Genomic DNA, 120,576 nt, shown 5'->3' on the forward strand with positions numbered 1-120,576 from the left:
AGGTAGGAAACAGGAGGAGCAAGGATCAGTGATTGGGAAGCAGTGTGGCCCAGTGAAAAGAGAACAGGACGGTGAATCAAGGGAACCTGGATTCTAATCTCAGCTCTGGCACTTGCCTGCTGGGTGAACTTAGTTAAGTCATTTACTTCCCTCTAGCTCACTTTCCTCATCAGTCAAATGGGTATGAAATACCTGTTCCCCCTCTCCCATAGACTGTGAGCACCATGCGAGGTTGTGTCTGTACTGTATTGTATCTACTCCTGTACTTGTTAAAACTTAAGTGCCACAGTTTTTATTCTTTTGAGTGGGGCTGGCCAGGTTTCACTTTGTCGGTTCTTGTTTTTCTCTTCTTTCTTTAGAATTTTCCATGGAAGCTGTGTGAATATGTTTAATTTTAGCTTAACTATAATTATAACAAATGAGCAAAAAAAAACCCCAAACCAAAACCATCCCTGACCATTTAATCACACTTTTTATCTTCTAGTCTATAGATTTTAAACTCCCCTTACAGACTTTAAGTTCTTTGTGGGCAGGGATCACATCTACCAACTCTGTTGTATTGTGTTCTCCCAAGTATTTAATACAGTGCCCTGTACACAGTAAGTGCTCAACAAATACCACTGATCGATTGGTTAGTCTCTCTGGCACTTCATTAGTGTTAGAATAGATGTAGCATTAAGAAGCAGCATGGCTTATTGGACAGAGCATGGGGCTGGGAATCAGAAGGACCTGGGTTCTAATCCTGACTCCACCATTTGTCCGTGTATGACTGTGACAAGTCATAAAACTTCTCTTATGCCTCAGTTATCTCATCTGCCAAGTGCAGATTAAAACTATGAGTCCCATGTGAGACATGGATGGTGTCCAACTTGATTAGCTTGTATCTACCCCAGCACTTAGTACAGTGCCCGGTACATGGTAAATGCTTAACAAATACCATAAAAAAAGACATAGCATATCAAGTTCCAGACTGGCTCACAAAAATGTGTTAGTAGATGCACGAGGGAGTTAATTTTAATTATTGCCGCAATTTTGAAGTATCATTTAACTGCCTCTAGCACTTTTTTTGTAATCAATTAATAGTATTTATTGAGCACCAGCTCTGTGTTAAGCCCTTGAGAAAGAACAATAGAGTTAGTAGCCTTGATCCCTGCTGTCAAGGAATTTACAATCTAGTGGGGGACCCAGACAGTGAAAAAAGTGATTTAACCCATTACTCCATTCCTTCCTCTAAGGAATACGTACATAAGATCTGCTCATAGGTGCTCATAAGTGATCAAGGTGTGTAAAGGTCTGCTCAACTGTATATATTTTCATTACCCTATTTATTTTGTTAATGAGATGTACATCATCTTGATTCTATTTATTTGCTATTGTTTTAATGAGATGTTCATCCCCTTGATTCTACTTATTGCTATTGTTTTTGTCTGTCCGTCTCCCCCGATTAGACTGTAAGCCCGTCAAAGGGCAGGGACCGTCTCTATCTGTTACTGATTTGTACATTCCAAGCGCTTAGTACAGTGCTCTGCACATAGTAAGCGTTCAATAAATATATTGAATGAATAAGGGAATTCAGTTAGCTTGGGGTTCCTATTTTATGTTTATGTCACATATCTCTGAGCAGATGTGAAAGTAATTTCCCAGGTCAGTCCAGGTCAGTGGCTCTGCCTACCTCCGCAGCCCTGCTTCTAACAGAATCTGGAGACTGTGGTTATTGACCGGTCAGCAGTGTGCTTCCAGCTGGCCAGCGCTAGCCAAATGGGGGGACTGAGGGACATCTGGTGGACGATGGAGTTTATGGAATGCTTGTTCAGTCAAGAACTCACCAGATCTCACTGGAGAGAGGGGGCCATAATAATAGCTGGAGTATTTGTTAAGCACTTACTCTGTGCCAAGCACTGTACTAAGCGCTGGAGTAAATAGAAGATCATCAGGTCAGACACAACCCCCTTCCCCACCAAAGGCTCACAGTCTAAGGGGAAGGGAGAAAAGTAAATAATCATGATAATAATAACTGTAGTACTTAAGCGCTTACTTTGTTCCAGGCACTGTACTAAGTGCTGGGGTGAATACGGGCAAATCGGGTTGGACACGGTCCCTGTCCCACATAGGGCTCACTGTCTCAGTCCTCTTTATACAGATGAGGTAACTGAAGCAGAGAGAAATGCTGTGGCTTGTCCAAAGTCACACAACAGACATGTGGCAGAGTCAGAATTGGAAGCCAGGTCCTTCTGACTACCAGGCCCGTGCTCTATCCACTAGGCCAAACTTCTCAATCGATCAAGCAATCCATCAGTGTTACTTATTGAGCACTTACTCTGTGAACACTTGGGTTAGTACACTACGACAGCGTTGGGAGAATAGGTATTTAATCCCCATTTAAAGGTGAGGAAACAGAAGAAGTGAAATGACTTGCCCAGGGTCACCAGTCCGGCAGGAGGCAGAGCCGGGTTAGAATGGTGGCCATGTGACTCCCAGGACAGTGTTCTTTCCACTAAGTAGCGCTGCCATCCAGATGCAGCCGGTCCCAGGTCCCACTCGCTGTTGTTGTGGGACAACCATCCCGGGCAGCGTCCTTGGACCTGGCCTATTCAAACTGTGAGGAGGGACGCCCCTCGGCCTGATGGTTCCAGGAGAGTGATTCCCCACCTAAGTATCTGGGAGGTTTCTTCACCTGAAGCAGCAGGGCGTAGTGGTTAGAAGCTGAGCCTGGGAGTCAGGAGGTCACGGGTTCTAATCCCAACTCTGCCACTTGTCCGCTGTGTGACCTTGGGCAAGTCACTTGACTTCTCTGGTCCTCAGTTACCTCACCCGTAAAATGGGTATTGAGACTGTGCGACCCACTGGACTGTGTCCAAACTGATTTGCTGGTATCCACCCCAGCACTTAGAATGGTACCTGACACATAGTAAGTGCTTAACAAGTAACACAATTATCAACTATTACTATTATTAAATACCATTGATTGACTGATTTAATTACTAATTGAGTGCCCACTGGATGCAATTTTTTCTAATGGTATTTGTTAAGCACTTACTATGTGCCAGGTACCGTTCTAAGCACTAGGTAGATACAAGGTAATCAATCTAGTCAATCAGGTTGGATACAGTCCATGTTCCACATGGGGCTCTCAGTCTTCATCCTCATCTTACAGATGAGGTAACTGAGGCACGGTGAAGTTGAACGGCTCATCTAAATTCACACAGAGGACAAGCGGTGGAGCCAGGACTAGAAACCAGGTCCTTCTGACTCCCAGGCCTGTTCTCTATCCACTAGGTCATGCTGCTTCTCACAATATGCTGCACTAAGTGCTTGACAACTTTAGTGGTTGGTCTGGAACAGGAATCCTGGGTCAGTGGATACAGAGAGCCAATGCTAGAAGACTGAGGAGTTGCAGGGAGGAAGGCATATGGAGGAAATGTAGAAAGGCAGAAAGTGGGGAAGAGTTTAGAAATCTACCCTGGAGCATAATAATAATGTTGGTATTTGTTAAGCGCTTACTATGTGCCGAGCACTGTTCTAAGCGCTGGGGTAGACATAGGGGAATCAGGTTGTCCCACGTGGGGCTCACAGTCTTCATCCCCATTTCACAGATGAGGTAACTGAGGCACCGAGAAGTGAAGTGACTTGCCCACAGTCACACAGCTGACTAGTGGCAGATCTGGGATTCGAACTCATAGGATCGGCTGACTGACTGAATGCACTGTACTAAGCATTTGGGAGCGGATAATCCAGCAGACATGGTAAATACGTTCCCTGTCCACAGTGAGCTTACTTGTGGCCTCAACCCAGATCTGCTGCCCGGATCATTTTTCAAAAAACAAAAACAAAAAAACGCCATTCAGTCCACAGCTCCTCACTGCTCAAAAACTTTCAGTGATTGGCCATCTTCGAGACTATAAGCTCTTTATGGGCAGAGACTATGTCTACCAACTCTGTTGGGTGGTACTCTCCCAAGTGATTAGTAAGTGCTCTATACACAGTAAGTGCCCAGTCAATACCATTGATTGAATGAATGAACCACTGCCCCATCAAATAAAAACTCCCAAACATCTGCTTTGGGCAGGGAACACGTCTATCAACTCTATTATATTGTACTCCCCCAAGTGTCTAGTACAGTACTCTGTACATAGTAAGCACTCATTAAATGCGGCTCGGGAACCGGGTCGTGGCTCAGTGGAAAGAGCACGGGCTTTGGAGTCAGAGGTCATGGGTTCGAACCCCGGCTCGGCCACTTGTCAGCTGTGTGACTTTGGGCAAGTCACTTAGCTTCTCGGTGCCTCAGTTACCTCATCTGTAAAATGAGGATTAAGACTGTGAGCCCCACGTGGGGCAACCTGATTCCCCTGTGTCTACCCCAGCGCTTAGAACAGTGCTCGGCACATAGTAAGCGCTTAACAAATACCAACATTATTATTATTATTATTAAATATGATTAACTGATTGCTTTAAAGAATCTTCAAGTCTCTTCTAAAATCATTTCTCCTCCAAGATGCCTTCCCTAACACCTAACTTCCCCATCCTAGAGAAGTAGCGTGGCTCAGTGGAAACAACATGGACTTGAGAGTCAGAGGTCATGGGTTCTAATCCCGGCTCCGCTGCTTGTCAGCTGTGTGACTTTGAGCAACTCACTTACCTTCTCTGTGACTCAGTTACCTTATCTGTAAACTGGAGATTAAGACTGTGAGCCCCACGTGGGACAAACTGATCACCTTATATCCCTCCACCAGTGCTTAGAATAGTGCTCAGCACATGGTAAGTGCTTAACAAATACCATCATTATTATTATTATTATAGTCACCCTCCCTTCTGTATCATCTAGAGAAAGAGCATGGCTTAGTGGATTGAACATGGGCCTTGGAGGCAGAAAATCTTGAGTTCTAATCCTGGCTCTGCCATTTGTCTGCTGTGTGATCTTGGGCAAGTCACTTAACTTCTATGTGCCTCAGTTACCTCATCTGTAAAATGGGGAATAAGACAGTGAGCCCCATGTGGGACAGAGACTCTGTCCAACCCGATTTGCTTGTATTCACCCCAGTGCTTAGTATAGTGTCTGGCACATATAGCTTAACAAATGTGACAAACATCACAAATATATGCAGAGGAACAAGAGGAAATTATGATTAGGGTATTTGTTATGTCCTTACTATGTATCAAACACTATTCTAAACCCTGGGGTAGAGAGAAGTTAATCATGTCAGATACAGTCCCTGACCCACATAGGACTTATTCGAAATAAGAGAAACAACAGACATTAAATCTCCACCTGATAGATGCGGAAACTGAAGCACAGAGAAGTAAAGTGATTTGCTCAAGGTCACAGAGCAGACAAATGGCAGAGCTGAGATTGAATCCTAGCTCCTCTGACTCCCACTAAGGGTAAGGACACTAGGTCATATTACTTTCCACTTATGTATCTACCCTTTAAATGCTGCCATTTCTCCTGTCTGTAATTTATTTTAATGTCTTTCTCACCCTCTAGACTGCAGGCAGGAATGGTATCTACCAACTCTATTGTACTGTACTCTCCCAAGTGTTTGTTACAGTGTTCTTCACATAGTAAATTATAAATGTTCAATAAATACCATTGACTGATTGTTAGGAGGAGGGGAGGGCTGCATACTTAAGTGTTGAGGTGGCAAGGAAGTGCTCAAGTAGGAGTAGGGAGGATATAAGCAGGGAAGAATTACAAATTGATCAGGGAAAGTCTCCTGGAGGAAATATGATTTCAGAAGGGCTTTGAAGATGCGGAGCTGTAATCTGGCAGATTAGCAGGTGAAAGGAGTGCCAGGTGTGGGGAGGGTGGGACCAGGAAGACTTTGGCAGTGGGAGAAAAGAGAATGAGGCACAGTGAGCACTTGAGATTCAGCGGAATGAAAAAATGAGAGCTGGGGTGGATCAGAAGAGAGAGGTTATGTAGGAGGGAGAGAGCTGACAGTGCCTTAAAGCCAGTGGCCAGGAATTTCTGCTTGATGTGGAGAGGAAGGGGCAGCCCCTGGAGGTTTCTGAGGAGTGGGGAGATGTGTGCTGAATGATGTTTCAGAAAAATGACCCAGGCAGCAGAGTGAAATATGAACCGGCGAGGGGAGAGGCTGGAGACTGAGACCAGTGAGGAGGTAGGTGTAATAGCCAAGCTGGACCCAGGTCGTGGCTGTTTGGAGTAAGAGAAAGGGGTGAATCCTGGCCATGGGGAGGAGGCCAGACCACAAGGATTTGGTGTCAGGTTGAAAACGGGGGAGGAAAGAAAGATGGGGAGCAAGATAATGTCAAGTTTGTGGGCTTCAGAAGTGGGAAGAAGAGTGATGTGGACAACTCTGATGGGAAAGTGAGAAGGAGGGGAGCATTTGAGGAGGATGAGGACTTCAGTCAATCATTTGTATTTATTGAGCACTTACTGTGTGCAGAGCACTGTACTAAGTGCTCGAGTTCAGTTTGGGCCAAAATGAAATTTGAAGTACTAACAGGATATCCATAGAGAGATGTCCTGGAGTTAGGGAGAAATTCAGATTGTAGGGAGAGGGCAAGATGAGCAAGGTAGATTTGGGAGTCATTTGCATACAGGTGGTAATTAAAGTAATGGGGGTGATGAGATTGATGAGTTTTCCAAGGGAGTAAGTAAAAATTGAGAACACCCAAAACAGAGCTTGAGGGACACCCACAGCTAGGCGTTGGGTAGTAGACGAGGGAGAGCATCTGAGAAGAGGACCTCATGGGACTGTCCTACCCCCCCCAATCTGAGTAAAAAGTCCCACTCCCAGCCCTCCCCCACCAAGAGCCCTTCCCCAACTCCAGAGTACAAGCCCTTCTGGAAAAGTGGGGGCCAGCCCCTCGGACCTCTGGGTTCCTGGTTATTATTATTATTATGGTATTTATACCATACCATCAATATAATATACCATTACATTTTCATTATCATAATTATGGTATTTGTTAAGTGCCTACTATGTTCCAGGCACTGTTCTAAGCACTGGAGTAGATACAAGATAATTGGGTTGGACAGTCCCTGTCCCGCACAGGGCTCACAGTCTAAATCCCCATTTTACAGATAAGGAAAATGAGGCACAGAGAAGTGAATTGACTTGTTCAAGGTCACACAGCAGACAAGTGTCAGAGCCACGGGGCAGAGCCGAGATTACAACCCAGGTACTTCTGACTCCCAGACCCATCCATTAAGCCCCGCTGCTTCCCAATGGGGCTCACAGTCTTAATCTCAATTTTACAGATGAGGAAAGTGAGGCACAGAGAAGTCAAGTGACTTGCCCAGGGGCACACAGCAGACAAGCGGGGGAGCGGGCAGTGGAGGTAATGGCCAGAGAGGCAACTGGAGCTTAGGGACATGCATTTATTTGATTTACCTCCATAGTGCAAACCCATCACCACAAAGGAAGGGCCTTGATTCAGTCTGACTTCCAGATCCTCCTCCATCTCCCCATCAGACACCCCCAGGCCCAGGGGCCAGAAAGACCAGGATCAGCGACTGGGCTCCTCCGATTCACAGAAGGGGGAAGAGGAAAAGCGGGAAGGTGAAGAAGACTCCGGGGCTGAAGAGGAAGACACTTTGGCTTCCCCATCATCGCTGGGGCAGTCTGAGGTAGGGGCTGGAGGAGGCCGTAGAGTGGGGCTGCGGGGGGTGCTGCCATCCGTGGTGTCGGCCACCGGCCCTTCAGAGGCTCTGTTCAGCAGGTCCTGCAGATACTTGATGTATCTGACCGCGGCCCGCAACGTTTCCACCTTGCTGAGTCGCTTCTCGGACACCGTGCCGGGCAGGTGGCCCCGGAGGCGGGCATAGCCCTCGTTAACGCATTTCACCCTCTGCCTTTCCCTCTCGTTCCTCTTCTGGATGAAGGCTGGCTCGAAGGGGTAGTCATAGATCCCAAAGGGGCCATGGAAAGGGACGTAGGGAAACCCGTTCCCATAGGCATCGTAGTAGGTGTGCTCCACATTGGCAGGGTAGAGCAGGAAAGGGACATTGGTCAAAGCTTCTGCTGGTGGGAGGTGGGGGAGACTGGGAGGTGGGGCTAGCCCCAGCTGCATACAGCTCGACGTGGCCACAGATCGCCTCTCCACCAGGGCCCGGCACAAGTTGTTGTTCATGGTCAACCAAGTGGGCCTGGTATGGCTGGCCCTCCCTCCCTCCAGCCCTCAGGCTATGGCAGACCACCCGGGTTGGGTCTGTTCCACCAGTAGTCCTCTCTCCAGCCCCCAAGGTTTGATGGACCACACTTAGTGCAGGGGACTGTCAGGGGCAGCCCAGATCTGCCCTCAGGAGTCACAGCCCCTCCTGGCTCATCTCCAGAACCCTCACCGGCTTCCCGGACCGATCATCAGCCATGGTGATGGGCTGCTTGAAGCCTTCTGGGCCTCTCTCACTGCTGAGGCGGCTCCGTGGGAAGACCACCGTTTCCACCCGGGGAACTACATCCAGTCCAACTGACTTGGTGCCTTGCACTCCTCCTCCTCCTCCTCCTGTGGCCTGGGGGAACCAGCTAGGGTCCAGCCTTGGGGGCTCACAGCTGGTGAACCCCCAGATAGGGAGGAGAGGGCCCAGGATCCCTGCTGCTGGGAGCACGGCAGATGAGTGGAGATGGCCCCCGCTGCGTGTGGGGGGATTCCCGGTGCCACTCCGTGGCCTCTGCTCAGACAAACGAGAGATGTTCTACTGGTCCTGGGGGTCTGGGCCTGCAAAGACAATGTGGTCAGTGGAGAGGTCATTCCTAACCAGAAAAACATCACATTTTGGATCAGTGTCATTGTCCCCATCGCTCTGAAGGCCAATCCTGGGGCGTTGTGAATCGGGGACAAGTCCCAAGCCCTGGCCAAGCCTGGAAGCAAGCCTGGTGGCCGCCCTAACCAGCTGCCCATCAGAGACCCAAGAACAGACACCAAAGCCTGGGTCTCGATGCCTCTCAGGCCCACCCTTTCTGGGGGCAAAGACCAGTAACCATCAGTTTTTACCCTACAAGCTCGGGAGAAATGGATGCAGTCAGAGACTGTCTGAACCTACAGGTCAAAGCTGAGGCTGCCTGGTTTGCAGTTTGTGGCTACCATGGCAATGAAAGACCCTCCTGACTGTCTGGAGGGGTGGGCCGGGGGATGGGGGGGGGGGGGGGGGGGGGGGGCGGGGGCTGTCTTTGTTCATTTGTGTGGTTCTCTGGCGCCCCCTGCTGTCCAATTCTCACAGGACCCCACCGACGATTTTACTTTTTTATGGTACTTGTTAAGAGCTTACTATGTGTCAAGCACTGGTTTAAGCGCTGGGATAGATACAAGTTAATCAGGTTGGACACAGTCCCTGTCCCACATAGAGTTAGAAGTCCAAGTAGGAGGGAGAACAAGTATTGAACCCCTCTAGACTGTAAACTCCGTTGTGCGCAGGAAACTCGGGTGTCTACCAACTCGAGTGTCTACCAACTCGGTTGTGTTGTAATAATAATAATAATAATGATGGTATTTGTTTAGCGCTTACTATGTGCCAAGCACTGTTCTAAGCACAGGGATAGTTACCAGGTAATCAGGCTGTCCCACGTGGGGCTCACACTTTTAATCCCCATTTTACAGATGAGGTAACTGAGGCCCAGAGAAGTGAAGCGACTTGCCCAAGGTCGCAGCAGACACGTGGCAGAGCCGATATTAGAACCTATGACCTCTGACTTCCAAGCCCATGCTCTTTCCACTAAGCCATGCTGCTTCTCTAATTGTAGGCTCCCAAGTGCTTAGTGCAGTGCTCTGCACCCAGTAAGCACTCATTAAATACCATGGATGATGCATCCTCCAGGCCTCCAGTTCCACGGTTTTCCCACTGAGCCACAGTATCCTTAATTCAACAACAACAAAAAAACCCAGAAAAAATGAAACCCTTCACTTAGTCTGACACCTGGCCTGGGTCCCAGCCCAAAGCCTAAGATGCTCAAAAAGAGCTTAGTATAGTCCTCTGCCCACAGGAAGTACTCAATAAATATGATTGATTGAAAATGTCAACAGCCACAAACTGGAACCTGTTTCCCTGTGGTTCATTTTCTGGTGTAGTTGGGCAGGGAGTGGGGTGGGGAGGGGAGGGCAATGTTCTGAGATTCATTTCCTCAAACTGTCCTAGGGAAAACATGGGATTGCAGGCCTTTTTTCTCCCCCTTCAGTGGATTCCCCTGGAACCCAGAAAGCCCTGGATTTAGCCAGAGGCTGCTGTCTGTCCTGTTCACAGCGGCAGATTGCAGCAGATTCCTAAACCACCCGACAAAAGACAAAGGGGGAATTAAAGGAAACAGGTAACGGCTGCCTACTGGCAGCACCTGGGCTCCCGGTCACAGCCACCCCTGGGTCTTCCCACCACAGTGAGCCTAATTCAGCAGAACTTGCCACCTTCCAGCTGGGGCTGTATGGCTAGGGCTACCCAGTGGCCCACCAGACAGTTGCCGTGACCCCGACCCAGGAGCCTCCAAAGTGATCATGATTCTGGGACTGACTACAATACTCCGTGGCTCAGTGGAAAGAGCACGGGCTTGGGAGTCAGAGGTCATGGGTTCAAATCCAGGCTCTGTCACTTGTCAGCTGTGTGACTATGGGCAAGTCACTTCACTTCTCTGTGCCTCAGTTACCTCATCTGTAAAATGGGGATGAAGACTGTGAGTCTCACATGGGATAATCTGATTACCCTGTACCTACCCCAGTGCTTAGAACAGTGCTCTGCACATAGTAAACACTTAACAAATACCAACATTATTATTATTATTCCAGCAGGTCCACATCTTTATCCATATTTACCCGCACCACCCGCTTCTCTGAGTCTTTATCCATACCGCTGTACCTCAGACTGCTGTATGTGGTGCCATCCAAAACCCCAAGACATTTCTGTGGGAAAATATGGTCTTTTTCCTTGAATGAAACCTGCTGGGATCACAATAGCTCTTGCCCTTCCCCCCAGTCCTTCCCACCTCTCTCCCAGACACCAGTGGGTCTTGGTCCCCACCAGAACTTGCCACCTCCCTGAGGCTTAGCACAGTGCTAAGGCACACAGTAAATGCTATTGATGGATTCTCTAACCGACTGGTCGCCTCCCCTGACATCTGTAAAGAGTGTTTAGAGAAAGGATGGTGATTGACTAGGGTCCATTTCCTCTGCTCCATTGAAACAGAAGTTGCGGCATGAGGGATCTAGATTAGACAGGCGAAGGAACTTGAGGATAGTTAAACACTGGGTGCCAAGGGGGGTGGTGAACTTGCTGCTTCTGAATAGATGTTCTTAATAATGATGGCATTTATTAAATTCTTACTATGTGACAAGCACTGTGATAAGAGCTGGGGTAGATATCAGAAAATCTAATCAAACAGTCCCTATTCCACATGAGGCTCATAGTCTAAAAAAGAGAACAGGTATTTAAAACCCAGTTTACAGATCTTCATCTGTAATTGATTAATTGTAATTAATCTGTAGTTGTGGGCCAGAGAAGTTAATCAACTTGCCTAAGGTCACACAGCAGGCTAGTGGATGAAGTAGAACTAGAATCCAAGTCTTCTGACTCAGTCTTGGGCTCTTTCCCCTAGGCCATGGCATTCCTGCTGCCTGCTCCAGACTGCTCTCCACAGAGGCAGGATTTAAAAACCCAAAACACTTCTCTATTACATCATAGTTTCCCAAGTGCTTAATTCAATGTTCTACATACAGTGTTGAATAAATACCATTGATTGAGTGATAAATGCAGCTTTTCCCTAAGAATGAAACTGAGGGCAGTTTCAAGAGACCTCCCCCACAGGACCTCTCTTCTGCTGGGTCATAACAAATCCTACAAAAACAGCAAATCCAACATTCACCTGACAAGATTTTCTCTGCTAACTCTAAGGGCAGCATCCGCACCAGGAGAGACAGGCCTGGAGCAAGCGGGGAGAGGAGGAGGATGGGACACTTGTCTACCTGGCTCAGCCACCCTTCCAGCCACTCCACCTCACCTGAAACCCCCACTGACACCTTCTTTGCTTTATTTTCTGCTTTGGGTAAAGTGCTTTTGGATGGGTGACTAAACCCTGAGTAAATGGCATGGTTGCCAGGGCTTTCCCTGTGGGGATTATCCAGGCCCCTGGGCATCCTGGCCTAATGTCTCCCATTGGTCCCTGCATCCCCGGTACCTCTCTCTTGGTCCATCACAGTGTGACCCACATTCGGGAATGTGAGCACAGTGGGCCCTCGAGATCCTGGAGATGCCCCCCTTGGGAACCTGGAGACATTTTCCTTGGGATCCGATCCTTGAGACTCTCCCCTCCGGATCCTGGAGACACTTCCCTCGGGATCCTGGATATGCTCTCTTTGAGATCCTGGAGATGCTTTCCTCTGGATCCTGGAGACGCTCCTCTTGGGATCCTGGAGATGTTTCTTTGGGATCCTGGAGACTCTCCCCTCCAGATCTTGGAGACACTCTCTTCAGGATCCTGGAGACGCTCTCTTCGAGATCCTGGAGACGCTCTCTTGGGGATCCTGGAGACACTCTCCTCAGGATCCTGGAGACGTTCACCCCTGGGATCCTGGGAGTACTCTTCTCACAATCCTGAAGACACACTCCTCAGGATCCTAGAAGCAACCCACCCCCTTGAGATCCCTGAAATGCTCCTCTTGGGATCCTGGAGACACTCCCCTTGGGGGAGGACGTGGCCTAATTTGCACCTGGCATTAGGTCGGCTCTGGGTGCATATCTGCCTACATCCTGCCCACTGCTCCCACTGCCTCGTGAGTGGGAGACAGTTAAGCTTTACCTGATTAACTTCAAACAGCACCACACCCCCATGGGGAGGGTTGCAGGCTGCGGGTGGAGGGGCTTCTGCTATCTGGGAACCCGAAGAGGACTCCTGGCTCCCTGTGATTGGTTGCCAGGCACCTGACAAGGCCAGTGAGGAGCAGCAACTCAGACAAGAGCCAGGGCCTAAATTCATAGCCTTCATCCAGGCAGAGCTCCGGCTGGGGTTTTGTCTGAGAAGGAATCGGGCTTGCAGTAATCTGGTCAAAGTAGAAATAGGTGAGGTAAAACTCTTTACAGCGGGAGGGACTTAAGTGAGATTTAGGAAGAATCTTCCTTCAGATGTCTTTTGTTTTTCCTTTCAGTCTCATGCATTAACTGGTCTGGGTTGTCAGAGGATGTGGTGGAAAGGGTGAACTAGGTTAGCTAGGTTTGTTAGGAAGGAGGGGGGGATTAATCAGGTGGCTTTGGGGAAGAGCTCTGAAGAGGGGGCATGCTTGGGGAAGCTTCTAAGTAGGGAGATAGAATGGAGGGAGAGGGGAACATTTTGGCCATGTGGAAAAGAGGCAAGGGTGGCAGATGGATTTACTTGGAAGGAACAAAGAACATGCACTGGGATGGAGTGGGGAAGCGAGCAGAAAAGGCAAATAATCTCCATCTTTCCCTTTCTCTCTTTCTCCTGGCTGCCCAGAGCTATTTCTGCTGCCGCCGCCTCTGGGGCCACCAGAACTGCTAGAACTGGGGCTGGAGCAGGGGTTGGGAGGCGCAGGGGGAGCAGTTGAGAAGGGAGGGGGGAGAAAGAAGATTGAGCCAGGGCCTTCCATCAAGGTTCAAACTTTCCAGTCATGGCTCTGGCCACTGGTAAGTGACCAGAACAGCTGTGGGGGTCAATGGTGGGAACTACAGAGGGGGAGGGGGAATAATGATAATAGCTGTGGCATTTGTTAAGTATTTACTGTGCGCTGAGCACTGTACTTAGGGCTGAGGAAGAAAGAAGATAATCAAGGTTGGAGGGAAACAGGCATTAACCCCCATTTTACAGATAAAAACCCCATTCTAGAGAAGCAGCATGACTTAGTGGATAGAACACGGGCCTGGGGACCTGGGTGCTAATCCCTGCTCTGCCACATGTCTGCTGTGGGACCTTGGGCAAATCACTTAACTTCTCTGGGCCTCAGTTACCTCTTCTGTAAAATGGGGATTAATAATTATTATTATAGTATTTGTTAAACATTTACTATGTACCAAGCACTGTTCTAAGCCCGGGAGTAGATACAAGGTAATCAGGTTGTCCCACGTGGGGCTCATAGTCTTAATCCCCATTTTACGGATGAGGTAACTGAGGCACGGAAAAGTTAAGTGGTTTATCCAAGGTAACGGCAGACAAGTGGTGGAGCCGGGACTAGAACCCACTTCCTCTGACTTCCAAGCCTGTGCTCTATCCACTAAGCCACGCTGCTTCTCTAATTAAGAGTATGAATCCCAAGTAGAACAGGGACTGTGTTCAACATGATTAATTTATATGTACCCCAGCACTTAGAACATTGCTTGGCCCATAGCAAGCCCTTAACAAGTACCATAATAATTATTATTAATTATTATGAGGAGATTGAGGCACCGAGAAGTGAAATGACTTGCTCAAGGTCACCTAGCAGGCAAGTGGTGGAGCTGGGATTTGAACCCAGGTCCTCTGGCTTGGGAAACCTGTCACCTTTTCTCAGCTCCTCTGCTTACGACCCACTGTTACATCCACCAGGCTGGAAGGGGATCTTGACGCTGTCTTGAGACCCTGGTTGCTTTTCAACATGGCAGGACTGGACCCTGAAATCTGGAACCCTACAACAGAAACCAGCCCTGTCCCAAAAGCCAAAGATGTAGTTGTTCTATTATCCAGGGCTGAGTTTCAGTTTTAGACATTGGTGATTGCTCTACTGTAGTCAGAGAAGCTGGTCCCAAATTTCCCCACCAGGATCCTGTGATTTATCTCCTTCTCAACCCAACATCCTTTGGGCTTTGGAAGCATGGATCAGCAGGGATTACTCCCCACGTGTTAGAGATGAGAAGCAGCATGACCTAATGGATAGAGCACAGGCCTGGGAGTCAGAGAGCCTGGGTTCTAATCCCAGCTTCCCAGCTCCACCACTTGCCTACTGTATAACCTTGGGAAAGCACTTCTTTGTGTCTCATTTACCTCATCTGTAAAATGGGGATTAAGACTATAAGTCTTTTGTGAGACAGGGACTGTGTCCAACATGATTATCTTGAGTCTACCCTAGCACTTACTACAGTGCCTGGCACTTAACAAATATGAAAAACATATGCTGCTCACTGCAGCCTACCTGTTCATCTGCCACTTGATCCATCCCAAAGTGTACTGAGTGCTTAATATATGCAGAGACCTGTGTCAGTCAGTTTATTTTTTTGAGTGCTTACTGTTTGCAGAGCGCGGTACTTGTCTTATGCTGTTGAGTCATTTCCGATCCATAGCGATTCCATGGACACATCTCTCCCACAATGTTCCACCTCCATCTGCAATCATTCTGGTAGTGTACCCAAAGAGTTTTCTTGGTAACAATAAGGAAATGGTTTACCATTGCCTTCTTCCATGCAGTAAACCCTCAACTCTCTCCCATGCCACTGCTGCCCAGCACAAGTGAATTTTGACTTGTAGCAGATTGCCTTCCACTTACTAGCCACTGCCCAAACTAGGAGTGGAATGGGTATAATAATCTTGGTATTTGTTAAGTGCTTACTATGTGCAGAGCACTGTTCTAAGCGCTGGGGTAGATACAAGGGTAATCAGGTTGTCCCACGTGAGGCTCACAGTTAATCCCCATTTTACAGATGAGGTAACTGAGGCACAGAGAAGTTAAGTGACTTGCCCACAGTCACACAGCTGACAAGTGGCAGAGCTTGGAATCGAACCCATGACCTCTGACTCTGAAGCCCAGGCTCTTTCCACTGAGCCACGCTGCTTCCACTTCTGCTTCTGCTTGACTCTCCCTCCAGTAGCAGAAACTGATAGAGTACTAGAAACTCTCCAGGTGTGATCCTGAGGGGAAGAGCACTGTACTAAGCACTTAATAATAATTGAGGCATTTGCAAATCGCTTACTATATGCCAGGCACTACATTAAATGCTGGGGTGGATAAAAGCAAATTGGGGTGCACACAGTCTCCATTCCACATGGGGCTCACAGTCTTAACCCCCATTTTAGAGATGAGGTAAATGAGGCCCACAGAAGTTAAGTGACTTGCCCATGGTCTCTCAACAGACAAGTTGCAGCGGTGGGATTAGAACCCAAGTCCTTCTGACTCCCAGGCCCATGCTCTATCCACTAAGTCATGCTGCGAATGAGGCTGAGAAAGAGAGGTGGGAGCAATGAAAGGAGAAGACCCAGTCCCGCTATTCAGGTAGCTTGAAACTCCAATGGGGGAAACACAATAATTCTAACACATAAAATTCTAGAACCTCTGCACTAGAAGAGCCTTCCAGAGATTATCTGATCCATCCTCCTGCCTCCAAGAGGGACAATCTTTTAATCACCCTGGGCAGATAGGAGAGATCTCTGCTTATTCTGCACGAAGCACTCAGTACAGTGCTCCACAAACAGTCGGTGCTCAATAAATTCTCTGGATTGGTCGATCCTGCAGGGAAGGGGATTCCACAGCCTCTCTTCCACTGACTCTCAGAAAGTTCATCCAGTTTTCCAACTGAAATCTCTCCTGCTTTCAGTTGTGTCTCTCTGTTCTGACATTAGTAAACATAGAAAAAAATCCTGTTGGGCTCCAGGATGGAGTGACTTCAGAATTACGAGACAGATGCTTGCAGGGAGAGATACAGTGGCTTGAATCCATGAACAGCCACTCCACACTTAACAAAACCCCAGTATGGCCTAGTGGAAAGAAGCAGCATAGCTGGCCTAGTGGAGAGACCATGGCCCCGGAGTGAGAAGGACCTGGGTTCTAATCCTGCCTCTGCAATTTCTCTGTTGAGAGACCATGGGCAAATCATTTAACTTCTATGGGCCTCAATTACCTCATCTGTAAAATGGGGGTTAAGACTGTGATCCCCACGTGGAATGGAGAGTGGGTCCACCCCAATTTGCTTGTATCCACCCCAGAGCTTAATACAGTGCTTGGTACATAGTAAGCACTTAAAAAATACCACATTTGTTATTATTACTATTATTATCCTGACACCATCATGTAGCTGCTCTGTGACCTTGGGCAAGTCACCTCACTTCTCTGTGCCTCAGTTTCCTCACCTCCTAAATAGTGATTAAATACCTGTTCTCCTTCCTACTTAGACCCTGAGCCCAATGTAGGATCTGATTATCTTTTGTCTGCCCTGGCACTCAGTACAGTCCTTGGCACATAGTAAGCGGTGAACAAATACCACAATTATTATTGTTATTCATTCATTCAATAGCATTTATTGAGCGCTTACTATGTGCAGAGCACTATGCTAAGCACCTGGAATGTACAAATCGGTAACAGATAGAGACAGTCCCTGCACTTTGACGTGCTTACAGTCTAACTGGGGCTCCATCTTATCAGTAATAACAATAATAAAAAAGCACCTAGCAGAGGCAATAAGGACACAGCGTCTCTTGGGACAAGCTGGCACTGGCTCAGAGCAAGAGCGCTGGGTCTACCCACATTGGTTTCTATCCAGAGTGCTTCAGGGTCCCCCCGAACAACGATCAACAAATCAGTGGAACAGAGATCAAGAGCATTGTTTCTGGGAGCTAAATTTTTTTTTTTTGGCAGAGCAGAGAACAAGGCTCTTGAGGCTTCTTGAGCTCAGAGGCCAGGCGCTAGAGCTGGGAGAGAGAACACCTAGGTCTCATTCATATTGTGGTTGCAAGCCCAGCACTGGCCATCTGCTGAATGGGGCTACGGTGGAGTCTGATCTCCCAGAAGGAGCCCAGCCACTGGTCTTTTTCAGGTGGGACCAGTCCACCTGCCCAGCAAGGGCTGAGGGCACTGCAGAGAAAAGAGCAACAAATTGGGTTCAGGGCACATAATCCTTATATATGTAAGAATGTGGGATTGTTTTTCGGATGAACAGCCCATTCACTCTTTTTTTCACAACATTACAAACCTGGTTCATAAAGCTACTTGGGACAACTCTCTCAGCTGGTCCAATCAGCCCCACTGGTGGTCCAGTGGAAAGAGCTCTGGTCAGAGAGTCAGGAGACCTGGGTTCTTATCCAAGTTCTGCTTGAAGCTGGCTAATGTGAGTAACAAAACATGCCGCGCCCCTGCCCCCCTGCTTGCTAATTGTGCTCTGTGTCCCAGCAGGGAAAATGAGCAGGGACGAGAGAGGGTGAGTGGAACGGTGCCAGCCAATAACACTAGAATCAATTCCTCTGCACAGGATTTTTGTCCTAAAGTCTCAGCCCGGAGGATCATCCCTGCTTTCATCCTGCACCCACCATTAGAGAGGGAGTACCTGCCCCGCTGCAACAGCTGGCTGCAGAGGTGACCAGGGACACAGAGGATGACTTGCAGAGCTCCGTGAATGGGAGAGGCTCTAGGTTGGCTTTGCACTGGGGACATTCCATGTTTCTCCTCAGTCCACTAGATGACATGAAGCCTCTCCCCCTCCAGGCTAGGGTTCCCTTCTTTCATCCAGACAGAGGATGCAATAGAGATGATACTCCCCATCCTGCCCATAGTGGTGGAGAGAGCGTGCCCTCTGGAGCCACCTGTGACAGCAGCCCCGAGGCCTCCATCAGCGAGGCCCAGCCTGGGCAGCCCCCAGAGAGAGAGGCAGTGCCTGTGGCCAGTAGAAAGAACTAGGACTTGGACATCAGGAGTCCTGGGCTCTAATTACATTTCTGCCCTTTGCCTGCTGGGCGACCTTGGGCAAATCACTTCACTTTTCTGGGTCTCCATTTCCTCATCTGTAAATTGGGGATTCACTACCTGCTTGCCCTCCCCCTTAGACCTTGAGCCCCATGTGGGACAGCGGCTCTGTCTAATCTGATTGCCTCGTATTTACCCTTGCACTTAGTACTGTACCTGGCACTGGGGAAGGATTCTGTTGTTTGTAGAGCTCTTTGAAGGAAAGGGATTAGAAAGTCTTAATTCATACTAAACCCAGGAACCCCTCAGGGCCAGATCCGGTCCTTAGACCTAGTCCTGGCAAGGGAGTGAAGGTTCCCAAAGCCTAGGGCCCAGGCTCCTCCCCCCCCACCCACCCCAACTATGCCCTGCTGATTGATATTTCCCTTCCCCCACGATTGGGCAGTTTCTTCTACCAGCAACGGGGCAGGGGGTGGACATGACTCCAATCCCCTCCTTTCTTCTCTGGGTGTTGAGGAATGAGAGGTAAAGCCTAGGGGCCCAGGCTTGCCTGCAACCTCTGGTGAATCGTGCTGTCCAGAGACCCCTGCCCACTTGCTTAGAACCACCCCGGCCAGGCAGGGGTGATTTCTTCCTTCTTGAAAGAAATCCAAGGTCAGAGTACACAAACCTCCTCAGTAACCCATTCCAGGGTATTGGTACAGACAACGACACTGCCCTGGTGTCTAACCTAAATCCCTTCTACAGAAGGGTCGGCCAATTTCCTCTCCTCCTGCTCTGCTCACCAGCTCCCGAGGAAGAGCCACTCATAGGTCATATGACCGTTATCAGGGTCTCTTTCCTCACCTACCCCAACCCAATCACAACCCTTCAGCCTCCCTTCTCCAGGATCCATGATCCCAGTTCCCTCACCCTCCTCTCCTAGGATTCATTCTCCCACCCTGCCACCCCCCTACTTCACTCCCTACCAGATCATTTCCAAGTTGGGTTCTGACCAATGGGAAAATGAACTTCGAGAGCCTCCAGGTGGTTAGGTGAGAGGAATCATTTAATCCCCATTACCTTGACTTACAGATAGGCCAGCAGGAATGAACATGAGGTCGGTGGAGGAAGGCCTAAGGGGACCTGGCAGGAACTGAGAGCCATTTTGGCAGTTTCTTCCAGATAAGGGTAAGGCCCAGCTCTGCCCCAGGGCCCACACCCATCACCTGACTTGCTCTTCATTGGAAGGCAGGGGCCCCGGGGCAGTGGGGGGGGGGGTGGATGCTTCTCCTGGACAGGCTTGGGCCACTTGTCTCTGATGCTCAAATAAAATGCAGCAGAATAAATAAGGTCCCATGGAGGATGGTGCTGGTTGTGGGGAGGGGGAGAAGGTGGGGGGGGAAGGAAGAAGGAAGAACAACTGGCAGGGGAGGTGGTCTACTGGGCTGTGGGAGGAAGGGGGTCTTTCTCCTGGGTTCAGAGCATAGTAGAAGCTGGGGAGGGAGTTGTGGGAAGAGGCAGGATGATCCCTGCTGTCTTTGCCCTGGACAGAGTTCTCTAGACTGCCACTTCTCCCCAGGTCTTGAACTGTCCCCATGGGCCATGGGGGCATCTCTCCAGTTTGGGGACTCAGAGGTGACCAGGCATCCCTGGCATGCAGCAGGGAGGGGATTACCCCTTTCTGGCTCACCTAAACCACTTACTGTGCACCAAAGGAAGGAAGGGAGAGAAAGGGGAAGAGAGGAAACCCCATAGGCCCCAGAGCAAAGGGGAGAGGTCAACAGGGGAAGGGGGAAGACTGGGGCAAGTAGGAGCGACTCCTGAGATCACCGTGGCCCAAGCTGACCCCGTGGCAGCCATGGCCGCAGGTCTAACTGAGCATCTTGTGGCGATCAAACACTGTTTTCCTCTGCTCCTGCACCTGTTGCTTCCACCGCTGCTGGGCGCCCTCCACCCGCTCCAGCACCGTGTTGGCCCGGGAGCCGGTCAGAGGGGCTGCCGCCGCCGCCAAAGAGCGGGCATCCTGCAACGAGAACAGATCCGGGGTAGTGAGGTGGGATCATGTTGACGGGGGTCACTAAGGAGCTAGCATTCTTTAATGAGAACAGATCATGGTCTAGTGGAAAGAGCATAGGCCTGGAAGTCAAGAGGACCTGGGTGTGAATCCCAAGTCTGACACTTGTCTGCTGTGTGACCTTGGGCAAGTCACTTAACTTCTCTATGCCTTAGTTTCTTCACCTATAAAAAGGGGATTAAAACTGTGAACACTGTGTGGGACATGGACTGGGTCCAACTTAATTAGCTTGCATCTACCCCAGAGTTTAATATAGTGCCTGGCATGTGGTAAGTGTTTAACAAATACCATTAAAAAAAAAAAGACCAAGGGGGTGGTGAGGCAGGGTGAGGCAGGGTGAGACTGAGGCAGGGAGTGAGAATCCTGCAATGAGACAAGACCCGGAGGGTGGTGAGGAGGGGTGCTGTGGGGGACCACCATGGAGTGATCATCCTGCAATAAGAACAGACTCTCACTCCTGAGTGCTTAGGTACTTAACCCCACTCCATCCCTCAAAGCATCTGTGAACTTATCTTGGCTCTCAATTGCTTCCCCTACCTGTAATTTCTTTTGGGAAACAGTGTGGCCTAGTGGATAAAACACGGACCTGGGAGTCAGAAGGATCTGGGTTATTACCCTGGCTCTGCCACTTGTCTGCTGTGTGACCTTGGGCAAGTCATTTCATGTCTCTGTGCCTCAGTTACCTCATCTGTAAAGTGGGGATTGAGACTGTGAGCCCCATGAGGGACAGGAACTCTGTCCAAACCTATTATCTTATATCTACCCCAGCTCTTAGAAAAGTGCCTGGCGCTTAGCAGATGCCTAACAAATACTATTATAAAAAAAGGGTGCTGGGGGAGAGCTCCAGGGTAGAGGACACTTCTGGTCTGGAGAAGTGGGGAGGGAGCACTTGGAATGCCATCCACCCCTCCTCTTCATCATCACTAGTCTTCAGTGAGCACAGACTGTGGGCAGAGAACCCAACTTAGCACAAACTACTGCTGAGCCAGCAACTAAGCTGAGGACCTACTGTTGCAGAGCCCTGACCTAAGTAATAATAATAATAATAATAATAATGTTGGTATTTGTGAAGTGCTTACTATTTGCCAAGCACTGTTCTAAGCACTGGGGTAGTTACAACGTAATCAGGTTGTCCCACGTAGGGCTCACAGTCTTCATCCCCATTTTACAGATGAGGTAACAGGCTCAGAGAAGTTAAGTGACTTGCCCAAGGTCACTCAGCTGACAAGCGGCGGAGCCAGGATTAGAACCCATGACCTCTGACTCCCAAGCCCGTGCTCTTTCCACTAAGCCACGCTGCTTCTCATACCTATCACGTTCAGAGCACCAAACTGACCGTGGGGAGAAGACTGAAATGAGAGCACTTACTGTTGCAGAGAACCGATGGCAGGCTGAGTTTTGAACTGAGCAGCTGTATACAAAGCACTGAACTTGGCACCTACCATGTGCAGAGAGCTGAACTGGCCTCCAAGTGTGCAGAGCCCTGTACTAGACCCTAGGGATCATTCCAGTAAGTGAAGAAATACCTTCTCTACTCTCAAGGAGCTTTCAATCTAATGGGGAACAGGAGCTGACGCCACTTGCAAACAGACCACAAAGTTCAAGAGCAGGAACACTGGCACAGTGGTCAAAAATGATCAGGGGAAATTCAATAAATCAAAGAAGCAGATCTACACATGGCTGCTAAAGTTGGTTGATGGGCTATGTCTTTGCCTTCTTGCTTGGTACCAAGGATCTCCACTTCCCACCTCCTCAAAGAGGAGAGAGAACAGGGACCAGCTGGCTAAAATCATGATGGTATTTGTTAAGCGCTTACTGTGTGCCAGGCACTGTACTAAGAGCTGGGGTGGACACAAGTAAATTGAATTGGTCACACTACCTATCCAATGTGGAGCTCATAGTTTCAGTCCTCATTTTATAGATGAGATAACTGAGGCACAGAGAAGTTAAGTGACTTGCCCAAGATCACACAGCAGACAGTGGCAGAGCTGAAATTAGAACCCATAATCATCTGACTCCCAGGCCTGTGTTTTATCCACTATGCCATGCTGCTTAAGACTTCCTTTTTCTGCTGCTGGGGAGCAATTCATTCATTCATTCATTCACTCATTCACTCATTCCATCGTATTTATTGAGCGCTTACTGTGTGCAGAGCACTGTACTAAGTGCTTGGAATGTACAACTTGGCAACAGATAGAGTCAATCCCTGCCCAACAACAGGCTCACAGTCTAAAAGGGGGAGACAGACAGCAAAACAAAACAAGTAGTCAGGCATCAATACCTCCAAGATAAATAGAATCAGAAATATATATATACAAATCATTAATAAAATAGAGTAATAAATAATATATACAAATATACATAAATGCTGTGGGGAGAGGAAGGGGGTAGAGCAGAGGGAGGGAGTAGGGGGAATGGGGAGGGGAAGAGGGGCAGAGGGAAAGGGAGGGCTCAGTCTGGGAAGGCCTCCTAGAGGAGGTGAGCTCTCAGTAGGGCTTGGAAGAGGGGAAGAGAGTTAGCAGTTGGTCTGTGGGGAACCTACCCTCGTGTTTAGAACTGTGCTAGATGCATAGTAAAACTTGAATACCACATTAAAAATATCACATTAAAACTTAAAAACCGGTCTGTTTGTTTTTTTTCCCTTGTGACTTCTCCCTTCTGGCTCAGACCAGGAGCTCTGGGAGGAGCAGAAGCTGTATCTGATTGGATTATCTCATAGTTCAGCATGGAGTAGTGGATAAAACATGGGTCTGGAAGTCAGAAGGTCACAGGTTCTAATCCTAGTTCCACCACTTGTCTGCTGTGTGACCTTGGGCAAGTCACTTTATTTCTCTGTGCCTCAGTTACCTCATCTGTAAAATGTGGACTGAGACTCTGAGCCTCACGTGGGACAGGAACTGTGTCCAACCCAATTTGCTTGTATCCATCCCAGCACTTAATACAGTTCCTGGAACACAGTAAGTGCTTAACAAATACCATTATTATTATTATTATTAATAAATAACATAGTGCTTGGCAAGCAGAAATGCTTAAGAAATATCATGACTTTCTCTCTTTCCAAGCTGCTCTATCCCTCCCTGACCCTCATTTTCTGTCTCAAGCCCCCACCCTCCCCTCTCCACTCCAACCTGCTTTCTCCTTCTCTGTCTGCAGACCCTTCTCCTCTAATTACAACTTCCGAGCCTGGGAAGTTGCCGAGCCAGTGCATTTCCTGCAGGGCCCGAACCCTCCTTGCGGGGATAAAAGGCGACAGCTCAGCCCACTCTCCCGTGGGGATTTCCTCCCCTGCTCTCTGGGCCTCTCATCTCCTGCCACCCTGTTCTTAAGGGATTAGAACGCTTCTCTTCGCTCTGCTCTCTCCGGCATCTCAGTCCTGGCTTGGCAAAGGTTCTGTCATCGGGGGTTGCCGGGGACCGGGAAAAAGGAAGGAGCTGGGGATTGTAGGAGAGGGGCAGGCAACAGCAAAACAGGGTGGGATAGTCTTGGAGGGTTGGATGGCACGTAGATGGCGGTTCCCTTCAGAAGCAGGCAGAGTTACCAGGACTCCTGGGTTTGACTTCTGATTCCACCACTAACTTTCTGTGTAATCCAAGACAAGTAGCTTCCACTCTCTGGGCCTCAGTTTTCTTCCCAGAGAAGCCGTGAGGCTTAGTGGATAGAGCACTGGCTTGGGAGTCAGATGGACGTGGGTTGTAATCCTAGCTCTGCCAAATATCTGCCGTGTGACCTTGGACAAGTCACTTAACTTCTCAGGGACTCATTTGCCTCATCTGTAAAATGGAGATTATAATAATAATAATGATGGCATTTGTTAAGTGCTTATTATGTGCAAAGCACTGTTCTAAATGCTGGGGAGGATACAAGGTGATCACGTTGTCCCACGTGGGGCTCACAGTCTTCATCCCCATTCTCCAGGTGAGGTAACTGAGGCACAGAGTAGTTAAGTGATTTGCCCAAAGTCACACAGCTGATAAGCGGCTGAGCTGGGATTTGAACCCATGACCTCTGACTCCCGAGCCCGTGCTCTTTCCACTGAGCCATGCTGCTCAGCATAAGCCCCATGTGGGGCAGGGACTGTGTCCAACCTGATTAACTTGTATCTACTCCAACGCTTAGAACAGTGCTTAGCACATAGTAAGCACTTAACAAGTACTGATATTATTATTATTATTATTCCTGCTGCAGCAGAGGCTGCAAACCAAATAGGCCCAGACCCTGGAGGTAGGCAGTTTCCTCTCCAGGAACTTGCATATATGAAAAACTGTTCAGTCCATATCCCTGTCTTTTCAAAAACCTCCAGTGGTTGCTCATCCTCCTCTGCATCAGACAGAAATTATTTTCCATCATCTTTAAGGCACTCAATCTGCTCTCTCCTTCCTTAACTCACTAATTTCCTATTACAACCAAACCAGAGTTGTGATCTTCCAGGGCAAGGAAGAGGGAGTGTGCTTTCTGCTGGTCAAGAGAGACAGAGATGCCCATAGAAGTAGTTGGAGGTGGGGAGGGGGTTCTTCCCGAAGCTCCTCCCTTCATGTTCCTGGGTTGGGGGCCATGAGCCTCAGGCTGATGGCCTGAAGAGGCCCATCACCTCGGGACAGTCCTCCGTCACCAGGAGGCCTCTGGGGCTGCTGCACAGAAAGACAGACAGGCTCTGACTGAGGAGGAGATACCTTGTTTTTGCTTTTATAATGATATTTGTTACACTCTTACTGTGTGTCACCACTGTTCTTAAGAGCTGGGGTGGATATAAGTTAATCAGGTTAGATGCAGTCCCTGTCCCACATGCGACTCACGGTCTAAGTAAATTGGGCTGGGCCCAGCAGGTACCACAATGAGTTTTCCATCTCACCAGTCACCGGCCTGAGGGGATTGGAGGGGGTCATCTGGCCCAGTCCCCTGCCCCCATCCAGGGCAGGGAAGCAATCCTGTTTAAGTTTGGTGGACATAGAGAAAACTGGTTTCAAGTGCACATAGTAAGCGCTCAATAAATACTATTGAATGAAAGTGTCCATTCTTCCCTCACACCTTGCTTCCATTTTCTCAGTCTCAACTGCCGATCAGACCATCCCTTCCCTGACCTCTCTAGCCTTACCTCTCCTCAGTGGGGTGGAGAGGGGTGAACAAGCCTCTCCCCCTTGCTTCTGGGAGAGGGAGAGACGATGCGCATCCCAGGTTGCTGGGGCTCCCAATGACCCTTTCTCCAGCCTCCAAGAAAGACTCTATAACAGCAACCTGAGGCTTTTTCGAGTTTTAGAGTGCTCAGCAGGTCACCGCCATAACTGCAGTAATGACTTCTGGGACTGTTGCTCTGGCCTGTAAGGAGCCCAATAATCCTTCTGCTTCTTTTGTGCTTGTCATCGCCTTTGCCTTTTGTGTTTTTGATTGCCTTTCCTTATTTGTTTGTTGTCCAGCCAGCCCTTCCTCATTCTTAGACTGTGACCCCCATGGGAGCCAGGGACCATGTCTACACTTCATCTGTGTACTTACTTCTTTCCCAGTGCTTAGTACAGTGCTAGTACAGTTTACTACTGTGAGCCCCATGTGGGACAGGGACTTTGTCCAGTCTGAATATCTTTTATCAACCCCAGTGCTTAGTACAGTGCTTGAAATGTAGTATCAGTCAATCAATCAGTCATATTTATTGAGCACTTACTGTGTGCAGAGCACTGTACTAAGTGCTTTGAGTTCAATATAACCAAGTTGGTAGACACATTCCCTGCCCTCAACAGGCATAGAGTCTAAAATACTACAGTTATCAATTGAATAAAATACTACAGTTATCAATCGAAGGATATTTAGTGAGTGCTTACTGTGTGCAGAGTACTGTACTAAGAGCTTAGTAGAGTGCCTGGAACATAGTAAGTTTTTAACAAATACCGTTAAAAAAAAAGACCAAGGGGGCAGTGAGGAAGGGTGAGGTAAGGTGAAACTGGGTTGGAGCTAAACCCTCTTCTCCCCACTTTCCCTTTCCTCCTCCCCCTCTCCTGTCCCACCCCCTCAGCACTGTACTTGTCCGCTCAACTGTATATATCTTCATCACCCTGTAATGAGATGTACAACACCCTGATTCTATTTATTTACCATTGTTTTCATAAGATGTTCTTCCCCTTGACTCTTTTTATTCAGCGTGGCTCAGTGGAAAGAGCACGGGCTTGGGAGTCAGAGGTCATAAGTTCGAATCCCGGCTCTGCCACTTGGCAGCTGTGTGACTGTGGGCAAGTCACTTAACTTCTCTGGGCCTCAGTTCCCTCATCTGTAAAATGGGGATTAACTGTGAGCCTCACGTGGGACAACCCGATTCCCCTGTGTCTACCCCAGCGCTTAGAACAGTGCTTGGCACATAGTAAGCACTTAACAAATACCAACATTATTATTATTTATTGCCATTGTTCTTGTCTGCCTGTCTCCCCCGATTAGATTGTAAGCCTGTCAAAAGGCAGGGACTGTCTCTATCTGTTGCCGATTTGTACATTCCAAGCGCTTAGTACAGTGCTCTGCACATAGTAAGCGCTCAATAAATACTATTGAATGAATGAATGAAGTATAACCAAGGAGTGAGAAACACTCATAACATAACATCACAACATAACAGAGTTGGTAGATACATTCCCTATGTTCCCACCATAGGAACACTGACTAAAAATCATTTTTCCAAGACACCAACTTTCTGAGACCTTAGGAATGATACTGGATCTAGCTGCTAGAATAAAAGTGCTCTGGAGATGACCCTGAAAGTCCAGCAGGCAGAGCCTCTGTGGACCACGCCTTCCCCTGTTAAGCAGATCAGGAAAAAGTCAACAGAGCTGAGGCCCCATTTATTCCCAGCAGGGCCCAGGGAGGGGCTACTGAGAGAGAGTCCCTGGGAGAGAAAGTCCCCCAAGAGGGGAGAGTCTTTATGGCCCACAGGTAGTTGGGAAGTATAAAGTCAGGGAAAGAAACAAACTGCCCTTGAAAGAGTAAGGAAACAAGGAGCCTTCTGGAGGCGATACCAGCTGGCAGGGGAGGGCGGACTTGGGCTTATAGCCAAGGCAGAAGAGGTGAAATAAGGGTGGACAGAGAGACATCTCCATATCTGAGGCCCTAGACATCATCATCATCATTGTCAATGGTATTTGAGTACTTTTTGTTTGCAGAGCACAAGACTAAGCTCTTGGGAGAAAAAAATAGAGTTGGTAGAGACATTCCCTGCCCATAATGAGCTTATGGTCTAGAGGGGGAGACGGACATTAATATAAATATATTATACAGACTCTAGGATAGGAGGGATTGTTTTTAATGATATCTATTAGGCTCTTATTATGTATCAAGTGCTGAGGTAGATACAATCAATCAATGGTATTTTCAATCAATGGTATTTATTGAGTGTTAACTGGGTACAGAGTACTATATTAAGCACTTGGGAGAGTACATGACAACAGAGTTGTAGACACATTTTCTGCCCACAGTGAGCTAGAAGGGGAGACAGGTATTAATATAATTAATTTTATACATATCTAAATTTGTACTGTGGGGCTGATAAGATACAAGATAATCAGGTTGGACACCTTCCCTGTACCACATGGGGGTCATCATTTAAGAGGGAGGGAGAACAAGTATTTAATCTCCATTTTACAGAAGATTAAACTGAGACCCAAAGAAGTCAAGTGATTTGCCCAAGGTTATACAGTAGGCAAGTGGCAGAGTCGGCATTCAAACTCGGATCGCGTGACTGCCAGGCCTGTTCTCTTTCCACTAGGCCAGGCTGCCTCCCTGCCTCCACGCAGCCTCCGATTCAGGCAGACAGGCAGCAGGGGGATGAGGGACAATCTGGGGCCTGCTGGCAGGGGTGGTGGGGAGGGTTGGGGGCAAGGAAATCTGTGGACCAGCTGCCCTAGGCATCAGTGCCCCAAGCAAGCAGTGGAGAGGAGGGTAACCCCAGCCCAGAGCTAGAAATGGCATTAAGGGAACATGTGGAAATTCACCACATTACTACAACCGTCATTTGTTTTCCCTTCATGTAAAGTCTTAGCAAACATCTCCTAAGTGGGGGAAAAGCCGCTGCTGAGTGCTCCCGGTTTTCCCACTAATAATCTGATTAGAAGGAATTAGAGGTGCTGCATGAGCTCCAGAGATGTTTGGAGTGGGCGGGAACCTCATCCTGGACTATCCACAGAGAGGATTTGGAGGGCCCAGTCTTCCTAGGCATCTCCGAACCCAGACTCAGCAGGGGACTGGCTCAGCAGGGGCCAGGGGTGTTAAAGGCCAGAGGAGTCCACCGGGGAGGGTGGCTTGATTACCTCAGGACTCAGCAGTCCAGGCAGGTTGGCACCCAAGGAAAAGGGAGGCCATCCATCCCAACTCCAGGAAGGAGACAGGCGGCAGTGGAAACCCCCACCCCTTCCCCATCTCATCTCCATTCCTAGTAACAGCAGCTGTGAGGTTGAGTGGCTGAAGCGGGTCACTCTGAGTGGTCACTAGATCACTGCCACCCCTGCCCCACCCCGAGTAAGCCTGGTGGAAGCCCTTCTTTCTGCTCAGGGCCAGGGGAGAATGAGAGGACTGAAGTCCTGTCAGCTGCCTGTGGGATGTGTCAGGGGGATGTGGGGAGAAGATACTGCAGGCCACAGCCCCCCGGTCCCACAAATGGGAGCTTCAGCGGGGAAGGGGCTCTCTCAGCTTTAGGATTTCAACTCCTTCACTCCTGGGCAAGTTTGGCCAGGAGGAAACCCACCCAAACAAGGTAACAGCTGAGATGATTCCTGAGCCAAAGAACCCGGCCCAGTTCCAAACTTTTGTTCTTATTCCCAGTGGAAATTCTCCTTTCCCTGGGAGCTTCCCACCCCTCTCCCAGGGTCCAGAAGATATAACTGTTCTGTACTCCTCTCCCCCTGGAGCATGGGTCTGGGAATCACGGAACCTGGCTTCTAATTCTGGCTCTGGCCCTTGTCTGATGGGTGAACTTGAGCAAGTCACTTCATTTCTCTGTGCAACATTCCTCATCTATAAAATGGAGATAAGACACCTATTCTCCCTCCACCTTAGACTGAGAGACCCAGGTGGGAGAGAGACTGTGTCCAACCTGATTATCTTGTATCTATCCCAGTGTTTAGCACATAGTAAGCACTTAAATACCACAATGCTATTATTATCATTCCTTCTTGTCTATGGGGCTGGAGCTTCTTGACCACAGGGTCAGACTGATTCCAGTGTGGATAGTGGGGTCAAATCCATTCTACCTTGAGCCTGGTTCCAGCTGTATTCAGCCAAAGTCCCCACTGATAAGTGCAAAAGCAGTTGCAGCTCACCCTCTGGGTCCTCCAAAACCTGGTGCCAGCTCTCCCTTGGCACCCCTCTGGAAGGGAGTCTCCATCCTTCCCAGCTTTGCTTCACCCCGGCAGGAAGAGTAGAAGGAGCTGGGGGCTTAAAGCCCTCATAAACATGGCTTAATCAATAAAGTCCAGAGTTGGGAGTCTCTAACTCTGGCTCCACCACTTGTCTGCTGTGTAACCTTGGGCAAGTCACTTAACTTCTCTGTGTCTCAGTTTCCTCATCTGTAAAACAAGGATTAAATCCTACTACCTCCTACTTAGACTTGTAAGCCTCATGTGGGAAAGAGACTGTGTCCAATCTGATTATCTTGTATCTACCCCAGCACTTAGTACAGTGCTTGGCACATAGTAAGTGCTCAATAAATATTACAATACTACTACTAATAATAATAACAACCTGAGGAAGGCTGGACTGGGCTGTAGCTGGGACTGTTGGACTTGGAGCACAAGAAGCCTGAAACTCTGCTCCTCTAGCCCCAGAAGCTTACAGCCTTTTTGTTTCTATTCTCTGGACCTGCCCTTGTCTATATGTTATTTTATTGTTTCATCTCTCCTTATGTCCCTGTCTCCAGTCCCCTCTCCCTACCTCCTTAGATCTTAAGCTTCTCAAGGCCAGGCACGATGTCTAACTCCCACCTGTGAATTCTTTCCCAGTGTTTAGCACAGTGTTCTGCACATAGGAAGTGCTTAGTATATACTAGTACTATAACTACTACTACTAAATAGTCCCTTGGTTAGATATCTTGGTGACCACAAGGTCTCTGGGGAGGACAAGGCTACAACTAACAAATCCACTGCCTCCTTCAGCACTCAGGAACTGACTCCTCACAGTCAAAAAATTCCTTTGGGTGTCTAACCTAAGTTCCTCATGCTGCAACTCGTTTCTTCTGTTCCCATGGGGAGATGGGGCCTTGCTGACCACTGTCTTCCATCTAAGTGTCATTCATTCATTCATTCATTCAATAGTATTTATTGAGCGCTTACTATGTGCAGAGCACTGTACTAAGCACTTGGAATGTACAAATCAGTAACAAATAGAGACAGTCCCTGCCCTATGACGGGCTTACAGTCCTTTATAGACCCGGGGTAGGGTGCGGGAAGTAATGAGCTCCAGAGAGGATCCCAGCTGCCTCCTTTCTCTGAGCAAAAACCATCCTTCCACGCACACCTTGTGTCACAATGGCAGACCTCAAAGGAAATGAGAAAGGAAAGAAGGTAGGAGGTGTTGGGGAGAGAGGATCAGGGTTTGTTGTTGAGGTTAAGAGCAAACTCTGCATCTGAAAGATAGCTGTTTGTCATCTTCTGTCCCAGTAAACACACTGACTTCCTCCTTTCAAAGGGCGTCTGAGCCCCAGGATTAGGGCTAAAGCCAAGGTAATCCTTGGGGAGGCAGCATGCTGCAATCAGGAGCCCAAACAGGGTCTGCCCAAGGTTTCAAAGGGAACACCCTGCAGGGGTGGGCTTTCATCTCCCTCCTGCGGGCATGGGCTTTCATCTCCCTCCCACAGGCATGGACTTTCATCTCCCTGGGGGCTGGGGCAGTGGTTATACCGGCTGGAGGAGACACGGGGATCATATAGGTCTTCCTGGGACTTCTGGACCCGGGAAGGGAGACACTTCCTGGACTGATTAAGCTATCCATCCATCCATTCTTCCATCCACCCATCCATCATACTCCAGAGTGCCAAAGTGAAAAGTGAGGCTTCCTCTTGAGCCAGTCCAACACCTATCCTCCTCGACTCCTCAAGCAGAAAGGGACTCTGAGGTCACTTAGACAGACCATCCACCCGCCCTCAGGTTGGATTACCACTGAACCAATTCATGGCTAAACCCTTGTGCCACAATCTTTCTGCTTGTACCCTTCTGCCTCAGAGCCCTACAGCCAGGGAGTTCTAGTCTAGAGCCCTCCTGCTGCAATTTCTGCCCAGCTTAAATGTGTGGCTGGGCTAGGACCAAACTAGCACCTGGGGTTTGGGAAAGGAAAGGCAGTTCCCTGGACCTGCCCATCCTTCCTCGAGCCTGCTTTGGGGCTTTTTGCGGGGCAGAGTGAGGGTTGGAGGTTAAAGAGATGGGGAGGGCCACTGGAGGACAGCTCTCTGTTTTGTGGCTCGGATCCCAGCCCCATTCCAGCCAGCCCACCCACTTGACCTAAGGAGTTAGGATTCGGGCAGGGGGGGCAGTGTGCCCAGACAGGGAGCTGAGAAAAAGGACCTTGAGAGGGAGTGGGGTTCTTGGCATCTCTGGGCACTTGGAGGGTAGGGATGGGCACCCAGGATGTGGGAGGACTATCAAGGGAAGAACCCATCAACTAGGACATCTAGAGGTACGGTGGCACCCAATTTTCTGGTCCAATGGTTATAATTATTATTATTCATAGTAGTAGTAGTAGTAATGATGCTTAAGAGCTTTCTGTGTGCCAAGCAATGTACTAAGCACTAGGGTAATAAATGCAAGATAACCAGGTCAGACACGATTCCTGCCCTACATTATGTTCACAGTCTAAGTAGCAGGGAGAACGGGTATTGACTTTAGTATTGAACAGATATTCCCTCTCTAAACTGTAAGCTCATTGTGGTCAGGGAATGTGTTTACTAACTCTGTTGTTTTGTACTTTCCCAAGCGCTTAGCACAGTGTTCTGCACACAGTAAACGCTCAATACATACTATTGATTGCTACTGAATCTCCATTTTACAGATAAGGAAACCGAGGCCCAGGGAAGTTGGACGACTTGCCTAAGGTCACTCAGCAGGCACGTGGCAGAGTTGGGATGAGAATCCAGGTCCTCTGGTTCCCAGGCCCCGACTCTTTCCATTAGGTCAAACTGCTTTTCAGAATAGGATCTCCCAGGTAGAGTTAGGTGGAGGTGGCAAAGGCCCAATGGAGAGAGCTCACCCACCATCTCTGGGACCTTTGGCTTCCCTGTGGTCTCTCAGGCCCCTTCCTCGAGGCTGCTGTCCGGCTGCATGGTCCAGCTGGATGGGCTGGCCAGCGGGGAAGAGGAAGGGGAGGAGGGCCAGGGAAGGGTCTGGCTCACAGCCAGGGCAGTTCTCCTCCCTGAGGCTCAATCTTGCGGCAGCAGGAGACATAACACCGCCATGCCTGAGAGTTGTGCATTCCAAGGAAATGGCAGCATCAGGCTGTATAATCACCCTGCTGCATCTCTCAATTATAACCCCAGCAAGGACTGCAATTACCACATTACCCCTAATCACCGTGTGTTTATTAGCTCCGCCCCTCCCCATCAGGGCTGCTATTACCGCACATTAATAAGCAGGTATGGTTCCCAGGTTTCCTCCCTCTCCGGCAAATCAGACCACCCAGCACTGCGCTCCCGGCGATGGGGGTGCTAGGCGAATCCTCTCTGCTCTGCCCTTGGAAGCCAGCATGGGCCTGAGTCAGTGGCTCCCAGAGCTCGTTTCCAAATGGGAGTAGGAGGAGGGGCCAAAAAGACCTGGGTTCTAATCCTGGCTCCACCACTTGTTTTCCGTGAGATCTTGGGAAAACCACTTCACTTTCCTGCAACTCAGTACCTTCATCTATAAAATGGGGATTAAATACCTGTTCTCCCTCCTAGTCAGATTATGAACCCCATGTGGGACCTGATTATCTTATATTCACCTCAGTGCTTAATACATTGCTTGGCTCATAGTAAGCGTTTAACAAATACTATTATTACTATGATGATGATGATGTGTCCAAGCACCCAAGGGCTTAGAGCAGATGCCCCACCTTGTCTCTTCACACACTCTATTTCCTTCCCTTTCAGCATTCCTGTGCTGGTGACTCAACTGCTCCCAGGACTCCACACCCTCCAGCTCTTTTGCTCTTTCTGCTTCCTCATTTCTGTACACAGTGGCTTCTCACCCCCAGTCCTGCAGGGCAGCTGAACTATGCACTTGGAAGAGTACAATATACTAGGTAGACATGTTCCCTGTCTGCAAAGAGTTCAGTATCTTGTATGACCTTAACTTCACTTAATTTCTCAATGACCCAGTTTTCTCATCTGCAAAACGAGGATGAAATATCTTCTCCCTTAGCTGTCTAGACTTTGAGCTCCATGTGGGATAGGGACTGGGTAATAATAATAATAATGATAATTGTGGTATTTGCTAAGTGCTTACTATGTGCCAGAAACTGTACTAAGATGAACTGCACTTTCCCAAGGGTTTAGTACAGTGCCATGCACCTAGTAAGTGCTCAATAACTACCACCGATTGAAGTGAGCAGAGGCTAAAAGAAGGCAGGATGGAGATAGCAGGAGAAGTGTCCAATTCTCTTCAGTGGCTGGAATAATCTCCAAGTACCTAATAACATCATCCTCAAGGGGAAGTGTGGACAGGTGAATTGGGAGTGGGAATAAATTAGAATGATTAGAACAGTGGACAGACAGAACTAACCAGTTGTTTGGGTGTGTGTGTGTGCCCATACATATATTGGCCCCACCCTCTGCTTCAGGAGACCAATCAGAGGAGGATATGACACAGGGGCAAATCAGGTGGCAGGGTGGCGATTCCACAAAGGGAGCAGATGGGAAGTCAGTGTTTATTTGAATCCAAACATCATGAGGTAGCCCCAAACCTTTCATTTGCAATGTTATCAATGGGCTGAAAAGTACGAGGTGGTCCAGCCCCAGGTATAAACAGGGGAGAAGAGAGGAGACCTGGGGTTGGGAGGTGAAGGTAGCCAGATGGGGAGTTTGGGGGAAGCTCATCTCTCCCCACCTTGCAGTACTGGAGGGAGGAAACAGAAGTGAGACGAACCTGGAGGAGGTGGGGGATACTGAAGCACGTTGGCACAAGAGGATAAAATGCTCCAGGTTGGAAGTATGGCTGATGGAGCTTGATTCACTGAAAAGAATTTCCTGGATCCAAGGGTGATTGAAACCAGAAGGCTGGACTTGGCCCCAAATGGACTTTGGGGACAGGATTGCAGGAATGGGGAAAGAACTCTGTGGTGCCAGAGGGCCGGAGGGTGCCAGAGGGGCGGAGGCTTCCCCTTACCTCATTCTCCTCCTCATTGTGCAGCGGCTGGGTATAGGCATCCGGCTTCCTGATCAAGGGGTCCACCAGCATCAGGAAGCCCATGTAGAGCAGCAGGGCTCCTACCACTGACAGGTAGATGACAATGATCACCTGGAAGAGAAAACCTACATCACCTGGAGAACACACCTGCCGCTTCTTCCCCTACCCCACCAACAACTGCTGCCTTGAAGGGGTGAGGAGGACAGAAATCCACCCCATGCTAAATTGGGGCTCCAGTAAGGTCATGAAGGAGAGTGGGGTGTAAGGAATTTCCTGCTGATTAGGTTGCTGGTAGTGGATATCTATCTCCCTCAGGAAAGGTGATAGGCTAAATTGAACAGCCTGTGGTGGGATCCCCACTGGAAGAAATTTTTTCAGGGGAGAGGAAACCTCTTGAGAGAGGGACAGGTTAAAGGAGCCAAGTCCCTCCTGTGGCTTGGGTGAGAAAGTGAGAGAGTGAATGAGAGAGTGTGTGAGTGAGTGAGACAGTGCATACACATCCTGGGGCCTCTCTCCCTACCTGCCTTGCTCCTTCCCATCAGGAAGAACAGAAGAGGCAGCAGCAGAACACCTCCACATAATGAAGAATGTCGGAAGGCCATAACTCTGCTGGGAACCATGGCTGTAGTTGAGACTGTTACCCATGAGAAGCCCCAAAGTCTGTTCTCTTAGCCACAATACCTCATGGCCTTTATTTTATTTTTGCATTTATTCCTGTCTTCTTTTATGGTAATTTTGATCTTACTGTTTTTTTCTTAGAATTATGGTATTTCAGCCCTTACTATGTGCCAAGCACTGTTCTTAGCACTGGGATAGATACCAGGTATTCAGGTCGTCCCACGTGGGGCTCATAGTCTTAATCCCCATTTTACAGTTAACTGAGGTGCAGAGAAGTTGAGTGGCTTGCCCAAGGTCACACAGCAGACAGGTGGCAGAGCCGGGATTAGAATCCATGTCCTCTGACTCCCAAGCCCATACTTTTTCCACTTAACCACGCTGCTTCTCAAAGGAGGAGGGAGGGCATTCCAGCCCAGAGGTAGGACATGGGCCAGGGATTGGCAGCGAGACAGGAGAGATCGAGGCACAGTGAGAAGGTTACCACCAGAGGAGCGGAGTGTGCATCTTCCATCTACCCCAATGCTTAGTACAGTGCTTGGGACATAGTAAGCACTTCAATACCACAATCATTCCCAGTAAGTCACATTCCACCATTGTGGTATTTGTTAAGTGATTACTATCTGCCAAGCACTGGACTAGATACAAAATAATCAGATCAGACTCAATCTGTGTTCCACATGGAGCTCACAGTCTGAGGGAAGAACAGGTATTTAATCACCATTTCACAGGTGACAAAACCGAGGCACACAGAAGTCAATTGGCTTGCCCAAGATCTCAGCAGGCAAGCAGTGGTCAGAATTAGAACCCAGATCTCTTGTCTCCCAGTCCTGTGTCCTTTCTCCTAGGCTACACTGATTCACTAAGAATAAAGGGTGAAGGCACCCATTAGCTGCATTGACCATCTTTACCATTACAGGCGGTTTTTACCCTTTCGATTTTCCCGAGTGCCCAAGGACACCCCACCTTATTTGTAGACGGAAGCCCCGCATGGGCCCCAGATCAGATGTGAGCGCTCCCTCTCTGTGCTCTCCCCAGTGCTCAGCATAGTGTTCTGCATGCAGCCAGTGCTCTGCACACACAACTGAATGGAGAGAAGGGCCAGCCGGAGGGTGGTGAAGGAGAATGGCAATGGGCCGCTCAGGGTGGCCAGCCCCTCAGTCATTCCAGGCCAGAGGGCGGGGTTGGGGAGGGTTCGGGGAGGAAGGGGCAGCCGCTTCTAGTTACCTTGATGGTGGTGGTGCTGCGCTCCTCGTACCTGCACTCGCACAGCAGACAGTACGCCTCCACGTCATGGCCCGGCACCGGCATCGGTTCCACTACGTGCAGGCAGTTGCTATAACACGGATGGTAACACGGAACCGACCGACACACAGACAGACAGATGGAGTGGGGAGAGAGTGGGAGATGGGAAGAAGAGGAAGGGAGTAGGAGATGGGAAGATGGAGAGGGAAAGAGAGGGGAAAAGAGGGAGGAGGAGGGGAACGAGGTGGAGAAGGTGTTCAAATCCTTATTGAAGGCACATCTCCTCTAAGAGGCCTTCCCTAACTAAGCCCTCCTTTCCTCTTCTAACACTCCTTTCTGTGTTGCCCCAACTTGCTCCCTTTATTCATCTCCACTCCCAGCTCCCACCATTAAGTGTTCAGCACTTACGTACACATCTGTAGTAGCATGGCATAGTGAATAGAGCTCAGGCCTAGAAGCCAGAAGGTCATAAATTCTAATCCCGGCTCACCACTTGTCTGCTCTGTGACCTTAGGCAAGTCACTTCACTTCTCTGTACCTCAGTTACCTCATCTGTAAAAGGGGGAATAAGACTCTGAGCCCTATGCAGGCCAGGGACTGTATCCAACCCGATTTGTTTGTATCCACTCCAGCTGTTAGTACAGTGCCTGGGACACAGTAAGTGCTTAACAAATACCATAAATATCATTATTATTATTATTAATTTATATTAATGTCTCTCCCTTTAGACTGTAAGCTCGATGTGGGCAGGGAATGTGTCTTATTATTGGCGAATTGTACTCTCCCAAGCTCTTAGTACAGTACTTTGCACACAGTCTTATCTTATGCTGTCTAGTAGTTTCCGACCCACAGCGATACCATGGACACATCTCTCCCAGAATGTCCCATTCCCCATCTGCAATCATTCTGGTAGTGTATCCATTGAGTTTTCTTGGTAAAAATACGGAAGTGGTTCACAGTTGCCTCCTTCCACTCAGTAAACTTGAGTCTCCACCCTCGACTCTCTCCCCTGCTGCCGCTGCCCAGCATGTGAGTTTTGACTTGTAGCAGATTGCCTTCCACTCGCTAGCCCCTGCCCAAGCTAGCAATGGAATGGATATGCCTCTGCTTGACTCTCCCTCCCATAGCCGACACTGGTAGAGTACTGGAAACTCTCCAGGTGCGACCCTGAGAGGGGCTGCACACAGTAAGCGCTCAATAATACGATTGACTGACTGAGACGGAAGCGTGCGATGTGGGCGGGGGACACCAGGGAAACCAGAAGGAGCATTCCAGAAATCCGGATCAATCAGTCTATCCATCAGTAGTACTCAGTGAGTGCTTACACTGGTCAGAGTTCTATTTTAGGCTCTTGGGAGTGTGCAATAGAATTAGTAGATGTGATCGCTGCTCTCAAGAAATTTATGACCCACTGTGGGAGAGCACTGTAACAAGCACTTGGTAGAGTGCTTGATTCTATTTATTGCCATTGTTCTTGTCTGTCTGTCTCCCCCGATTAGACTGTAAGCCCCTCAAAGGGCAGGGACTGCCTCTATCTGTTACCGATATGTACATTCCAAGCGCTTAGTACAGTGCTCTGCACATAGGAAGCGCTCAATAAATACTATTGAATGAATGAATGGAGAGAAGTGGAGTTATTCCACCCGACTCCTGCTCTCGTGGGGTAAGAAGCTGGGGAGGGGAGAGGAGCAGCTAGGGGATGGTGCCCGTGACCCCGGCCCAGTGAAGCAACACAGTGTAACGCGAAGGTTTCAGCACCCAGAAACGCTAGAGGGCAGCGCGCCCCAATTTCACTTCCTGAGACAAGTTAATCGTCCATCACCGCTAATTTGTCCTGCGATGACAGCTTTGTCCAGCACCTGCCTGAGCAGCTCACTTCACTCCCCTGACATCATGTCCCAGTCACGCCAGAGGGGAGGGGTCTCTCACTCACAGTGACATGGATTAAAGGGAGGCTCAGCGGTCCAGAAGGCTTTTCATTCTTTCATTCAACAGTATTTACTGAGCACTTTCGGTGTGTAGAGCACTGTACTAAGTGCTTCGGAAGGTACAATACAGCAATAAAGAGAGACAATCCCTGACCACAGTGAGCTCATACAATGGACTGCCCGAAAGACAAACAGATGGATTTGGGAGCAAATTAAACCAAAGTGGTCTTTAGAAGGCCAAATGACTCGACTTAAGTTAGCGTATTTTGGACACATAATCAGGACTAATTCTCTGGAGAAGACACGAATGCTAGGAAAAGCCCAGGGAAAACGTGGAAGAGGCAGACCAGTATCTAGATGGATAGAGACCCTAACAATGATAACGGAAGAACCATTAGAAAGGTTACAGATTATGGCAGAAGACAGGACGTTCTAGAGAAAATATATCCATAGAGTCATTATGAATTGGAAACGACTCGACCGTACTTGTATAATAATAACAGAGGTCCAAATGGGATCAAGAGGGACATGATCCAGGAGTCTATGTCCTGAGTCCCATGAGGTACAGGGATTGAGTTTAATTCCTCCCTGTGTATGTTCTCCCAGGGATTAATACAGTGCTTAGCACTCAGTAAGCACTTAATAAAAAATATTACTATTTGGTATTGGTATTGCATACCTGCACCTCCACCTCCAGACACTGGGAGTCTCTGGGGGGAGGGGAGGGTGGAGGAGGAGGGGCACCATGACCCACAATCAATCAATTATTCAGTGGTATTTGTGGAGCTGAGCATTTATTGTGTTCAGAGCACTGTACTAAGAACTTGGGAGAGTACATTTTAACGTAGTTGGGAGTCATGTTCTCTGCCCACAAGAGCTTAACAAATGACGCATATGTACATAAATGCTGTGAAGCTGAGGAGGGGATGACTATCAAGTGTTAAAAGGGTACAGATTCAAGTGCACCGGCAAATGGCAGTGGAGGCCAGTGGGGCTGGCTACAACCTTACAGTGCTCTGCACACAGTAAACACTCAATAAACAGAATTCAGTGACTGACTGGACTGACTGACTTTAGGATATGTTGTAGAGTGCCTAGAGTGGGCCCAGAGGGCTATTACTAAGCATGGTGGTCTAGTGGAAAAAGCATAGGCTTGGGAGGCAGATGACCTAGATCCTAATCCTGGATCCACCAGTTGCCTGCTATGTGACCTTGGGCAAGTCACTTAACTTCTCTGGGCCTCAGTTTCCTCATCCATAAAATGGGGATGATATACCCATTCTCTCTCCTGCTCAGATTGTGATTCCTATGTAGGACAGGGACTGTGTCCAATCAGATTATCTTATATTTGCCCTAGTGCCTGGTACAATGCTAGGCACATAGTACGCATTCAACAAATAAGGTTATTATTACTGAGGAACATCCTGATTGATCCTGACCTTGAGGAGCTTCCTTCCTTCGGGGACAGAAGATTAAAACAAGCTTGCCATCACCTGAGTCAAGGGCCCTGAGGAGGGAGGGGAATCAGGAGTCCTTTGCTTTCCATTTGGCCTCTAAATCACTAGCAGAATGTCCATTTTTGCTCTGCACATAGTAAGCACTCAAATACCTTTGATGATGATGATAATTTCTCTTTACCCTCAAAACCTTTTTATTTTAAAATGGCTTTTGTTAAGCACTTACTATGTGCCAGACACTTTACTAAGTGCTGGGTTAGATACAAGATAATTAGTTGGACACAGGCCATGACCCACAAGGGGCTCACAGTTTTAACCCCCATTTTACAGATGAGGTAACTGTGGTGCAGAGAAGTGAAGTGACTTGTTCAAGATTGTAGCGCAGACAAGCGACAGAGCCAGGATTAGAACACAGCAACGAGAAGCACTGAGGTTTAGTGGAAAGAGCATGGGCCTGGGACTCAGAGGACCTGGGTTCTAATCCCAGCTCTGTCAATTGTCTGCTGTGTGACCTTGGGCAAGTCACTTAACTTCTTTGTGCCTCAGTTTTCTCATCTGTAAAATAGGGATTAAGTCCTATTCCCTCCTAACTAGACTGTGATTCCCATGTGGGACAGGGAATTTGTCCAACCTGATAACCTTTCATCTACCCCCTGCTTAGAATGGTGCTTGGCACACAGTAAGCACTTAACAAATACCATAAAAAAAATCCTCCGACTCCAAGGTTTATGCTCTTTCACTAGGCCATGCTGCTTCTCTTCTTCTAAGTAGATTCCTAATTCTGATCTGTGGGTGTGGAAAGGTGAGAGGGAAGGGAACCTGAACCCTCTATTCACTGGGCCTCGCTCTTGTCTCTCTCACAGCCAACCTCTTGCTCAAACCCTCCCTCCTGCCTGGAACTACCACCTCCTTTACTTCTGGAAGACCACGGCTCTTTCTAACTTGACAGCCCTCCTAAAACCATATCTACCCCAGGATGGTTCATTTCTAATCTCCCCACTATATATTCTCCAACCCCACACTGTCACGTTCAACATTTTCACACCGTAAAAGCAACCCCTAACAATGCTTGGCAAATCCCCAGAATACCCCTAAGGAGACAGTCCTTGTTTATTTGGGATATTGCCAAGACACAGTGACATTGACTGTTGTTTCACATTCATGCTAAACTGTCAGTTCCTTGAAGGCAGGGATGAGTTCCACTTAACCCTACTGTACTTTCCCAAATGCTTAGTACAGTGCTCTGCACAGACTAGGCCGTCAATAAATACTGATTGATGCTACCACAGCAGGACAATCCTGGACTTCCTCAGGAACAGGCAGAAGCACAGAGAAAAGACACAAATACCCATTCCCTCCCAGGTCCTCAGTTCACTAGCAGCCAGGATCAGAAATAAACGCCACTCCTCTCCTGCACTCCCACACCTGGTGGGTACTAGATGTTTGGGGTTCATGCAAAAACGAATGTGGCAATCGCTACCCTGAGGAACTTCCCACTCTGATGGGGATGAGTGACAGGTGGTGGCAATGTCTTACCAGTCCTTCTGGGACACATTCTTGTTGTAAATTTGCCCACTGATGTTCCTGTAAGGTGGACAGGTGCACTTGCAGCGGATATCTTCAGAGCTCTAGAGGAGGAAGGGATAAAGTACACTTTGTGCCAGTCCCGATAAGCTCCCGAGGAGCAACTTCCCCTTCTGGGAGTCAACAGATGCTGAAACAAGCCACACATTCCCCCCCACCCCCCCACCCTTCTCAATCCTCTCCACAGAATTAGTTGGGCAGCAAAGGCTTAACTCTTCAACTGGGGCAATGAAGTCTGGGTAGTGGGTGAACAGGTCTCTTAGAGCAATTCTCAGATCTCCCACCTTGGAGAGTGGGGGCAAAGATCCAGCTCCTGAAGGAGGTGGAGGAGAAGCAGGAGGAGGAGGAGGGGAACAACCAAAATGCCCTTTTGGTTCCAGCTCCCACTCATCCCTCACCAGAATACTCTGCCTGAACCCAATCCAGCCAATTCACTTCTTCCTTCTGGCCTGAAGTCAATCAATCAATCAATCACACTTATTGAGCACTTACTCTGCATCGAGCATAGTACTAAGCACTTGGGAGAACACAATATAACAGAGTTGATAGACACAGGTCCTAGATCTTATGGTCTAGAGGAAAAGTCTGGAAGTGTGGGGAGCATCAAGCTGACAACTAATTAGAAGAACTAAGTAACTCCCACTGGGATAGACCACTGGCCCATCCAGCCCAATATTCTGCCTCCAACAGTGTCTCCCAAGTCTTCTGAGAAAAACAAATAATGACATGGTCGATCTTCCCTAACATCTAACTAGGTTAGGAATGTGCTGACTAGAATCCCAAATTTTCCCTCTAGTAACCCATCATGGACTTACCATGCATGAATTTACCCACTTCCTTCTCTGATCTGAATCAAACAGAAATTTATTACCATCAGCTTTAAAGCACTCATTCAGTTTGCCCCCTCCTACCTTACCTCACTGATCTCCTACTACAATCTGCACACTTCACTCTAACACCCAATCTGCAACCTACTGGCTGTAGCTTGATCTTGTTTATCTCACTGCCAATCCCTTGCTTATGTCCTCCCTCTGGCCTAGAACTTCCTCTCTCTTCATGTATACCAGACCAACACTCTTCTCATCTTCCAAGCCTTATTAAAATCAAATCTCCTCCAAGAGATCATTCCCAATTAAGCCTTCTTTCCCCTACTCTCTCATCTTCTGCATTGCCCATGCATTTGAATCTGTATCCCTTAAGCACTTGATAGTCGCCCCATCCACTTATGTTCATATCCATATTTTTTTCTAATGTCTTTCTCCCCCTATTGACTGCACACTCCTTGGGGGCAGAGAATGTGTCTAAAAACACTTACATTGTATTGTACTCACCCAAGTGCCTAGTTCAGTGCTCTACACACAGTAAGCCTCAATAAATACCATTGATTGACTGATTTACCCATCAGTATTCTCTTTAGGAACACTTTCTGCCCATCCAAGTGTTTATCACCCACTGTGTAAAGAAGTGTTTCTTGAATCTGTGACAGGTGCTCCCTACTTCTGGTGAGGTGGCATTTTGTGAATAACAATTCACCTTGTCCATTGCTTTCATGATTTTATACACTGCACCTTCCTAGACTGAAAAGTCTTAAATCGCCTTAGCTGATTTAGTATCATTGTACAGAAGCTGCTTTCTCTCAATAATAGTAATAATAATAATAATAATGAATTATGATAACAACAATACTTGTTCAACACTATGTACCAAGCAATGTTCTAAGCACTGGAATAGGTTTAGATCAGATAGAGTACCTGACCCACATACAGATTAAGTAGAAGGGAGAACAGATATTGAATCTCCATTTTACAGATGAGGAAACTGAGGCACAGAGATGGCATAGTGGATAGAGCACGGGCCTGGTAGTCAGAAGGTCAAGGGTTCTAATCCCAACTTTGCCACTTGTGTGTTGTGTGACTTTGGGCAAGTCATTTCACTTTTTTGTGCCTCAATTACCTCATCTGTAAAATGAGGATTGAGATAGTGAGCCCCATGTGGGACAGGGACTGTGTCCAACCCAATTTGCTTGTATCCACCCCAGCACTTAGTGCAGTGCCTGGCACATAGTAAGCACTTAACAAATACCACAATTATTATTATTATTATTTTTATGTAGCTTGCCCAAGGTCACACGGCAGGCAAGTGGTTGAGCTGAGATCAGTACCCAGGACCCTTGACTCTGAGCTCCATATTCTATTCACTAGGCCATGTTGCTTCTAATTTTGTTTGTCCCTTCTCTGTACCTTTTCTCCGCTCCGTACACTGAAGGCCAAGCCAGCACCCTGCATCCCAGGGGTGGATATTCCAGGGTTTTGCAAAAAGCCTTTTGGCTTTGTTTTCTATTCCGGTCCTGATGATGTTCAGAACTTTACTGGCCCTGTTTGTTGCTGCTTTACATGGGCCGGTGATTTGAGACAACAGTTGATATGATCCCTTTCCTGATGATGACGCTTAGCTTGGATTATTTCCCCTACACAGCTGATCTTACAATTGTTCACCCCAAAGCTCATCGGACCTTTTTTCTGTCCACTCCCTCTGCTTTATGAGAGCTCTCTGTAGGTGGTCCCCATCGGCATAGCTCTTTAGCACCAGAAGAGCTCAATGTCATCTGCAAACTTGGAACTCTCACTGAACATTCTAGATCAATGATAGCAGCATCAAAAATACTGGATCCCACCACATTTTCCTGGATGGGGCACTATTTACACTTTTCCATTTGGAAAAGTGACCGTGTATAGCTGTTCTCCGTTTCTAATCCAGTTTTCTATCTATTACAGGGCTTTTCCACTAAATCCAGGACACAATTATATTAAAAATCTCTGTTGAGGAGTCTTGTTAAATCATTTTTGGATATCTAGATAGAGCATGTCCACTGGTTCCCTTCTAGTCATATGTGGGGCATGCTCTCCCTTTAGAGAAATCACCAACAGGTTAGTTGTGCGGATAAATGCTCACTGATCCAAACCTCAACTGTAGTTTTTACAGTGGTCCATAATTCTCAGGGTCATCTCTATGTCTGTTTGTAATGATAGGCTGCACACTCTTGCCAGGAGTTGTGCAACTTCCCCTCTAGACTGTAAGCTCCTTGTGGGCAGGAAACATGTCTATCAACTCTTAGACAGTGTACTTTCCCAAGCTGTTAGTACAGTGCTCTGCAAACAGTAAGTGTTCAATAAATGACTGATTGATTTGTTTCAACTTAATGGATCAACTTAAACTCTCCTAAATATTTACCTCAATTTGAAATACTTCCTTGATCTGCCATGAAAAGCAGTTTCCCTGGAAAAGATCCAACTAAAGAAAGAGTTGTCTGTGCCTCTCAGCTATCTTTTCATCTCTGAGAGAACTTTTATACCACTATCATCAAGTGACCTCATTTATTCCCTGGCTTGCTTTCTGCCTTTGATATATTTAAAGACTATTACTACCAGCTTTGGCACCTCTTGTCAGCAGTCTTCAAGTGATCTACAATAAATAGTGCTCGTGGTATTTACTGAGCACCCACTGGATTCAAAGCGCTGTATGAAGTTCTTGGGAATGTGCAACAAAAAGTGACCCATCCCCTGCCCACAAAGAGCTTACACTCTTATGATTATTCTAAGGATGATTTCCCCAGCCCTGGGGATCTTTCCACCCTAAAAGAGAAGGAGTTTCACCTTAGTGGAAACCATCATACCAGACAATTTCTTTTCTGGGAATTCTCTTCCTTTCTGGTTTCCTCTGAGCTTGGGGATACCCAGTTGAGATCAGCCTAGGGGTCAGTGAAGGCCCTTCTAACTCAGGCCCTGCTGGAATCATAGTTGGAATAAAATGTCTCACCTATGTTTTTTGAATGATCAGCACCTTTGCCTTGTTGCATCCAGTGGGTTTATAAGGCAAATATGGGAGCCGAGAGTCAAATCCCCTGCGTTCCAGTCTTTGTTCTGCCTCTGAAAGCAATTGGAGACTCTACCCAATAAGTATGGTACTTAAGCATTTACTACGGTGCACTGTACTAAGCCCTCAGGTAGATACAAACTAATCAGATTGCAGACACTCCTTGTCTCACATAGGGCTCACAGTTTAAAGTAAGATGGAGTAGGTTTGAATTCCAATTTTACAATTAAGGAAACTGAAGCACAAAGAAGTTAAGTGACTGGTCCAAGATCATCCAGCAGACAAGTGGCAGAGCTGGGACTGGAACTCAGGTCCTCTAATTCCCAGGCCCAGGTTCTATTCACTAGGCCACAGCATTTCCCAGGAGTAAAAACCCACCGGTTCCACCAGAGAGAAAGATTGATGTGAAGCCCTTGAAATCCCTTAGTGTGGAGTTAATCCCTCCTCCCCCAGGGAAGGGGCAGACCAAGCAGGACCTTGCCAGCCTCAAACGGTCACCTTGGTTGTCTGGAAAATAGTTCTCCTAACATCTTACTGCTGCTTACCTTGCTGGCCTGAGCAGGGAGTGCTGCCAAACAACAGACTGCGGCCACCAGGGGCCAGAGCTTCAGGCTTTTCAGAACCCAAGGGGCTAGCATGATGACCCTGCTGAAAAAAAAAAAAGAAAACCAAATGGGTGGGAATGGGGCCCTGACACATTCCTTTATTCCTTTATTCATTCATTTATTCCTTGGGGACCAAGATGGTCCAGGTCTGGACAAAGGGAGACTTGGTCAGGCTACTCATGAGGAAGTCTGCACTTCTCCTACTTACTAACTGTGGTATTTGTTAAACGTTATTTGCCACGCATGGTACTAAGCACTGGGTTGGATTAAAGGTCAGACACAATCCCTGTCCCACTTAGGGCACACAATCCACCAAGGACACACAGGTATTTCATCCCCACTTTACTGAGGCCCAGAGAAGTTAAGTGACTTGCCCAAGGCCACACAGTAATAATGTTGGTATTTGTTAAGCCCTTACTATGTGCAGAGCACTGTTCTAAGAGCTGGGGTAGATACAGGGTCATCAGGTTGTCCCACGTGAGGCTCACAGTCTTAATCTCCATTTTACAGATGAGGTAACTGAGGCACAGAGAAGTTAAGTGACTTGCCCACAGTCACATAGCTGCCAAGTAGCAGAGCCAGATAATTGGTGGAGCTGGGATTAGATCTCAGGTTCTCTGACTCCCAGACCCATGCTTTTTCTACTAGGCCATGCTTGAGTCTGAATTCTGAATCACAGGCAAAGGTGGCCTCGGGCTAGCTTTTGCCTCCTGATCCTAGTCAGACATTCATTCATTCAATCAATCATATTTATTGAGCACTTACTGAGTGCAAAGCACTGTTCTAAGTGCTTGGGAGAATACAATATAACAATAAACAGACACATTCCCTGCACACAAGGGTTACACATAATCCAGGGTCCTTCCCGGAGGGCCGTGTCTTCTCCCCGACTAGGTGCGCCCCGTATTTGACTTCAACCTTGCCCTCCCTACCAGCTTAGACTCAATACGAAGCATCCAAGACTAGAGCTCAAGCCTCCTGGGCCCTCCGTTTGGCTCGACTCAGTCCTGTAGCTTGATTTTCTCAACTGTTAAATGGGCACAACGATTCACTTACTTTCAGCCCGAGCCAAGAGTGGGCTCCCTCAGCTTCTAAGCCTCAGAGGCAAATGCTGGGGTGCCGATGTTCAAGGCCCCCAAACCAATGCCTGCCGCCTGGAAAAATGGGAAAGATGGTGGAATAGGAGGCAAGGATCCCGGAGGCCTCGTGACGGGCTGGGTGGATAAAGCGCAGAAAGGAAGGAGGAAGGAGATGGAGAGACAGGGAGAGGAGGGAGAGGGTAAGCTACCTTTGACCCCTCCTTGTCCCTTTTCCCCGCAACTCCTCTGTAACCCCCCTCCCCCCGGATCTCTTCTCTTTCCCCATCCCTCCTCCATCCTTTCCCGCTGCGGCCCTTCGCTCCCGGGACGGACGCGTTGCTGCTCAAAGCCCAGGGACCCCCGGTGGGACCCCGGCCCCGCGTTCAGATCCCCCGGAGGAGCGACCCTCTCCAACCCGGTCCCACCACCCGGCCCCACGGCCCTTTTTACAAACCGCTGGTCCCCCGGAGCCCTCCGAGCATCAGCCCTCGGACAGCGCAGAGGCTCCGCCTTTCCCAAATGGCCATTGGCTGCCAGCGGCGGTCCTACCCTGCTCGCCCGTCGCCATGGCAACAGAGACCTCCCGCATCCTCCGGGCCCCGAGCCACGCGGGAAGGGACCGCCCAGAAATTCCCCACCGCGACAGGGCCCGAAAAGGGATCCTCCAGCAAGGCTGTTTTCGGGGCTCTGGCCGGGACGGCCCTGGGGGTGGGGTGGTCCCGGTTGGCTCTGCTGCCCTTTGGGCAATCTCCTCGTCCGGACGGGCGAGGTTATTTGATCGATCGATCGAGAAAGTCCTCGCCGGCGTTTGCGGGAGCATCCGCCGGGCTGGGGCGGGGATCGCTGTGGGCAGGGAATGGGTCCTTTTATTGTTGTGTTGTCCTCCCCCAGGCGCTTAGTACAGTGCTCTGCACACAGTAAAAGCTCGGTAAATTCGATCCAATGAATCCTGGAGCGGATGTCGACCCGCTGCCTCTCTGCAGGGGCGTGAGCTCTGGGGAGGGTGGGGGAAGCGGGGAGAGCTAGAGATGCTGCAGGACGAGGGGGGCTAGAGAGCTGACCCCCGACTCTCTCCGGGCAACCAGCTCCCTCTGCCCCAACTGAGGCCTTCCCTGACTATGCCCCCCCCTCCGCTTTCCTCTTCTCCCACTCCCTTCTGCGACCCCCTGATTTGCTCCCTTTGTTCTACCTCTCTCCCAGCCCCTCAGCTTATGTGTATATCTTCAATTAATTTATTTATATTAAGTTTGTCTCCCTCTCTAGACTGTAAACTCATTGTGGGAAGGGAATGTGTCTGTTTATTAATAATAGTAATACTTCTTAAGCGCTTACTATTGGCCAAGCACTGTTCTAAGCGCTAGGGTAGATACAAATCAATCAAGTTGGACACAGCCCCTGTCCCAAACGGGGCTCACGCTCTTAATCCCCATTTTACAGATGAGGCAACTGAGGCCTAGAGAAGTGAACTGACTTGCCCAAGGTTCCACAACAGACACGTGGCAGAGCTGCGATTAGAATCCAGGTCCTTCCTACTCCCCAGACCCGGGCTTTAGGTACTAAAGCCACTAAGCCACGCTGCTTCACACTATTTATTCTTGAATTGTCCTCTCCCAAGCGTTTGGTATAGTGCTCTGCACACAGTAAGAGCTCAATAAATTGGATGGAATGGATGAATGAAGTACGGAACCCGGCAGGGAGGGGGGGTTAATGGTGTGGGGAAGTGTGGTCAGGGGGCGGGGAAGCAGGACTGGCTCCGGGAAGGCATGGCGGAGGTGGACTGTATGATCAAGTTGGGGGGCAGTGCCGTCACCCACAAGAGGCAGCTGGAGACCCCCAGGCCCGGGGAACCAGTTGCATTCTGGTGCATGGAGCTGGGTAGGTGAGCGGCTGGACCAGGGAGGAGCGGGGGAATAATAATAATAACTGTGGTTTTTGTTAAGTGCTTACTATGTGCCAGGCACTGTACTAAGAGCTGGGGTGGATCTAAGCAAATCGGCTTAGACACAGTCCCTGTCCCATGTGGGGCTCACTGTCTCGCTCCCCATTTTACAGATGAGGTAACAGGCACAGAGAATAATATTAATGATGATGGTATTTTTTGAAGTGCTTACCATGTGCCAGGCACTGAACTAAGCGGTGGGGTGGATCCAAGCAAATTGGGTTGGACACAGTCCCTGTCCCATATGGGGCTCACAGTCTCGCTCCCCATTTTATAGATGAGAAGCAGCATGGCATAGTGGGTAGAGCACGGACCTGGAACTCAGATGGTCATACGTTCTAATCCCGGCTCCGCCACTTGTCTGCTGTATGACCTTGGGCAAGACACCTCACTTCTCTGGGCCTCAGTTACCGCATCTGGAAAATGGAGAGTAAGACTGTGAGCCCTACATGGGACACCTTGATTACCTTGTATCTACCCCAGTGCTTAGAATAGTGCTTGGCACATAATAAGCACTTAACAAATACCATTATTATTATTATGACGTAACTGAGGCACAGAGAAGCAAAGTGACTTGCCCAAGGTCACACAGCAGAAAAGTGGCAGAGCCAGGATAAGAACCCATGACCTTCTGGCTCCCAGGCCTCTGTTCTAGCCACTTGATGGGAGAGTCATCAGGGTGGGACACAATTCCACACCAGACACAGTGATGGGAAAAGATCACTCTGGTTCAGAGAGCAGGTCTTTGAACTTGGCCAAGTCCTAGGGGAACATCTCAGCCATCTCCCCTTTTCCCAAGGCTGGGCTCATCCCTCTGCTGATTCTTGTGGAGGGAGACAAAAAAGGGTGGGTCTCTCAGCCTGGTGAGTGGACCCTGCTGTGGACTTGGTAACTGCTGGGGACTAGAGATATTATAATAGTACCGACTAATAATTATGATCTTTGTTAAGTGCTTACTGTACACCAAATACTGTGCTAAGCCCTGAGGTAGCTGCAGTCTAAGTTGATCGGAGAAGTCAAGTGACTTGTCAGAGGTTCATTAATAATGTTGGTATTTATATTTGTTAAGCGCTTACTATGTTCAGAGCACTGATCTAAGCGCTGGGGGAGATACAGGGTAATCAGGTTGTCCCACGTGAGGCTCACAGTTAATCCCCATTTTACAGATGAGGTAACTGAGGCACAGAGAAGTTAAGTGACTCGCCTGCAGTCACACAGCTGACAAGTGGCAGAGCTGGGAGTCGAACTCATGACCTCTGCCTCTGAAACCCAGGCTCTGTCCACTGAGCCACGCTGCTTCCATTCAATTGTATTTATTAATGATAATAACAATAGTATTTTTTACACGCTATGTGCTGAGCACTTTTCTAAATGCTGGGGTAGATACAAGGCAATCAGGTTGTCCCACGTGGGGCTCACACTTTTAATCCCCATTTTAAAGATGAGGTAACTGAGGCACAGAGAAGTTAAATGACTTGCCCAAGGCCACACAGCAATTGGCAGAGGTGGAATTAGAACCCACATCTTCTGACTCCCAACCCCATGCTCTTTGCACTAAGCCATGTTGCTTCTCTTTGGTATTTGTTAAGCACTGAGTATGTGCCAAACACTCTTCTAAGCACTGGGTAGTCAAATTGTCCCATGTGGGGCTTTTGGTCTTAATCCCCATTTTACAGATGAGGTAACTGAGGCAAAGAAAAGTTAAGTGACTTGCCCAGAGTCACATAAGGGTCAGAGCCTAGAACCCACGACCTCTGACTCCCAAGCCCGTGCTTTTTCCACTAAGCCATGCTGCTTCTCTATTGAGAGTTTACTGTGTGCATAGCACTGTACTAAGTGCTTGGGAGGGTACAATATAACCGCAAACAGACAATTCTTGCCCTCGACAAGCTCACAGTCTAGAGGGGGAGACAGACATTAATATAAATAAATAAATTACAAATATATACAGAGATATACAGTACATACAGTATATACAGAGGTCACACCGTAGGCAAGTGGTAGAACCAGGCTAAAACCCAGGTTCCCTGACTCCCAGTCCTGCACTCTTTCCACGGGGCCATATAGGAGGGAGCTCCTCACAGGTCTACATACTGTACAGACCCTCGGAGGAAGTAGATGCTCAGAGCTGCAGGCAGTCAGAGAAAGTATTTGAAAAAGAATCCAGTAGCCCTGCCTTCTTGTCTCACCCTCTTACGGCCCCCAAGTGTCTTAATCCTTGTCTTTGTTCCTTTGGGCTGAGATTCTTATTCTTGCGCTAACAGTGTTTAATCAATCCATCAGTGGTATTTATTCCACGTTTATTGTGTGCCAAACACTGCACTAAGTGCTTGAGAGAGTGCTAGGAAGCAGTGTCGTCTAGTGGAAAGAGCAGAGGCCTGGAAGTCAGAGGACCTGCGATTTAATTCTGACTCGGCCACTTGCCTGCTCTGTGACCTTGGGCAAGTCACTTCTCTGTGCTTCAGTCTCCTTATCTGTAAAATGGACTTTCAATACATCTTCTCCTTACTAACTAGACTGTGAGCCCTGTGTGGGACGGATTGTGTCCAACTCGATTATCTTGCAGCTACCCCACCCTTTAGCTCAGTGCTTGGCACGCAGTAAGAGTTTAACAAATAATACAGTTACTATATTATTATTATTACTGCAGCACAATAGTTAGTAGACATAATCCTTGCCTCCCAAGAGCTTACGATGAAGTGAGAGATCAGATATTAAAATAAATTAGAACTAGAGTGTAAGGATACCCACATTAGCCAGTCGGTTGTTATTTATTGAGCACTTAATGTGTGCAGAGTACCAAACTAAGTGCTTGGAAGAATACAGTATAACAATAAACAGACACGTAAGAGCTGTGGGGACAGGGGAGTATCAAAGTTCTTAAGAAGTACAGATCCAAGTGCATAGATGACCCAGAAGCTAGTGGGAATGGGGTGGTGAAAAGCCTTCATCTCTTTCCTGGAAGGTTTCATGGAAGAAGAAGTTGAGGCCCAGAGACGGGAAGGAGTCTATGCTGAAGTCACCTGATATTCACAGTTCTGCCAGGCTAAGGAGGGACAAAATGGCCCATCTGAGCCAATATTGTCACCTTGTTGATAGGTTGGAGGGTTAATGACCTGGTTTTGGACCAATGCACTGTGATAGCTAATGAGGTTCACCATCATTTGCTCTTGTACTGTTGTGCTGTTGGGTGAGTGGAGACAGGGCAGTTACTGTCTCTTAGCTCAGTCATATAATAATGTTGGTATTTGTTAAGCGCTTACTATGTGCAGAGCACTGTTCTAAGCACTGGGGTAGATACAGGGTAATCAGGTTGTCCCACGTGAGGCTCACAGTCTTAATCCCCATTTTACAGATGAGGGAACTGAGGCACAGAGAAGTTAAGTGACTTGCCCACAGTCACACAGCTGACAAGTGGTAGAGCCGGGATTCGAACCCATGACCTCTGACTCCACTGAGCCACAATGCTTCTCATGTAGCGTGGCTCACTGGAAAGAGCACGGGCTTTGGAGTCAGAGGCCATGGGTTCGAACCCCAGCTCTGCCACTTGCCAGCTGTGTGACTTTGGGCAAGTCACTTAACTTCTCGGTGCCTCAGTTCCCTCATCTGTAAAATGGGGATTAAGACTGTGAGCCCCACGTGGGACAACCTGATTCCCCTGTGTCTACCCCAGCGCCTAGAACAGTGCTCGGCACATAGTAAGCGCTTAACAAATACCAACATTATTATTATTATTATGTGGGGTCCCTGTAGGCCTGGAGCATCTGATGGGCTGAAGTAGCCCAGCGGGGCGGGGTTTGGAGGTGGGGGGTGTGTGTGCTCTGAGATTGCCCAGCCTAGCAGGGGGTGGGGACAAGGGTGGAGAGGTGACAAAGTCTGAGTTGATCTGGGTCATTCAGGTCAACATAATGACACTGGGGCTCTTGGGAGAGATGGTTAATGGTATTTATTGTGAGGGCTTACTGCGTGCAGAGCACTACACTAAGCACTTGGGAGAGTACAACAGAGTAGTAATTATTATTGTTATATTTGAGTTCCTATCCCACATGAGGCTCACAGTCTGAGTAAACACAATCCCTGACATCAAGGAGTTTACACTCTTTTAGGGGAGACAAACATTAAAATAAATTACAGGTAGAAGAAGCAACTAAGAAGAAAAGGGTGAGAAGGAAGCTGGAAAGTAGGATAAGCCAAATGTGGCAGCAGAATATGCTAATCAAACAATGATATTTATTGAGGGTTTACTGTGTGCAGAGCACTGTATTAAGCATTTGGGAGAGTACAATGCAAAACAGTAAGTACAGGTGATCCCTGCCCACAAGGGGAAGCAGTGTGGCCTACTGGAAAGAGCACGGAGCCTGGGAGTTAGAGAACCTGGGTTCTAGTCCCAGCTCTGCCTCTTGTCTGCTGCGTGGTCTTGAGCAAGTCACTTAACTTCTCTGTGCCTTAGTTACCTCGTTGCTAAAATGGAGATTAAATCCTTTTCCCTCCCACTTAACACTGTGAGCTCCCTGTGGGGACAGGGTCTGAGTCCAACCCAATTATTTTATATCTACTCCAGTGCTTAGTGTAGTGCTTGTAACCTAGAAAGCTCTGAAGAAACACCATTAAAATAAAAGTGTAACTTAAATGGACATGTGGCAAAAGAGGACAGATCTCATAGCCTAAAGGAAGTTGTGCAGGCATAAGGATAAAGGCAGAGTTTGTGAAATAGGGGCTGCAGTCACAAATAGTGGAGTTTCATGTCCAGTATGTATTTCCTGAAGTAGATTAAGAACTCAGATTCAGATGCTACTCGCCTCCTTCCTTACCCCTGTTTTTATGGTATTTGTTAAGGGTTTACTATGTCCCAGGCATTGTGCTAAACACTGGGGTAGGTACGAGCTAATCCAGTTGGACAGAGTCCCTGACCCAAATGGGGCTCACAGCCTAAATTCCCATTTTACAGATGAGGAAACAGAGGCACAGAGAAGTTAAGGGACTTGCCCAAAGTCACTCAGCAGTCAAGTGGCGGGGCTCATATTAGAACTCAGATCCTTCTGACTCCCAGGCCTGTGCTCTATCCATTAGGCATACTGCTTCCCCTTACCTACCTTGGGAGGAATAGAATATGCAGGATCAGGTTTCTTTTCTCATGTCTTTAGGATAGCAACTTTGGAAAAAGGTAAAAAAAATCCAGTCTGTCTGCCTAGGATTGCCTGTTAGAGGGTAAGGTTCTTGTGGGCAGGGAACATGTCACTTCTTTATTCTGCACTTCCCAAGTGCCTAGTTCAGTGCTCTGCATCAAGTGGGTGCTCAATTAATGCTTTTTTCTTCAAGGATTCATTGACAAAATTCAGTTTCTGGGAATAGTGTGGCTTCTAACTTGGAGCTGTTTTGTTAATAATAGCAGAATATAATAATATTAGATAATAATATCACATAAAGAAGCAACATGATCCAGTGGAAAGAGCCCGAGCCTGACAGCCAGAGGACATGGATTCTAATCCCACCTCCATCATGTACTTGCTGTACCTGACTTTGGACAAGTCACTTAATTTCTCTGTGGCTCAATTCCCTCATCTCTAAAATGGGGATTTAATACCTGTTCTTCCTCCTATTTACAATGTGAGCCCCATGTGGGATCTGGTTCTCTTGTATCTAACCCAGGGCTTAGTACAGTGCTTGGCACTTTTGTAAGTGTTTACCAGATACTAATTATTAATGATTAATTGTGGAATTTTTTAAGTGCTTCCTCAGTGCCAAGTACTGTACTGTCAGGGTAGATTTAAGATAATCAGGTCAGACATAGTCCCGTTGCATATTATTGAATACCCATTTTACAACTGAGGAAACTGAGGCCCAAAGAAGTGAAGTGACTTGCCCAAGGTCACACAGGGACACACACTGAAACAGCTACTCTGAAACTCCACTATCTGTGATTGCAGCCCCTACTCCACAATATCCGCCTTGTCATTATGCCTGCACAGCTCCCTGCAGGTCCTGAGATCTGTTCTCTTCTGCTACATCTCCATTTAAATTCCATTTCGTTTTAATGGTACTTTTCAAGTACTTACCGTTTGGCAAACTATTCTAAGCACTGGTGTAGATACAAGATAATCAGGTTGGATTCAATCCCTGTCTCCTTGTGGAGTTCACAATCTAAGTCAGAGGAGCTGGGATTTAATCCCCATGTGACTTTGGGCAGGTACCTTCTTTGGGCATCAGCTACACTGCCTTTAAAGCTCACCTCCTCCAAGAGGCCTTCCCAGACTGAGCTCCCCTTTTCCCTCTGCTCCCTCTACACCCCCCCCCCCTTCACCTCACCTCAGCTATCTCCTCTTTTCTCCCCTTACCCTCTGCTCCTCCCCCTCTCCCTTCCCATCCCCTCAGCACTGTACTCGTCCGCTCAACGGTATATATTTTCATTACCCTATTTATTTTGTTAATGAGCTGTACATCACCTTGATTCTATTTATCTGCTATTGTTTTAATGAGATGTTCATCCCCTTGATTCTATTTATTGCTATTGTTCTTGTCTGTCTCCCCCGATTAGACTGTATGCCCATCAAAGGACGGGGACTGTCTCTGTTACCGATTTGTACATTCCAAGTGCTTAGTACAGTGCTCTGCACATAGTAAGTGTTCAATAAATACTATTGAATGAATGCCTGGGAGTCTTCTGACTCTGCTGATCCCAGGGATCCCGAAGCAGATGTGTCCTTGGGTGAAAATTCATGAGGGTACACCTGCTTCGAGAAGAGGCGACAATGCCTGCTCTTCTCTCCAGGGGCCGTGCCTGGGATCGTACATCAGTCAGCTCTCTTTGGCCAGTCCCTCACTGACAGATTTGTCTGACAGAGGCTGCTGAGACATTGCATTCCTGCAAGCGACTCAGGGCTGGAATCAAAGTGGTCTTGACCCCGCAAGCCCTGAGACAGCCGGTTTCATTCTGTCACTGCTCACGGAGACAGCATAGTTCTGAAGAAACTAATCCTCTGTTTTTATATTTAATCTCTTCACACAGGAGATATTAAGTGCCTAAGATGTTTCTCGTATTTAAAGGGCTCCATTGGTTTGAGGCTTTCAGCATATGTCCTCTTGCCCTCTTGGGCAACCAGATATTCTCAGGGCTGTGATTTAGAATTTTTTCATCTTGCAGCTCCTCCTCACACCTTGCAAGGACTCCCTTGACCTCTCAATGTCTCCCCTTCTCCTCCAGCTTCAAAGTAGAAGAGGCCACTGCTTGTCTCCCTGCCAGGGAAGGTGCCTGGGGAAGGAGAATAATAATAATATTAAAAAAATTGTGGTATTGGTTAAGCACTTACTCTGTGCCAGGCACTCTACTAAGTGGTCGGGTGGATCCAAGTAAATCGGGTTGGACACAGTCCCTGTCCCGCATGGGGCTCACAATCTCAATCCCCATTTTTAGGATGAGGGAACTGAAACACAGAGAAATGAAGTGACTTGCCCAAGGTCACCCGCAGACAAGTGGCGGAGTCAGGATTAGAACCTAGGTCCTTCTGACTTCCAGGCCTGTGCTCCAACCACTAGGTCCATTCTGCTTCTTATAATAACTGTGGTATTTATTAAGCAATGATGTCCCAATCATTGTATTTACTGCTGAGCTAGATACAAGATAATTAGGTTGGACACAATTCTGATCCTACATGGGACTCAGAGTATAAGCAGGAGAAGCAGTGTGGCCTAGTGGACAGAGTATGGGCCTGGGAGTGAAAAGGACCTGGATTTTAATCCCGATCCCACCTCCTATCTGCTGTGTGACCTTGGGCAGGTCATTTAACTTCTCTGTGCTTCAGTTACCTCATTTGTAAAATGAGGATTAAGATTGTAAGCTTCATGTGGGACATGGACTGTATCCAACCTGATTAGCTTGAACCTACTGTAGTGCTTAGTAGAGTGTCTGGCACGTAGTAAGTACTTAAATGCCATTAGGAAAAAAAAAGGAGGAAGAACATGTGATTCTCATTTACAGATGAGGAAACTGAGGCACTGAGAATTAAGTGTCTTGCCCAAGGGCACACAGCAGGCAAGTGGCAGAACTATGATTAAAGCCCAGGTCCCCTGATTCCTAGGCCCAGCAGCCTGATCAACTGGAAAGAACATGGATCTGGGAGTCAGAGGACCTGGGTTCTAATCCCGTTTCTGCCCCCTGCCTGCTACATAAATTTGGGCAGGCAACTTCTCTGGGCCTCAGTTACACTGCCTGGCATCCAGCATTTTACAGCCCTCCTGGGACGGTGGCTCCCAGACCCATTGCTCTTTCCTTAAGCCACACTGCAGTATCTGATCTACCTTATAACTTCTCCAGTGCTTAGCATGGGGAATGGCATATAAGTAAGCATTTAATAACCAATTTATAATTATTAACAACAACAATAATAATAGTAATAGTAAAATAGTGCTAATTCTAGTGATGAAGCAGGAAGGGCCAGGGTAGACTGGGAGCCCAAGCCCATCAGCGGTGCCTGTTCTGGGACAGGAATGGGACACCGATTGACACATCAGTTTGGCATTTTGCAGAAGCCACTGCCATGCCTCAGATTGCTGGTTAGTGGGGAGGAGGGTGTGTGTGTGTGTGTGTTTGTGTGTTTGAGTAAGTCCCAAGAGGGCTGTTTCTGGGCAGAATCTGAGACATGAGTCCTCCCCCCACAACACCCCCCCATCCCCCCTGAAGTGGTGGGGAGTGCTGGATCTTCTCCATACCATTCTAGGCCTTGTCCAACTCTCCTCCAAGAGTTGCCGAGCCCACAATTGGGATTCTGGCTAACCACAGATCTCTGGACTGGCTAAAAAAAAGGACTTAATGGATGGAAATTCACTCTATGGTTATGTGAGTTTAGAGGACAAATTGAGGTTGTTTAGCCTAGAGAAGAGAGAAGAGAGTGAATGACCATCTCTAAGACTTTGAGGAGATTTTGTGAGATCACAGTGATTTGTGATTCTTTATAAATTAATCAATCAGTGGCATTTATTCAGTCCTTACTACGTGCAGAGCACTGTACTAAGTGCTTGGAAGAATACAACAGAGTTGGTAGACACATTCCCTGGTCACAGCAAACTTACATGAGAAATGGGCCTCGGACTAGAGACTTGGTGAGTGATTTATTCCAATTTTGATATGGAGAAGCTATTACCCAAGGAACAAAAAGAAATCATGCTGTTGAATCATCATAGTTTTGGACTGACCCAGCAGATTTTTAGGCATTTGGCCAGTTTCCTGGGGGCCTGTTGGTTTTTGCTTATTGGCCTTGGGGGCTGGAAGTCACAGCCTTTCCCTCTTTTCTCGCCCTACCTCTCAATGCTATATCTTTCCCCAGTCCACCCAGCATGACTGTGGCTGGGGCCTGGGCTGTATCAATCCTGCTGCTGCAACCCTGTACCATAAGGTTAGGGTCCAACCCCTGTGACTGTGATATGAGCCCTGGGGGTTGTCCTGTCCTGGAGCTCCTTGCTTTCCTGTTGTCTGTTCACAGGACTCCTTGTCTTCCCTGTGGTCTGGGCTCCAGGGCTGCTTCCTCCCTTTCCTTGGTCTGAGCCCCAGGGCTCCTCCCTTTCTTTGGTCTGGGCTCCAGGGTCCTTTATATCCTTTGATCCGGACCCCAAGGCTCCTTTAATTCCTTTGTTCCAGGCTTCAGGGCTCCTCTTTTTCCTATTTGGCCACAAGGCTCCTCTCTTTTCTGTTATTTGTCCACAGGGCTCCTCTCTTTCCCGTGGTCAGGGCTCCAGGTATCCTCTCTTTCCTAGGTCCTGGTTAGGCCCCAGGGTTCCTTTCTTTCCTCTGGTCAGAGCCCCAGGGCTCATCCCCTTTCTTGGTTCAGTCTCTAGGGCACCCCTCTGCTGACTCCCCAGGGTCTTGTGCTTTGGGTGACCATTTATTTGGTTCTGAACAAGAAGTTTGATCTTAATAATAGTAATTATGATACTTAAGTGCTTACTATGTGCCAAGCACTGTTCTAAGTGCTGGGGTAGATACAAATTAATCAGGGTGGACACAGCCCCATCCCACATGGGGCTCACATTCTTAATCCTCATTTTACAGATGAGGTAACTGAGGCCCAAAGAAGTTAAGTGAACATCTGGCCTGTCCCCTCTTTGGCCCTTTGTGTTGTTGGGGAGGATGGCAGGGGATGATTGATACCTCCGTATCAAGCAAAAACTCCTCACTATTGGCTTCAGAGCTGTCCATCACCTTGCCCCTTTTTACCTCAACTCCCTTCTCTCCTTCTACATCCTAGCCCGCACACTATGCTTCTCTGATACTAACATTCTCACTGTGCCTCATTCTTGCCTGTCCCTCCGTTGACCCCTGGCCCATGTCCTACCTCTGGCCTGGAACTCCCTCCCTCCTCAAATCCTCCAAACTAACACACTTCCCCCCTTCAAAGCCCTACTGAAAACTCACCTTCTTCAGGAGGCCTTCCCAGACTAAGTCCCCCTTTTCCTCGGCTCCCTCTCCCCTCCCCACTGACCCAACCCACTCCTTTTGCTCTCCCCCCCACCTCACACCACCAGTGTATATATGTACATATTTATAATGGTAATTCTATTCATTTTATTAATTATGTGTATATATCTATAATTCTATTTATTTATAATGATGCTACTGATGCCTGTTTACTTGTTTTAATGTCTGTCTCCCCGCTTCTAGACTGTGAACCCGTTTTCGGCAGGGATTGTCTCTATTTGTTGTTGCATTGTGCTTTCCAAGTGCTTAGTTCAGTGTTCTGCACAGAGTAAGTGCTCAATAAACATTGGGCAGAGATTGTCTCTGTTGCCAAATTGTACATTCCAAGCGCTTAGTACAGTGCTCTGCACATAGTAAGCACTCAATAATACTATTGAATGAATGAATACGACTGAATAAAAGAATGAATGAATGAATGTTGGTAAAGGGTGTTAGGTTGCTTTGAGTTCCCTCAGTGGCCATCTTACCTGTGCCCCTCCCTCTCCCATGACTCTGGAGCTCAAACACCAGCCCTCTTCTCTTATGCAGCCCCAAGCCCATGTTATGAGCACTGTGGCCCCAGAGGCCATAACCCCACATTGGATATTTGTCCTCAGAAAGGGAATGCTGAAGTGGAAGAGAGAATGATCTAGGAAGGACCGGGGAGAGAGGATGTGAACAGAGCATACACCAGGGAGTCAGAGGACCTGGGTTTTAATCCCGGCTCTACCACTAGTCTCCTAGCTTCTCTGTATCTCCATTTTCTCACCTGTAAAATGGGAATCAAAGACCTCTTATCTCCCAGTTAGACTTTGTGCCCTATGTGGGATGGGGACCTACCTGATTATCTTCATTCATTCATTGTCATATTTATTGAACACTTACTGCAATAAGCAGACACATTCCCTGCCCTCAACAAGCTTACAGTCTAGAGGTGGAGACAGACGTTAATATAAATAAATTACAGCTATGTACATAAGTGCTGTGAGCATGGGAGGGGAAATGAATAAAGGGAGCAAGTCAGGGAGACAAAGAAAAGAGTAGGAGAAGAGGAAAGGAGAGCTTAGTCAGCAAAGCCCTCTTGTAGGAAATGTGCCTTCAATAAGACTTTGAAGGAAGGCAGAGTAATTGTCTGTTAGTTTTGAGGAGGGAAGGCATTCCAGGCCAGAGGCAGGTCTTGGATGAGGGGTTGGCAGCGAGATAGACAAGACTGAGGTACAGAGAGAAGGTTGGTTTTAGAGGAGCAAAGTGTGCGGGTTGAGTTGTAGTAGGAGAAGAGCGAGGTGAGGTAGGAGGGGGCGAGGCGATTGAGTGATCTTGAATCTACCCCAGTGCTTGGCACATGGTAAGCCCATAACAAATACCACAATTATTAAAATTAGTAGTAGTGGGAGGTTGGAGGCCTGGCCATTCTAAGCCCTGTCCCTGGGGGCCGCCCCCTCTCGGAATTTACACCTCCCTTGGAGCCCTGTCTCGTGGTTGGGCCGACTGGCCGGCGCCAAGCAGTGACTGCTCAGGCTTTGGCCACACCTGCCTCCTGATCCACATGGTGGTCAGTAGGGTGACCCTGGGAGGGACCGTGATGGTTCTGTGGGTCAGCTGTCAGTGCCAGCTTGGATTTTACACGTCCTGCTCAGCATCCATGGCGCCTTCTTCCCCTCCTCCCCAACTGCCCCATTCTCCCTTTCTCACATTCCTGGAAGTCTGGCCCTACATGGCCAGGGTCACCCACCAAGGACGGAGCCAGCTGGGCTGGCTGGGGAATCCCTGCCGAGCTACATGTCAGGATTTTGTGCCTTTGCTGGGGTAACCTTTGGAGTCCTCTCTGGGGGGATTCTGGGGGCGGAAGGGTCTGACAGCCAGCTGGGTGTGGGAAGATGTCATGGTACGTGTGTGTTCCATTAAAAAGACATTTTAAGACATGTCCTCCCTCCTGTGCCACCATTCCTTTGGCTCACCCCTTCCACCCCTAATGAGGAGCAGCATGGCTTCGTGGAAAGAGTGCGAGCTTGGGAGTCAGAAGGATCTGGATTCTAAACCTGATTCTGCCATTCTTCTGCTGTGCAATCTTGGGCAAGTCACTTAATTTCTCTATGCCTCAGTTTCCTCATCTGTAAAATGGAGATTCACTACCTGGTCTCCCTCCCACTTAAATTGTGGGCCCTGAGGGGGGACTGTATCTGACCTGATTATCTTATTTGTATCCCCACTGCTTAATAATATAGTGCTGGTACATTAGCACCCCAGATCCCCCAAGCTGTGAAGACTTCATGGTGGGGAGTGGGAGAAGTAGGAATTTATGAAGAGAATTGCCTTATTTCCTGAGATTTCCCAATTCTGCCCTGTTCCCTCCTCCAAGCTCTCCTAGCTCCCCATTCTCTTGCTTCCCAGCCCAGCCACCCCTGCCAGCCCTTAGGCTGGACTCCTGATGGCAGAGTTACAGGAGAATCAAGCCCTACATGACGTTTACAGTCTAAGTAGGAGGGAGAACAGATATTGAATTCCTGTTTTGCAGATGAGGGAACTGAGGCACAGAGAAGTTAAGTCATTTGCCCGAGATCACACACCAGATAAGTGACAGAGCTAGGATTAGAACACAAGCTTTCTGACACCCAGGTCTGTGCTCTTCCCCCTAGGCAACACTGCTTCTCAGTAATGAACTCCTGCTGGGACTTTCTAGGGTGTTGTGTGTGGGCAAGTCACTTGATTTCCCTGGGCCACAGTTTCCTCATCAGTAAAATGGAGATAAAATACCTTCTTTATGCGGGGCAGGTCCCATCTAATTGTGTCATATCTTCCTCAGCTCTTAGCACAGTGTGTGACATGAAGTAAACACTTAAATATTATTATTATTAGTAAACCTAGAGATCATTCTCTGGTGATTTCTCCTGGCTGGTGGGAACTTAGAAGCCAGTCAACAGATCAGTGGCTTTTATCTGAACCAAGGAAATAACTTTGGGGTCAACTGAGCTTCTGAAATGATGAGGTCTAGCCCAAATTGGGTCCCATTGGGTGGAGTCATTCAATCAGTCATTGGTATTTACTGAACACTTACTGTATGCAGTGGACTGTACTAAACATTTGGGAAAGTGAAATAAAGTTGGTAGATATGACCCTTGCCCACACGGATCTACAGTCTATAGGGAGTCAGGTGGGTGTCTGACCTGGGGGAGACAAGAGACAGATTGGTACCTCAGTGGCAATAAGAGTGAGTTGAATGGGAGGGGTAGGTCAAGGTTCAATTTGCAGAGGTGTTGGAGTTCATCAAGGAAAACTTCTTGGAAGAGGTGACAGGACTGTAAAGGGGGAAGAGAAAGGGAAGGAGAGAGGGATGGAGTTCAACAGGCAGGGGGCATGAGGTTGAGAATGTGGAAAGAGTTAGAAGGTGGGCAAGGGGAGTCCCTTGAGTTGGTGCAGGAGGCGGCTGGTCCTCCCCTCACTAACTGATACACTCTGGTTTTGAATTTCAGCTCCTTTGGACATTTCCAAGCCAAAGCTCATGGTGGGGTTGCTGGACTCCTGGGGTACACAGCCGGGAACAAGCGCTTGAGGAAGGGGCTCTGTCTGACCTGCCTCCCTGCGACCAAGGTACCAGGACTTCCTGCCTTTGAGACTGAATGTCCTTTCAGGTGACTCCAGATGTTGTCTGGGAAACTCCAGATGGGAGTCCCTGAAATCACCTTCCACCTCAGCAGCTGGGGAGTGAGCCCCTTCCCATCCCACCTAACTTTGTCCAACTCTTGGCCTTGGTCCCTCCAGATTCTCCAGCCTCTGGCTTCATGGCTTTGACCAGGACAGAGGCCGGGGCCAGGGCGGCAGGGCAGGGAGACAGAAGGTCACTTCTCACTGGGGGATTATGTCTTGCAGCTCAATCATCTGGTGACAGAGGAGCTGATGAGGGAGGGGTCCCGGCCATGGGAATGTGGGTAAACCAGGAACTGTTGGTTCCTTAGCCCTCCCCTCATTCTCCCTCTCCTCTCCTCGCTTCCCCTCCCCAGAATATGCAGAGCTCTGGGTGGAGTCAAAGTCCTCTACTGGGTTTGCAGAGAGGGAAGAGAGGAAGGAGAGAACATAGTTTGAGTCCTGGAGGAGCTGACAGTCAGATGAGGAAACAGTTGCAGTTATGGTATTTGTTAAGCATTTAACTTATGTGCCAGGCACTGTTCTAATCACTGGGGTAGATACAAGATAATTGGGTTGGACACAGTCCCCGTCCCACATAGAGTTCATAGTCTTAATCCTCATTTTACAGATGAGGGAACAGAGACACAGAGAAGTAAAGTGACTTGCCCAAGGCCACACAGCAGACAAGTGGTGGAGCGAGGATTAGAATCCAGGTCCTTCTGCTTCTCAGACCCGTGCTTTATCCACTAGGCCTTGCTGAAGCAGGACAAACAAACCACACATACACCCCCCAACCCCATCCACCTTACAAACCCCAAACTTAAGCATCCAAAGTTTAAAACATCTGAAAAACATATAAGAACAAAAGTGAACACCCATCATGGCTTAGTGGAAAGAACATGGTCTTGGGAGTCAGAAGACTTGGGTTCTAATTCCAGCTCTGCCACTTGTCTGCTGTGTGACCTTGGGCAAGCCACTTAACTTTTCTGTGCCTCAGTTACCTCATCTGTAAAATGAGTATTTAGACTGTGAGTCCCACCAGGGACAACATGATTTCCTTGTACATACCCAGTGCTTAGAACAATGCGTGGCACATAGTAAGCGCTTAACAAATACCATTATTATTATTATTATTAATTATTCCAAAGGACAAAGGGGTTCCTGCTGGATTCATCCCTGACACTATCTTCTACTGGTTTTCCTCCTATCTCTTTGATTGCTTCTTCTCAGCCTCTTTGGTGGGCTCCTCCTCTGTCTCCCACCCCCTAACTAGGGGAGTTCCTCAAAGCCCAGTTCTGTTTCCCCTTCTATTCTCCATTTATACCCACTCCTTTGGAGAACTCATTCACTCTAATGACTTCAGCTACCATCTCTATGTGGATATTTCCCAAATACACCTACCCAGCTCTTACTTCTTCTCTTCCCTGCAATCTCATATTTCCTCCTCTCTTTAGGACATCTCTACTTGAATGTCCTGCTGACACCTCAAGCTTAATATGTCCAAAACTGGACTCCTCATCTTCAACTAGATTGGTCAAAAACCTCCAATAGTTGCCCATCCATCTCCACATCAAAGAGACCTTATCCTGTTTGACCCTATACAGACAGCAAGGAGAGTTGCTCCTCTCCCACTTTTCAGGGGCAGGAACCCCCTAATCTGTCTCTCTAACTGCGACCCATCTCTCCTCAAGTCTCCTCTCACCTGCAAGACATCCCTCTCTGGATCTCCTGCCAGCACCCCAAGCTCAGTACATCCAAAATGAAACTCCTCACCATCTTTCCTAAATCCTCTCCTCTGCCTAACTTGCTCATCACAGTTGACAACACACCACCCTGCCTGTCTCTGAAGCCTGCAACCTAGACAGTATTCTTGTTTCCAGCTCTTTTTCAATGGTCACCCCTGGTCTGTTGCTAAATCCTGGTGGTTTTCCTCACTACATTTCCTTGATCTGCCCTTTCCTCTCCTTCCCAGTGATTATCATTATGGTCCAAGTGTTCATATCCTTATGTGACTACTGTATCAGCCTCCTCACTGGTCTCCCTGCCTCCAGCCTCTCCACTCTCTTGTCTGCTGCTCACATCATCTTTCTAAAACTTTTTCCCATATCCATCTCTCCACTCCTCATAAACTCCTGGAGATTACCCATTCATCTTCATATCAAAAAGAAGTTCCTTACTGTTGACTTCAAAGCACTCCCTCAGGTCCCTCCCTTTCACCTATCTACTCCCTTCTCCCACTACACCCAAGCTCACACTCTCCGTTCCATCCAAGCTCACCTTCTCCCTGTTCCTCGTTCTCTACTCTCCCTCCTCTAGCTCCCAATTCACCCCCTCACTCCTGCCAGGAACTCTTCCCCTTCAGATTGGGTAGGTCCATACCTTCCCCATCTTCAAAGCTCACCTGAAATCCTTCTCCAGGAGATTTCCCCAGTTAATATTTCTTTTCAACACTTTCAAACTACCTCAGCCCTCACTTCTTCCCATTGCACTTTTGGATGTTACCATTTTACATACTCTATTTGAGTGCTTTTTCATATTTGTCAACTACATTATGTCTGTCTACTCTGCTAGACTGTAAGCCCTTTATCGGTAGGGAGTGGGCCTCCTATTATATTCTCCCAAGCACTTACTACAACACACAGTAAGCACTCAGTAAATACCATTGATTAGCAATGCCTCAAGACCACCATTTTGGGTAAAACCAATGTTTCTCAAAGTGGGAGGGGAGGAAGAGTCAGAAGTGCTTAATAAATTACAGATGATGGGAAGGAGTCAAATCTAAATAATGGGATAAGGGCGGGTTGAGTATCAAAGTGCTTGGTGGGTACAGACCCAAAACCCAAGTGAAAAAGGATCCTATTTTAATAGTACACCCTTCCCCTCACCAGCAAACTGTCTTTTATGTATGTACCTGAATTAGTTGTGGGGGTTGGGAATATGTATGCATAAAAAGTGCCTAAAAATATGCTTTGAATTTGCATAAAGAATTATAAATTGTCCAAGTGATCCTTTGGTGCTTTTATAATTAATTTCTGTTGTTCTCATCAGAACAACAGACCCAGGGGAGATCCCCAGCTCTCTCCACTCCCTCCTAGGAGAACACACAGTTGCTTCCACATATACAGAGACACAATCCCAAAAAGCACACAAACAACTCGCACAGATGCAGAGTCATAGCTGTTCCACTTCAGTGAGTGGACCCGTATGTTAGACAATGTGGACTAATGGAAATAGCACAGGTTTGGGAATCAGGAGACCTGGGTTCTAGTCCCTGCTTTGCCACTGGACTTCTGGGTGACCTTGGGCAAGTCATTTAACCTTACCAGGCCTCAGTTTCTTCACTTGTAAAATGAGGCTAAAATAGGTGGTAACCCCTATGTTTGACAGAGATTGTATTCAACCTGATAATCTTGTACCTATCCCAGAATTTAGCACATAATAAGTGCTTAATAAATGTCATTGTTGTTCAGGTCAATGCCCATACTGGCAGGCTGTGGAACAGATGACTTGGGTTTGCTCTTTCTGGTACCTGCTACAAAACAGCCCCTTTCAGAGGCTTTAAGGGAGGCTAACTAGGGGAGACCTCTTACAGGGGTGTTCTGCAAGGTGAAATATGAGGGAATTCTGCATTCCAGAAAGGAAGTTTAGCCCATTTCTCCCCCAAGCTTGAGTTTTCCAAGAATTGATCTTCCTAGGGTAAGAGACACCTCAGGGCTGGTTGGTGGCAGGTTATGTGTCTACCAGCACTGTTATATTGCACACTCACAAGTGCTTAGTACAGTACTCTGCACACAGAAAACACTCAATAGATTGATTGATTGACTGAGCAGTGAGGAAGACACTTTGCTTCCTTCCCATTTGAGATGACCCAAGTCTGACCATCCCTGGGCCTAATTTACTGAACCTTGCAGAATGCTGTGAATGTCCACAGAACTGATCTTGTTGATGTCTCTGCTCAACTTGCTGAAGCAACCAGCTGATCTGGGAGGGAGGGCGGGGGTAAATAAGATAGGAGGAGAGAGTAGGGAGGGTCTTGGTGCCCAGCCCGCCTCTCTCACTCCCTCTGCCAGCCAGCCAGTCTGCTGGCCAGCCATCCTGGCAGAGCTTCCTTTGGACAAGTGCAGGGAGCAGCAGCTGTTGGCTGGTGCAGAGAGAGCGATCGGAGCAGAGAGGTGGTGGGAGGCTCCCATCGACCAGGTAACCCCAGTTCTCTGGGGCCGTGGGGCTTGGGCTAGAGCTGGGGCTGGAGCTGGGCCTGTAGCTGGGGCCGGGATGAGGCCCAGGCCAGTGAGAGGGGTGGGAGTCAGAGGCCGCCCCCGTTTGACACCTTCTTTTCCTCCAACTTCCTTTAGAGTCAGGCTTCTCATTCCCTGACCCTTGGGAGAGTCTTCTGGGATGGCTTCAGGTGCTGTAGGTGTTGGTGACCCTGCCCCCCAAACCTCAACCCCTTCACCTCTGCTTCTGCCCCTATCAGCAGTGGGTGGGAGGGACTCTGCCCCCCCACAGCCAGCTCAGAGCTTTGCAGGAAAGATTTTAGAGAAACCAGCCTGGTGGGGCTAAGGGCCAGAGAGGAGGGAGCAAGGGGGGACTCCCACCGGCATCTGATTCTATCAATGCTGGGAAACAGCACCGGGAACTGCCCAAATCAGTGCTGCCCAGTCAATCATATTTATTGAATGCTTACTGTGTGCAGAGCACTATACTAAGAGCTCCAGAGAATACAGTACAATAATAAGCAGAGACATTCCTGTCCATAATGAGAAAGGCCCCCATGAAAGAGCCCAGACCCCAGGTGGGAACAGGGCAAGAGGAGTTGATTGTGTACAGAGAGAAAGATGACCATAGGTTTCCCTGACGAACCACAGGAAGAAGGGAAGGTCCAGTGTGGGGAAATGTTCAAAATGGAATCTCTCTGGACCCCAAATGGCACCATTTTCTGCCCCTGGCCAGAGGGTTGGCTCTGCTCCAGACCCAGCTGCTGCAGGCTTCTTTTTTAGATGACCCAGCTACAAAGAGGACCTTTCTATGGTGGCTCTGCCAAGACAGCCTTGCAGGGGAGGGCTGGAGGGGAATAATTCTGCTGGACATGGGCAAGGTTTGTACTGTTGGCGGTCATGGGCAGGGAATGGGCCATCAGTGAGGTCCCTGTGGGATCATAGGCTGGGGGGGCGTGTCAGTGAAGTCACCAGGGGGTCATGGGTAGAGGATTGACTGTCAGTAAGGTCACCAGGGGGTCATGAGCAGGGTCTGAACTGTCAGTGAGAGTAGTGAGGAGCAGTGTGGCATAGTGAATAAAGGATGGATTAGGGATTCAGAAGGTCATGGTTTCTAATCCTGACTCTGCCAGTTGTCTGCTGTGTGACCTTGGGCAAGTAATTTCATTTCTCTGTGCTTCAGTTACCTCATCTGTAACATGGGGATTGAGACTGTGAACCCCATGTGAGACAGGGACTGATTTGCTTGTTTTCACTCCAGTGCCTGCTACACACAGTAAGTGCTTAACAAATATCACAATTATTATTATTATTACTGGGGGGCGGTCCTGTGGAAGAGATGGATCATCAGTGATATCACTCGTGGGTCACAGGCAGCGAATGTACTATCAGTGAAGTCACCAGGGGGTTATGGGCAGGGGATGGACTATCAGTGAGATTACTGGTGGTTCCTGGCAGGGACTGAGTCAGTGAGGTCAATGAGGGGGTGGAAATGACCTCAGTGAGTCAGTGAGGTCACTAGGGGCCAAGGGCAGGAGATGGAGTGTCAGTGAGGTGACTGGGGGTCTTGGGCAGGAAAAGGAGTATCAGTGAGGTCACTAGGGGGGTCTCAGGTACGGGAAGGACTGTCGGAGAGATCATCTGGGTCTCAGGCAGGAAATAAACTGTCAGTGATATTACTGGGGATGGGGGGGGGGGGTGTCCCTACCAGGGGCTGGATTGTCAGTGATGTTACTGAGGGTCTCAGGCAGGGGATGGACTGTCAGTGAGGTCACTGGGGGCCTTAGCAGGGGATGGACTGTCAGCGAGTTTGCCGGGGGTCTCAGGCAGGGAATGAATTATCACTGAGATTACTGGGTGGGAGGGGTCTTGGGTAGGAGATGGACTGTAAGTGTGATCACGGATAGGAGCGCCAGTTCTGCCAATGTCCTCAGATGGTAATGGAAGCATCCCAGGGTATTCATGGAAATCCCAACCGAGAGGGATTAAAAATCCCATTTGCTTTTGCAGCACAAGCAACTCCTGGGATTGGGTGGAGGCCTGGGACAGGGAAAAGCCACTGAGGGCATTGGCACTTGATAAGCTCCAGAGTCAGGCAGGTCAGGTGACACACCTGTTGATTTGGAAACTGGATGCCATTTTCCTGATGCTTGGGCTAAGGCTGGGTGGGAGGGGCAGGGATCCTGATTCTAGGGTTGGAGCTGAGGTAGAAGGCAGGGGTTGATTCTAGGCAGATATTTGGGGCTGGAGGGGTTTCTGGGGTCCTCTGGGAGTTGCAGTGGGGGAAGTGAGATGGCCCCTGCTTCTGGTACAGGTCCATATGCTGTCTCTGAGCTGGAGGAAATCCAGCCTCATTCTCTGGCTCCATGGACAATTAGCGCCAAATCTTTGCCCTACCTCTGCCCCTCAGTTTCCCACTCCTTCTGGGCTCCAAAGCCCTCTCCTGCCATTAACTCCTACACCCCCATTCCATAGGGGATCTGGGACTGGGGGAAATGGGTGGAGAGTCATTCCTTTTATATGAGGAAGGTCTTTCTCTGTCTCTTCCAGGCTAAATACACCCTCTCTGGAGGGGAGGTATCACTCATCGGGGGGACTGGTCAGGTGACAGTGAGTTTTGGCTGCCAACTGACAGGTCTGTTCTGGGGATGGGTGTGGTAGCATGATGGGGTCTCTTGGTAATGGCAGGTCTTTCCCCTTCTCTGCTTTCCCCCCAATGCCTGCAGCCTAGACCCCACTCAGTTCCTCCCATCCTCCACTTCTCTGCTCCCCTCTTGTACCCCACAACAGAGTTCAAGGCCAGGGCAGTCAGTCAGTGACTGGTATTTACTGAGAGCACTTACTATGTGCAGAGCACTGTACTAAGGGCTTAAGAGAGTCCAATAATAATTATGGTATTATAACAGACACATTCCCTGCCCATAACAAGGTTACAGTCTAGAGAGGTCAGATCATGCTTAGCACACTGTGGCATTCTGGGACAGCAGAGGGGAGGGTACCCAACCCAGATCCTTCCATCCTCTCCATATCTCCACTCCCCTCTTGTACCCCATGATAGAGTCCAGGACCAGGCTGGACCACACTTGGCACACTTGGCATTCTGGGGCAGCAGTGGGGTAGGCACCACCACCAAAGTGTGTGCGGCTTTTCTAAGGCTAAGGAGGTGGTGGGCAGAGGTGGGGTGCTCTGAAAAGAGAGAAGCTTGGTCTGGTGGAAAATTGTATGCATCTCAGTTGGTTTGGAGCCAGGTTCCAGTTCTCTGGGCAGAAGCTGGCTCTGCAAATGAGTGGCCGGTTTCACCCTCTCCCGAGTGTCGGGCATGCTGAGGTCACCCATCTCAGGGCTGGAGGTCATAACCACCACCAGCACCACCAGCACCACCACCACCACCAACAACATTCATTTAGAGCCTGCTGCCGGGAGAGCTGATACTAGGCCTGTGGGAAAATGGGCCCTATCTGCCAGGAGCTTGCAATCTAAAGGGGGACACTGAAGAAAGCCATCAGGGTCTTTTTCAGAAAACCCTCCACACATCCCAAAGCCAAACTCTCTCAGTGTCATTCTCAGGGAAACCCAATAAATCTGTATTTTAGAAAGGCCCCAGTGAACCCTGTTCCAACCCTTCTCCAGTGAGTACCCCAGCCTTGCCTCATCTCTATACAGCTTTTCCTCAGGCCACCCCCAAGTCTTGTTCCAGTGAGTCACCCAGCCCTGCCCCATTCCTGTCCCAGCCTGGCCTCAGCCCAGGCCCAGACACCTCTGGCACTGCTTGAGACAGATGGATTCTTCTGCAAGAGAGGGTTTTCTGCAGCCAGGCTGGGAGAGTCCCCTCTCTACACTTGACCCTCGATGTGGCGGACAGGGACCAGGGAAGGAGTTGGAGGTGCCCTGAGTTGAGAGAAGCTATTTGGAGCAGCTGCCAGAGCCATGGGGCACGTGGCTTTGGGGGGGACCTGGATCTGCTGGGAAAAGTCTAACTCTGGAATTCTGCTCTTTCCTGCCACAGCACCTACTGAACTTCATTTTCCTCTTTCTTGTCTTGGTGTTTTGTTTCATCGCTCCTTAAGTGTCTGTTGCCGGTCCCCTCTCCCGCTTTTGATGTTTAGATTGTGAGCCCCAAAGAACAGGGACTGTGTTTAATTCCCACCTGTGTTTTCTCTTCCAGTGCTTAGTACAGTGCTCTGCACATGGTAAGGGCTTAATACATGCTATTACTACTGCTATTATTACTCCCACCACCACTACTCTAGTTCTACTACTACTTATCCTCAGCCTCCAGTAGACACTGTGGTGGAGAGGACTGGCTGGGAGGAGGTATGGGGGAGATGAGCGAGCCCGGGAGCAGGACCCTGCCCCAGAGCTAGAGTAGCAGCCTTTGGCCCCAGTGTGACAGCCCACCTGATCCCAGCCCGGCAGCCTGCTTAACCCCAGTATGGAGATCCACCTGCTTTTAGCACTGCAGCCTGCCTAACTCCAGCATGGAGGCCTGCCTGACCCCAACATGGTAGCCCTCCTGACCCTGGCATATGGCCTGCCTGACCCCAGCGTGGCAGCCTGCCTGAACCCAGAATGGTAGCTTGCCTCATCCCAGCATGGTGGCCCACCTGACTACCCTGGGAGCCTGCCTGGCCCCAGAATGGCAGCTTGCCTTACCCCAGCATGGGGGCCCATCTGATCAGCATGGCAGCTTGCCTGACCACAGAATGGTGACCCACCTGATCCTAACATGGCAGCCCACCTAACCCCAGCATGGAAGCCTGTTTGATCCTAACATGGAAGTCCATCCAATTCAAATGTCACAGCCCACCTGATCCCAACATGGTGAGCCACCTGATCCCAGCACGGCAGCTTGCCTGACCTCAGCATGGTGGCCCATCTCATCCCAGCATGACAGCCCACCTGACCAACATGGCGGCCAGCCTGATCCCAACATAGCAGCTTGTCTGATCCTAACAAGGCAGCCTGCCTCACCCTGATATGGTAACCTGCCTGATCACCAAACTAATTCTCTTCCCCTCTTCAAAACCCTACTTAAACCTCATCTCCAAGAGGCCTTCCCAGACTGAGCTCCCCTTCTCCCTCTATTCCCTCTACCGCCCCGCTTCACCTCTCCACCCCGCTTCACCTCTCCACAGCTAAATCCTCTTTTCCCCCCATTTCCCTCTGCTCCTCCCCCTCTCCCTTCCCATCCCCTCAGCACTGTACTCGTCCGCTCAACTGTATATATTTTCATTACCCTATTTATTTTGCTAATGAAATGTTCATCCCCTTGTTTCTATTTATTGCTATTGTTCTTGTCTGTCCATCTCCCCCGATTAGACTGTAAGCCCGTCAAAGGGCAGGGACTGTCTCTATCTGTTACCGATTTAAGCGCTCAATAAATACTATTGAATGAAAATAAAAAAAAATACTATTGAATGGCCCACTTGATCCCAGCATGGAACCTCCCTGCTAGACCAACAGTGTTTCAGGCTTCTCACCCTCCAGCCTACTTCCAAGACTAGCCCTGAGTCCTGTCGGGCACAGGATCTGGGCAGGGTGGCAGTGGTGTGCTGGGCCCAGAGCAGAGCCAGGCCCTGCAGGGAGAACTTTGAAAGGGGTGTGGGGTTCTTACCCAAGGGTCCCTCTGTTTGAGGAGTCCCGAAAAATGTGTTCAGGAGATCCAGGCTCTTTCTAAGGTTTTTCTAATTGAGCTGTGTATATTGGGAAGTAGTGGGCAAGGGTTCTCTGGGCCAGAGACAGAGATAGCTGCCCTCAGCTAAGAGACAGGACAAAACTAGGCATCTTTCAGGCAGCACACTGGGCAAATTCTGGAGATCATAATAATGATGATGATGCTATTTGTTAAACATTTACTATGTTCCAAGCATTGTTCTAAGTGCTTGGGGAGAAACAAGATAATTAAGTTGTCCCACTTGGGCCTCTCAGTCTTAATCCCCATTTTACAAATGAGGTAACCGAGGCACAGAGAAGTGAAGTGACTTGCCCAAAGTCACACAGCTGACAAATGGCAGATTCGGGATTAGAACCCATGACCTCTGACTCCCAAGCCCAGGTTCTTTCCACTGAGCCACAGTGCTTCTCACATGATGAGGGGCCTCTGGGCCCAGCTCCCCAGGGAACAGTGTAATTCTGGATTACTCAGTTAGAGTACATGGTTGGGGTCAGCCAGCTGCTCAAAGTCAGTCATTTCCCTGCTGCGTAGCGCAAGAGGCCACAAGCTGCACCTCGGAGGAAGTCCAACCCTGCCCAGTTAGCTGGAAATCAGGAGGAAGAGCAGGACCTAGAACTAAACTCAAGAGGAGACTAGCTCTAGATGAGACATATAATAACTGGACTCCAGCTTTTCCAGTCTGGAAAGTTCAGGCAGCCCTGCTGTCTTGACCCAGGACACAGTGAGTTGGAGAACAATTCTCCCCTCCAGTCAGCAAGAGCTGGGAACCCTGGGCCAGCTGGACCTGGGGTCCCAATGCCCCGGCTCATCTGATGGGCTCCTGGTGAAGGAGGGAACCCAACTCAGGGGAGCAGCCCGGGAGCCCCGGGCCCCAAGCCGAGACCCGAGGCAGGTGGGCTGGATGCAGGTGAGTCTCCATACTCCTTGGGTACAAATCCCCATGCCTGGCACCCCACACACTGAGCAGTGATGGGGAGCACCAGAGCTGGGGGAATCCTGGCATTTAAAGACTGGGCAAGGTTGCCCGTCACCAGGGAATCTACCTCTAAGATGCCTAAAGATGTCTTCAAGCAAAAGAGCACCCCCAAGCTTTACTAATGGCTTGGGGAGACTGCTCATTTTTCTAACCAGCAATGCCATCACTAATCCCAGCTCCACCACTTGTCAGCTGTGTGATTTGGGCAACACACTTAACTTCTTGGTGCCTCAGTTATCTCATTTGTGAAATGGGGATTAAGACTGTGAGCCCCACATGGAACAACTTGATAACCTTGTATCTACCCCAGTGGTTAGCACAGTGCTTGGCACATAGTAAGTGCTTAACAAATACCATCATTATTATTATCATCACTACCACCACCACTACCACCACCACCACCGTTCACCATTATCATCCTCATCTCCACCACAGCCATCATCATCATCATCACTATCACCATCATCATCATCACCACTCTCCTCCCCACCATTCCCACTACTTCACCATTTCCATCACCATAATCACCAACACTGTTACCGTGGTTACCATCATTCCTACCATCTCCACTACTTCATCATTTTCCCCATCGTCACCATCATCACCATCACCATCACATCATCATCACTACCCCCACCATCATCACTATCAGCACTGTCACCATCATCATCATCATCATCATAATTATCCCCATCTACTATGTGCCTACCACATGTACAGCACTGTTCTAGGTACTTGGGAACAATTACTAGATCTAAAAGGCTCAGCCCCTGCTCTCTAGGAGCTTACAACAGCTGTGACCCCCTACTTCTCCACTACAGGTGATGTCTCCTCCTTGCTGAACCCCAGTGAACAGCAGCAGGACCATGGCGGGTGAGAAACAGATTCCCAACCCTACTCTGATGTTCCTCTGACTGTCCTCCCCAGAGAGGATTCTGGGCACTCTGCATGGATCCCATAGAGTGGGCACATCAGTCCCAACTTCACTTATGCTTCCCCACCGAGTCTAGGGAGGCAGGGGGAGGCTGGAATCGGTCACCAAATCCTGTCAGTTCAATCTTCATGACTTTGTTAAAATATGCCCTTTTCTCTCCATCCAGGCTGCTACTATCCAAACATTTATCTTATCCTACCTCGACTACTGCATTAGCCTTCTCTCTGACCTCTTTGCTTCCTGTGTCTCCCTACTCCAGTCCATACTTCACTTGGCAGGCAGATCATTAAAACAAAAACATTCAGTCCACATCTCTCCACTCCTCAAGAACCTCCAGTGGTTGCCCATTCGCCTCGACATTCATTCATTCAGAGGTATTTATTGACCGCTTACTATGTGCAGAGCACTGTACTAAGTGCTTGGAATGTACAAATTGGTAATAGATAGAGACAGTCCCTGCCCTTTGACAGGCTTACATTCGACATCCAACAGCAACTCCTTACCACTGCCTGTAGAGCACTCAATCAATGTGCCCCCTCCTACCTTACCTCACTGATTTCTCACTACAATCCAACCTACACATTTCACTCCTCTAACACCAATCTATTCAGTCTGTCTCAGTCTTGTCAATCTTGCTACTAATCTCTTGCCCAGGTCCTCCCTCAGGTCTGGAACTCCCTTCCCCTTCATATACGACTGACCATCACTCTCCCCACCTTCAAAGCCTTATTAAAACCACATTCTTTCTAAGACATCTTCCTTGTTTAAGCTCTCATTTCCCTTACTCCTTTGCCCTTTTGCATTGGCTTTACACTTGGATCTATACACTTTTAGCACTTGATATTCATCCTGCCTTCAGCCCCACAGCACTTATGTAATTTATTTTAATGTCTAGCTCCCCCTCTAGATTGTAAGCTTCCAGTTGTTGAGCTGTACTTTCTCAAGTGTCTATTACAGTGCTTGGCACATAGTATGTGCTCAATAAACATCACTGTTTGATTGATTCCTCTCATCTTAAAGACTTGCCAAATTGTAAATGATTTCACATAACATTAATATCTATCAATCCATCAATCATATTGAGAGCTTACTATGTGCAGAGCACTATACTAAGCACTTAGGAGAGTTCAGCGAAACAGAGTTGGTAGACACATTGGCAGATACATATTAATGGTAGACACATATTTAATAAGAGACATAGTATTATGGTAGACACATATTAATGGTCCCCTATGCCCTGAGCTCTTCCTCTAGCTGCACCACCCCTGCAACTCTATTCTCAAGCTCCACTCACTAATCTTGAGGGCAAAGTGAGTGTCTGAAACTTATCTTACTTGGATTCCTTCCCCTCTGCAGACATGGGTCAGCAGGAACTGAGAGCTGAGAGCTTGGGGAACAGGAGGGGCAGATATAGGGACAGGGGCCATGGCAGGGTGGGATGAATGGGCAGATAAAGACTTATTTCCTCCCCGCTGCTCCAGGGAGACCTCTTAAGAAGTCTTCTATCCCGGGTGTCACCATCAAACAGCTGGTGGATGAGATTCCAGAGGGATGCAGTACTCCAGATTTTGAGCAGAAGCCCATCACCCTGGCTCTGCAGGAAGGTGAGCCCTTTCCTGGGAAAATGGATAGAGGGATGTGAGTTGCTGCTAATTTTGGGACAGTGGGGCAAAATATTGAAATAATAGTAATAAATGTGTTATTATAAAAGCATTTGTTAGGTACTTAAAAAGTGACAATCTCGGTCCTAAACACTGGAGGAGATACAATGCAAACATAGAGAAAGATCCCCCCCAATTTTTTCTTTCCCTCACCTCCAGTGCCCTTCACTTCCTTCCCTGTGCTGGGGCCCTGAGCCACTGAGCCATTTTAAAGAAATGGTTTTCTTTAAAGAAACAGCCAAGCAGAACAGCAGCATGGCCTAGTGGAAAGACCCTGGGCCTGGAAATCAGAAGACTTGGGTTCTAATCTTGGCTCTGCCACTTGCCTGCTGCATGACCTTGGGCATGTCATGTAACTGCTCTGTGTTTCAGTTTCCTCATCTGTAAAATGGGAAATCAATACCTGCTCTCCCTCCTCCTTAGACTTTGAGCCCTATGTGGGAGAGGGACAGAGGCCAACCTGATTATGTTGTTTATGCTCCAGCGCTTAGTACAAGTGCTTGGCCCATAGTAAGTGCTTCACAAATCCTCCAGTGATCATTATCAGGGCTGGATGACTCTCTCCTCGAGGATGAACCAGATTGAACCTCCTCCCGATCCCTCTTCAGGCCCCACAGGAGGTGACTCTGGTCCCATCACCACTCCAACTTCCTAGTGCCTGTCTGGCTTCTCTCTCACAGGGCGGAATGCCATCTTCCGGGCTGTGGTCTGCGGGGACCCTGAACCTGAGGTCAGGTGGTATCGCACCAAGGGGGATCTAAGCAATCCCAGCAAGTACCAGTTCTCCTCCAGCCCTGGCAGCAAGGAGCATATCCTGCAGGTGGGGAGCTGAGGGACTGTCTGCCTGAGTCAACTTCCACAGAGCCCATTCCTCTTCCAGGGCCCAACAGGGCTCCTGGCCCCAGCTCCTCACTTCAGTACCTGTGGAAGCTGCACAGAACTGTCCTCCCAACTTCTCCTCCCTCTCCCTCCTCTATCCCCCTTCATTTCCTGTGGCTCTTGGAACAGAGAAGAAGGCCCACAGGTGTTTTCCCAGAAGCCCCTTGGCTTTGACTTGAATCTAGAGGGGTGTTGGGGTGTGTAAGCCTGATAGGGTGAGTTCATGGCTGGAGGAGGGGTGGGGGGATGAGGTGACTTCTGACCCTGGCCTCCTCTCCTCCATCCCCCTCCTTGGCAGATCAACAAGCTGACCGGAGAGGACACGGACATGTATCGCTGCTTAGCAGTCAACGAGTACGGGGAAGCCGTGTGCACTGCCGGACTCAAGGTCATTGAAGGTAGGAGCTTCCCAAAGCCCAATCAATTGGATTGTGGTATCCCTTCAGGAAAGGGGCGGATCTGATGACTGTGTAGGGCCTGGGCAGTTAGTGTGGGGCTAGGCACTCTCAAAGTCCCCCATTCCATGGGGCAGCAGACGGCAGAGAGGAAGTCATTGTTACCCGGGCCCGCAGCTGCCCTACAAGGATTGAGTGCCATTTTTGGCCTTGGTGACCTCTTTGCTGACTGGCCGCTTGCCTGATAGCCCAGTGGGAATGCCAAGGCAGACCGGAGAAATGGAGGGTCAGCTCCAGCTCCAGCCATCAAGGATACAGGAAGTGAGTCGTTCACAAAAGGGTTGATAACAGGGACAGGGATTGGGGGTGATGGGGGTGTGGCTTAGTGGAAAGAGCAGGGACTTGGGAGTCAGAAGTTGTGAGTTCTAATCCCAGCTCTGCCACTTGTCAGCTGTGTGACTTTGGGCAGTCTCTTCACTACTCTGTGCCTGTTCCCTCATCTGTAAAATGGGGATTAAGACTCTGAGCACCACGTAAGACAACTTGACTACCTTGTATCTATCCTAGTGCTCAGAACAGTGCTTGACACATAGTAAGTGCTTAATAAATACCATAATCATTACTATTATTATAAAGCGGCAATCCCCGTTCCAGTTGTGCCTGAACTGTTGACTCCCACATGAGGGTCTGGTATTTATAATGTGGGTATACCACTTTGAAAGCTATTATCAAACCAATGTTGAAGTTCCTAGGGATCTGCTCCATCACCATTTCCATTCACCTAGTGCACCTGGTGCCCACTGAACCTGGTTGGGCTCCACTCAGGGCACCCAGGCCAGAACATAACCTTGGGAATGGGCCCCTTAAACGTTTGCTGGGCAACATTGAGATGACAAGAAGTGCATAGAGAAGTGCATAGAGAAGCAGCGTGGCTCAGTGGAAAGAACCCGGGCTTTGGAGTCAGAGGTCATGAGTTCAAATTCCGGCTCTGCCACTTGCCAGCTGTGTGACTGTGGGCAAGTCGCTTCACTTCTCTGTGCCTCAGTTACCTCATCTGTAAAATGGGGATGAAGTCTGTGAGCCCCACGTGGGACAACCTGATTCCCCTGTGTCTACCCCAGCGCTTAGAACAGTGCTCTGCACATAGTAAGCGCTTAACAAATACCATCATTATTAAGAAGTGTGTTGGGCATTGGCACATTTCACCCCAATGAACACTTGGCTGCTGCTAACCTTAATACTTCTCCCCACTCCCTCTGCCTACCTTCAACCTGCCCGAGCAGTTGGCTTCCGGAAGAATCGAAAGAAGCTTGATAAGCTGCCCCAGGAGGGTGAGTGAAGGGGCAGTGGGTGGTGGGCAGTGGGAGCGGGTAAGAATACTCCTTCAGGTTCCTAGTCCTTGGGGCGGCCTCACCCTTGGCCTCATCAACCCCTGGCCTCTCGTTCCTCCCCAGACCACAGAAAAGAGCTGCTGGACTTCCGGAAGCTGTTGAAGAAGCGGTGAGTCTCTTTGGTTAGACTGGAGGCCAGGGCTGTGCCCTCTTCTACGACTGAGGGCTAGAGCCATGCCCACAGCCCCAGCGTGGGAGTGGTCCCAACCCTCATTGGGCTTCATCGACCCCACAAAGTCTGGCTGGGACAGCAAGAGAATGATGGGGGCTGGGGACCACTGATGGAGGGGCCCGGGGACCTCCACATTTTACTTTTAATGTCCAGTATGCTAATACAATGTAGATGATTTACCAATGCATGCACATTCCTCTATTGTTTTACTTTCTAATCCCGGATATTTTTGCAGGTTAGTGATGACTCTGGCCCGGCCCCCTTGGTTGCAGGGTGTCCCCTCCAAGAGGAGCCAGGGAGTGCCATATGCAACTGAATTTGAAGGGCCTGATAGTTGCTGGGGGCAGGTCACAGGGACCAGCTCTGCTGGGGTGACATTCATGGGTGATTCCTCTCTGTTAGTCTCTTCACCATTCCTTAGTGCACTTCTCTACCTGGAGAGCAGCTTTGGTTGACAATGAGATCCAGGGTCAGATGAACTTTGTTCTTCTTCCTACTTAAACTGTGAATCCCATGAGGGACAAGGCCTGAGGCCAAACTAATTCTCTTGTATCTATTCCAGCTTTTAGAACAGTGTGTGACACATAGTAAGCTCTTAACAAATACCATTAAAATAAAAACAACAGCAACAACAAAAGGACCTCACAGAGCTCATTCAGGCCATTTTCCCGGTGGTCTGTGGGTTGGCCCCAACTTTTCCACGGAGCCAGGGGTGGAGAGAAGCCACCTACTTCCACCCCAAGCCTTGTCTGCTCCATATCTCTAGGCTGGATAAGCCTCTTCTCACAAGCTTCTCCTAGAAAGTGGCATCATGGGAATTTGCCCAGCCTTTTGAGGAGGTAGTTTGGCCCTAAAGGTTCTTGCTGAACAAGAAACTGGGATAGGAGGAAGTAGCCTGATTTCCTGGTGTCCTCACTCATGACCTCCATGCCTCATTTTCCCCTTCTGGATTGTGAGTGTCTCCTCTCTGCCTTCATGGGATGAAGTGAGTGAGGGGGCGAGATGACATTTGTGAACCTGGGCCCTGCTTCCTGGCCACCCCCAGGATCGGAGCACTCTAAGTCTCTGTTTATTCTCTGCTGTCCACTGCCAAGAGCCCCAGTCCCCAAGGAGAAGATGGACTCAGAAAAGGTCTGGCAGCTGCTGATGACTGCTGACCGCAAAGACTATGAGAAGATCTGCATGAAGTATGGGATTGTGGACTTCCGGGGGATGCTGAGGAAACTGCAGCAGCTGAAGAAAGAGCAGGAGGACAAGATGGCCCAGGTAGCATTCCTCCCCCTCTTCCCCAACCCCAAGCCCACCCCATCCTTGCTTCAACAAGGGTAGTGGGCCAAGCTCACAACATGGGGCTAGCACTGAGCACAGAGCTAGCACTACCTTGCAGGGAGACCAGCCCAGATCACTCCCCTTTGTCTCCTCTTGGAGTGATGGGGCAAAGTGTCTTTACAAGCAGCGTTACCCAATGGAGAGATCCCTGGACTGCTGCGTTATCTTGGGCGAGTCACTTAACTGCTCTGTGCCTCAGTTTCCCATCTATAAATGGGGATGAAATGCCTGTTGTCCCTCCCACTTAGGCTGGGAGCCCTTGGTGGGACAAGGGGCCCTGACTGATCTGATCGTGGTGTATTTCTCCCAGAACACAGCAAAGAATGAGCCATTCACAAATAACTCAGTAATTATTTTCTGTATCCAGAGGAGCAGTGAGGTCTAGTGGAAAGAGTCTGGGCCTGAGAATCAGAGGACCAGGGTTCTAATCCTGGTGGGATTAGGAGACTTTGTCCCAGGAGCCTGGCCCCTTTCGCCACCTGCCTCCTGGGGGTTGTCAGAAAGGGCTGGTTGGATATACCCTGGGGCCTTTTCTGCACAGTACGTCAAAACCATCTCCCACCTGAGACACATCAAGGTCAACAAGCAAGGGACTGCCACGTTTTCCCTGGAGTTGGAACTCAAGGACCCGGAAAGCAAAATTTACCTGTACAAGGTGAGACAAGTATCATCAGAATGACTGCAATTGTATTTGAGAAAAAGGAGCCAGCTACTTTGCATATTTTTGCATGTACCATACTGAATGTCTCACCTTCCGCAGAATTACACTAAGTATCCTCCGTTTTCCATCCCAAAACCCCAACCCTTTGTTCTCCCTAAGCACTTAGGTGACACAGAAGTACTGAGGTGACAATAGGAGGAAGGTAGAGTGGGGAGATGAAAGATGAGTCAGGGTTGGTCTCTTGGAGGAGATGTGATATCAGAAAGACTCTGAAGATGGCGAGTACAGTGACCTCCCTTATGTGAAGTGGGGAGGGAGTTTCAGTCAAAGTGGAAGGTGTGAGCAAGAGGTGGATGGTGCAAGAGATGAGGGTAAGGCATGGAGAGAAGGGTGGCTTAAGAGGACAAAAGCTGGATTATAGTGGGAGAGGAGTGATGACAAGCGGCGGGGAAGGAACTGATAAAATGCCTTGAAGTAGATGGTGAGGAGATGGAAAGGCAACCTTTGTAAGTTTTTAAGGTGAGGGGAGTTTTGTGCAAAGCAATGTTTAAAAAAGTGATTCAGGCAACAGAGCAGAGTCTGGACTGGAGAGGGGAGAGGCTGGAGGCAGGTCAGCGGGGAGGCTTATGCAGTAGGCGAGGCAGAATATGACAAGTGTCTGGGCCAATGAGTGGCAGCTTAGATGGAAAGGAAGGGGCAGATCCTAGAAATGTTGTGGGGAAAAACTAACAAGAATTGTCCACAGACTGAATATAGGGGTTGAAAGGGAGGGAAGAGTCAAGCCAAGGTTACAGGCTTGAGAGACTTAAAGTGCAGTAGTGGTGTGTTACTTGTGATGGGAAAGTGGTGGGGAAGGAGAGGACTTGGGAGGGAAGATGAGAAATTCACTTTTGGACTTGCCTCAGTCTGCTCAGACCATCGTTTACATGTGAAAAGCACCTCGTTTCTGTCCTTAATACATCCTCTGATTCCTTCCTTTAGTTTAGTGGAAAGCGCCTGGGGCTGGGAATTTGAGGACCTGAGTCCTAATCCTCTGCCAGTTGCTTGCTTTGTTGCCTAGGGCAAGTCACTTAACTTCTGTGCCTCAGTTTCCTCAACTGAAATGGGAATTAAATACTTGTTCTCTTTCCTTCATAGACTGAGAGCCCCATGTGGGACAGAGACTGTGTCCAACCTGATTAACTTGTATCTGCCCCAGTGCTTAGAACAGGGTGTGACACATAATAAGCACTTAACAAATGCCATAAAAAAGACCACTTCTTCCTGGAAGTTTTCCCCATTTTTCCAAACTGCTGGGTCAGTCCTCAAGCCCCACAGTGTCTCTGTGGAATCTGTATGCATGGAAGTCAAAAGTCTGTCTATTGTAGCAGCAGCAGCAGCAGCAGCAGCAGCAGTACCAGTAGTAATAGTATTTATTACTATGTATTAAACTGTGTGCAGAGCTCTGTACTAAGCACTGGGAGAGAATACAAAGGAGGGAATTTTCTACCTGTCTGTCTGTGTCACTGGTCACACTATATAGTGACAAGGGTTTCCTGTGGGCAGGGGCAAGTTTAGCTTTCTAACATGGGCCCCATAGGCACCCAGAACAGACTGACGGGGAGACAGATGGTAGGCGGAATGGCTTCAGCGCCCTCCTCTGCGAGAGCTATAGGGGAGTGCATTCAAGCCACCCCTCCAGTGCATTCAAGCCACCCCTTCTCTGGGCACCAGGATGGTGAGATGATCCCCTATGGCTTTGGCCCCGAGACCCGGCACTGCCTCCGAAGGCTGGGAAAACGCTACCATTTCCACATCGAGGACTTGCGTCCTGAGGATGCCGGCATTTACCAGGTCAGGGTGGAAGACGTGGAGGTTTTCTCCACAGAGCTGGATGCCGATGGTGAGTCCGCTTTATTATGGTCCCATCAAGGGAGGTGCGGGGATGCACTCGGACCACTGATGCTGTCCGGCCAGGGGCCAGAGATGCCCCGTCCACCCCTCCCGACTCTCTGTGCTACCTGAGCCTGGGCAAGGGGACCCTAGGGGCCAGGTGGGACCAGTCCAGCTTGGGACTGCCCCCGGGGTTCTCCACCCATTGGCAGTGGAGCCTGGTGGGTCCAGAAGACCTCCAGAAGGCCCTGGTCCTGAGAACCCCAGGGAGAGAGGATGGCTTGGGGTTCCCCACTCATCCTTGGGTACTTGGGGAGGGTGGAGTGAAGTTCAGGTATGCATGACCTGAACCCTCGACCCAGGAACTCAGCCACTTCAGTCCCCCAGGACCCTGAGGGAAAGGGGTGGTCTGGGGTCCTCAGGGTTAGAGCCTCCTGGGCCTCAGTCAGAGCCTCCTGGACCTCAATCTTTGGGCCAGCCCAGCCAAGTTCAACCCAGCTCTGTCTGAGAACATGGTGGCCCAATCCTTCCCAGTCCATCCATCCATACTGGGCAAGAGAGGGACTGACATGGGTGGAACTGGTGAGGGAGAAGGGAGGGAAGGGTATGGGAATGGTGGGAAGGGCAGGGGAAGGAAGAGAAACCTCAGCCTGACCCAAGTAGACTCATGAGGGAGGCCCAGGCCCCTTGACCTGCTTCATCCCCTCCCCACAGCTCTCCCTGCCAGCTTCATGGCACCCCTGGCCCAGTGCCACTGCCAGGAGAAGGGCACTGCTGTGTTCCAGTGTACCCTCTCCCGCCCCTGCCTCCAGGCCACCTGGCAGTTCCAGCATCACCCGCTCCAGGCTGGCCCCAAGTACGATGCATCCGTGTCCCCAGATGGATGCACTCACCAGCTCGTGGTGCGGGATGCCCAGCTCCAGGACCAGGGCCTCTACGCGTTCAGCACCGAGTTTCGCTCCTCCAGCGCCTGGCTCCGGGTGGAAGGTGAGAGCCAGCACCTGACTCTGCACCTCTTTCTTTGTAGCCTCACCCCAGGCTCTACTGCAGGCTGCAGACTGGAGGGGATGGAAGAGTGCATGGGGCCACAGGCCAGGGATGGAGCCAGAGAGTGAGAGGGGTCACAGGTTTGGGTGGGGGAGGGGTGGAAAGGTGGAAAGGGTCATGGGACCAGGGGAAAGAGATGGGAGGAGCTATAGGATCGGGGATGGGTTGAAAGGGCTATGGGATCATGCAAAGAGCTTAGTGGAAAGAGCACGGACTTGGGAGTCGGAGGATGTGGGTTCTAATCCCAGCTCTGCCACTTGTCTGCTGTGTGACCTTGGGCAAATCACTTAACTTCTCTGTGCCACAGTTACCTCATCTGTAAAATAGGGATTAAGACTGTGATCCCCACGTGGGACAACTTGATTACCTTGTATCTACCCCAGCGCTTAGAACAGTGCTTGGGAAATGCCATAATAATAACAATAATGGAAGGGGTGGAACAGGAAGATAGGAGGGACCATGGGAAGAATGAGCCTGGTCACAAGGTCATGGAAAGGGTGTGAGGGGCCATGAAGGCCAGGGAGAAGGGTTCCCAGAAACTTGGTCCAAACGGCAGTGCCCCTGGGCAGTGGTTCAATCTTGGGCAAGTCATTTCCACTGTCCCCACCAAAGCTGAAGAATGGCTGATGACCAGCTGGCCAGTCTCCTGGAGATCCAAAGTGACTGAGCTTTTCTCCTGGTTAAATAATATGTTTATTACTGTAAGTGCTTGCAGTGTGCCAAGCACTGTACAGTCATAATAATAACTGTGATATTTATTAAGCATTACCGGGTGCCAAGCACTGAGCAATTGCCATCAGATCGGACATAATCCCTAGACTACATGGGGCTCAAAGTCTAAGGGGAAAGAGAACAGATAATGAATCCTCATTTTACAGATGAGGAAACAGAGCCCTAGAAAGCTTAACTGATTTGCCAAGGTCACACAGCAGGCATGTGGCAAAGCTGGGATTAGAACTCAGGTGTTCTGACTCACAGGCGTTCTGATTCTTTCCATTAGAAGACACTGGTAGATAAGACAATCAGATCATATAAATTCCATGTGGGGCTCATAATCTAAGAGGGAGGGAGAGTGGGTATCTTGTCCCCATTTACAGATGAGGAAATTGAGACACACAGAGAGTGACTTGCCCAGGGTCACACATCAGGCCCTTGGAACAACTGAGTCTAGAATCCAGGAATTCTGCCTCCCAGGTCTTTGCTCTTTCCACTAAGCTGTGCTACATCCCCGCTCCTAACCCTGATTCCCAGGCTCTAGCTGAATAGGCCATTGGCATTGCTTTGGTCTTGGGTTTTGGAGGTGTGGTAATAGGGTGAGGCCACTGTCCAGAAGGGTTTAGAAACCAGCCCCAGCCGGACCTCACAGAGATCAGCCCAAAGAATCAGAAGTCATCAAGGACCTGGTCAGGGAACCACTTTTTTTTTCAGGTTACTGGCATTTGGGCCCTCCTTACCTGGGACTTTGTCTTTTCTCTCTTCCTCAATGGCCACTCTCCCCCACCTGCTAGCTCAATGCCCTGAAGCCGAGAAAGATGGAGAACTCCTTTCCCCAGGACAAAAAGGGAAACCAGGGGTAGGAGGGGATGAACCTGGGCTGGACGTTGCAGGATCTGGCTCCCTGAACTGGGAGAAATCTGAGAAACATCGACAGGGAGATGGACTCTCTGTCCAGCGAGGAGGGGGGGCTGAGGGGGGGCCCCAGGACCGGGACCAGGAACTTGGTGGCTCCTCCATGGGCCAGGAAGGAATTGTCCCCACTGCTGAGCTCGGGACATTTTTCGAAACTGTGGGAGCTGGGATGGAGGGAATGGGGAGGCTTTCTGAAGCAGAGGAAATCAGAAGTCCTTCAGCCCAGGGAGAACAGGGAGCTCAGTCTGGCTGGCCAGCTGGCTTGGGGGTGGCCAGCTCTGCAGCTGGGAATGGGCCTCAGCAAGGTCATGGTGGAGAAAGCAGGAGGGGTGGACATGAGAATTTCCCAGGTTCCTGGAAGCAGGACACTAAGATGCTCTGGGAGCTAGAGCAGAGCAGCCAGAACTCATGGCAGGGTTGGGAGGGTGGTCCTGGACCCCAAGTTGGGATGAGCTGCAGGTCTGGGCAGGAAGGTTGGAGGGGCCAGGGGCAGCCTGAGAGGTCTGGACTCAGAACCAGCCAGCCGAGTGCTCAGCTGGACTGGACAGGTTCTTGGGAGTCAGAAGCTGGGGCTGGGACAGGTGATCAGGACAAGACAGAGGTGGGTGATTACACTTCCTGGGCAGGGACTCTGCTGGGACCAGAGGAAGTCCGATCCAGGGCAGGATTCAGTCAAGAGATTAGGGGACAGCAGATGGGGGAATTGCTGGATTGGAAAACTTCTAGCCATCAAGGAATCAGTTATGGGACTGAAACTGGGCGCCCTGAGCCATCATCAGAGTGTCTGTGGGACTCAGGAGCTAAGCCTCAGGGGGTAGTACTTGGGGGTGGGGTAGGGAGAAGACTGAATTGGGGGTCTCTGGGTGGGGGAGGTTCTATCATGGGGAGAGAAGGGACTGGAGGCAATGTGGGGGGCTTTAAGGGTCAGATACCATCTGATGACTGGAAATCTCTTCTTGGAGGAGGGGAGCTTAGCAAGAGAGGAGGGCAGTCAGGTCTGCCTGGTTATGGGGATGGCTCTGGAGAGGGGGAACCAGGCTGCAAGAATTTCCCAGGAACCCTAGGGACTTCTGGGAGAGAAGAAGCTGGGAATGGAGCAGAGAGTCCAGGCCTGCTTCAAAGCAGAGGAGATTGTGGGGTTGATCCCAGGGTAGGGAGGGCTCAATGGGAGGCAAGGTCATGGAATGTTCCAAAGGAACTGGGGTCATTTAGGGAATGTAAATCACATCCTAGGGTAGCAGATGATGAGGCAGGGAGAATGGGAGCAGAGGGATTAGACTCCTATGGTGTTAGAAGCTTCAATCCTAGAAACACTGGGCACCACAATGGCTCAGGGGGTCTCGGGACAGGGGATGGGGCAGAGGGTTGGGTTGGGTCCCCAATCCCCAAGGGAATGGAATCTGAGACTGAGAATGATTGTGGAGATGCCTCAGTGGGTCTCCAGGGCCTGGGGTCTGAGGGTTGGGCTGCTTATGGGGCTGGCTCAGGAGGTCCCAGGGTAATGAGTTCAGATTGCATGGAGGGATTTGAGGAAAGAGGCAAATGTCTAGGGATGATGGGGCTCCAGAGTGGAACTGGATATGGGGACAGGTCTGGGAGCCTTGAAGACATGGACTCTGGGAGTGGAACTGGTCACATAGCTAAATCAGGGGATCTTTGGGGTACAGAGCCTGAGAGGAGGGGAAGCTCTGGGAAACTTGGGGAAATGGGGCTTGGAATTGGGGCAAGTTATGGAGCTGACAGTGAGGACCATGAGCTAAAGGAGGCTGAGGGAGGGCCTGATCATGTGGCAGGGACTGAGAGTGGAATTGAGGATGGAGCTGGGTCCAGAAGTCAAGAGACAATGGGATTTCAGGATGGAGGTATGGATGGTTCAGGGGGTCCTGGAATGCTTGGGCTCAGGGGCAGGCCACTGCGGTCTGGAGGTGGCGTTGGGGACAATTTAGGGGGTCCTAGAATACTGGAGTCCAGGATTAGGGCAGAGCATGGGGCTGGCTCAGTAGGCTCTGGGTTATTGGGGCCTAGGGATGGAATTGGGGACAGTTTGGGGGGCCTTGGAACTCTGGGACCTGGGGGCAGGGCAGAGAGTGGGGATGGCTCAGTAGGCCCCAGGTTGGTGGGGTCTAAAGATGGAGTTGAGAACACTCTGGGGGCTCCTGAAGTACTGGAGTTCAGGATTAAAGCAGGGCATAGGGCTGGCTCAGAAGGCCCCAGGTCACTGGGGTCTAGGGATGGAGTTGGGGACAGTTTGGGGGGCCCTGGCAATCTGGGGCCTGGGGGCAGGGCAGAAAGTGGGGATGGCTCAGTAGGGCCCAGGTCAGTAGGGTGTAAGGATGGGGTTGGGGACATTTTGGGAGGTCCTGGAATGCTGGGGCCTGGGTGTTGCACAGGGCCCGGGGCTGGCTCCGGAGGCCCTGGGCCAGTGGGACCTAAGGATGGAGTTGGGAACAATTTGGGGGACTCTGGAATGCTGGGACCGATGAGCAGGGCAGGGCCTAGGACTGGCTCAGGAGACCTCGGGTCATTGGAGTCTAGGGATAGAGTTGGGGACAGTTCAGTGGGTCTTGGAAAGTTGGAACCTGGGGGCAGGTCAGGGCATGGGGGCAGTTCAGGACATTGCTCAAGTAGCCCCGGGTCAGTGGGATCTGAGGATGGGGAGGACAGCTTGGAGCCCTCAGGGATGATGAGATCTCTGCAGGGAGCAGATGTCAAAAATGGCTGCAGGACCTCAGAAGCACGGCAATGGTCGGGTGGGTACATTCAAGGGCTTGGATCAAGGGAACTGGGGACTCCAGGGTGGTCTGGGGATGCCTCAGGGAACTTGGAGGCAATGAAGTCCAGTCCAGGTCACAGGGATGAGTCAGGCGGTAGAGTAGATAATTGGTGTGGAGTGGAAAAATGTGATATATTGGAAACTGGGAGTGGTGGTGGGGTTTGGGGTGGGTTAGGGAGTCCTGGGAGAATGGGGCCTGGAATTACAAAAAGATTTGGAACTGGCTCAGGGATCCCTGGGGAAATGGGGTCTGAGGGTGGGATAGGTTATGAGACTGAGTCAGCGGGCTTTTGGGGATCAGGGTCTAGTGATGGGATTCCCAAAATTATGGTATCTAAAGAAGGGATAGAGGATGAGACTGGGGGCCCTGGGATTATTAGATCTGGAGAAGGGATGGAAGATTGGGCTGAGTCAGAAGATCTTGGTATAATGGAGTATGAATGTGGTGCAAGTTGTGGAATTGGTCCAGGAGGTCTTGAGGGTTTGGGATTCAAGGCAAGGGTAGGGTTAGGGGGTCCCAGGAAAATAGGGCATGAGGGTGGGGCTAGCTATGAGATTAACTCAAGGGTCCTAGAGTCACTGAAATCTGTGGGTGAGTTTGGTTACAAGGCTGTATCAGGGGACTCTGCAGAAGTGGGGCTAGGGGATGGAGCGAGACGTGGAACGAGGTCCAGGAGCCCCAGTGGAATGGGAACTGAGGATGGGGAAGGGTATAGGTCTGGAGCAGGAGTTTCTAGAGGAATCGGGCTTGGAGTTGAGGCAGGGCTTGGGCCTGGGACAGAAGATTCGGCAAGAATCGGGTCTAGGAGTGAGACATGGTTTGGAGCTGGGTCACAGGGTTCTGGAGGAATTAGATCTGGGGGTGAGGCAGGGTTTAAGGCTGGGACAGAGAGTTCTGGAAGAATCAGGCCTGGGGGTGAGGTAGGAATTGGGCCAATAGGGCTTGGGGCTGAGAGAGGGTTTGGAGTTGGGTTAGAAGGTTCTGGCGGTATTAGGCCTGAGAATGAGGCAGGGTTTAAGGTTGGATCACAGGATTCTGGGGATAATGGACCTGGGGGTGAGGTAGCATTTGGGGCTGAGGCAGGAAGTTCTGGGAGAATTGGGCCTGGGAGTGAGGCAGGGCAAGGGACTGGGGCAAGGAGTAATGGAAGAATTGGTCCTGGAGGTGAGGCAAAATTAGGGGCTGGGGAATGGGGTTCTGGGAGAATTGGGCCTGGGGGTGAGGAAGAGTTTGAGACTGGGGCAGAGAGTTCTGGGAGAATCAGGCCAGGGGTTAAGGCAAGAATTGGAGGAATCAGGCCTAGGTCTGAGACTAGGTTTGGAGTTGGATTAGGAGGTTCTGGAGGAATTGGGTCTGGGAGTGAGGCAAGGTTTAAGGCTGGATCAGGGAACTCTGGGGATATTGGACCTATGGGTGAGGCAGGGTTTGGGACTGAATCAGGGGGTTCTGGGGGAATAGGGCTTGAGGCTCAGTCAGAGTTTAGAGCTTCGACAGGGGGTTCTAGGAGAATCAGGTCTGGGAATGAGGCCGGGTTTGAGGCTGGGGCAGAGAGTTCTGAGAAAATTGGGTCTGGGGGTGAATCAGGGCATGATGCTGATGCTGGATCATGGATTTCTGGGGAACTTAGACTAGGGGGTGAGGCAGGATTTGGAGTTAGGGCAGGGAGTTCTGGGGGAATTGGGCCTGGGGTTGAGGTAGGGCAAGGGACTGGATCAGAGGATTCTGGCAAAATCTGGCCTGGAGATGAGACAGGACAACAGGCTGGATCAGAGTCTTCTGGGAGAATTGGACCTGGGATTGAGGCAGAGCCAGGGATGGAAGCAAGGGGTTCTGGGGGAATTAGGCCTGGTGGGGAGGCAGGGCAAAGGGCTGGATCAAGAAGTTCTGGGGGAATAGGGCCTAGCAATAAGGTAGGGTTTTGGGATGGTTCTGGGAGAATCGGGCCTGGGGGTGAAGCAGGGTTTGGGGATGAGGCAAGGAGTTCTGTGAGAATTGAGCCTGGGGGTGAGGCAGGACAAGGGACTGGGGTAGGGAGTTCCAGGAGAATCAGTCCTGGGAGTGAGGCATGGCGAGAGGCTGGGGAAGCAGGCTCCAAGGGCCCAGGTCATTCAATCCTTCTTAGGGGCCTCCGTCCTCCTGAAGAGTCTCCTCTGAGTGTCCCTCTGAATGCTGGGAAATCTGTCTGGGATGGGGTAGATGTGAAGGACTGGGGGCCTGCAGAAGGACAGGACCCTGCACTAGGTGGGGTGGATGTTGCTGGGATAGGGGTTGCTCGGGCAGGAAGTGCTGGGTTAGGGAGCAGTAAGACAGAGGATGCTGGAGCAGGGAACACTCTGGCAGGGGTAGCTAAGGCAGGGGGAGCCGAGGCAGGTTGCAGGGCTGCATCTGGATACCAGATGGACTCAGGGAGTCCAGGGAACAGGAGAATGTCATTGGGCAACAGCTGGATGGGGGGTGGGGTCCAGGGAGCAGGTCCCTGGGGAAGCTCTGGAGACAGAGAAAAATCGGAGTCGGCTAATGGCTGGGAGGCAGAGACCTCCCAGCCTGGGGGCTTAGAGGCACTGAGGGTGGTGACTGATGGGGACCATTCTCAGGCCTCTGGAGCCTTGGTTTCCCAAGAGGAAGAAGAAGCCACTCTGGAAGGGAAAAGTGGGCCAGAGGGCATTGGGGACTTTGGGATCCTGGGTGGCCAAAGTCTTGGAGCTGATTGGGCAAGGGGCAGCAGGTCAGGGCTGTCCAAAGAGTTGGAACCCCTGGGAAGAGGAAGCTCAATTCTTGGACACCAAAGCCCAGGTGATCTAGAAGCCCTGGGAGGGCAGGATCCCCCACCAGGGAGAGACAGGGGTCCAGGGGAAGCCAGGTTCTCAGAAGAAGGGGATTCTGTCTGGGCCAGAGATCCTGTCCAGAGTCTGGAGGAGTCTGCTGATGGATCTCTTCGGGGCAGGGCATTGACTTCCCTTGATGGAAGGGCTTCTGGGCTAGAGAGCAAAACTCACCAAAGAGGAATGTGGGTGAGAAGGAAATTGGGATCTATGGACAGTGAAGATGGAAGCGGAAGCAGAGCTCCCCGGGCCCAAGAGGATTCTGGGATGAGAGCAGATGATGAGAAGTCTGAGTCTGGGCGAGGCAGAAAGTGTAGCAGTGGAGGCCAGACAGAGCCATCCCAGATCCCAGGAGGATCAGTCAAAGAGGATTTGCCTCAGAGTGGGAGCCAAGGGAGAACAGGAGAGGTTCCAGGGGGAGAGACGGCAGGATTCCTGGATGACTCCGATGATGATGAATGGAGTGGGGACACCAGACGTGGGCCCGGTACCCCACGGGCCAGCATGGGGAGGAGGTCTGCTCTCAGCAACGAGAACTTGCCCAAGAGCCCTTCACTCAGAAAGAAGCCAGCGATGAACCGCCTCCTAAGCCTCGCCGGAGGTATGAACCGGACCCTGGCCGGAGTGGGCGGCTTGGCCTGGGGGTTGGGATTGCTGGTCCAGGGGTTGCTTCTGGCCCTAGATACCAATATAGGGCTGCAGTTTTGTCCCACAAATAATGGGTGCAGGTTTGCATATTATTTGCATGTCCAGAAATTCGTAGAAACCCACCAGACTCTGCCCCTGCCCTTTCCTGTGAGTTGTGGAAAAACAGCTGAACTGGCTCACTATAGATTCCTCAGCCTTGACTGCAGAAATAGATTTCCAAAGTTTTTCTGCCAAGGCTCCAGGGGTCTCTGAGGAATGCTCCAGGCCCCTGGCCCCTGGGTAATGGGAGGTGGGAGGGGAGAGGAGGGTGGTGGTTGCAGTCGCTGGGTCTCTGCCCTCTGCTCTGCCCACTGTCCGGCCCTCTGCCTCTCCAGTGATCTAGGTTCCCTTATGTTTATCCAGGACCAGCCTGCCGCTTCCTCCATGGATTGATCGATGTGGACGCACTGAAGGGGGAGGCTGCCATGCTCTCTTGCACGTTGACCAGTGACCAGGTGGCTGGAGTTTGGTTTAAGGATGGGCTCAAGGTATCTCCGTCCATTACTTTCCTCCAGTCTGTCCAGAGCCTCCAGAAAGCTGCAACCTCTGTCTGTCACGTCTGGCTCAGGATTCTGCCATTTTCTTTTTGACCATTAGCCAGGGTCCCACCTGATTCCTCCCTCTACTCTCCATCTTTAAGTGATGCCCATAGTGTTCAACTACTGACCCAAAGCAGCTCTGTTCATTCCTTCATTCATTCAATCATATATATTGAGCATTTACTTAATGCAAAGCACTGTACTAAGCACTTGAAAAGTACAATATAATAATAAATAGATAAAATTTCCTGCCTACAACAAGCTTACAGTCTAGAGGGGGATTAATAAATAAATACATTTCAAATATGTACATAAGTGCTGTGAGACTGGGAGGGGGATCAATAAAGGGACCAAGTCGGGGTGAAGTAGAAGGGAGTGGAAGAAGAGGACTTAGTCAGGGAAGCCCTCTTGGAAATGTGCCTTTAATAAGACTTTGAAGGTGGGGAGAGTAATTGTCTGTCAGATATGAGGGAGGGCATTTCAGGCCAGAAGCAGGAGTGACTTGCCCAAGGTCACACAGCAGACCAGTGGTGGAGGTGAGATTAGAACCCAGGTCCTTCTGACTCTCTGGCCCATGTTTTATTCCCTAGGCCATGCTGCTTCTCCTTCTCATCTGCTGTGGTTCTCACTTCCAGCTTACCACCCGGGATGGAGTCACCTTTGAGCAGGAGGGACCCACTCACCGGCTACTCATTGGTGAAGTGCAGGCTTCCCATGCTGGGAATTACAGATTTGAAGCTGGTACCCATGGGAGTGAGGCGGTACTGACAGTCAGAGGTGAGTTAGTTTTACCAAGACCGTTGTATCATACTCTCCCCAAGTATACTAAGGCACATTGCTCTGCACATAGTAAGTGCTCAATAATTATCATTGATTGATCAATTTATGCCTGACTGCTCTCATCCCACCTGGCTTTGGCATTCCGACCTGAGGCAGGAATTGTAACCAGGTCTGAGTATCACTCTTTCACTAGGCCTAACAGCCTTTTGGAATATATTGTAGGGGCAAGAGAAGATACTGCCTTCTCAGCTAACCCATCCCACACAGGTGGGCAGCTCCAGTTTTTTCATGAGTTTCACGGAAGATAATTCTAGCACCTCCTTAGGTAGCCGATTCCATTGTTTAAACCTCCATTAGACAGTTCCTACTTAAGTTTAATCTAAATCCCTCCTGGTGCAACTCAAGGATGTTTCTTCTCAGCTGTTCTCATAGCGATAGGGGTTTTCATCATTTTCTGTTTTTGAATCTCAAAGACCATTATTTTATGGTTCTCAGCCTCTCCTCCTCTAGCTCACTATCCCCTTTCCTTTAATTCTTCTCCTGAGCAGAACCACCAACGCTGGCCCAGGATGTGCTGGAGAAGCTGAAGGAGCCGGTGGTAGTCAAAGCTGGGAAGAGTGTACTGGTGAAAGTTCCCTTTGGCGGCCGCCCCCCAGTCCACCCAACCTGGAGCAAGGATGGGGTGGAGCTCGTGGGCCAGGGAGAGGTCCAGGTGGACAATGGAGACGGCTTCACCCGCCTGTGCCTCCCCATCGCCCACAGGAAGGACAGTGGGTGCTACAGCGTGAAGCTGAGGAATGGGAGTGGCTCTGCTGAAGCTCATTTCCAACTAGTGGTCATAGGTGCAGATCACCCCGGTCTTCTCTGCTCTCGGGGCTCGTGGGCCGGGGGGCTGGAGAGGCTTGAGGGTTTGGTGTTGCAGTCTGGACTAGAGTCTCATATAGTGCATGGACTAGAGTCTCAGGAAGACTGGCTGCTCATTTGCATATCATTTACATGCTCATGGAATCGTGGCATTAAATGAGTTCTCTGGTCCAGCACCTTGCCTTCAGGCAGGCTATGTCTTAACTATACAGGGCAGTATGGGCGTCTTTCCATCAATAGTCAACCAGTCAAAAGTGATGGAGTGCCTATTGGGTGCAAAGCACTGCACTAAGCACTTGGGGGATACAACAGAGTTGGTACGATCCCTGCTCTTCAGGAACTTATAGTCTAGTGGGGAAGACAGAGCCCAGTATAAATTACAGTTAGGGGGAAAGCAACAGAGTTTAAAGATATGTATATTCATTCATTCAATAGTATTTATTGAGCGCTTACTATGTGCAGAGCACTGTACTAAGCGCTTGGAATGAACAAGTCGGCAACAGATAGAGACAGTCCCTGCCGTTTGACGGGCTTACAGTCTAATCGGGGGAGACAGACAGACAAGAACAATGGCAAAAAATAGAGTCGAGGGGAAGAACATCTCGTAAAAACAATGGCAACTAAATAGAATCAAGGCGATGTACATTTCATAAAGTGCTTCAAGTTGAGGATGGGGGTAGAAAGAGTTTTGAGTACCCAAGTGGTAGGGGATATGAGAGATTAGTCAGGGAAGACGTCCTGGAGGAGACGTGATTTCAGAAGGGCTTTGAAGATGGGGAGAGCAAGATGTGATGTGAAGGGGGTGGGGATTTTAGGCAGTAGAAAAAGTGTGAGCAAAAGTTTGTTGATGAGAGAGACGAGAACGGGACAAGGTCAGTACATCAGGTTGAGAGGAGCAAAATGTGCAGGCCTAGTTGTCATGGCCTTGTTTGAGAAGCTTTAAGTAAATACCTTCTGCTGCTGTGACTGCTGCTGCGACTGCTGCTGCTTCCTTGGCTGATTCTGATGGTTCTAATTCTCTTCTCCACTGTCCTCCCTTCTTCCTTGGGTCCAGACAAGCCCCAGCCCCCCCGGGGGCCACTGCAGGTGCTGGACTGTTCCTCGGAGGAGGGTGTGACCCTGGGATGGAGGGATCCCGGGGATGATGGCGGCCGCAAACTGCAGCACTACATGGTGGAGAGGCAGCAGGTGGGCCGGCAGACCTGGCTGCGGGTGGGTGAGACCCCTAGGTCCGTCACTACCTTCTCCAGTGGACCCATGGAGCGGGGCAGGAAGTACCGCTTCCGGGTGCGAGCAGTGACCTCGGTGGGGGCCAGCGAGGCGCTCGAGTCTGAGGAGCAGGTGACAGTGGCACCAAGAGGTGAGGGGACTGGAGGGAGGGAGATGGCGGGACCCTTCGGGGCCTGAGGGCCTGGCCAGGAGGGGGAGAAGGATCTGCGGTCTCTGGCCTGCTTTAGTGATGGAGTGTCTGTCCCCTGAAGGAGCCATCAGCCTAAGTCAAGGCTGTTCTGATTGATCAGAGGATGCGGGCATGGGGCCCAACTGCTGCTGCAGTTGTTCTTATTGTCCCACCTCTGATGGAACGGGAATCCCCAAGTCCATGCTGTGCCCTCTCAGTGACCACATCCCTAGGTTAGTTCTGTGCCTGCTCAGGACTGAGTCGCCCTAGTCAGCCCTGTGCCCTCTAGAAGACTGGGACCTGGGTCGGTGCTGTGCCCTCTTGGTGACCAGGAGTCTAAGCTAACGCTATGCCCTCCTAGTGACTGAGACCCAAGTCAGCACTTTGCTCTCTCTATGACTGGGACTTGGGTTGGCACTGTATCCTCTTGGTAGCTTCCTGACTGGAAGGGCCCTCTGAATCCAACTTTTACTGGAAGCTCCTGTCAATGTTGCAGAATTAGACAGGGAAAACCCAGCTCAGAGGGGCAGAGGCGCAGGAGATCCAGGGGCCTCAAGCACTGTGACCCTGGAAGAAAATTTTTAAAAACTCATTTCACCATTACATGCTCCCCCATCCCCAGCCCCCATTCAGAATGTCCCCACCCCTCCTGTTCACCTACAAGCCATAACCCTTCCTGCCTTCAAATCCCATCTCCTCCAGGAAGCCTTCCCAGATTACCTCCTTGGATGGGTCAATCAGATCACTACAATAGCACCTAGAGTTTGTTTCAGGGCTGTATACATGAATGCTTCTGCAGCTGATGCCCATAGGTACCAGCTGGGTTCTTGGTCACTGCTGGGTCTGGGCAAATCTGTGCCTGAGCTGGCTCCTCCACTAGGGCATCATCTTTTCATGGATGATAACAGTGTCTCCTCCTCCGTCCTCCATCCTTCCTCCCAGTGTCAGTTGTGTGTGTGTGTGTCTGTGTGTGTGTGTATCTCTGTCAATCATGTTTCCTTCAAGAGACTAAGCTCCTCAAGGGGTCATTGCTAAATTGCAAAAACAAACTGTAAACTTCCTGTGGTCAGGGAATGTGTCTACCAGCTCTACTGTATTTTCCCAAGTGTTCAGTGTAATGCTGCAATAGGTGCTCAGTAAATGCCAATGATTGATTAATTCCAATCCTGCAAGACTGGCTGTGGGCCTGGCAGGCCCCCTGTCCCACTCTGTGTCTCTGGTTTTGCCCCCACAGCCCTCCCCAGTGCCCCACCAGCACCCACCATCATCCGTGCCACCAGCCAGGGCATTACTTTCTCATGGTCAGCACCGCATGGCCCCGGGAGTGCTGGACTCTTGGGTTACCTAATAGAGAAGCGGAAGAAAGGCAGCAACACCTGGACAGCTGCCAGACCCCACCCTATCCCAGGTGAGCAGGGCAGAATGGAGAGAGGGTAGAGTCACTTGTGGGGAGGACTGAGTGGTGGGGGTGGGGAGAGGGGAACTGCATACCGAGAGTCAGGAGTCCCATTTGGGGGTCATTGCAGGTGGAAATGGACCTCACCCAACAGCCCTGGAGGTTGCTGGTCAGTGCCTAAGTTGGGTGCAGAGGGCCAGAGTTATCCAGTCTTGTGCAGACCGAATGGTTGGCGAGGTGAACCAGTTTCTCTTGGGCTCTCCTGGGATCAGGCCTCATGCTCCACCTCCCCAGGGCCTGAGTGAGGATCTCCAGCCCTTGGGGGAAGGGAGAGAGAGCTTTCTCCAATAATCCTTCCTCTCTCTCCAGGTAGTATAATAATGATAATAATAATAATAACAATAAAAGTATTGTGGCATTAAGTGTTTCCTCTGGGCCAAGCAGATATGGAATCCCCATGTCACAGTTGAATAAACTGAGGCACAGAGAAGTTAAGTGACTTTTCTAAGGTCACACAGCAGGCAGCTGGCAGAGTCTTGATTAGAACCCAGGACCTCTGACTCCCAGGCCCGAACTCTTTCCTCTAGGTCATGCTGCTTCCCCATCAATTACAGACCATTGACCTAATGCCTGAATAAACCTTTGATGCCCCAACCCTGCTTGTATTAGGGATAGTAGTTGTAGTAGATGTTGTTGTAGAATCTGTAATTTTTTTTACATCTGTAATTTTATTTATTTGTATTGATGTCTGTCTCCTCTGCTCTAGACCGCAAGCTTATTGTGGGCAGGGAATGTAACTGTTTATTGTTTTATTGTACTCGCCCAAGTGCTTAGTACAGTGGTCTGTTCACAGTAAGCACTCAATAAATATGATTGAATGAACAATTTTATGAATGAATAGTTGTAGTACGAATATCAGTAGAAGTAGGAATAGCAGCAGAAGGAGCAGCTGCAGCAGCAGCAGTAGTAGTTGCAGTAGCAATAGTTATTGTAGTGAAGATATTTACTGAACACCCATGGGGTGGAGTGCACTGTATTAGACACCAGGAAAGCACAGAACAATAAAGTGACACGTTCCATCTGAAATTTATTTTAATGTCGGTCTCCCCTATAGGCTGTGAGCTCCTTGTTGGCAGGGATCATGGCTACCTACTCGACTGTATTGTATTTTCCAAAGTGCTCAGTCCAGGGTTCTGCACATAATAAGCACTCAATAAATACCTGATCGACTGATCGGTTGATGATAATAACAGTAATAATAACAGCGATGGTGGAATTTAAGTGCTTACTATATACTAAGCACTGTACTAAGTGCTAGGGTAGGTACAAGATAAGCAGATCAGACACAGTCTCTGTCCCACATAGAGATCTCAGTCTAAAGAGGAGGGAGAGTAGGTATTGAATCTCCATTTTACAGATGAGGAACCTGAGGCACAGAGAAGGTAAGTGACTTGCCAAGGTCACCCAGAAGACTAGCTGATCAATGCAGCAATGTGGAAGATAGATGGGGACTGGGGAAAGGCTTGAGGCCAGAAAACTAGCGAGGGGGCAGTAGTGTAGCTGTGGCTCTGGTCTTGCCAGTAGTTTGGGTGGAGAGGAAAGGGTAGAACCAGGAGGTGTTATATGGCAGGGATTGGGCAGCAGACCAGCCAGTGCCCCTCCCTGGGTGCTGGACCTATCTCCCCTAGAGCCATCCTCTCGGGCTGGTAGAGAAGGGAACAGTTCAACAATGGTGAATGGGACAGCAAGATCTGGGGACATCAGGGACAAGCCTCCTTAATGTCAGTCAGTCCCTGCCCCGCCAAGCCTGGGGAAGTGGCCACGGTTTTCTGGACGGGTGAACCTTTTGCAGAAAGGACGTGGACAGCGACAGATGTGCTGCCAGGATGCCAGTATGAATTCCGTGTAACAGCAGTGAACGCCGCTGGTCCAGGGGAGCCCGGGACTCCTTCAGAGCCTGTCTTCGCTTGCGACCCCATGAGTAAGACATCGAGGCCAGGTCTAGTGAGGTTGGGGGTGGGGCTGGGGTGGTTAATCAGTGGCAAGCACTATACTAAACACTAGGGTAGGTAGAAGATAATCAGGTCCCATGTGGAGCTCGCAATCTAAGTAGCAGAGAGAACAGGTATTAATAATTATGATATTTGAATGATATGGTATGGTATTGAAGATGGAGGAAGAAGAGGAGGAGGAGGTTGAAGAGGAAGAGAAAGAGGAGGAGGAGATGAAGGAGGAGGTACAGGAATTAAATGAGGAGGAGGTGGAAGTGAAGGAGAAGGTGAAGGAGATGGAGGGGGAGGAGGAGGTAGAAGAGGAGAAAGAAAAGAGGAGGAGGAGGAAGAGGAAGAGAGGAAGAGAAGGAGGTAAAGGAGGAAGAGGAAGAGCAGGAGGAGGTCAAGGAGGAGGAGGAGATCAAGGAGGAGGAGAAAGAGAAGGAAAAAAAAGAGAGAAGCAGATGGTGGAGGAAGAAGAGAAGGTGGAGAAGGAGGAGGAAAAGGAGGAGGAGCAACTAGAGGAGGAGAAGGTAGAGAAAGTAGAGGAGGAGGAGGAAGAGGAGGTGGAGGAAAAGAGGAGAAATAGAGGAGGAGAAGGACGAAGAGAAGGTGGGGGAGGAGGAGGAGGTAGAGGAGGAGGAGGCAGAGAAATAGGAGGAAGGGGAGAAGAAAAAAAAGAGGAGGAGGTGGAGGAGGAGCAATAGGAGCTGGAGGAGGAGGGGGAGATGGTGAAGGAAGAGGAACAATCCAAAGTTCCTTGGTCACTTGTCCAGGAAGTCAGGGTAGCCATCCCTGGGTCCAGCCTCCACCCCCTTTGCTCCAATTGAATCCCATTGCTGTTGGGTGTGACCAGTATAAAGGAAGAAGAATTGGGTGGATGGTATGGTCAGTCCAGCTCTGGTGCTGTGACATTTAGGGACAGAATTCCTATAATCCCCTAGGAGAGAGACATCCTGAGTCATTTCCCAAATCTTGCAGGGAGGATAATCTTGATGAAGTGGGAATAGTAGAGAGTCCCTTTTGTATGGAAGTCACCATTCCTGGCATTTCCTCCTCAGGACCCCCTGGCCCAGTGCAGGAACTCAAAGTGACCGACACGTCCTACACTAGCATCACTCTGTCCTGGGCCAGGCCGGATGTCCAAGATGGAAACCAGTGCCAGGGGTACTTGGTGGAAATCCGAGCGGCAGACAGTCTCCAATGGAGTCCATGCCACGCTGGTCTTGTGACTTCCACCACATTCACCGCCAAAGGCCTGCTGCCCAAGGAGACCTACTTCGTGAGGGTGATGGCTATCAATGATGGGGGGCAGAGTCAGCCTGCCACCCTGGATTCCTGGGTCCAGGCCATTCCTGCAATCAGTAAGTCCACACTCCTCCCCTTCACCCTAACCAGGGCCGGCCCCTCTCGCAGGGTCTTATGGTGCCCCACAGAGGAGATGGCTGCAGTCCATGATCCAGGATTCAGGAAGGACAATCTACTCCTGTTCAAAGCTGCAGGCCCTTTCCAAAATGTATCTGAGCTGCTGACTCAAAAATGCAGATGGGGGGCTGGAGGGAACTGGCACCTGGGGAGTTGGGGAAAACTGACAGCGGGGTCTGGAGGAGCTGACACCTGGCAGGTTTGGGGAAGCTGACAGGGGAATTAGGCAGATCAGACTCCAGGCAGGTTGGGAGAAACTAACAACAGGCCGGAAGAATCTGACACCAGAAAGTTGGGGGAAGCTGACAAGGTCGGGGGTTCAGAGGAACTGACACCAGGTATTGTGTTGGGGAGAGCTGACAGTGGGGTCTGGAGGAAGTGACACCAGGTAGGTTGGGAGAAAGAAATGGCAGGTTGGGGGGAGCTGACTAGAAAGGTTGGGGAAAGCTGATAGGGGGAGGGGATTTTGGAGGAGCTGACAGAGGGGTTCTGGAGGAGCTGGCAACAGGAGTATTGTGGGAAGCTAACAGACAGGCTGGGTTTCAGTCTCTCCCAGGTTCCACATGGACACCATCCCAAAAGACTTCATGACCGTCAGCTGTGGGAGCACAGTCCGGGTGCCCATCTCTTTCGAGGTGAGTCTGACCACCCTCGGGGCAGGATCAGGCCATAGTCCAGTGTATTCCTTTCAGTGGTCCCAAAGCCATTCCAGCCCCTTGGGAGAGGCAGAGGGAACGCCATCCTATATCCTGATTCCTCAACTCTCTGGGCTATCCTTGCCAAGATCACATGCTTAGTGATAAGGGCCAATAAATCAATCATTCAATTAATGGCACCTATTGAGGTCCTATGGAATGCAAAGTCATGTACTAGGCACTTGGGAAAGTACCATAGAAACCCAACATGAGATAGATCCCTGCCCACAAGAAGCTCACAATCTAATGAGGGAGACAAAGATGATTTGCAAGTAGTAGAAGTAGGAGGAAGAAAAAGGATAAAAGAGGTAGCAGGAGACATATCAGAATAAATCATCATAGCAGCATGGCCTAGTGGATAGAGCAAGGACCTGGGAATCAGAAGGTCATGGGTTCTAAGTCCATATCTGCCACTTGCCGGCTGTGTGACCTTGGATAAGTCACTTAACTCCTCTTTAATCTCAGTTACCTCATCTGTAAAAGGGGGATTGAGACTGAGAGCCCCACATGGGACAGGGTCTGTGTCCAACTCAATTTGCTTGTATCCACCCCCATGCTCAGTACAGTGCTTAGTACATAGAAAGAGCTTAACAAATATCATTATTGTTATTATCCAAAATTAACATATACATAAATGCTGAGGATGGTATAAATACACAAGTGCTAAAGTGAATAGTTATTATTACTAATAGAATGATATGTAGCCCAAAACTCTAAATATAGTATAAACACCAACAATATTGATCATATGATGTTTTATATGCATATATACATATCACATATATATATGTGATAGGAATGAACGTAAGCAATCAATCATACCATCAAAGAATGGTCTTGTTGTTATTCACAGTAAAATGAATGAATTAATCAACTTGTACTTATTATTGTACTTATGAATGGTACTTATTATTTTTATGGTATTTGTTAAGCACTTATTTGTGCCAGACACTATACTAAGTGCTAGTGTTAAAATAATCCGATTAGATATAGTCCCTGTTCCACATAGGGCTCACAGTCTTTTACTGTGTGCAGAGCACTGTACTAAGCAGTAGGGACAATAAAGGACAATACAATTGAAAGGCAGACACAATGCCTGTCCACAAGGAGTTTACAGTCTAGAGGGGGAGACACACATTAAAATAAATTGTAGATATGTACATAAGTGCTGTGGGCTGAAGGTGGGGTAGTATCAAGTGCAAAAAGGGTACAGATCCAAGTGCATAGGTGACACGAAAGGGAGATGGAGTAGGGGAAATGAGGGCTTAATTGGGGAAAGCCTCTTGGAGGAGATGTCATTTTAATAAGGGTTTGAAGGTGGGGAGAGTGGTGGTCTATCATATAAGAAGAGGTAAGAAGTGCTAGGTCACTTGGGGGATGTGGGCAAGAGATCTGTAGTGAACTAGATTAGATCGAGATATGGTGAGTAGGCTAGCATTAGAGGAGCAAAGTGTGTGAGCTGGGTTGTAGTAGGAGGTCAAAGAGGTAAGGTAAGAGGAAGAGAACTGATGAAGTGCTTAAAGCTGATGGTAAGGAGTTTCTGTTTGATGAGGAGATGACTGTTTAAGAATGATCAGAATAAGTGATTACTTTTGTGGGGGAGTGGACAAGAGGAAAGCACAGCAGGAATGTCAGGTTAGATAGAACTCAGGGAAGGCCCCTTACTGGTCAGGGGTTTAGGAGATGTTGACCTGTAATTGTGAGTTGGGGGTAAGTTGAAGGAGAAATGAGATCTAGACCCCATCATGGCTGGGAAGGGGAACACTCACATAAACAAATGGAGGGGTTGATGGGATGGTCAGTTGGGCTTGGCTTCGGGGACATTTAGTGGCAGAATTCCCATAATTTTTCAGGAGAGGGTATTCTAGGTTATTTCCCAAATCTTGATGGGAGTGTGTCCATATCCACACCAGGTATTTCCTCCCCAGGGTCCCTGGCTGGGGGCAAAGTCCCCCTCCCAGCCCAATCCATCCCAATTAATCCTAGTGGCCATCACACCTCTGCCCTCTGCCCCTTGCTAGGCAGCACCCACCCCAGAAGTGATCTGGCAGAAGGATGGACTACCACTGCCTCGGAGAGCCGTGACTACCACCAGGGAGGGCCTGAGCCTGCTCCTGATCCCGGTGGCAGGGGCCTCAGATGGAGGCCTATACACCGTCACACTGAGGAACCTGCAGGGGAAGGAGGCCTCGTGGAGTATCCTGGTCCGGGTGGCAGGTAGCCAGGGCCTGGGGTCTGGGGGGTGGGGGCCCAGGGCCCGAGTGGGATCGGGCAGGCTGATTGAGGGCCTGGGATTCCTGGCCACGGACTCCAGGCTCCTTCAGCCCCACAGGCGGCTGGAAACTCAATATCGCATCACCCTGAAAGCTGGAGCAGATGGCCATTTGGCCAAGAACCTTTCATTTCCCTCTGTCTTCTGCCTCACTCCACCACCCGGAGCTTTCTTTCTGCATGGGACAAAGGTTCTCTAACTCTACTCGCTCCCTCCACTGTTGCCCCTATCCTGCAGACCCACCGGCAGCCCCTGGCCCTATCCGTCTGGAACAGAATGTCCCTGGCACAGTGACAGTGGTGTGGGAGCCATCCCCAGATGAACATCAGGAGGGGCAACTCCACTACATGGTCCTGAGGCGCTCGTCAGCCTGGGCTTGCTGGCAGACAGTGAAAGACTGGGTCCAGGCCAACAGGCTCACCCTGACTGACGTGGTCCCTGGACGGGATTACTACTTCCGGGTAGTAGCCAAGAACATGGTGGGGGCCAGCAGGCCCTCTGACACCAGCCAGCCCTGGACAGTCCCTCGGCAGCGAGGTAGGATGGGAAGCCTGGATATTGGGGTTTGGTCAACAGGAAGTAAAATGCAGGGATGCCATTTCAGGGTTCACAAAGTAGCCACAAGGCAAGTGGTCATCTTTCTTATTTTCCCTGGGAGTCCAGTGATTAGTGCTTGGGACAGGAAGTCAGAAGACCTGGGTTCTAATCCCTGCTCATCTGCTGGCCTGTTGCATGACTTTGGTCCAGTCACTTCTCCCCTCTGGGCCTCTTGCACACCTTCTTTAGAATGGGTGAGATACCTGTTCTCCCTCCCTCTTGTACTGTGAGCCTGTGTAGGCAGAGACACTCTCGGATCTAATTATCTTGTAACTACCTCTAGGCCTTGCACAATCAATTGATACTATTTATTGAGCATTTACTGTGCATAGAGTACTTTATTAAACTCTTGGGAGAGTACAATCCAGGCAGTAAGCATGATCCCTGCTGTCAAAGATCTCACAGCCTAGAGAAGGAGACAGACAATAAATCAGTGTTTAGCAATTAATAATTGTGCTATTTGTTAAGCACTACTATATGCCAAACACTGTACTAAGTGCTGGGGTAGATGAAGGATAATCACAGGTCCCACATGGGGCTCACAGAGTAAGTAGGAGGGAGAACAAGTATTGAATCCCCATTTTGCAGATGAAGGAACTGAGGCATAGACAAATTTAATGACTTGCTCAAGATCACAACTCAGGGCTTCTGAGTCCCAGGCCCATGCTCTTTCCACTAGGTCATGCTGCTTCTCATCATGTAGTAGGGATTTAATAAGTACAATAAATAAATCAAGAAATCATAAATGCATACAACAGATAAGCGTTTCCAGGTTAGGAGTGCTTAGTACAGTGCTCTGCAAACAGTAAATGTTCAGTAAATACCCCTGATGATGATGAAGGGGCTGAGATGGAGAGGGGTCATGGGCCTAAAGGTTGGGGGTCCAGGAGGGTGAGGGATCCAGCCTACCTACCCTGTATGAACATAAAGTTGGTTCCTGATGACGGAGGGAGGGAAATCTTTTGTCTCAGGAAGCCAGATTGAGCCAAACCCCTCAGCCCTGAGAGCAGAGGACTAAACCCACCAGGAGGGAGAGATTTGTTTCTATAAGGTCCTGGAATTGGAGGGGGAGGATCTGCTGGGGATCATCCCAGATCCCCAGGGAATCCCTCTTCAGTGAAGCTGGGCTTGATGCAAGCTGGACCCAAGGTCAGCGTGGCCTAGTGGCAAGAGCACAGGCTTGGGAGTCAGAGAATGTAAATTTAAATTCTAATCCCAACTCCTCCACTTGGTTTATGTGTGACCTTGGGCAAGCCACTTAACGTCTCGGGGCCTCAGTTACCTCATCTGTAAAATGGGGTTTATTCTGTGAGCCCCATCTGGGATAGGGACCGTGTCCAACCTGGTTACCTTGTGTCTACCCCAGTGATTAGAACAGTGCTTGTCATATAGTAAGCACTTAACAAATACCATTATTATTGGGTCACCAGGAGCTATTTGGGTCTTAGGGACACAGGAAAACAGGTGGCTAGCTGGTGGCTGCTGAGCTCTCTGCACCAACCCCCGGGAGCCCTGTCTTGAGCCCCATGAGAGGTGAGAGCCACCAGGAGTAGAGTTGTGGGGGAAAGGTTGGGGCCTGCTCCTCTGACATGCAGAGAGACTCTGCCCTTGCCACCTCCTCTCCCTGGCCCAAGCCCTCAGCCCCGGTCCCCCTCCTCCTTTTCTGCCTGTTGCCTGCAGACAAGTTCACAGTGAAACTGCCGGTCTACAGAGAGCTGAATCACAGCCAGAAGCCTCGTTTCCTGGTACCCCTGAAGGCTCATCTGCTGCCCCGGGGCTGTGAGTGCCGCATGAGCTGTGCCGTGCGGGGGGAGCCCCGGCCCCGGGTCAGCTGGTTCAAGGATGACAAGAGCCTTGTCAGCCACCCCGTGGCCTACTGCACTGACGTGCTGGGCGTCTGCTCCTTGGTCATCCCCAGCATCACCCCCGGAGATGGCGGTGAATACAGAGCCGTGGCGGAGAACCGGCTGGGCCGGGCAGTCAGCAGGGCAGTCCTCATTGTGACAGGTGAGGGAGCCCTGCCCAGATGACCCTCTTTGTCTCTGGCTCTCTGACTCTCTGTCTTGCTCTCTGTCTCGCTCTCTGTCTCTCTTTGTTTCTCAGATGCTCGGACTCTCTCTGACTTGTTCTCTGTCTCTCTGACTCGCTATTTGTCTCTCTGACTTGTTCTCTGTCTCTCCCTGACACACTTTCTGACTCTCTGGCCCACTCTCTGTCTCTTTGATTTGCTCTCTGTCTCTCTTTCTGACTCGCTCTCTGAATCTCTGACTGTCTCTCCGTCTCTGTGACCAACTCTCTCTTTGACTTGTTCTCTGTCCCTCTTTGATCCTCGGTTTCTCTGGATTGCTCTCCATAGCTCTGATTTGCTCTCCATCTCCTTGACTTGTTCTCTGATGCTCAGTCTCTCTCTGACTGGCTCTCTGTCTCTCTCTTAGTTGTTCTCTCATTGTCTCTGACTCCCTTTCAGACTCAAGCTTCTAGATGCTCAAGGTGCAAGACAGCCTTGCCAGCTCCCCAGACCTGGATGAACCAGCTTTTCCTCAGTACCACCAGGCTCTCAGGAAGCCCCTTTCCAGCCCCTTTGGAGAGGATTCCTCTGTGAACACCAGGGAGGGCACCTGGGGGCTGAAAGGCCAGAGGGGAGATGCCTGGCTGAGGAACTGTCTCTGGCAGTAGCCAGAAAGCTGGGCAGGGTCAGCCCAACATACAGGAAATCTGCAGATCCCAGAAGGGCAGAGGGGAAAAGGACCCCTCAAACCTGCTCCTCATGGCCACAACCCAATGCTTCTGGAAGTGAGGACACTGGATCTCTTTCTACCCTTCTCATTGCACCCCTCCCCAGCAGGCCTCCCCCTCCTGGTCCCCAGACTTTGGTTTTGCTCTTGACCATTTCAGTAGAACAGATGTAGGCTGGACTACAGGTTGCCCAAGATACCCAACCCTAAGTTCCTTCTTCAGAGACAGAGGTCTTTCCTGCCAGAGAGTGCGCTCAGACAGGAGTGGCAGAGGAAGATGGAGAGGACTGTCCACTTGTTTTGTAGGACTAGGGAAGACTGGGAAGGGGAATTAGATCCGCATCATAGGTTGCATCTAATGCCTTGGAAGACTTCATGGGGAGGTCAGGGTATGGTCAATAAAATAGTCATATTTCCATAAGCCCCCTGGGCCCTTCCCTCCTGGTCCAAGGTTAGGGGCTCAGAGAGGCACATTCACTCTCTCAGTCCACTGAAGGGCCAGGAAATCCCATTTCTGGAAGGACCCTCATGAGGTCACCTGGTCCAATCCCCTACGTCTAGGCAGGGGACTCAAACCATTCAGGCAAACCAATTTGATGGGTACCTGTCCTGTTTATAAAGCTCTCCAGAGATGGAAAATACTACTCTCATCTGTTCACTGGTCCCAGAGTCAAATTCGCCTTGAGGATCAGGAAGTTCTTCCTTAAGTCTGACCACATTGTCTCTGGCTGCCATGTAAGGTCCTGTTCTCATGGAGGACAATTTGTTGGCTTCCTCCTCGTAAGGCCCCATTCAGAGGCCTGAATACTGTGATTCAATCAACCAAGCAATCAATCAGTATATTTATTGAGAGATTACTGTGTGCTGAGCACTGTGCTAGAAGCTACGGAAAATATAATTAAGCCCCCGCGGCTGACCTTTCTCCAAGGGAACCAATTTCGCTTTCTCTACCCTTACAGCACAGGCTATAAACGGTGTCCCTTGTGGCCTGAAAGAATACCTCTCTCCTTCTGGGTCTGGTGTAAGATAGGTGGGGTCTTAAGGTGGACTTAAGAATGGAGAAATGTGGGCATGGAGCAGAGGAATCAGATCTTTGACAGCAGGGACCATGGGTGATTCTGGCCCTGAGAAGCTGGGCACTGCCTCTGAGGCGGGAGCTGGGGGTGAGGGGAATGCAGGGGTCTGAGAAGATGGGGTCCTGGTGGAGTGCTGTCCTTGTCAGTTTTGCTCCCCTGGTCTGTAGGATGTCCTCACTTTAGCCCCGACCCCTCCCTGCCTCCCGTGGCCACTCTGGGACCAGGGAGGCAAAATAGCTCTGCCCCATGCCCGCCTGGGATGGGGTTGGGGAGAGAAGCTTAGGGCTGCAGCCTGCAGCCTCTACTTTCACCCTGATCTGGGGTATCGAGTCCTGGAATGAGGAAAGCAGACTCTGGGGGCAGAAGGGGAACAGAGGAAGGGGCTGGTAGGGAGAGGAATTGGGCTGGGGCTAGGGGCTTGGTGGAGAGTTCGCGGGGAAGGGCAATGAACCAGGGCTGGGGGTTCTTGTGGGGAGGAGTAGAGGCTAAGGGGATCTCTGTGCATTTTGATATTAAATGAGAAATATGCACATTGTATGCAAATTACCAAGTGATCCAGCTGCTTTTTTTATAATGGTATTTGCTAAGCACTTACTATGTGCAAGGCACTATTCTAAACCCTTGGGTGGTACAAGTAAATTGGTTTGGACACAGTCCCTCTCCCAGTGGGGGTTCACAGTCTCAATCCCCATTTTGCAGATGAGGTAACTGAGGAGAAGTGAAGTGACTTGCCCAAGGTCACACAGCAGGCAACAGAGCACTTAAGAAACTAACCTGGAGTTGGAGTCCATTCCCATCTGTGCCACTAACCTACCATTGTTGATTTTGCTACCCCTTGGTCCCTCAGTTTACCCATCTGTATAATGGGGAATAAAGCTTTCTGCAGGAGTTGCAGATTGAAGATCTGGTCTCAAAAGTGCTGGAACTTAAGGACTGTCGTGTATGTTCAAAGGTGATCTTTGTTCTCCTAGGTGGGCAGAATGATAGTAATAATGATAATAATAATAGTGCTATTTAGTTCCCACTGTGTGCCGAGCAATCTGCTAAGTGCAGGGGTAGATACAAAATAATCAGATCAGACCCAATCCCTGACTCCCATAGGGCTCACAATAATTGGGCAAGTCACTTAACTTCTCTGTGCCTCAGTTCCCTCATCTGTAAAATGGGGATTAAGACTGTGAACCCCACGTGGGACAACCTGATTCCCCTGTGTCTACCCCAGCGCTTAGAACAGTGCTCTGCACATAGTAAGCGCTTAACAAATACCAACATTATTATTATTAGAGAAGCAGCGTGGCTCATTGGAAAGATCACGGGCTTTGGAGTCAGGGCTCATGAGTTCGAATCCCAGCTCTGCCACTTGTCAGCTGTGTGACTGTGGGCAAGTCACTTAACTTCTCTGTGCCTCAGTTCCCTCATCTGTAAAATGGGGATTAAGACTGTGAGCCCCACGTGGGACAACCTGATTCCCCTGTGTCTACCCCAGCGCTTAGAAGAGTGCTCGGCACATAGTAAGCGCTTAACAAATACCAACATTATTATTATTATTATTAATAGGGAGGGAAAATAGGAATTTAATCTCCATTCTACAGATGAGGACCCTGAGGCTCAGACAAATGATTTGCCTAAGGTTTCACAGCAGGCAAGTGGCAGAGACTGGTTGATGAGAGCTCTCTCTCATTAGATGGCCTTAAAGGCCAGTGACACCTAGGAGATGCTGGATTTTCCCCAATTTCATTAAAATATTCATTCCTTGAGGGCAAGGTTACAAGTTTTCTTTCTGGTGTCCTCTCCTTAGTGCTTAGTACAGAGCTCTGGGCTCAAATACTATTGTTTGATTAAGAGAAGGGCTTTAGAAATAGCTATGTAGGCAGGAAAGAATCAAACACCCCACATTCTTCTAAGCAGCAGCTGCCCCCTGCCTGGGGATCCACCTAGGTTGGAACAGTGAAGTTAGCTTTCTGCTCCACCTTCCTTGGCCCCCCACGAGCTTTAGCACCTGACTGGGAAGCAGTGGGTGTTTTCTTTCACCCTCCGGAGGTCTGGGCTCAGAGGGTGGGCGGGCGGCTTCCCCCACTGACGCTGACGCAGCAGCTCACCTGGATTCAGGAGAGAATATGCCCGCGGAGGAGAATGTGCTGAGGTGCAGGGCTAGGACAGGATAGGCCTGTTCCCAAAACAGCCCCACCCAGGGGCCCTGATGGCTTGGTGAAAAAGCTCTCTGAAGTCTGTCTTCTCCCCTTGCTGCCCCCCACTTCTGCCTGGAGTCTCAGGGGCAGGCTGCCGCCTTCTCAGATGGGAAGAGGAACAGAACACGGTCTTCCCAGTGATGGCAGAATGAAAGACTGTGACGCAGGAAGGCTCCAATTCATCCCCCTGTGTCTGGGGAAGACAGAGTCAGCCAGCTGAGCTCAATCTAGCTCTTAAAACTCCTCAGAAACAAGAGCCCTTAGCTTCCTCGGATCATCTGTTCAGCACCTCTCCTTGTAACTCCAGTAGGTCCTCCCTCTTGTCTAATCTCTATTGATCCTGCTGCAGGGGAACCCCATTTCCTTGTATTCTGCTTTAAGTATGACAGGAACGCAGGTCCCTTGAGCTCCCTGACCCCTCAGCTCAGTGGCCCTCAAAATGGCAAGGTTCCTCTTCATCTATTTGAGAGCCATACCCAGACACTGGGTTTTCTGGGCTCTTGATCAAGTGAGAGTAAGATAAATCATTTAATCAATCATATTTATTGAACATTTAATAATATTTATCATATTTGTCAAGTGCTTACTATGTGCCGGGCACTATACTAAGCACTGGAGTTCATACAAGCAAATCGGGTTGTACACAGTTACTGTCCCACGTGGGACTCAGAATCTCAATCCCCCTTTTACAGATGAGGTAACTGAGATTGAGAAGTTAAGTGACTTATCCAAGGTCACACAGCAGACAAGCAGCAGAGTCAGGATTTAGAACTCAATGACCTTATGATTCCCGGACCCATGCTCTATCCACTATACAATGCTGCCTCTCTACTGTGTGCAGAGCAGTGTACTAAGCACTTGAGATAGTAAAATATAACAGAGTTGGTAGACACATTCCCTGCCCATAGTGATCTTACATTCTAGAGGTGGTATCGCAGTATTTTTTAAGCGTTTGCACTGTACTAAGCACTGGTGTAGGTACAAGATAATCAGTTTCCACATGGCACTCACAGCCTAAATAGGAGGGAGAACAGGTTTTGAATTCCCATTTTGCAGATGAGGGCACAGTCGCAGAGAAGTTAAGTGACATCCTCAAGGTCACACAGCAGACAAGTGGTGGAGGCGGGATTGGAACGCAAGTCCTCTGACTTCTAGGCCAGTGCTCTTTCCACTAGCCCACAGAGCTTCGGATTGCATCATATGACTAGCAGATGTCAATTATAGGGGACGCAGCCCCATATTGGGTCATAATTCAACCCCTTCTACTGGGGATTGGTAGATTTGATAAGTCACCCAGACACTTTCATAATTCAACCAAATGCCTCTTATGCAAATGCATGCCCATCACGTATCTCTCTGAATCATGAAGAGCCTGAAATTCTGCTCCTCTAGCCACAGCTCCCTATTGACTTTTGTTTTCATTTTACGTATGGTATATTTGTCCTTGTCCCTTATGGTGTTTCAGTGTTTTATTGTTTCACTGCTTCTGATGTGTCTCACTCTAGTCTCCTCTCCCCTACAAATATTCATGGACTGTGAGCCTCTCGGGGGACAGGTTTTTGGTCTAATTCCTACGTGTGTACTCTTTCCCAGTGCTTAGTTCAGTGCTCTGCACACAGTAAGTGCTTAATAAATACAATAGAGAAGCAGCGAAAAACCCCGGGCTTAGGAGTCAGAGGTCATGGGTTCTAATCCTGGCTCCGCCACTCGTCAACTGTGTGACTTTGGGCAAGTCACTTAACTTCTCTGGGCCTTAGTTACCTCAACTGTAAAATGGGGATTAAGACCATGAGCCCCACGTGGGACAACCTGATTACCTTGTATCCCCCCACCATTTAGAACAGTGCTTGGCACATAGTAAGCACTTCACAAATGCCATCATCATTATTATTATTATTACAATAGAGAAGTAGCATCCTTAATGGGTAAAACATGAGTCAGAAGGACCTGGGTTCTATCTTAACTTCTCTGTGCCTCAGTTACCTCATCTGTAAAGTGGGGACAAAGACTGTGAGCCCCACGTGGGACAACCCAATTATCTTGTATCTACCCTAGTGCTTAGAACAATGTTTGGCACATAGAAAGTGCTTAACAAATACCATAATTATTATTATTATTCGAATCCCAGCTCCACCACTAGTCTTCTATGTGACCTAGGGCAAGACATTTAACTTCTTTGTGCCTTAGTTACCTCACCTGCAAAATGGGGATTAAGACTGTGAGCCCCATATGGGACATGGATTGAGTCCAACCTGATTAGCTTGCTTCTACTCCAGCACTTAGTATAGTGTCTGGCACATAGCAAGCACTTAAATAATACACATATATTTATTACTAATAATAATGTTGATATTTGTTAAGCGCTTACTATGTGCCGAGCACTGTTCTAAGTGCTGGGGTAGACACAGGTGAATCAGGATGTGTGAATCAGGAGGTCCCACGTGGGGCTCACAGTCTTAATCCCCATTTTACAGATGAGGTAACTGAGGCACAGAGAAGTTAAGTGACTTGCCCACGGTCACACAGCTGACAAGTGGCAGAGCTGGGATTCGAACTCATGACCTCTGACTCCAAAGCCCATGCTCTTTCCACTGAGCCATGCTGCTTCTGCCCCAGCTGTCTCTGAGGCTATTCTTCCCCCATCACTGACTCAACAGGTCCTCCTGTCAGCTGCCCCATGGGAAAACCACTTCCTCTACTATCTCCTCAGGACATCCTTCTCTGCCCTGCAGCTGACCTCTTGCTCACATTCATTCATTCATTCAATTGTATTTGTTGAGCACTTACTGTGTGCAGAGCACTGTACTAAGCGCTTGGAATGTACAATTCGACAACAGAGACAATCCCTGATGAACAAAGGGCTCACAGTCTCCCACCCCACCCCTGCCTGTAGCATCCTCCACCTTCATAACCAACATAATAATAATAATTGTGGCATTTGTTATGGGATTACTATGTGCCAGGCACTGTACTAAGCACTGGGATGGTTACAGGTAAATTAGGTTGGACAAAGTCCCGGTCCCAAATAGGGCTCACAGTCTTAATCCCCATTTTGCAACTGAGATAACTGAGACACAGAGAAGTTTAGTGACTTGCCCAAGTTTACACAGTAGACAAATAGCAGTAGGCAATAATTGCTTTTGACCAATTGCCTTTTTAAAAATGATATTTGTTAAGCACTAACTATGTGACAAGCACTGTTATGAGTGCTGAGGTAGATACAAGTTAATCAGGCCACATACAGTCTCTGAACCACAATGAGGTCAGTCTATGTAGGAGGGAAGACAGGTGTTGAATCACCATTTTGCAACTGAGGAAACTGAGGCACAGTGAATTTAAGTGACTTGCCCAAGGTCATATAGCAGGCAAGTGGAGGAGCTGGAATTAGAATCCAGGTACCCTGGCTCCTGGCACGTGCTTTATCCACCCCACTCCTCAATGTTCAGCATCATCAATCAAAGGTATTTACTGAACGCTTACTCTGTGCAGAGCACAGTACTAATTGCTTGGGAGAGTACAGTAGAATAGGTAGACAAGATCCCTGCCCTCAAGTACCTCACAGTCTAATGGGGAGGCACTAAAATAATTTGCCCTAGAGGGAAGTAATAGAATGTAAAGATATGCTATCCAAGTGCACTGTACTAAGCAACACAGAGACTCCTCCCACCGACAAGGCTAGTGTCTTTGGAGTTGAATCTCTGCAGGGTCTCCAAATGAGTGCCTCTCTGACCCCCTCTTTTCCCATAGATCTCCAGTTCTCCTTTTTCAAATTGGCATTTGTTAAGCACTTACTATGTACCAAGCACTGTACTAAGAGCTGGGGAAGATACAAAATAACCAGATTGAACAAAATCCCTGTCCCGCATGGGGCTCACATTCTTAATCCTCATTTTACCAATGAGATAACCAAGGCACAGAGAAGTTATGACTTTTCAATCATTCATTCAATTGTATTTATTGAACACCTACTGTGTACAGAGCACTATACTAAGCACTTGGAAAGTACAATTCAACTTGACCAAGGTCACACCGCATCCAAGTGGTGGAGCAGGGATTAGAACCCATGGCTTCTGACTTCCACGATGATGCATTTTCCTTTAAACTATGCTGCTTTTCCTCTTTCCTGGATGAGTTCCTTAGGTCAGTGCAGCCCAGACTGGACCAGCTAAGTGGCAGCACAGGGAGTGGGGTCCACCAATTTAAGGACCAGGGGTAGTGGCTGGGACTTGGAATCTCCATGGAAGAAGCTTGTCCATAGCGTATTCCCTGGGGATCCTTCTTCAATCTAGGTTAAAATGGCCCAGGTTTTTAGATTGGGAATCCCACGAGAAACAGGGACTATTTAATTCCCATCAGGTAGTCTCTCCCAGGGCCAGTGTCTGCGTACAATAAGCACTTAATAAATACTATTGAGATTTGGTGACCAGCTGACCTGGGAGTTCATTAATTAATTAATTGATTAATTCACTTGTATTTACTAAACTCTTACTGTGTGCAGAGCACTATATTAAGCACTTGAGAAAGTGCAGTACAACTACAAAGAGTGACAATCCCTGCCCACAACCAACTCACAGTCTAGAGCCGGGGGGTGGCGGGGAAGACAGACATCAATACAAATAAACTGATAACAGTACACAGAAATACAATTAAAGGTATATACATAAGTTCTGTGGGGTTGGGGGAGGAGGGACGAGCAAAGGGAGCAAGTCAGGGAGCCGCAGAAGGGAGTGGGAGATGAGGAAAAGTGGGGCTTAGTCTGGGAAGGCCTCAATTCCAAAGGGAAGGAATGACTGTTATTCCGGAAGGCGCCACAAGAGGGTGATGGAGGTTTTTCACCAGGGCCGAGGGCTCCAGCCTCTGGGTAATAATAATAATAATAATGTTGGTATTTGTTAAGCTCTTACTATGTGCAGAGCACTGTTCTAAGCGCTGGGGCAGATACAGGGTACTCAGGTTGTCCCACGTGAGGCTCACAGTCTTAATCCCCACTTTACAGATGAGGGAACTGAGGCACAGAGAAGTTAAGTGACTTGCCCACAGTCACACAGCTGACAAGTGATAGAGCCGGGATTCTAACCCATGACCTCTGACTCCCAACCCCGTGCTCTTTCCACTGAGCCACGCTGCTTCTCAGGGATGGGTAGGTGGATGGGGTCGAGCAGTAGGCCAGGGCTGGCACCCAGGCAGGGCACCCAGGCATGGCACCCAGGCCAGTTCGTGTAGGCGGAATGGGTCCTCGTTGATTTGAAAAGGGCAGTGGGATGCCCAGCAACGGGAGGGGCACGGACTGGAGGAAGAGACGGCGAATCCATCAGTCAATCGTACTCTGTGCCTCAGTTATCTCATCTGTGAAATGGGGATTGAGATTGTGAACTCCATGTGGGACCGGGACTGTGTCCAACCCGATTTGGTTGTATCCAACCCAGCGCCTAGTACAGTGCCTGGCACATAGTAAGTGCTTAACAAATACCACAATTATTATTATTATTATTTATTGAGAACTTACTGTTTGCAGAGTCCCGGCTCTCATTCAGTCCCCCTTTCCTTCTCCAGGTCTCTCTGGGAAAGTCGAGCCAAGGCGTCCAGCAGTGGAGCTCTTCACCTGGTTCCTTCTGCACCAGGGGCCCTTCTCCCACTGCCTGCAGGGGCACTGCCTGCCCTCCCCCTGTCTGCATCACTGTGGTTGTGTCAGGTCCTCTTTCTGGCAGGGAAATCCCTTTGAGAGTGGGCAGGAGTCGACCTGGATCCCCAGGGTCCGTGATCCCAGCTGCAGTGTCCTTTTCCCTCATGAGCCAGGAGCAGGCCCTGGAGCTGCGCCCGCAGAGCTTTGCCTGGTGCCCTCTGACCTGCAGAGAGCCCAGACACCAATCCACCCCATGGCCTCTGAACTCCAGAGGTGCTGCTCCAGAAGTTGGACCCTGGATTCTGTGCCCTAAAGGAGGAGAGAGTTGGGTGGGCGAGGGAGAGTAGGAGAGTTTAGATCCCTTCATTTGGTTTAGGAAGCCCCCACCTCACAGGAAGGCACCTAGTTACAGGGAAGGGAGAGTCTAGGTCAGGGCGTGCGAGTGGTACCACATGGAAGGAGAAGAGGACATAAACTTGTCCTTTCCAGATGGGGTGATGAGTTCCTTTCAGCACAGTCTGTTGACACTTTTTGGCTGGGTTAACTTTGTATCTAAGGGAGGGCATTTATTTAGCACCTATGTGTGAAAAGAACACTGTTCTAAGTGCTTCAGAGAGTACAATAGAGTTAGTTGTTATAATTCTTGCCCTCAAGGAAATTGTAATCTAGCTAGCAGGCAAATATCTCGACTCTGCCACTTGTCAGCTGTGTGACTGTGGGCAAGTCACTTAACTTCTCTGTGCCTCAGTTCCCTCATCTGTAAAATGGGGATCAACTGTGAGTCTCACATGGGACAACCTGATTACCCTGTATCTACCCCAGAGCTTAGAACAGTGCTCTGCACATAGTAAGCGCTTAACAAATATCAACATTATTATTATTATTATTTAAATAACAACATGGCCTAGTGGGTAGAGCCCTGTCTTGGGAGTCAGAGGACCTGGGTTCTAATCTTGGTTCCAACATTTGTCTGCGGTGTGACCTTGGGTAAGTCACTTAACTTCTCCGTGCCTCGGTTACCTCATCTGTAAAATGAAGATTAAGACTCCGAACCCCATATGGGACATGGTCTGTGTCTAATCAGATTATCTTGCATCTACACTAGTGCTTTGAATAGTGCCTAGCACATAGTAAGTGCTGAACAAATACCATAAAAAAGTAAGGTACAGAGAGGAGGAAGTTACAGTGTGAGAACACGTACGTGAGTGTTGGGGTGTGTGTGTGAGGATTTAAGGGAAGGGCTGAAGTGGCTGCTGGGGGGATGAAAGGGTGGGGAGATTAGAGATTAGTGGGGTGGCCTGGAGAAGATGTGAGTCCAGCAGTTGCCTCTGGGGAGGGCAGGTCAGAATGGCATGGAGAGGACTCAACTCTAGCTCCTTGGTTCCCCCAGGCCCGGTGTCATGCTGGTTATGAACCTTTTAAATTGTGTAGAAAATGAGAGTTGTGTCCCCTGAGCAACTCAGTACTCAGGGTCAGGGCAACCACCGGATGGTCCCTCCCGGCTCCTCTTCTTGCCAGGGCTCAAGCACTGTACCCAGGAGCACTTTCTATTCAGGCGCATCGGGCGGCAGAACTCCCAGAGTCAAAGTCTTGCTCCCCTGTGCCCTGGCAGGACTAACCACCAGAAGGTGGGGGACACCCCTGGCTCTGGTCCGTAGAGAGGAATGTTGAGGACCTCGTGTCTGCGAAGAAGTCCCATTTGATTGTTTTGTACCTACCCCAGCCCATAGCAAAGTGCTTGACACAGAGAAAGCACCCAATAAATATCAACTTCATCATCATCATTATCATGCATCGAGGTATGGGGGGTTCATTTGGAATCATCTGCTCCGGGAGGGAGTCTCAGAAACCCGACCAGGCTGGGTTGGGGGTTGGGCTGCTGAGAGTGGCGGGGATCTGGGGCTCTCAGACCCTCTGGTCTCCGGGGACTCGGAGGTGACTCTGAAGCCTATTGGACCCGACTACTCCCCTGCTCCCCAGAGGTGAGGGCTGACCTAATCTTGGGGATCACAGGTGAGGCGGGGTGCCCAAGCCTGCTGAGCTAAGGGCTTCCTAAGTGCCAGGCCCCAGCCCGAGCCAGGCACCGAACCACCCGGGCTGCTAGTGTCAAGTGGCTTTTCGGCAAGCGGCTTTCCAGGGAGTTGGCTGCTGCTTCCTAATCCGTGGCAACTCGAATGCAGGGTAGGGCAGACAGGAGGCTGAGATAGGGTTGTCTTGTCCATCCCCCTTTCTCTCCTCCTCCCCTTTTCTTCCCCCTCCTTTCCTGTCCTTCTACTCCTCCACCCCTTTTCTCCTCCCTCCGAAGCAGGCAGCAATACCCAGGGGATTGCCTGGGGGTGGGTGGGGGTGGGAGGTGGAGGGGTGCAGGGGTTCTGAGCCCAGCTGAGCCCCTGCTGAGCTGTGTAGCCCTAGGCCAACCACTCCCCCCTCTCTGATCGCCCCCACCCCCGCGGGCTGGGGGCGGGAGGGAGGGTAGAGAAGCAGCGTGGCTCAGTGGAAAGAGCACGGGTCTGGGAGTCAGAGGACACGGGTTCTAATCCCAGCTCTGTCACTTGTATACTGTGATCTTGGGCAAGGCGTTTAACTTCTCTGTGCCTCAGTTACCTCATCTGTAAAATGGAGATTAAGGCTGTGAGCCCCACTTGGGACAACCTGATTACCTTGTACCAACCCCAGCGCTTAGAACAGCGCTTGGCCCATAGTAAGCGCTTAACAAATGCCATCATTATTATATTACTATTAGTGGAGGTGGGGAGCAGAGCTAGGTGTTGGAGAGGCAGGCTGCAGAAGGCAGCCCTGGGGCTTGGCCTAGCAGGGAGAAGTTGATGGAGCTGCAGGTTTCTTAGCTGGGGCTCCGCTGGGGAGGCTTGGCCGCCAACCTGTAGACGCACCCCCTGATCCCCGACCCCCGACCCTCGGCCGGTCCCTCCCCGGCCCACCGGACCGGATGGGCCTCTCCGGACCCCTTGGCGTGGAGGGGAGGGGGCGCCCCGGTGAGTGGGGCCGTCTTGGCAGGCAGCCCCCGGCGGCCCGCGGCAGGGGAGCTGTCGGTGCTTGCGCCCGGCTTTCCAAGCAGCGAGACCCGCCCCTTCCAAGCGGGTTTGCTCATGCCCCGTCATCAGAAGCAGTTTCGGGGCCGACCCCTGCCCGGGTCCCCCAGGGGCTTCTCCCCCCGCGTCCCCTCCCCCGGCCTCGGGTCGTGGCTGGCTGAGGGATCCGCCACCCCCAAACTCGGGGAAGGAGGAGAAACTTCCACCCCTGGGCCTGGGGCAGCGGAAGGAGTAGGATTTGGGGACCCCATTTTCCCGCCCCATTAAATAGGATCGGATTCCCAAAGCCTCCCCAGAGGCCGCGGCGTCGGGAATGCGGGAGTGAGTGCGGGAGTGCGGGAGGGCCCAGGCCAGTGACAAGGCCGGAACCCGGTGACATGGCTCCGTCTGATTCAGGACATTTCTGACGTCTTACCCGTAGACAGCCTTGGTTAGTTCATTCATTAACTCATTCTATTGTATTTACTGAGCGCTTTCTATGTGCAGAGCACTGTACTAAGCGCTTGAAAGTACAGCCCAGCAATTAAGAGAGACAGTCCCCGCCCACACCGGGCTTACAGTCTCAAGGGAAGAAGACAGACATCAAAACAAGTAAACAGACATCAGTATAAATAAATAGAATTATAGCTATGTACATATATACACAAGTGTTTTGGGGAGGGGAGAGGGGAATAGAGGAAAGGGAGCGAGTGGAGGCGACACGGAGGGGAGGAAGAGCTGAGGAAAAGGGGGGCTTAGTCCGGGAAGGCCTCTTGGAGGAGGTGAGCCTTCAGTAGGGCTTTGAAGAGGGGAAGTGTGATTGCACACCCACAGGTTGTCACACCTGCACACTCGTACATCTGGACCCCCGCATATTCGGGCACCTGCACACTCATATGCCCGCACATTCATACACCCTCTGTATTGTACTTTCTGTAATGTAGTTTGCTGTATTGTACTTTCCAAACGTTTAGTACAGTGCTCTGCACACGGTAAACGTTCAATAAATACGATTACCCTCACGCTAGCACACCCACACACTCACACATCCTCATACGCATACATCCTCACACCCGCCCACTCTTTCATCCGCACACTCTCACATCTACACACCCTCACATCCTTACACTCTCACACCCTCTCACTAGCACATCTGCACGGTCGTACACCCGCACACTCACATACCCTGTCCGTTATACCATACTCTCCCAAGCCATTAATACAGAGCTCTGCACCCTGTAAGCGCTCAAGAAATACGATTGATTGACCGACTGACACCCTCGCACCCTCGATAGACAGCCGGGATCGCGTTTCTGGTCTGAGGCTTCAGGACGGGCCACCTGCTCGGAGGAATTGATGAATCGGGCTGGGGATCAAATTCGCCTGCACAGGCTTTGATGCTAAAGCGCTCTGTATTCTATTCTTTAATTAATTTAGAATAACACACACACACACACGCACACACACGCACACACCCTTCCCCGTTTCCTTCCCGCAACTGTCCGGCCTTCAGCTCCCCGCCCCCACTCCCACCCC

General features: G+C 49.6%; 3 protein-coding genes and 1 non-coding gene across 8 annotated transcripts; 1 reads left to right on the forward strand and 3 right to left on the reverse strand.

The window, feature by feature from the left end:
* Nucleotides 1–7,328: 7,328 nt before the first annotated feature.
* On the reverse strand, nt 7,329–12,833 carry ASCL5 (achaete-scute family bHLH transcription factor 5). Its single transcript, XM_029069698.2, has 2 exons — nt 12,117–12,833; nt 7,329–8,679 (listed from the first exon to the last, which is right to left on the reverse strand). The coding sequence occupies exon 2, from the start codon at nt 8,092–8,094 to the stop codon at nt 7,471–7,473; it is 624 nt and encodes a 207-aa protein (XP_028925531.1). The 5' UTR covers nt 8,095–8,679; nt 12,117–12,833; the 3' UTR covers nt 7,329–7,470.
* A 6,728-nt stretch (nt 12,834–19,561) lies between these two features.
* On the reverse strand, nt 19,562–47,938 carry TMEM9 (transmembrane protein 9). Of its 5 annotated transcripts, none has more exons than XM_029068484.2 (7): nt 47,758–47,841; nt 47,281–47,378; nt 46,165–46,264; nt 41,699–41,790; nt 36,760–36,868; nt 34,897–35,028; nt 19,562–20,536 (listed from the first exon to the last, which is right to left on the reverse strand). In XM_029068484.2, the coding sequence occupies exons 3-7, from the start codon at nt 46,255–46,257 to the stop codon at nt 20,384–20,386; spliced, it is 579 nt and encodes a 192-aa protein (XP_028924317.1). In that variant the 5' UTR covers nt 46,258–46,264; nt 47,281–47,378; nt 47,758–47,841; the 3' UTR covers nt 19,562–20,383. The 5 variants fall into 5 exon arrangements, with proteins under 5 accessions (XP_028924317.1, XP_028924314.1, XP_028924315.1 ...); XM_029068481.2 differs by having other exon boundaries at nt 46,165–46,267; XM_029068482.2 differs by having other exon boundaries at nt 46,165–46,267; nt 47,281–47,438; nt 47,758–47,817.
* On the reverse strand, nt 37,817–37,954 carry LOC114813640. The gene has a single exon (XR_003761357.1). It is a non-coding gene; the product is annotated as a small nucleolar RNA SNORA7 (small nucleolar RNA).
* Nucleotides 47,939–49,066: 1,128 nt separating the features above from the next.
* On the forward strand, nt 49,067–106,869 carry IGFN1 (immunoglobulin like and fibronectin type III domain containing 1). Its single transcript, XM_039912747.1, has 24 exons — nt 49,067–49,178; nt 76,593–76,715; nt 77,453–77,592; nt 77,950–78,049; nt 79,330–79,377; nt 79,501–79,546; nt 80,704–80,875; nt 81,480–81,593; nt 83,313–83,481; nt 84,186–84,458; nt 90,191–90,344; nt 90,825–90,925; nt 92,794–92,918; nt 93,605–93,746; nt 94,298–94,591; nt 95,668–95,973; nt 97,247–97,420; nt 99,261–99,389; nt 100,461–100,763; nt 101,371–101,459; nt 103,541–103,736; nt 104,029–104,328; nt 106,069–106,395; nt 106,856–106,869. The coding sequence occupies exons 1-24, from the start codon at nt 49,067–49,069 to the stop codon at nt 106,867–106,869; spliced, it is 3,951 nt and encodes a 1,316-aa protein (XP_039768681.1).
* The last annotated feature ends 13,707 nt before the right edge of the window (nt 106,870–120,576 follow it).

The sequence above is a fragment of the Ornithorhynchus anatinus genome, chromosome 7, assembly GCF_004115215.2.
Source record: "Ornithorhynchus anatinus isolate Pmale09 chromosome 7, mOrnAna1.pri.v4, whole genome shotgun sequence".
NCBI classification, from domain to species: domain Eukaryota; kingdom Metazoa; phylum Chordata; class Mammalia; order Monotremata; family Ornithorhynchidae; genus Ornithorhynchus; species Ornithorhynchus anatinus.

Coding starts and splice junctions, on each gene's coding strand:
- TMEM9 (XM_029068485.2), bottom strand. CDS start 46,257: ATGCTAGCCCCTTGGGTTCTGAAAAGCCTGAAGCTCTGGCCCCTGGTG. Junction 41,791..46,164: donor TCCCTGCTCAGGCCAGCAAG/GTAAGCAGCAGT, acceptor TTCCTCCTCTAG/AGCTCTGAAGATATCCGCTG. Junction 36,869..41,698: donor AATGTGTCCCAGAAGGACTG/GTAAGACATTGC, acceptor TCCGTGTTATAG/CAACTGCCTGCACGTAGTGG.
- ASCL5 (XM_029069698.2), bottom strand. CDS start 8,094: ATGAACAACAACTTGTGCCGGGCCCTGGTGGAGAGGCGATCTGTGGCC.
- IGFN1 (XM_039912747.1), top strand. CDS start 49,067: ATGGCGGAGGTGGACTGTATGATCAAGTTGGGGGGCAGTGCCGTCACC. Junction 92,919..93,604: donor GGTTTAAGGATGGGCTCAAG/GTATCTCCGTCC, acceptor TCTCACTTCCAG/CTTACCACCCGGGATGGAGT. Junction 97,421..99,260: donor CAGACCCCACCCTATCCCAG/GTGAGCAGGGCA, acceptor AACCTTTTGCAG/AAAGGACGTGGACAGCGACA.